Consider the following 138269-nt stretch of genomic DNA (forward strand, 5'->3'; position numbering starts at 1 on the left):
CAAAAAAACATCCTCACCCCAACGACAGCTCTCAGATGAGAGACGTGTTGGAGTTTGACCCCTTAAACAAGTCAGACACAAAGCAAAACAGAAAAGAGAGCTCGAGTCAGGACGGCGGCTCCTCCATCTCCTCCTCCCACGCCGCCTCCTCAACCTCCCACACCGCCTCCTCAACCTCCCACACCGCCTCCTCAACCTCCCACACCACCTCCTCCTTGCACGCACCCTCCTCCTCCTCCTCCCGTACCTCCTCACCCTCCCGTGGTGCCTCCTCCTCACCATCCCGCGGTGCCTCCTCCTCACCATCCCGCGGTGCCTCCTCCTCACCCTCCCGCGGTGCCTCCTCCTCACCCTCCCGCGGTGCCTCCTCCTCACCCTCCCGCAGAGAGGCTGTAGGTCACGAAAAGAGAGACGAGCAGCCGACTTGTTGGGACGACGGCTCCTCATCGTGTTGTGAGCTGGGCGATCTGAAACGTCTCCCACAATGCAACAGACCGCTGGGACGCCTGGACTTCAGCAGTTCACACACTGTCCTCGTGGATGTAAGAGTTTCTCCTTTCACACTTCTCTCTGGTCATCATACATTTTATGTACATTTACACAATCGATTTCATGCTGACTGAGACGTACTTTCCTCTGAAAACTACCTCGACTCTCATCTAAAAGGGGTGATTTGTAAAATATGGTCTAAATTTTAGCTCTGTGTTGCAGGGATGTTAATTGAAGTTAGCATTCGGTAACCAATAAGTGTAGTAGGCAGCAATAGACCCTTTTCACATCAGGCAGTTTGTCTTGTTAAAGCAGGACAGACACACGGAGCACATACGGTAGATTCTTGCAAAATGTGTTTGTTGTTGAATATGACTGGAGTTGTTTTTCCTCAGGTGGCTTCCTTCAACAGTGGATCAGTCAGACCCCAGAAAGGGAGAGACATGTGGAACAGTAACTTTGTGAAAATGCCATCTTCATGGTCGAGTTTCGCTACGGTCAAGACCGGATTTACGAAGGTGTGTCTGAGTGAATTCACCTGATTTATGTTGATGTAGATTTGCGCAGAAAAACAAAGATTTGTCGGCGTGTTCGGCTACAAAGTTTACGTCCTGGTTTGACTCTGTTCTGTCCGCAGACGCCCACTAAAGTGAGGAGGTGGGACGAGATCCACAAGCACCTCAAAGGTCTGACCAAGAAGACGACGGTCAGCGTTAAGGACGTGGAGGTCTGTGAGCAGCCGGGAACATTCAGCGTTTCTACATTTTTACACGAGTATTGTTTAATCTGTCTCTTTCAAACTGTCCCCTCGTCAGGAAGCGATCATCAAATGCAACCCGAAGTATAAAGATCAGTGGCCCTTTGACGCTCTGTCCAGCTTTGTGAAGGTCAGTGTCCGTGTGTTGACTTTAATTTTCTCAATCGTCACAGTGATACATGATCAATAAATCATATTTCTTTGCAGTGCATCCCGAAAGAAGAAAACTACTTCCCCACACTGTTTCCAAAGATCGCCAAGTTGGCCCTGATGCTGCCTGATTATGTGGACAAGGTAAGAAAACCACCTTGATGCAGCGACTCTGCAGCTCCGTCAGGCCGGCGATGATGGTGACGGAGCGTGTGTTTGGTTTTCAGGCCATCCCGCTGCTGCAGAGAGGAAAGGCCGCGAGCATCACGCTGTCACAGGTTCAGATATCCTGCCTGCTCGCCAACGCATTTTTCTGCACTTTCCCTCACCGCAACGCCACCAACCCCACCGCAGAGTACCACAACTACCCCAGCATCAACTTCAGCAGGTCAGGACATACACACACACACACACACACACACACTCTCTCAATCCCGTGTTGTGTCTGTATGTTAAACTCTTGATTCTCATTCTGCATGTAGTCTGTTTGGAAAGTGGTCAGAGCGGAAGAGAGAGAAGCTGAGGGCCATCATGCATTACTTTCACGTGGTTACAGATGAGAGTGAGTTGATGCTAAACGTCGTCGTCATCCCGTCTGTGAGACGTCAGTGAAGATCTGTGACTGTTGCTGATGTGTTTGCAGGATCCAGACCGACGGGCCTGGTGACGTTTGAGAGGCGCTGCCTCAGAGACACGGACGTGTCCTCCTGGAAAAGGTAATAATCTGTATTTTTAGAATGTCACAACACAGTTTACAAAGTGCTTCTGATAAATCTGAGTCGCTGAGGACGTGTCGAAGGATCCGTACAGCTCGTCTGGCGTAGTCATAGTCTCTGGAAGCCCTGAGACCCTGTACTGACTTGAAAAGACGTCATTCACACCTGTTTTTCAGCTGAAACCTGCACTGCTGCTGCTAAGCTAACAGTGTTAGCATGCACCCAGTCTGAAGTGGACAAGTGCACGAGCTCGACTGCACATCGAGGGTTGTAAATAACATTTACAACAATTTGGGGCTTCAGGCAGGTTGGGTTATGCTGGACGACCTGCACGGAGCCATTTTAAGATTTATTTTGGATGTTTTCTACGTTTTAAAAAAAGTCTCCAGCTGCTTCAGATGTTTAGGACAAGGTTGTTTTGCTGTGAAGCTCCAGAAATGTTTTGTGGACCAAAAGCTTCACTTGACCTTTCATCAACATGAAGATGTGAAGATAAAGACTGGATGTTCATTTTTGGATTAACTGTTCCTTGAAGTTGGTGTAAATAATAATGTTCATTGTCTGTTTGTGCATGTTAGCATGCCAACATATGCTCATTAGCACAAACACTACGTACAGTTGAGGATAATGTGTTTAGTTCTGCAGGTATTTGGACAGAAAGTGTCGGACAAATTAAAATGTTGCCTTTGATGAAGGCGCTGGATGAAAACATAAAAACTCGAACTAAATTTCAGCCAAATCAGTCAATATTTCTGGAGATATTTCACTTTAAAACACACATTTGAAAATATACGATGGCGCTACATAAAAGGAGTCAGGAGTCACCAAAAAGAAAGAAGGCTTCGTCCTCTGGAGATCATGAATGTCCTTCAAACTTAAATCACGACTAATAAAATGTGTCCTCGTTGGTGTCGATGAATATAACTCATTTCTTTTGTTTGGTGGCAGCTGTAACGAGAAGATGCGTAAACTGCACGTGGCGTCACACGGCGCCATCGAGACTGAAGGTACAGGCATGCTGCAGGTAAACACCCACCTGAGGCGCTGATGACCTCCAGCTGTTTCAGTCCAGAGGTGATTCTAAGACGTTTCCTCTGTGTGTGTGTGTGTGTGCAGGTGGATTTTGCCTGCAACATGATTGGTGGAGGCGTTCTGGGCGCCGGTCTGGTGCAGGAGGAGATCCTGTTCCTCATCAACCCTGAGCTCATCGTTTCCCGCCTCTTCACCGAGAAACTCGACGACAACGAGTGTCTGATCATCACAGGTGAGAATGAAAATGTCGCCGTGTTGTTTCTTCTCCCGGGCGTCTCATCACAGCCGAGGGTTCTAACCTCGATTGTTCTCCAGGCTCTCAGCAGTTCAGCCGGTACAGCGGGTTTGGCGACACCTTCGAGTGGGCCGGTCCTCATGAAGACCACCTTCCAAGGTATGAGCACCCGCTTTAAAGGGATATTCCGGTGTAAATTTAATCCATGGTCTAACACACCGTGACACTGTGTTAGACTCCCTCTCCAGAGATCAAGTTAGCAGACCGCTAATTTACGCAGTTTTATCAACCTCAGAAACGACCGCACGACAACAATACACTGCAGTAAATGGATCCAAATATAAACCGCCACCAAAAAGCCACAAATAATGCTCAGAACAGCACCAAACTTCAGCAACAGTACAATTAGGGTCTCAGCACATAGTCCGGGGCATCTAACCTCCGCTAGCTTAACTGGATTTCTATTGGGAAGCTAAAAACAGAGTTCAACTCTCCTCCATCAGCTTCCGGGTCGGGGAAGTCCCGACGCGACGATTACCGAGTGCGGTTAGAAATGCTCAATTCTGTTCTTTTCCCTGTCCGCTCTCGATAATAACTGTTATAAACTGGCAGGTAAGACACATATGAACTTTGATTGCTTTTCCATGGAGTCATAATCATACATTTTCATCCATGAGCCGCGGAACTCTACTGCACTCGGTAATCGACTCGTCGGGACTTCCCGTCAACAGGAAGCTGCTGCAGAAGAGTGGTAAATTTAGTCAGCTTTTCAGTAGAAATCCAGCTAAGCTAGCGGAGGTTAGATGCCCCGGACTATGTGCTGAGACCCTATTTGTACTGTTGCTGAAGTTTGGTGCTGTTCTGAGCATTATTTGTGGCTTTTTGGTGGCGGTTTATATTTGGATCCATTTACTGCAGTGTATTGTTGTCGTGCGGTCGTTTCTGAGGTTGATAAAACTCCGTAAATTAGCGGTCTGCTAACTTGATCTCTCGAGAGGGAGTCTAACACAGTTTCACGGTGTGTTAGACCATGGATTAAACTTACACCGGAATATCCATTTAAGTCTCTTAAATTTAAATGTATTTGTTTTTTCTCACGGTTCTGATGTGATCTTCACAGAGATGAGTGGCGTCGGAAGCAGAGGCAGATCTTAGCCATCGACGCTCTGCACTTCAGACACAGCAGGGAGCAGTACAGCATGAGGAAGGTGATGCGGGAGCTCAACAAGGTGAGCTTCTCCTTTTATAACTGCATTTTTAAGACAGTAAAAAGCAAAAATAAGCGGGATGTCAGGAAAAGAAGCCCTCTTATTTCCCTGGACTGGTCGATCCTGATTGGGATGCAGACGCACGCAGATCACACGAGGAAAGGATGTAATCAAATGCAGAAAATCAAACCCGTTCTGAAAAAAAGAAGGTTTTCGGAGGTGCAACGTGAAGTCGTACTTCATTTTAAACGTGCGAATATCTTCAGACGGAATAAAACTGATCTTGACTTTTCACAATACTGCCACAGTTCTATTCATCTTTTAACTTTTATTTTAATCTTACATTCTTAAATGTGGGGACAGGATTATTGAGATTGCGTCTTGTTTAATACAAGCAATATAATAACAAATATCACACAGCATTTGTTTTATAATTATCCTCCACATAAAAAACTAACATTTGTGTGTTTTGAATGGCAGGTGAGCTGATTGGATCTTTATTAAGATACATTCACTGTTGGTATTTTTATTATTTGTTGTTATTTGTTGACACGAACAGAAAAGTAACCACACTTCAGTACACACAGTTTGTCTGCTGAGTGTTTCTGCAGGAACTTCATCTTTTTGTTTGATGTTTTTCATCTGTAGTTGTCGTTTTTACATGACTTTGATGTGTCCCTGAAGGCATACTGTGGATTTAAGGGTGATGGGAGCGGCGAGCCCGACATCGCCACGGGCAAGTGGGGCTGTGGAGCTTTCAACGGAGACCCACAACTCAAAGGTGCCCACATCCATCCATCAATACTTTGATTGATCACTGCAGATCAAACCACAGACTTGTCTTGATCTTTCTTCTTCATCTTCTCGTTCAGCTGTGATCCAGCTGATGGCGGCAGCGAGGGCGAAGAGAGGATTGGCCTTCTTCACCTTCGGGGATGACCTGCTGAAGTACGACCTGGAGCGGATTCACCACCTGCTGCTCAAAGAGGCGACGACAGTCGGTGAGTGTTCAGGACGGAACGGCGGCTCACGTGTTGCTCGTTTTCACATTTTGGTCCGTTGATTCGAGCCGAGAGTCGTCACTGATTTCTGTTTGATTCCATTCAGTTGTGATTCACTGAGAGATATTTGAGTTTAGCATCACAATTTTAAAATAAATTGTTTTTCGTGGTTACAATCTGAATAAATAAATAGAATGTTGTTATGATTTTATCAGTTAATTATTAGAAATCCTGTAGTGAAGGAACACGAAAGTAATGACAAATGTTGGGCTTTGTGTTTCAAAAGATTAAGGTTAGAAAAAAATAGAAATGTTCCTGTTTAAAATAAAGTTTGTGGCCACTTAAGTGTAGATTTTTGAGTTTACGAAGCATTTTCCAGTGCACTTGAATGCACCATGAAGTCCCTCACAGACAGACAGAAAATCTACCTTCCACAAGAAAAGACACACTGAAAGATCGATCCTGGGATTGTTAAGTTTTCTACTTTCTCCTTCACAGGGAAACTGTTTGGACTTCTGGAGGACTACTGCTCTGATCAGGTTAGAGGAGGTCCACATGTGGATCTGTTTGAGTTCATCAGGAACCACCACAGACCCTCCAGGAGTCAACTGTGAGCACGATCATGTCCACGTCTGCGTCTGAAGTTGCACTAAAATCTAGCAGGAATGCTTTTATAACACAAACGAAGGAGTACAGACTTAATTCTTTTGCTTTTTTGTACATTTTTAGCCTCATTTGAGAGTTTACATTTGACAGGAGACAGTACGACTCGCAGACAAAGATCCACAGCTGGAATCAAAGCAGGCATGTTGTGTTTTCACGGTCCGAGCTGGAACCAAAGATGGAGATTTGTTGGTAGGAGTGAAGGAGATGATTGTCAGTTGTGAGGATTCGCTTCTTTTTCTTTGTCTAGACGTGAGAGTAAAATGTGAATTGTATTTTCCAACACAATTATAAATAAGCTCTAAAAGCTAAATGTGACGGTGGTGAGTTAAAGGGACAGTTCACATCAAATCAAAAACACACATCATGCTCTCACCTGTAGTGTTGTCTTAGCATCGAGTCTGTTTTGGTGTGTGTTCTTCTTTCTCTTCTTCTCTGTTTGTTGTTGGATCGCAAACGCCACCTTCTGTATCAGAGTGTCGATGCTTCACGTGTTAAAGGTTCCTCTGTGGAACTTATCAGCAACAATATCAACAATAGATAAAGATAAAAGTAGCTCATTAATCCTCCTAAACTCACCCAGTTAACTCCTAAAAGTGATTTTTAGCTCTAAAAGTAGCTCGTGTGAGAGACGTAAGTAGAAGTCAGGTAATTGTCGGGCCACCATAACGATCAACGTCAACTTTTAAAAGCATATTTAAATGTCGACATGTAAATAAAGATCCTGTCGTCTGACCAACAAGTCAAAACGATCCAATAAGATAATAAGATGATGGATTAACAGACCGACTGTGAGCAGCTGTCGACTTCTCTCAGACCAGTGAAGGAACGTTCTCGTATGAACTTTACGTTGAACTCTTTACTTTTGTCAAACTGCAGTTTTTTGTCATGTTTAGTTACTAGTTACTTTACAAATGAAGATGTTTGCACACAGAACACACGTAAATGCACAAATACAGCTGAACGTGTTGGTTGGTTGGTCGATTAACTTACAGAACGTAATAATATGTCTTTCATGTAAACACATTTGATGGTTCCAGCTTCATAGTTATTTCATTAAATTACTTATTATCGGCTCTACACTGTGTGTTTCCTGCTTCCCTACATGTTGAGGATAAGACCGTCGAAACAAAGATTGTGAAGGTGTCATTCTGGGCTCTGCTTCAAACTAACCAATCAATTAATGGAGAATATAATCAGCATTTTAATCCATAATAACATTTTAATACAAGAAATTGTGGTATTAGTACGTTTACTTATGGAGCTGAATACTTCCTCCATCACTCTCTCAGTGTTAGAACAGCTGAAATGTTTTGTTAATCACTTTTGGACTTAGACTCGGTACTGACGACGTACAGTAATGGTGTAAAATGTATATTTTTTTTGAGTCTATACTGAAAGCAGCACTTTGTTTTGTCTGATGAACCTGAGAAACAAACCTCAGGAGTAAAACATGCTCCTGCTCATAAAGCTTCCTGCTGTAAGAATTCAAATGAATCAGTATTTGTTTTAATAAATGAACACTGTGGCTGTAAACGTGCTGTAATGTTGTAATTCCTCAAATAGAGGGCAGACAAACGGCTCTTTTCAACATAATCTTCATTTATTGAAAACAATAAAACATACAACACTATATGAAAATAAATACATCCTTTAAATCTGAGGAATCTTGTGTCTTTGCATGAGTTTCTACTGTTGCTGGCTTGATTTGTTTATTGCAATAAAACAATGTAATTTTGTTAAATTTGGCACAAACGGAGACGATTACAGTGACGTGGCAGGACGGCGAGTGGACCATGGAGGAGAAAATAAATACAGATTTCAGGAAGAATTGAAGCAGAATGTATGAAAAACAAAAAAAAAGAAGAAGAGGTGTGTTTGTGTTGAAGGTAGGTACGAGCAGCGAGCCGCTCCCTCTGGATACACAGAGATAAAACAACCCTGTGTCGCTGCTCAGGTCTGATAAAAGTGCAGAAATATGATCATCTGTTTCTTTACAAGCAGACTCTTCAACTGAAACATGTTCACAGAAGGCAGACATGAATGTTTCTGTCACTAACTCAAATACATCACGAAGGCGCTTCAAGATAACCCTACTATTCTTTACTCCAACCATTCAGCTATCACAATGTAAACATTTCAAATGATCATTATTTATTAATCTCAGGCAGCAGGGTTGCCAGGTGCCATGTGGTCACTATCACACTTTAGTTGCTGGATTCAAATCCAGTTTAAAGAATTAGATTGATGCCACTTTCAGGTCTGTACAGAAGCTACAAAGCTACAGCCAGCAGCTGGTTAGCTTAGCTTAGCATAAAGACTGGAAACAAGGGGGAAAGCTAGCCTAGCTCTGCCTGAAGGAAACAAAATACTAGCGTTAGCAACATTTACAATGTATTTCTGCACTGATTAAACAAACAGGATACAACGTGAGTGAGTGAGTGAGCTTTGGAAGGAGCCAAGATGTTTCCAGTCTAAATGCTAAGCTAAACTAGCATCTTGAGACTGATATCAATCACATCTAATTCTAGGCAAGAACGCCTAAAAGCTTAATTCCCGAAATGTCCAACTATTCCTTTAAAAACGTGCATTTTTATGTTATTCCATGTTACCCTTTTATTAACCATTAATCTGCCACAGGTCAATAAATTAAATATGTATTCAGCAGGTGATCGTTTGCAGTATTTCAGTAGGATTCTGGATGTGCAGAGCCGGTTGACATTATTTTGAAATTGACCCAATTAAAGTGAATAAAACTCAAGTTAATTTTGTATAAATTCATACATTCGATGCACTTTTTGTTTGTGGAATAGTGTCCATCGGTGTGAACACGAGGTCGTCATGGTAACAGCGGTCATAGTCAGTAAGTCATTGTGCGTTGAGTTTGAAGATTACGCCCGATAACAGGTGTGATATGTAAATATATTGAGGAAAAACACATCAGTGCAAAAATGTTGTAAGCAAAAGTTAAAGCTAGTCTTTAATGAGGAAACCTGCACCGACGAGCTGAAGCAGCTCGGATCTGTGGGCGGAGCGACGAGTCCACCAGCTGTCACAGCTTTCCTGAGAAAGCCTCCAGATCGAAGGCGGAGTCCAGTAAACGCTGCAGCTCCGTCAGGTGAGTCTGTTTGTTCCCAGTGGCCGGAGCTGCTGCAGGCCCGCGACCAGCGTACCTACAAACACACACAGCCATGAGCGCACACGCTTAAACTCACAGCACAGATACTCAGTGAAATCATTTTTCTGGTGGTATCAAACTCACCAGACGGGGCGGGTACGGTTCGTGGTGGTGCGGATGCGAGGCCTGACGTAGTCGTAGTAGCCCTGGTTCTTGTGCTCCTCCTGACACCACACAAGATCAGCGTTTGGAAAACGATCCGATTCTGCTTTCACCAGGTCGAACGGGAACGGTGAGAGCTGAGAGAAAAAGACATCTGACGTCAAGAGTGTTGTGAAGTTTTTGAGTGATTTATATTTATATTTCACAGCGTTATCAGGGTTGTATGTAACGAGGGTACCGAGGCACCAACTCCACCTCCAAAACACACTTTCCCACACACACTTTGACGACACTGCATCGACACCCTGCCGTTACCTGTTCGATGCGGACAACCGCCACTGAGTCGTCCATCCCTCTGTTCTTGCGCTCTCGGGTCAGTTCGTAGTAGATCTTGCCGGTGCAGAAAATGATTCTCTTCACCTTTTCTGGGCTGGCAGCTGCAGGCCCGTCGTCTGGGATTATACGCTTGAAGTGCGTCCCTGCAGGATGACAAACACAAACTCTCAATAACACAGAGAGAGACTACTGTATTTTTCAGATGAGAAGAGGTCTGTGTCAGTGCTCACCTGGCAGCATGTCATCAAAGCTGGACTTGGCCTCAGGGTGTCGCAACAGTGACTTTGGAGTAAACACTATCAGCTGGAGGCAAAGAGATAAAGAGAGAGCACAGCAGAGGTTCAGTGACCTGAACCACCTTATCTTGTGTGTTGAGTCACCTTCTCTGCCCCCCGTCACGTTGTGGCACTTACAGGCTTCCTGAAGGGCTGCAGGATCTGCCGGCGGAGGACGTGGAAGTAGTTTGCAGGATTGGAGCAGTTGACAACGATCCAGTTACAGTCGTACAGCTGACGCACTGCAAAGTCCTCTGACAGTTTCTGACAAGACATGACGAGATGAACATGAGCAAAACGCAAAAAAAAATAATGCATTTGTATTCCTTTATGAATGTTTCTGACACAAACTCACAGGGAAAACATCCGGGTCATCGTTGCACATCTGTAGAAACCTCTCAGGTCGGGCAGACGAGTGCTCTGGACCCTGAGAGGAGGAGGAAAAAGGAAAAACTTCCTTTAACATACGTCATTACAGCATCATGACGCTATAATCAGATAATCAGAGATAAATCCAGAATGTGGCAGATCAGGTTTCTCAGTTCCTACCATCCCCTCCATGCCGTGAGGAAGCAGCAGCACGATGCCGTTCTGTCGGACCCACTTGGCCTGACCCGAGCTGATGAACTGGTCGATGATGCACTGAGCGGTGTTATGGAAATCTCCGAACTGGGCCTCCCACAGAACCAGCGCGTTGGGACTGGCCATGGCGAAGCCTAATTCAAAACCTGCAGACGGGTGAGGATGAGAGCAGAGCAGGTTCAGTGATAAGTGACGTCAGAGAACATTTTGAAGAGACTCTTGCGTGTTTCAGACGTCACCTAGCACTCCGTATTCAGACAGAGAGCTGTTGCAGACGGTGTAAGGAGCCTGATTGGGGGAGATGTGGTTCATCGGGATGCAGATCCTCTTATCGACGTTCTGGTCGTGAAGAACATGGTGTCGATGGCTGTGAAGCAAACAGACAAAAAAAACCTGAAATCTCCTGCACACTCCAGTCAAGCTGCTGTTGAGTTACAACACGTTAAAGATCCCCTGACACGCTGCCTGCAGACATGCCTGTCGCCGGCGGGGAGGCATTAATAAAATACAAAAAACTGTGGAAGAAAAAACAGTTAGAGAAACTGAATTTTCCTGTTTGTGTACCTGAAGGTGCCTCTCTCTGCATCCTGTCCACTGAGGCGTACATGGATCCCGTCTTTTAGCAGAGAACCGAAGGCCATATATTCCCCCAGAGCCCAGTCGCACACTCGCTGACTCACCATGTTTCCTCGGCCCTTCAGGATCCGACTCAAACCTAGAACATGGACACGGAGCAGAAACACAGATCGCGTTTACATGCACATCTTAGTCAAATTACAGCCGTAATTCGACTATGTTAATCAATCAGACAACTGCAATTGTCCGAGTATACATGCCGGTGAGAAAATCGGATTATTGGCCGGAGCATGTCATACCCCGGTACGATAGGTGGCGCTGTACCCATTTCAACTCGTGGTAACAGAAACACCTCCGGCCGACCTCTTTACGTCACCAGCTGCCTCGGCATTTGAGAAAGATGGCGTACGAAGGGCGAGACAAAGCTACATCTTTTTTTTTTTTTTTTTTGGCATAGACACCTTTATTAAGCAGTAGACAGATAGGAAATATGGGAGGGAGAGGGGGATGTGACATGCAGCAAAGGACCTCCGGCCGGAATCGAACCGGGGTCGGCTACGTTTATGGCATGCGCTCTAACCACTCGACCACCTGCGCGCCAAGCTACATCTTTGTACATTTCATATATGGTGTACATGATAATTAAACAAACTAGATGCACAATGGCGCTCTTTATTTTAGTGATTTCGGAGGAAAGCCGCCGCCGCTGCCGTCCTTCTACTTCTGGCTCATGGCCCCGGGAGAGAAATCTCGCGCCTGCGCAGAACGCAAAATCCGATCCGCTGGAACCTATACATGCAGGAGTAATGCAACTATCAATCAAATAATCTGGGTGCTTTAATTCGACTATGAGAAATCTGATCCGGTCCAATTTTAGTCAGACTAAGGTGTATACATGCATCTTAAAAATCCGATCATAGTCGGACTAACCCAATAATTCGGTTGAGTTCTTGAGTGTCATGTAAACGCACTGACAGATTAGAAAGAGACTAACAGCATGTTGAGAGGACAATAGTTCAAACAGCGGGGGAGGGGACTGCTGTACCTCCGTGTATCGTGAAGTCCTCCAGTGGGACGGACGCTGCGATGTTTCCAATATGTCCGAGCTCTTCCTCGCTGATTCCAGTGGAGGGGCAGCTCAGAGATTTGGGCTGTCCTTCCAGAGTGAAAAAACCTGCAGACACACACATAAACATCAATTCTGCGAATGCACGAAATCTCCCAACTTTGTACAGTAATGAACATATATGATCCTCCCACCAGGCCATGGGGAGTCCAGCCAGTGCTTGATGTGAAGGATCTTCTCATCTTTGGAGCGAGTGTGAGCTTCTTCACAGATTTTGTCGTACTGAGCGATCTCCTCCTGAAAGAGATGGATGTGAGTTTGATTTCTAAGTTAATAATTAACAAGAAAAGGCTACATGCTAACAGCTGTGTGAGGCTGGGAGTAGGCTCTTATCTGCTAACTGTCAGTAAGCCATGTGTCCCCATGTGGGACCTCATTCATCATTCTCAATATTACAGGATTCGAGTGCTTCAAAATGCTTTCTCTTCAGCGTACAATAGTGAATTCACTTCCACTTGAAATGTGATGCTCCACACAGTAACTGCAAAAAGATTGCAGGAATGTGTAAAGTACATCTCTGAGGCTGAAAGTCATAAATTATTCTGTCTTGTTAATGCTGAAGAGAACATGAGTGTTTTCCACTGACTGAAAAGAGAGTAGCTTTTCCAGTTTTCACCTAACTCTTTCAAAATCACTTTTCTTTTGTTGTTTATCTTTGTGTCTTTTCATATTTTTACAAATGTTCTTTTTACATATATTACAGCATCTACAACTTCACCTCATACTCATGTGGTGTGATGACTCCCTCGGCGATGACTTTCTCAGCAAACTTCTGCAGGACGCCTTTCTGCTTCTTGATCTGCTTGTACATCAGCGGCTGCGTGAACATCGGCTCGTCCATCTCGTTGTGGCCGTTACGCCTGTAACACACCTGAACGTGAAGAGGAAAGAGGTGAGACATGAGAGAGTTTCCTGGTTGACACAGTTAAGGGAAGAGCCACAGATGCAATAGTTTCGAATTGCTGTATCTATTTCTACTTTATGTTTAGATGTCCCAGAAAGGTCTGGCTGAACTTGCACATATCTCTTCATACCTCACATATTGATTTGATTCCCATTCAGAGAGCTACGATGTGCATATAAGACGATCGAGCTCTTGATTGCTGTACACAAGTAATTTATCTCTTGCTGCTACTGTCTACTTATCTTATATCTTCTGTTGTCTTTGCTCATGCTTCACCAAAACTCAAGAAGTTGTCTACGTCTGCTACGTTTCACCATCGCACGTATGTCGAGTATTGGTGTTTTAAATTTCTGAGTTTTCTTCACCGAGACATAACCTTTCACAAGAGAATGCCTATGCATCTCAGATTAGATTTTTTTCCCCCCTGACTTCAAGAGTGACTTTTCAGGAGGAGGAATCAACACATTTGCCTTCAGACTCAACACACTGTTGTACAAACTCTCTCTTCTCAAACATTACCCAGCCCTCTTTTTTTAAACTGCCAGACAGGGTTTTCTTCTCTTGTGTTTCCCATAAATGTTCCCTCTCTCCACCGACGCACTGTCTCTCTAAATGTGGACGTTTTTTGGGCAACTGAGAGAAATTAGTTGCTCGACTTCCTCGACCTGTCCGGCAGCTCTCTTCAATTTCTAGGAACGCTGGAGCTGTTGCAATAAATGTCAGCAGATGATAAAAATGTCCTGATAATCCACGACTTTACTCTTTAAAGAACTACTTTATTCATCCTGCCTGGGATCCACCTTAAACATTCCCAAACTATCATTTCAGCAGAGGCAACACTCTGAATATTACCTATGTAGTTAAAGGCTTACAGAGAACACCTCCTGTGTACTTACCAGGTCTATGACCACATCTTTATGGAAAGTGTTCCTCCACTCGGCGGCGACCTTACAGACGTACATCACAGCCTCTGGGTCATCTGCGTTCACGTGAAAGATGGGAGCGTTGACGACACGTGCGACATCAGTAGGGTAAGGAGACGATCGAGCCATCCTGGGATCTGTGGTGAAACCAATCTGTGTGGTGGAGAACATATATTAATAAAAACAAAATAAAGTGATGAAGGGGTGAAGTGAGGGTCTTGGATTGCTTGGGTTAAGTTAGAAATAAGTAAGTTAGGGCTGTAACGATACACGTATCGAAGCTCATATCGCGACACTCAGATCCACGAACCTGTCTCGCGCTGTGAGAAGGCAGAATCCCGACACAACTTCCAGTCCAGATCAGCCCTTTGTACTGTAAGTAACACCACAGTAACACCGCAGCGGTCGTTCGCCAATTCTCCGCCGTTGTTCGTTCACACAGAGTGAAACACTGCTGTAAAGAGGAACCGCTGCGTAATTTAAACAGAAAGCCGGCGCTGCGGCTCCTAAAGAGACGTGACGGTACACGTCATGATGATAACGTGTGCGTGTTTTCAAGGGGTTTCCCCGGTGTCTCCCCTGTCAATCAAAACCGACAGAGACTGTCTTCCGGGGTAAAGTTCACTGAAGTCTCGGTCCGGAGGGCTGACCGTCGTGGAGATTTTTTTTCATCAGAAACACTCAGTGAGGTAAAGTTTGTTTTTGCCGGTGACAGACGCAGGGCAGAAATGTGATGAGGAGTCAGTAGGACGGGCGGGAGGAAGGACGCTTCTCCACGTACAGCTGCGGTATTCTTAACTTGTTGCCAAAGACAGTTACAGTTACTACGTTACCTTCGTTTGGTTCTGTAACGTTGTTTTGTGGGACATTTCTCTGTATTAAGTTGAGTGAAGGATCTGTGCAGTTAACAGACCGTCGGATAGACACGCCCTCCACAATATTGCACCTCTGATACTATCAGACAAGTATCATATACGTAAGTTATTGAAATGTTACATGAATAAAATGTTTAATTTAGAAAGAAAAAAAAATCGAGGTTTGTATCGAACCGTGGGTCAAAAATCGTGATACAAACCGAATCGTGAGTTTGGTGTATCGTTACAGCCCTAATGTAAGTGCAATACCTGGTAAACCTGGTAAGACAGAGGGCTTATTCCCAACCCAGGTCCAGGTAATAACAATTCAGACACAACTGCGTGCCAACTCTCCTAAAAGTGTGTACCTGGTTGTTGACCACCACATGTATGGTGCCATGTGTGGTGTAGGACGGCAGGTCAGACAGGTGGAACGTCTCGTACACGATGCCCTGTCCTGCGAACGCAGCGTCGCCGTGAATCAGAATAGACATCACCTGTGAAACCATCAAATCATCTTGTTACAGACGTGTTACGAACACGTGTAAATGTTTGTGTCTATAAAAACCTGACTCAGCGTACCCTCTTGCCCTCCGTGTCTCCACAGTAGAACTGCTCAGCTTTGGTCTTTCCCTGCACCACCGGGTCCACTGCTTCCAGGTGGGACGGGTTCGCCACAAGTGACAGCGTGATCAACTTGTCGCTGACTCGGTTCATCCTCTTGTGATACATCCCCAAGTGATATTTCACATCACCAGAGCCCTGAGAGCAGGACGTCAGGAGAGAGTTAAAGAAGCATAATCGCGCAGATATTTCAGTTTCCATGGCAAAGCTACAACAAGGGATAAATTACTTCTCAAACACTAAGGTAATTTAATTTAAAGTCAAAATTCTAAACTTATCAACAGATTCAGTGGCAGTGAGACCATCAGTGCTTTCTGCCTTGAAACCACTGACTGCTACTGAAACATCTTCAAGCAAAATTAGCTCTTTTTCTCAGCAGTTCATCTCCAAACCTCATCTGCAGCCTCGAGTTTAGAGTCGAACTGGCAGAAGATTTGTTCCAACTCCTTCCGGATCACGTTAGCCAGCACATTCAGTCTGCCTCTGATGATGAAGACAGACGCATGGAGGAACATTCAGTTATACAGCAGCTACTTTAGCTTATGTTATGTAATGAACAATGTCTTGACACAGGCTGAAACAACCAATTAAAAAAAAAAAAAAAAACTGAAACAATTGACAAAACTGGCACATGAATGCTTGATAAAAATATCCCTGATAAGAACACAGTGCACAGTATGGAATAAGAGAGATTTGAGCCCTGAACTGGACGCCACATTTTAAAATGTAAAGATGGTGCAGAACTTCCGGCACTGATACTAATGCCGGATGATCGACTGAATCTCTGGCACATTTTGGGCTGCAGCCTGAGAAGTTCCTGTGTTCCGAGCAGACTATTCGTTTGTACGTCTGAATACACGTCAGGAGAGGAGCTTTAAAAAAGTGCCTGCCCAGTTTTGATATGAATGTAATAAGGTAAGAGGTAGTGACACTGTTTACCTGTGAGACATCCCCATGATCACGCTCTCCACTCCGCTCTGACTGGACATGTCGATGATGGTCTTGAGCGCCGGGATGAGCGATTCGCAGCCTTCCAGACCGAATCGTTTCTCTGAAGACCACTTCCTCTGGAGAAACTCCTCAAACCTGTGAACAGGTGGTGGTGCTGCTGCTTCACCTTGTGGCTCAGAATAACCGCCCCCCTTACCCCGAGACTCCCCCTGCAGCAGCTTTGCATGCTTGTGCAGTTAATTACAGGTGTGTTGAGGAATGTGAAGAAACACAGACAGACCTTGTGGATCGAATCATTCTGGCCAGAAGAGTCCTCTTCTCCTCCAGGCTGAACTGCATGACTCCGGGTGTCTCAAACTTTTGTCTGATCCACTGGCACTGCTCCACGTCGTTAATGAACATAAACTCCACGCCGATGTGCTGACAGTAGGCCATCTAGAAGAGAAAGGGAGAGGTCAGGATACCCTAAATAAAGTGTCCAATCTTAGGTATTGATTTTCCTGTTAAACTGCGAAACTGCACTATGTGTTACGCTGACATACACAAGAAATTAAAATGAAAATTACAGATCTGGAACGTATTTAAGACCGGGAACTTTATTTACCATCATCAGCCTTCTCACACTGCCTCACAGCACGTTTTGGAATTAATTTAAAGATAATTTTAACTACTTTCGTGGCTCCTCATGGCCTCTGTCTTATCTATTCCTGGTTTTAAAGTCCTTTGGTTTGTTTACAAAACCTAGCAGGTCCCTCTATCTGTGATCACTTTTCATTTTAGATTTTCCAATTACTTTCTTTTAGGCATTCCTGATGTTCCTCTGTTTTTATGCACATAAACTGTGGAACATCCTGCACTTTAATATTCAAATGGCAAACTCGAAGTTAGACATCTTTTTATTCTGGCTTTGATTTGAGGTAGTCCCACTTTCGCTCCTCTTTAGTCTCTAATTAAAGATTTATTCCATAGCTGTCATTATCTTTATTTTTATGACACCATACAGTAATCAAACATTTTACTTACTGTAATTGTTTACATTACTATCTTATTTACCTCCAGGCGGCGTATAATCTCTCTGAGCGGCAGAGCGCCCTCATTGCCTCCGATGAAAGTGGTGGTGGGAAGCCTGAACACTTTATCCAGGTCGGATTCAGCAAGCCCGTAAAAACCTGTTGTGAAGACAGTGACATGAGGGGAGAAGCCCGCCAAACAAGCACAGACACGTAGAAAAATCAGGTCAGCGTTGTGGTGGGAGATGAGGGGGAAAGACACAGAAACAGAACAAGGAGAGATAACAGAAGGGGTAAAGAAAACACCACTGAATTCAAGATTTCCCAGAATTTGTGATCCCTGCTGCTTTATTTTCATCTTCACTGTTTTAACTCTGAGCAGCTGTCTAATCTGGAAGATTACATTTAGTCTAAAAAGCTACAGTCAGACTTCTGACAGGAATAGAAACAGCATTTTACATCCCCTTTGAGCTTTAATCTGCCATCCTTTTATTCAGAAGCTTTGAGGGAGCCGGGGCTGCAAATAACAATTTCAAGAATTCAATAAATACAATATAATTATACTGTTATCGCATTTTGTGATGCGTTCTTTAAACGTTTCCTGGAGAGAATCATGCAATTTGGAATCACAGAAAATACAAAGATCTGTAATTTCAGTTATTTAGCCAGGGTTTAATTAATTAAACAGTAATTAGTTAATTGCTATGCACTCATAAAAAGACTGAAGATTATGCAAATCAGTTTACTATCACAAAGGAAAAGCAGGAAATTCTCACATCTGAGAAGCCAGTCCTGATGAATGTTTTGCAGTTTTACCACAAAAAACTACTTAATGATTAATCTATAAAACATTAGTCCAGTTCATTTCCTGTTGACTAACTTGTAGGTTGCTATAAATGATGGTAAAAGTTAAGTGACCTCGGCAGCAGATTCTGTTTTTAGTTCAGAATAATTTGCACATATTTGAATAAATCTAAATGAGGACATTTCATGATACAAACTACTTTTTATCTTTTTAAAGTTTAAATAGTTGATTTTTGAGTCTAATTCCCAACTTGTCAAATAATGACGTTTTTCGATGTAGGACGAGTCGGCCGCCAATTTAATTTTCTTACAAATAACACCCTTAAACTAATAGATCAGCGCTAATTTAGTACATTTTCAGACTTTCTTCGGCTTTGTGAGATCGTAAACAAACTCTGACTGAACTTTGCTCACACCAGGAATTCTTGAATTGAGCCAATCTCTCTTTACGATAAACTTCACCGTATGTTAGACACAATGTGAAGCAGCTGATGTGCTTAAGCTGAAAGCAAACTACACAGAACAAACAGGACAGAACTGATAAGTGAGACGGGTTAGCGAAACTGAATGTAAATTCTGAGGAGGAGCAGTATGAGACATCATAGGGCGGCTTGTGTTTATCTAAAGCATGTGATGTTCTGGTTGCACCGAACAGAGATAAGACGGTATGGAACAGGGGAGGGCGGTGGGTCGCATCTACGACTGTGTTTTACGTCTGTCAGCAAATTAGAACAGGGTGCTCTGCTGAGGACATCGCGTTTTAAATCCAATATGCCAGAGTCAGCTCTCTGCGTTACATAAGGGATCTTTAGACTTTCCTCCCCCCTCTGTAAACCGCCGTGCACGTACAAGAAAACAGCACAGAACTTGTTTACTTTGGTGCTTCAAAGTAGATGCAGAATGATCCTCCAACGCAGTAATCAAGTAGTGTCTGCCTGCAATCTAATCAAAGTAACACTTTAATGAAGCAGGCACAGATAAGCCTGGATTAGGTCTGTTTGACCTGACTGGCTGCTGGGCAAAGGTTAGACACACACACACACACACACACACACACACACACACACACACACACACACAAGTAGCACCACCCAACATACTGAGTTAGCCCTGCAAGAATATGAAAGCCACACAGAGGAGACCAGGACGGCTACACCACTTTCCCTCTTGGTTAAAAAAGCTCATGATAAACCACAGGAAACTGGTTTTATAATGAACCTCACCACCGACACCAACACCACAGAACGAAAGCAGCCTTTTAGAGCTTTTAATATTAATGTGCAGTACACCGCTGGGATGTAGGTCAGAGGTTATTCCCCACAAACAGAGCAAACCTGAAGTTGTGGTCGTACCTCCGGCAGTCAGTTTGCACAGACGTTCTTTATAATGAGATAACTCTGGAGGCATGGAGAGACAAAAACACACACTGTAGGCTAAGTATCACACACAGCTTCTCATTTATCCTTTTGCGGCTGATTTGGACCCCGACACCAACCTATTGTTCAACCTGTGTGAAACCTCAGCGCCGCCGGGACAAAGCAGAACACGGTGAAACCGAACAATAACACTATTAACTATGGAAACATCCTATTACAGCTCATAACAATCACCTGTTATTTAACTCAGAGGCCCAACCTTTTCATTAGGCACAATGACAGTTCGCTGCGAGCATGCACAACACACCGCAGCAAACACACACACTTTCAATTTATTCTAACTTTCTGCAGGACTGTGGCAAAACTGACAAGTTCGTGTTTAGTTACCACAGTAATGACGATGATTAAACATGTTTTCAAACTGATGACAAACTAAAGGCGTAGGTGCAGCACTCATGCAATTTAAGGGACCATTTAAACTGAATGAGTGTAAAATCAATGTGGAGAGCATTAAAACTTAATTACTTTTACCGGATTTAATGGTTGCAGTTCATCCCCAGTGGACTACTTTAGTAAGTTTTGCCTTAAAGCGTTTAGGGTGTTAATTTATCATCTGCTCTCGTGCTTACTCAACACAAATATGGTTATAATTAGGGATGCACACTTTAAGCAATTTCTTTAAGTGATAGTTGGCTGCCTTAATAAGCTATTATCAGTTAATCATAATGACGTATGACATATTTTGTACGTTTTTCCTTTAGAAAAGTGTTTTAACCACTGACATGATGGATGTGCGATGCAAAATCAGAGCTGGCTACATTAAGAAGTAAAATAGTTGAAAGTAAAACTAAATAAGACAAAAGAACAACTGGTTCCAAAATCAAACCCATATTGAGGTTACTTTATTCTGATACATTGATGTATTTGTACTTATTTCTGATTGTCGGTACATACATTTCTATCAGTTAAATTGCTAACTGTGATGAATCGACATCGTCCAAAATTATGTGAAACTACATATTTGTATTATTAAAAAAACTAAATTTTTCAAAGACCCCCTAACTCCCCACCACACGTTTACACTGAGTCCTGAAACTGGTGTATTAACAGCCATAAAGCCTGTCATCTTATCTTGTTTCCTCAGAAACTACAACTTGCTATACAGGATACGCTGATAAGAAGAAAAGGATACATATGCAAGACAAAGCATGCAATTAGGATATTAATAAATAATAAACAAGTCAAATATATTCAGAAATAAATGACAATAACAGTCCACAGCCCTGCTTGCTGCTCTGCGGCCTGTTCAGACCTGGTACTAACATCCATCCTGAGTTCTTTTAGTGAGCGGACGGCTCGAAGTTCTGGTATTAACCTCGCTCCATATCAAAATAAACAAGTACATTACTGCAACAGATTATAGCTTCAGATCTCTGATGCGTCCTCAATGCGTTTCAGGAGTGTTTCAAGCCTGTACTTAAAAGCTGTCTTCATTTGATTGGATCAATCAGGATCTTTGTTGATGCCAGGTCTCATCAGTGCCCGCGAGGTTGTACTTTGATAAAAACACCTTGAGGGTGCGAGCACCAAAAGTGACATCATTGTGCCCCTTCTTTGTTTGTTGTATACCCCCTGGCGCTACAGAGAATACTTCCACGATTCATCAAATTGTCACTGTGCATGTTCGTAGCTCACAACTATCTGTGTGGGTGTATCACATGGACAAAGAACTGAACAAAAACTGAAAGAAAAGAAGAAAAAGACACCTACTTAAAGGTGGGGGATGGGACAAATCTAAGAGATCAAGTGTCTAAGGACAAAAGGGATCCAAAAACATAATGACAGGAAGATGGACAGGCAGGGACAGAGTGGAGAATATTGGAAAAGCAGGTTCATATTTCTCTTACCAACGTTCTGTAAACCAACGGTACACGGGGCGTCGTCAAAGTCTACACAGCTGATGTTCAGGGGGTCCAACTTTGCTATATGATGACCTCGCACCTACACACAGGGTGACACAGCTCAATGTGTGTGTAACAGGTCAGACAGCTGATTAGCGTCTGTCTGTCCCTGCCAAACTGCTGACCACTTCCTGAAAGATTTCCTAACATACGTCCACATGTTAGCAAGAATCCTAGACACAGATGAAGGTCAAATGTTGTAAAATAAACGCTAAAAAGGAGACACTGTTAGGTTGTACTTAACACAAGTCTGATACCACCGGAAGTGATCAGTAAACAATTAAATAAGGCTGTAAACAAGAGTTGGAAGAGGAACGCAAGAGTAAAAGTAAACTCTGCTGTGAGGCTGCCATGTAGATGCATGAACAGCAATACAGATTAAAGGGTACCTTCACCAATTGTATACAATTAAGTGTGTTTACAGGTCTTACAAAACCTTTTGTGGCTCCAGATGAAGCTACATAATCTGATAAATTGCCTCCAGTGATGTCACTCATCACTCATGCATTGTGGGTAATGTAGGGACTAATGTTGGACTCACTATGGACAGTTTAAAAACAAATGATCAAAATAGATACAGCAGAACCAGATATATCACCTTTTTAATGCACACACTCTTTTTCCTTTTTCAAAACCTTCTGCCTACATTACCCACAATGCAACTTAGCCACTGAGTGATATCACTGGAGGCAGTTTATCAGATTACATGCAGCTTCCTCTGTAGCCACAAAGGTTTTAAAGTACTTTTTCACATACGAAGTAAAACTCCCTAAGATCTATCAACACACATAATGTGTCAAATTGTGCTTTACTGCATTTACATGATAAAAACTAATCGTATATTCATTACATTGGGCCTTAACCTTTTATTGTGATCCACTATAATGTCACCAAACTCAGATTTAAAGCTGTATTAGCTCATGACCTAGCTTTGGACCACTTGGTGAAAGAGGTTTTCTGGCTAGCTAGTTAGCATGCTAACTCGAGCATATCTGCAAAATTATGCACAGAGATTTTTGACATAACATCAAAACCTCTATTTCTTCACATTCTGTTGTTAATTGTACCTTTTGTAAATTTTGTGAAGTAAAATTTGTACCTATCGTACCTTTAATGGATTATTTGGATAATAAATCAAACCAGAATGACATTCTCTCAACATAAACAGGTTGAAAACAGCAGTCAGCACATCTTTATCTTGACAATCTGTCTTCTCCTACCTTTAGACTGCAAAGACAATCTATTGGCTATTGTCTGTTTGTTCTCTCTTATCATTTCAGTGTATGATATCTTGTCTTGATAGCAGAAGTCATCAAGATTGACAAACGTCATCATGAGACACAATCAATGTCACTGTCAGGGACATAGTGTGCTGAAAATATAAATATAAAACCCTTTACTAATGTGGCAGCAAACATTTTTCCGTGTGACAGCTCAGGTGTGCTTGTGGTTTACCTGGTAGGCTCGTATGAGTGATTGTACTGCTAGATGATCCTCCACCAGCTTCTCCACATTGGGCTGAGCCCCCACCAGTGTCTGGAAACTGGCCAGGCCCTGAGAAGTCCCATTGAGGGGTGGAGGGCTCTGATAGGCCGCACCAGGCGGCGCCCCGGCATTAGCGTTGCGGAAAAATATATCCCAGGACTGCAGGAAGAGAATGACATGAGACAAATTAATCATATTAAACAAACAAATATTATTATTATTGTTCACTATATAGGGCTTATTTATAGCTACATCACAATACGATATATAATATCTCTGAGACAAAATCAAATATCACAGTATTTATGAATAAATACCTTGATATCGATACTGTAGGGATGACTATTGGTACATTACTTTGACAAAACATTAAGTCAAACATCCAAAATAAAAACAGGAAATAACTAAACCAAAAACCCAAACCATGATACATTACGACACATTGCCTGCAAGTCAGAGGATCAGAAGCATCACTAGGACGCCTCCTCTATGGGCCATGAAAGTGTGAACAGTGTTTGACCTTGGATCTAAGTTTTTATCCAGAGGAGAGTTATTGGCTTACTGCTGTGAGGAGCTTTAAAGATGACAAGTAAAGGAAGCTCCTTCACATCCGCCTCTGTACTGAAATATCAGCTTTCCGGCTGAGCGGGACATAATGTTTTTACCACAACACCGTTACATTGAAGGACAGTAGAATAACACACCACCATACACCGACTGTAGGTTGTCACAGGAAGTCCTTACACACTGATCACATCCCAACATTCCCTTTTTTCACACACACTGTTTGTTTAAACATTTTTATGATCTACAACGTGAAAGTTTGTGTCCAAGGTTTCTAAGTTAATCCCCCTAATGATGTTTTATCAGCCTTTATTGACTCTAAATCTCAGGTTGTTCAACGTGGCCCGCCAAAGGGTGTAGTTAAAGTTTGAGATAATCTTGGCAGCTTGGCTTTTACTCCGCCTCTTTTAGTAATTTGGAAGATTTGTTTGTAAACGTGGGTCTTAATTATGAGTCTGAATTCAAAAGAGCCATTCAGTGTTGTTTTGACAGCGTAATGGAATTATAAGAATTAGGTCATGTGTGACTTGGGGAGAGTTATTGCTGGTATGGAGTCAGTAATTTCAGTCATCCTCTGGCTGTGCAGAAACCTGATTTGTTTCTTTACAGTTGTGTCTTTGAGCCATGAAGTCTTCTTGTTAAAAGAGTGATGGTATCACTGGGTCAGAGTCATCATGAGCTGTGCAGTATGATCTCTAACCCCTTCCCTTACCCATTTTTCATCCTCTGAAATGTGTAAACAATAGCCTATTATCGCCAAAACTTCTCAGTTGAAAGCCAGAGTTACAAATCCTGGTGAAACATAATAATATTCCTTCAGGATATTATTAATCTGCTGCAGGAGATCACGACAAGAGACTCTGCAAACATGTTTATAATACATTTTCCATCCCAGCCGTCTGCTTTTCACTTCTATCAGCTGTCACAAAGACCACGCTGAAACACCAAAGGATTATTCATTAGCCGTTTCTCTGAAAACTATCCACCACCTTATCAAAATCCAGATCCTGATCAGATCAATACATGCTTTCAGTTAATTAATTATTTACTTTTGTGATGGCAACGTGAGGTTTCCTTCCTGGGATACTGGACAGTTTGAGCAGATAACACTCAGTTACCTTGGTTTGTTTTGTAAACTCCACATGTACAGTCACACTTCTTGGAAACTTGACAACATTACAAGTAGTACAAACAATAATTGAGGATAATCTGGCAGTTGCTGTTCGGACATCTCAGCTGTTCAAATCGCAGGCGGGGAAACTCAGAGTACTCGTACAAATCCTTCCTCATAACCAACTTTTATCTCATGGCTTACTCTAAACCAACTGTTTTGTATTTGTTCTACTGTGACATATTTTATAACACTTTCTGCGAAAACTGTGAGATAAATAGTTTTTATCATTATTATTATAGTACAAGTAGCAGATGTTCCAGTCGTAGAATTTGGGTTTCTAGGAACTACTGTGGTATCAGCAGCAGTTCTTGTTTCAGTATCATTTTCTGTATTAGTGTAAAAGTCCAATAAAAACTGAGTGTCTGCACGAGTCATTAGGTGGAGCCGTTCCTAACTGCTTTCTAGGTGCGGAGATGTGTGATAAAAATCCATATTCCAAAGTTCAGCAAAGCTAATATGAGAGTTCAGCTGTCTGGGTTGGACTAACCTTCAAAGCTTTGTTCTTTTCAGTACAAAGTTCCCTCTTTATTTATATGGACACTGCATCTTATCTGAGACATTTTAGAGGGATAGTCACACACAGAGTTAATTTCGTACACAAAGGTGTGTGGATTATACCGAGTAGCAGGAACATAGATCTCAAAAGCTGGACAAAGTAAACCAAAACTGTCTGCATAGGCAGAAACATGACAGATACGCGAGGAAATACGTATAAGTTACCACGTTTTTTTTGTTGTTATTTTTGTGTGAACTGACCCTTTTAACATTATGTTTGTATTAGACATTTTCTTGTTTAGTCAGATCGAGGAACAGTTTTCACTTTACATCGTCAACCTATTAATAGCCTTAAATGTACTTGGTAGTTTGGCCACTTAGACTCTAATGAGGACTCATAAACCTGTCGTACTACTTTGCAGTTTTTTCTTTTGGGCCTCTCGTGGCTTCAATTGATAGGACAGCATAAGGAATGGCAGGAAACTGGATGAGAGAGAAGGGGGACGACAATTAATTAAGATATCTGCATATCCAACTAACTCAGTCAGTCATTTCAGTGTCACTGAAATCTTAAGAACATTGTTGGAAAAACTCTGAGGACAATCCAGGGGGACTGAAACATCAGTCGATTTTAGAAATGGATTCTTTGACGCTTCGCACTTCTCTCTTGCAAGATTATGTCTCAATGCAGAAAAGTCAATAAGCTTAAATTAACAATCCAGCTGTCGACATTATGATCGCCTATAATTGTTCTATACAACTGAACCAACTGGTTTGTGGAACGTAACAGATGTAGACGTCTTCCTGTTGTTTATGTTCTGAGCGAGGCTACGTCTTCAGACTTGGTGAAGGTGGCTGAGCATAAGAAAAATAATGGAAGTAAATTCATGTTTATTTTAATTATGGATCATTATAAATTGGCTACTTTAAAAGAAGCAGGCAGTCACAGACCAAGACAAATCAATCATGTGTAGAATAGAATTCTGACACACCAAGGTGTATAAATCATCATTCTGTAAACACATTATAAACCTTTGAACCGGAGCAGAATTAAAATCTCAACCTCCAACAAATTTTAAACTACTTTTTTCCCCTTAGCTTTGCTCAACATCTTACAATTCTTTTTTGATGAGTGACAGTCGTTCCAACTGCCTCAACACTTTCCAGTCATTCACCTCTTCTTTGACCGCTTGCTGCCGTAATGCTCAACTATTCAAACATACAAACACACGGTACTGCTATCGTCTGTTTGGACCTTTTACCTACTAAATTTTGGACGGGTTTCTGTTTGAGTGTTGACGTGCACTCATTTTTATTTTTTCAGGCCCCTCGGGAAGAAGGTGAGAGTGCACTGAGAGTAAAGGGGACAACTTCACTGCAAAAGGTTTGAAGTGAAGCCACGCCCCTTTAGGTGGATCATCATGGCTGCTTATTTCGGAAATAACATGGATGACAGTGAATGGCAAGAGACAAATCAATTTTGATTGCCTTTGAATTTTTCCATGATTTACTTATATGATGTTTGTCAATTCAGAAGATCATTTTTCAACTTGAGCAAGTCGCAGTCTGTCATAAAACTATTTAATATTAGTGAAAATATGCAATTATAAAGACTCCACAGCCAACAGTCGGCGTATAAGTGAATTCGTGCTCACCAACACCTATAACCAAAACACTGACGAGCTGGTTTCTCTGCTCACATAACTACAGCTGTCAGTTTGTCCAGACTTGTTGTGATTTTCTACTTTTTAAAACATTCTTCTGTGCCAAAGTGACAGCCAAAGTGACAAATAAATGTTATTTTTTTATCTTTACGACAAACTGTGACTTCCTAATTGACACACATCACATGATCACGTGATGCATGGCACAATTCAAACTGGTCCAAAAATGTATTTGTCTCTCCCCATTGATGACGGTACAGTTTTCTACAGAGAAAAGGCCTCGTGGGCAACACCAGAGGGAACTTCACCTTGTTGCACTGAACCTGTTTTGCATATGTGTATGAGCAAGGACAATTCAAGTTGAGGTGACAAACACATAGAGTACCTTGTGCACATTCCTGGGATTCTCCAGCCATGCATAGTACATCTCCTCCACATAGTTAGAGCTGGTGCCATTAAGAAAGGGTTCAGCAGCCACAGATGTGTTCTGGCGCCTCACAGGCTGAAACGTCCTTAAGCCCCCTTCGATCGCCAACAGTCTGGGCTGTGCGAGGGTCTGGGCTGTCTGTGCAGCCGTTAAAGGCCGAAGCCTTGCCACTGTAGTCCTTAAGCGGTGCATGGCTGCGAATAAGCCACAGCTCCTCTCCCACTTTCCCTTCCTTGAAGAAGAAGAATGCAGTAACACGGTCCTGGACAAAAACCCTCCAGGCTTCTCGGCAGCTGCCCCTCTCGCTCCTCCTGTCTGGTTGAACTGGTGAGGCTGGCTTCCTCTGCACAGTTCCTGCTCCTCTGCTGACTGCACACTGAGTCCTGTTGAGTGAATGAGCAAACATTGTTCATCAGAAACACTCTGCTTCATCAGTGTGTCTTACTTTCAAAACATTGGTTCAATTATGTTATCTGATATTCAGCATTCTGATGCAGCATCCAATCTGCAATGTAGCTAGTAACTTAAGTTATCAAGAAAAAAGGACAACATTTGCTTCCAAAATGTAAAGTGGAAGTATAAAGTAGCAGCAACTGGACATAGTCAAGTAAAGTACAAGTACCTTGAAATTGTACAACAGTATTTGAGTAAATGTACTTAGTTATATTCCATCACTGGCTGTAAATGTATCTGGTCAGTATGCCCAGGTCAAACTATAAACTCAGTACTGTACATCCTAAAAATAACTTGACCACCATTACAGAGCTCATAAACATACACCCTAAACACAACTATACACACAGTTTCACGTGCCTTTTGGTGACTTTAAATCATTTTCCGTTAAGTATAACCTCAATAACAAACACTCCATGTGCATCTTCACCTAAACATTAACATTTCCTTCCCCTTAAACCGAGTTTTAACCGATAAATATAATGTTTTACGGACATGACACTGCTATGTTTCCCTTCAGTGTTGGTCTGAACGTCCCATCAACATAAACACAACGTCAAACAAACGTCAACCGTCCGCGCTCGAGCGCACACAAACTGTTTTTTTAAAAAAACGGGAGCGTCACGTGCAGACTCTGATCAACGTTCGATCAGTTAGCTTAAACTTTAGCGAAACTTTATCTGACGTGTCATGTTTTCCCACTTCGTTACCTTTTTCCCCGCAGTCCTCTGTTCGGTTCCTCCCGTGCGGTAATGTGCGGTGAACGACGAGCAGACTCAGCACCGTCCGGAGCTTGAGCGCGAGCTTGATGCGGTGTATGCGTGTGTGTGTGTGTGTGAACTGCGGCGGGAGGGCTGGTGGTGTCGCGCGCTCGGGTACTGTCTAATCACTCCGGTGCTGATCTGCGTGACGCCGGGTGGTGACGTCAGCGCAGAGAACAGCGCGGTTGCATCAGAAAAAAAATGAAAGTAAGAAGTGAAACTGTGCATTTAAAAAAACGTTTTTTTTAAAGTTACTTTATTTTAACCACTCACTTTTAATTAATAACCAGTTAATTAACTGTTTATGACGCATTAATGGGGTTTTTAATAAAAAAACAACAACAACAGTGTTGAATAAGTCCATAAAAGTAAAGATACTGTGTTAAAATATGACTTTGGCAGACGTTAAAGTCAATACTTAAGTAAGTCTAATAGGATCTGATATTTCTTATTTTTTTTATTTCACATTCATTAAAAAAAAGTGTTTCTTTTTCTTAATTTTCCATCTTTTAAATCACAAAGTACTTGAGACGTAGCTTGAGGCAAATTCATGAGATACGCAGTTACATTTAATCCAGTGTAGAGTTCAAACATGACCTTATTGTGTCCCATAATCCCTCTAATCCTGGATCAAGGTGGGGAAAGTATCTGATATTAAATGTGCTTTAAAGGTGCACGCTGTAATTTTAGATCAGAAATGTTCACCTGAAGAGAAAAATCTTATAACTGATTGTTTTTCATGCTTAAACAAAGTAAATAAACAAACTGTCTTTGTTTTCACGACTGAGTGACTGAATAGACAAACTGACATTAAAGGACAACACAATTTCATGCTGTTGCACTTTGTTTATATGTGGCGGACCCTGCCACCTTTCTAGCTTCAAACAGTGTTCTGGGACCTTATTTTCCTCTGAGAACAGCTTGTTTATTCACTTATGGGAAAAAAATAAACATTTTCTGAGTTTGTATTATGACCTAGTATTGGTTCTTTATATCACTGTTGGGTTATTGGATCAAAACAAACTTTCTTTTGTGTAATTTTCTGTCCATTAATACCTCATTAATCAACCCGCACATTGAACCCACGCTGGGCCACATTGTACTCAGTGCTTTTTTATTGTGCACCACTTCATTTTTATTGTTTCATCAGCTCAGAGGTAAGTAATATTTTACGATGTTGTTAAGCAAACAGAAAAAGTGTCCAGCAGGATCAAACTCAAACACCTTTGAACTGTAAATGCAAAATGAGTCACTGTGTCTGATCTCCTGGACTTGATGATTTGTTCCCCGTATACTTTTATAGCTGGTGCATTTATATTCTCTGGTTCAGAACCAGATGTGCTTCACTAGTGATGCTACAGAACACAGCCATAAATGTCAACCTTTGTTCTGTCGCTGGTTGTGTAAAAAAGTTAATGAACTTCCTGTCCTCACATCAGAACTTCTTTGAGTGATTCATACAAGTCAGGAAAGTCAAATGTACTCAGAGTATCAGCAGTAAAAGTACTCACTCTGCAGTGAAACGTCTCTGTGTCTGATATCTGATTCTGAGTGACATTATCAGATAAATACTGATGCAGCGTTTTACTGTTGGAGTTCATCCAGGTGGAGACAGTTCAACTATTTAACAAACAGTCAGTCCATGTGAGTGGTCGACAGATGATTACTGAGAAAGGCATGAGGAAAAAACATTGTTCTGATATAAATATTTCTTTATAATCTTTCTCTTATCTTTGCATTTTCTGTCACATGTTGGACTATTTGACTGTTCGGAGGCCAAAAAGATTTCAAGCAACTGGTCATCAAAAGTTTTTTAAAGGGCCAGTCTGCAGGATTTAATGGTTTCTAGTCTCGCCTCACCCTACCACCAATTATCTGAACCTTCCTCTCTAGAGCCATTGTTCTGTTTGTCCCTTCTGAGCTACTGTAGAAACATGGCCGACTCACTGGGAGAGGAACTACTCCATCTGTAGATATAAACGTCTCAATCTAAGGTAACAAATACACAAATACTCTTAGTTTCAGGTGATTATACACTAATGAAAACGTAGTTATGAATATTATGTTCAATTTCTCTTCTGGACCTTTAAAGGGAAATCTTGTAAAATAATAATCTACACAGTAACTTTCTATAAATGTCAAATATAAGTGAAATATTATCCTTTAAAATGCAGCAGTGGAAAGCAGGTACTTCACTCTTTCACTTTACTAATGTACGTGTTTTCAGTACTTTAACGTCAGGTATTTTTCTATATTTTTGCCATAATTGCCATAATTATTATTGATTATGTAAATGAGCATGAATGCCTCTGCTGATTGTCGTCACATGCTGGATATCGTGTGTCGAGGGGCGCTGAGATTAATTACAGGCTGTCTCTCTCTTACTGATCATCATTGTGAGTTACACAAAGCCTTTCTGGGCAAACTTCTTTTACTTACTTCTCTTTTAAACTTTAAATATGGAAATCAGCGTCTTTGTTCTCTTGGCATTCTGTCTTTTTTTTCTCTTAAAGTCCAAAAGAATTCGGAAAGACAGATTTTTGTGGTTTTCAGCAGCCACAACATTGAACAAAACACAAAGTGATCTGAAACTTTAGAATATTGTACCACTGAGCAATTTTAAACCTACGGGGAAATCAACTGAATAATTAATTGATTGTCTAGACTCTAATTTACAGTTTTGCTGCAGCGCCTGACCAAAACATTTCTGAGGATTCACAACAAAACAGCGTCGCATTATTCTCCCTTAACAGCTGAAGGAGATGGAGACTTGGTTTAAAATGTAAATTAAACAACCAAAATAAAATAATAATTCAAGTCTCTGAAGGTTATTTACATCCTTTTTAAACTCAATAGCTGCTGTGTTAAAAGCATTAGCATCTGAAGGTGTAAATAATGTTTTTTAAAATCAATTTTGGATCTCAGGGTTTCCTTACATGAGACGAGCTATGGAGCAATTACAGAGTTGTTGTTCTTTAACACTTTAAAACACAACGTCTTCATTGATAGGTGAAAATACCCAGCATAGTTACGTACAAGTTAACTTAAGAACTCTTTTGTAAATCTTTATTTCTTTCCATAATGTCTTTAACGTCTTTTGCAGCTCTCTGGCCAACGCCCACTGATCTTCCTGTATTGATCCCTGAGCTGTCTGGACTGTTTCTACTCCCTCTGGTTGAACTCTGAACTCTGGTTAATAAGTAATAACCGACTGGATTACAGTAAATAACCAATGAAACCACTGCACAGGTGGAAAAACACATGCACACACACGGAGAGGAGATAAGAGAGAGGGGGAGTGAGGCGCTCTCTGCAATGTCGTTTTATTGGTTCACACACTGATTACATCTGATCACATTTTAATATTGATAAGACTTGGATTGCACACCAGAGGAATCATCATCATCATCATCATCATCATCATTATCATTATATCAGTATAATAAATTTAAAAAAAGAAATGATAAAAGCTTTGTTTTACACACAGCAGCCTTCTGTTTCTCTCCTGATCACGAGGCTCTTCAATTCAGATTCAAACACTTTGAGTTAACGTAACCCTCCCGGATCAATACTAATAGGTAATGGAGTAAGGATTGTTTGCCAAACAGGACAATTACTCTAAGTGGTCAGTAAACCTATTAAAGCACTGATACTATTAGTGTAAGGATCGGACAGGAAGGAGGACGGCTGGCTTCGCGCTCTGTTTGGGATTATTCAGTGATATGAATGAGTTACTGAGTACGGAGGACAAAAGCTGCCAAAGTCTAAAACAAATTAAAAAAACGACTCAATAAATAAAGTAAAATGCCATTAAAGGCTCCAGAAATAACCCAAGAGATAAATGTGGGGATTAATTAATTCATAAAAACTTCTCTTTTAATTGCTTCTGGATCAGTTTACCTTTATTAAATATAAATACACTTAATTTCCCATTTATTTTTGGTTTTTTTTATTAATGTATTCAATTTGAAATCTTTTTATTTACACATCTATATCTGTATTATTTTCCCATTACATTTTCCCCCATTTATTTTGCAGAGTTCGATGACTTTTGTGGATTTTATGGAATATTAATATATTTATTTTCAGTTTGTGCGATGATAATTTGCTTTTTTCACGTCTGTCAGTGTGACTCTAATACAGGTTTTATTGTGACGAACAATTGCCAGTTAAATCCAGTATTTTACAGTTGCTCTGGGTCAGTTTTCAACGTTTACAAAGCTGAACGACACTCGTTAAACTCGTTAAACATAAAAATGGTGCAAGACACTAAATCATGTTCAGCCCTTAGAATAACGTACACATTTCAATGATTATAACATTTTTTAAAAAGCCTTTCATCATGTCAACCCTAATATCTTCTCACATGTTTTAATAATATATAAATATATTATAATTAATAATATAGTCACTAACAGGTGATGTGAATAAAATTATCCAAATGCAGCGAAGCAAAGTTCCAATCTCCATTTCATTTAAATCTATAATATAATCATTTGTATGAATGTGTATAATCTGTATTTACAGTAAAACAGTATGTTTGATTAAGTAGAGTTAATTGCATATTGTGTGAAAAATCCTGATTAAATGACCGCTGTGCCTGTTTTAGAACTTTAAGTCAGTTTTCTTTTTGTTATAACTCTTCTTTCTGTGTTGTAGAAATTGAACCAAAGCAATCGTAAAATACTGTAAATTCCTCTCTCTGCTCACACACTGGTCATCAGATTCAGAAGTCTCAGTCTCACCCCTTTAATTCAGAAACAAGTTCTGATAATATTTAGACTTTGGACCCTGAAGTCAACTGAGACGAACAGTAATTCTCTGTTGTTGGATGTTGGCGCCCTCTAGAGGAGAGGAAGGTGCATTACCTCTGTGTTGGAGTATTACATTTACAAACAAGTCACATAACTATAATAAATAAAATCCAAACAGTCAAAAAATATTTTGAGACTTGATTTTTGATGTCGGGTCTAAAATCCTGCCTGTTTGTCCTCGTCTAGTTCTGTTAAATATCTGTTATATTTGTTCGTATTCTTGAGAGGTGTGAAGTAAAAAGCTGAGAATAATCTCAATTCAGACCCTGATGTGAAATCTGAGCTGTGACATTTTCTTCAGTCTGGTCCTCTTTATAAAAATAAAACACTAAATAGATTCTTGGGTTTTCGTCTCTGATACAATAGAAGAGCCATTTTTCTAAACCTGGATCCCAGCAACTTCTTTTAAAAAGGCATATTCTGTCATGACCCTCGCCAGTATCCTCTTATACTACTCTATCATATTAACACAAAAATAGTTTATGCACTTACAAAGCCCAGAAAATAGAGGCAATAGATTATAGCTCACCAACAGTTCAGTCCAAAAAAGAGAAAAAATCAACAAAATGCACGATAACACCCAACTTACCAATGTTATTAACTCGGAATATCATGCAATTAATAAACACCATCTACAGCGTAAGTGTAGTCAAGTCACCACGATGAAAACTGGAAATGTACATAAACAGCGTGATACTATAATTTCAACCATTATGTCATAATGTCAGTAGTTAACTTGCAAAGTTCAGTACATAGAGAATCAAGTAAGAACGACAGTAATATGTTAGCATGCTGCATGTTTTCACTGTCTCACAGAGCGGCTCAGACGGGTCCAGCGAACACACGGAGGCGTCGGTTCAAAGGTCAAATACACTCCAGAGAAAGAGAGGGGGAAAAAAAAAAGGACTGGAAAAAAAGCTCCACTGAAAGACAAAACGAAAAAGGGATAATTAAATACGCCCACCGGTGAATCACGTGGCGGTACTTGTTCGTTTCACACAGGCAGCCTTTAGTCGTGCAGAAAAAACAGCCACTGGTAATAAGAAACACGGGTAGGAGTCATGCTCGTCAATAAAAAAAGAAGAAGGAAAAGGTTTGAAATGACTAAGAAATATACTGTACAGTCGAAAGAGCACAACAACAGACCGCAGCCATAATAATACGAGAAGTAAGTAACGATAATTTGACGTTTGAGGAGAAGTAAAAGGGTAAAATGTTCGACAGGAGAGCTGCAGCCACACACAGGCCGACCGAAGACGCAGGCGAAAGAGTTTCCTTTTGCTTTTTTTTTTTGTTTGGCTGACGTGCCCTCTGCTGTAGCGTAGGTTTTGGCGATGGGAGCGTCGGTGTGACTGTCTGTGTTTTGAGGTTGTAGAGAGAGACGGAGAGAGAAGAGCGAGGTGGGTGTGCAGAGTGCAGGAGGATCGTGATCCTACAAGACTCCTCAGACTCCTTTAATCCACCCTCCATCCACCTCCACCTCTCTCTCAGGGCCGATACGCTCTCTTTGATTATCCACTCACTCCTTCTCTGCTCCTCTCTGACTCCTCATCAGTGTCAGGTGCCTGGAGAGAAAAGAGACAAATTGTTAAAAGGTGTAATATGTCAGAGCTGAGCACCTGTCAAACTCAAAACAAACAGGGGCAGCATGTTGCTAGCGTAAGTGCTAACTGTAGCTAACTGCAGCTAGCAGAATCCAGCAGCCCAACAACCTCCCAGAATCGTGAATGTAAACAGTCTCAAAATTTAAAATTTAAGTTCAAATTTAAATTTAAAACGCTTAGCATTTTCCCAAGTAGCACGTGTGCTCCTAAGTTGAAAAATCTAGTAGCACACAAATAATTTCAGGGGCATGATGAAAAGTTACAAAATAATGTGTTTTTCTTTAATAAAGTGATATGAGGTCAACGAGGAGGCATTTATAAGCAAAACAATTCAATTCATAGCTTTTTAAGTTTTAGTTATATTCTCTAAAGAGTGCAGAGAAAATAATACTGTAACAACTCATGTATTGTCAGTTATTCATTGGTGCAAATGTGCATAGTGCAACTCCGTTTTTCTTGTGTAGGACCATCAGTGGATGAAACTTCACAAAGGGCAGCTCTTCTTCTATTTTTTACTAGCATTTGCGACAAGGTGCTTGCACTGTCGAGCCCTGAATGTTCAAGTTACATTTTACCGTATACTTGCGTTGTGGCGTTAAATTGCATGTCTACTCTTTAACGCTTCTTATTCCTCTGACCAGAAACTCTCAGTCCTGCTGTGTGTTTAGTTCCGGTAGCTGTTAGCTCTGTTAGCTGTTAGCTCTGTTAGCTGTTAGCTCTGTTAGCCAAACACACTGCAAGACTCTGGTGCTCATCAGCTGATAACAACCAAAAACTAACCAGCTCTCCTATTTTCTGTTTGCAACTCAGACAATGTAGCTTTATCAGGGAAAAATACTTTTTTTTCTAGCTCTTTTTTTGGTCTCCACCAACTCCCGAGAAAAATATCTGGCTCTTAAGCTACTAAACTTCTGTAAACAACGTTAAAACGCTCTGTGATAATTCTCAAGAAACACCCCCTTTAACATTACACACAGTCATTTAGTCCATTATTAAAATGATGATATTGATTAAAGCCACTTTAATTATATAAATCTGGTATTTGACTCCAGAGAAAAGTACATTTTGTTTGTCCACCTTTGGACAGAGACAGGCTAGTTGTTTCCCTCTGTTTCCAGTCATTATGCTAAGCTAAGCTACGAGGCTGCTGACACTAGCTTTGACATGAAAGTCGAATAACTCATCTAACTCTTAGTGTCAAAGCTTCCTGGCAGAATTTCTACTTATTAAACAAAAGCTGAATATGAAGTCATGTCTGTCTGAATCTTAATTACTTCATCTTGTTTAATTTAATCACACATTTATTGTTCCGTGTGTGGACGTTGTCGTCACACCTCATCACTGCAGCGGGGCAGCGGGAGCTCCTGAGCAGTGGAAGTGGACGTTTTGCCACCGGCTCTCCCTGCGGTGCCATACTCTGGTCTCTTCTGATTGGCTGGAGCGTGGACGGCCCTGCCCGTCGACGAACTGCGTCAGGCGGATGTAGGCGATGCAGGCGGCGTCCTCTCCGATCATGTGCACGTGAGGGTTGAGGATGGTGGTGTGGATGGGTTTGCTGTTCTTGGAGAGGACTGATGGCAGAGAGGGATCTGAGTTTAGAGCAAAGCAGCTGAATTTACTCGATCAGTTAATACAAAGGGGAAATAAAAATGAGTTTGATTATAGTCTTACGATTGTCAAAGTAAAATCTGTGGAAGTCCATCCCCTCCACCAGATTCCCCAGCCCCTCCGGCTCGAACGAGGTCAGACCAGGATCGCAGATCTTCCTGAGAACACATGTAGGTCAGAACACCACCCACTAAACATCACATTCTTAACTCATAATCATGTTTCTGAAGAAGCAAATGGACTTTAATGAATGATAATTAACTCTGACAATATCATACAGATCACACAAATGCAGAACAGAAAAAGTACTCTTTTGCCCACGCCTGCTGTTCCTCCTCTCCCTCAGTGTTAGTCATTGTTCAGAACAGGCGGTCGATGTGCAGTCTCATAAAATTAATGCTTATAACCGGTTATTTCTTTCAGAGCTCTTTGTGTGATGAGAGAACATAAATGTCTACATCAGAAGTGTTTAAAGTGCAGAATAAACTTCTGTCAGTCACCAGAAATTGATTTCATGCAGGATTATAACCCTCAAAAAGTCAAATTGCTTCTCCTTTTTTAAATTAACCGAACTACAGATGTGGAAAAAAAACCTTAAGATCTGATTATATTGACATAGATCCTCAAAGCTTTGACTCAAAGTCTTACTTTGTGTATCATAAGTTTGATTTGTGAACTCGAAAATGCATCTAAACTATTCAAAATGTTGCAACTTTTGACTACTTTGTTATATTTCTGAATATTGCATCTTTAAAAACTCAACTTTTCATGTGTTTTCAGTGTTTATTTAGTTTCAGAGGGAGGAGAGTTTTCTCAACACGTAAAGAAACACGTCATCTGTAAAGTAACTAAAGCTGTCGGACAAATGTAGTGGAGTAAAAGTATAGTTTTGCTTCTTTGGTGTATGGGAAGTACAGAGGACCAAACAAAAGAATAAATAATTGACTTAATACATTATATTCCAGTAAATAAGCCAAAAATAATATTAAAAATGACAGTGAGATAATTTGATTGACTTGCTTTTATTTTGTATTTATTTATCTTTTTATTAATGTGCAATTATTTTTTTTTAATTGTATTTCCCATTTACTTTTCCTTATCTATTAAATTATTCATTTCTATAAATATTTACTTATGTAATTATGTATTTTCCCCCTATATTTATTTCCATTAACGTATTTATTTTTGTATTTTCTACGAACATTTATTTCTCATAATATTTATGGTGCATCAAATGACGTATTAAATGTTTAATATGTAACAGTTGGACACCTGTTGAATTCACGCTCAAAACAAATTGGGGCAACATAACATAATAACCTGAGCGATCGCTAACTGCTGCTGCTGTTTGTTAGCTCAGTTAGCCGTGCAGCTAGCGGTCTGGACTGGGAACTTGGGGACCAGAGGAGTGTTGGTGCTTACACCACTAACACAGGAGCGTTGGCTAGCTGGTTAGCATGCTAACTCCCCCCTCCCTCCTCCTCCCCTCCCTCCCTCAGTCTGCCAGGCTTTATTCTTAATTATGAGGTATGTAACGACTGACACGGAGGATAAAACAATGACTGTAATTACTCTTTAATCTTTTCATACAAGCACGTTTGCATGTCAATCACATTAATGGTTTCCCTTCAGCTGATGGAGACATTTAAGTGTTGAATCCACAGGATAAAAATCACAATATTCCTCCATGATTAGAGATTTTTTTATGGAACAAGAAGATATGAGAGCTGGACTCACGCGTAGGCTTCAAAGTCTCCATTGTTGACAGCTTCGATGAGCTGCTCCGTGATCTTTATGATCTCCTGTTTACGAGCTGCGGACGAGAAACAAACGTCAGAGCGCTGCGACTGAACGAACCTCGTCAAATCTCAGCAAACTCCAGTCTCGCACGCAGAACACCTGCCTCGGTTCAGACTCACCTGAGAGCTTGTTACTCATTGTAAATCTCATCAGTGATCTCGAGGGAAATCTCCTCCATGCTACTTACTGCTTCCATTCAGAAAAGTTGTGTGCTTTCCCCTCAAATGAATCCTCACTCAGACATCCACTTTTTTCTCAAAACTAAAACACCCCGTCCTGTTTGTGTTCCTCTCTTCGTCCGTCCATCATCCATCATATCTCGTTTGCATGTGAGGCAGCTCCGGCTCATCACGCTATTCTTGTCCCAGCTCTTTAGATGAGATTTACTGTGTCCTTCTACCCTCACTTCCTCCCGACACTGAGAGGAAGGCTTAGCTCGCTCTGATTCTCTCTCCCTCTCCCTCTCCCTCTCTCTGTTATAACACAGCAGTAGAGGAAGTACCCAGATCCTTTATTTAAGTAAAAGTACTGCGTTAACACTCTGTTACAAGTACAAGTATGTAAGAATAATCAGGAAAATATCCTTTAAATATTAAAAGTGAGAGTAAAATGTGTCTTGTTGCTGTCGGAGCTCATTTTGTTTTACAGGACTGCATCTAATTTTAAATCTAATTTTCATTATGGATTAATCTGCTGATTATTTTCATCCATTTAATCAATTGATTGGTTTGTAAGAATACTGAAAATAGCCAGAAATGTCGTCACAGTGACCCTGTTCCTTCATATTAAACATGAAAACAGCGAATGAAACAGTTTCCGATTAATTTCCGGTCAATCAGCTGATCATCTACTCTGAAGCAGGACCGTAAGGCTCAACTCAGTGCAGCAACACTGGGTAGAAAGGTAAATCAGAGTGGCTCGGTTTGATCCGAGGGGCCGCCGAGCACTTTGAGTAACGTGTCTGAGGTGGAACCTGCTTCTGAGCTGCCAATTTTATGTTGTGACAATGTTTTTGCAATGCTCCGGTGAGGTTTAGACACAATAAACACTTCAGCGAAAAGATCATGATTTGGCACTTAAAGTGAAACTCTCGCCAAAATGCAACCTAGGCTTTTTTTGTGAATATACCCGAGTCAAACTTTTGTTTAAAAGCATAATCACGACGAAAGAGGCACTTTTAAGATTTACTGTATTCTCGTTTTCAGGTCAAACTCATTTTAAATGGCGCTAGCATCAAAATCTCTATTTTTAAAACAGTAAGAAGTCTCGACACAACATGAAACTTTGCTGGTAGTATCACCAGGGTCTCTACACATGAACACGAGCATTGAGAACATTGTTTGTGTACACAGAGTTTACTAAAAAGAAGGTTTTTGAACAACTCACGTTAGCAGTAGCTTGTTCCGCTCGCCGCCGTCCTGCCAGTGGAGAAGTGTCGATCTCAGAATGTGACGTAACCTGGAGGACAGTTAAGGTGGAACTACTGTCTTCCAGCAACAACTATCCACGCGAGATCTCACGTGACTTTTCCAGCTTTTGATTTTAGTATTGTTTCTTATATGAGGCTCCTTTTTCAACTTCAAGGTCAATATTGTTTTTCGCTAACAACAAAACAACAAATTATCCTGCATTTATATGGAACTAAGCTTTAGGAGCGTTCCACCTTAACTGTCCTCCAGGTTACGTCACATTCTGAGATCGACACTTCTCCACTGGCAGGACGGCGGCGAGCGGAACAAGCTACTGCTAACGTGAGTTGTTCAAAAACTTTCTTTTTAGTAAACTCTGTGTACACAAACAATGTTCTCAATGCTCGTGTTCATGTGTAGAGACCCTGGTGATACTACGAGCAAAGTTTCATGTTGTGTCGAGACTTCTTACTGTTTTAAAAATAGAGATTTTGATGCTATCGTAAAAGTGCCTGTAGCACTCCCATTGAAAATGAGTTTGACCCCAAAACGAGAATATGGCAAATCTTAAAAGTGCCTCTTTCATCGTAATTATGCTTTTACATGAAGGTTTGACTCATACACATTCACAAAAGTTTCACTTTAACACCTGGTTCTGTCGCTCCAAACACTTGCTAAAAAATATCCAGCGTTTTGATGCTTACAAATTCTTAAATGTAGTCTTGAACAGTGGTTGCTGCTCCACCTCATGACATGTAAGTCAGCTCATGTGAATATAATGTGAACGTGAACATTTCTGTGGTTTGCAGAAACGTAAACTGCCGCCATTTTTTTTATCTGGCGACTGTAAGAGAAGCTAGAAAACGTCTTTGAGGCACGTCACGTACGTAACTGACCTTTAACATCTTCATCCTCAATAGTGGTGTTGCTGCTGTCAGATGATTCCTGCAAAAGTGCACAAACAAGAGCGTTGATTACTATTAAAACAATGAAAACAGAAGCTGAGACACCCAAAAGCGCCGGTAAAACACACGCACAAATGCATGCACACACACACACACTTCACACTGAAACTTCTGCCATCGAATCTACAACACGACTCCGTCTTAACGCCACGATTTTGCCAAAAATAAAGCGCAGACACAGCTGTACGTGTGACTCAGCGGCACACTGGCACAATCCCAGCTACAGATTGAGCTGCCTGCTGTGTCGGCGGACACACACACGACTGTACAGCACACGACAGCCGAGCCACTGTTACACACAGTTTGAAACAGCGGGGCGAGGGTTAATCTGGAGGCATGGATCTCTCAGTGAGCTCCATGAGTCTGAACACAGAGGGGCAGTGTGAGACAACGGTAAGAGAAACACCTCCACCACCAGCTCCGGCAGCTCACACTCGCTCCACCGCTACCATGCATACATATACAAAACAGATGCACACAAAGAAACTCAAAAACACAAATCCTGCAAGAGACTACCCACAGAGAAAGAGAGTGAAGACGAGGATGAGAAATGAAGGAATAAAGAGATGGAGGGAGGAGGAGGAAGAGGAAGAGGAGGATGTACCTTGGTCCCATCTACTGGATTATGGATGACAGTAGTCTGAGGCTCCTGGAGGAAGAATGAAGAGAAAGGATGAAAGAAAGGGAGGGAGTGTTTCATGATGACAACATGAGAGATATGAAGCTCTGAATGGCTCGATAAAGTTCAGAGTTAATGATGGAGGATGTTTGTAAGAGTTCCCACGTGAAACCGTCAATGCTCATGATCGATCTCCACCAGCACGATCAATACACTCCCCCAAATCAATCCAGTTTCCCCATTTATAAAACAATAAATTACACATATCACAACACACGTAATATGACTTTTTGTCAGTATATGGCAGCTTATTACAAGAGTTTTTTAAAGGTTAAGTCTGGTGTTTTTTGCAAACAAATATCATGAAAAGATGAATATATTGAAGTACTGTGTGTGTAAATTTAATTTCACTTTGGGACGGTTGTGAATAAAAGAGTCAGTCTGGAGTCCCGTTAGCTGGTTAGCATGCTAACTTCAGTAGACGTCTCTGCTACACAGTCCACAGACGACAACAATGTTGTTTCCTCACATTCATTTGGAAAAACTTATTACGTTTTTGAATGTTTTAAACTACAATTTTGGCCAAATCTTACATATGTTCCCCTTATTTGCTGTGTCTCAGTTCAGGGTCTGCATCCTCTGAAGGACGCGGCCTTTGTGGTCTTTGAAGGTGAGTCCTTCGGAGAGACCTTGTTAACCTCGTCAACCGTTGTTAAATGGGACGGTCTAGCCTTTGGAGCATTTCCTGGTTGCGTCACCAGATGTTTTAAGGCAGGAACACACCGGCCCAACCGTTGGACGTCTGAAGCGTTTGAGGACGATGTCGGGAACAAATCTGTTCGGTGTGTTCAGCTGCGTCGGAAGCCTTCGGAGCCACGCGGACGTTGTCTGCTCCGATTCAACATGTGAAGTCTGAGGAGGTTGGCTGTCGGCCGTCTGAGCCATTGGATTCTCTGATTGGCTGTATGACCATTCTAATTGGCGGTGTGCTAGCGAATCAGTGTTGGAGGGACGGAATACTGTATGCGCTTTGTTTTTCTATGCACTCCGTTCCGTCATTCCCTGTTTTCATGTTTTGGAGTAACGTTACTGGCAGGAGACCAGCTGCTATGTCCGCTCAGGACGAATTAATCTGTGTTCGTTTGATAATGCCTCGCCGCATGTTTAGTATGCAGCTGTTTTTGTCTGAAATTGTTAAGTTTTGTTGTTTGGTTGAGAGCTGCGTGCATAAAGCTCTCGTCCAGCGTCTTTTTTATACACAACACTAGAACGCGTGGAACGTTCACACTACTGTGAAGCTGGCAGCACGTTGAAGCGGTGTGTTCAAAGCTACTTTTCTGCTGAGCGGGTCAGACGAGAGGCGATGGAGTGGTCGGATAAAGACAGTCGGCTGTTGGTTTGGGTCTGGGAGGTGTGTGGGGGCCTTTACCCTTATGTCACGAGAAAGTGATGATCTACGCCACGCGATGTCGCCATTTTCTCTCTTTCTTTCCTCTTTTTCAGGCGTGCAAAGAATCTTGGGATATGTGAAGCCACGAAGGATAGTAGCGGTGCATCCTCCAAAAAGAGGCAAAAGGAGGAGCGTTGGGATTGGGACAGCCTTCACGCGCCGTTGTGACATAATTGGCCTTCAAATGCTCCTCTGAAGGATGCAGACCCCTGAATCAAGACGCAGCATCTATCAAAGTATTACACATCTTGAACACACACCCTTCCTCGCCTCTCTTTCACACACACACCTACACACTCTGAATTCTCTCTCAAGTGTAACGGACATACAGACGGACGGACACAGAGCTGTATACCAGTGCTGCAGAGGGGACGTTGCCTTTGGGACTGGTGACTATGCTGTTTCTCGTGCTGTTTGTCTGGGGCTGTGCAGGAAAACACAAAGTGCTTTATTAGTGCTCGGCAACAACGGTGAGAAGGTGCCATCTGCTGGTTGTAAAGTGGGTGGTTACTGTGCGAGGGAGAAAAAAAAAACAGTGTAATACAGGTAAAAATAGCAAATAGACGACAGCGTCCTCCAGAGACTAAAATATAGTGGGTGAGAAAAAGAAGTGCAGTCGTCCAAGTTTCAGAGCGAGCAGTCAAAGAGCAGACAGGACGTGGATCCAGAGAGGTCTCCCCACATTTACGACTACAGAATTAATTAGTCAGAAAGGTTTTACGCAATTCATCACGTCGTTTTATTTCTATCTGCGGTAAAAAAGTATGAAAAAATAAATCCAGTCCCAGTCAGAGCTCAGATATTCCAGTCTGGGCCTTTCACTGGACGCTATTTGGCAGATGGCGAATGAAACCAATGACAGCTGTGCACCTCTGCAACATCTGTCGGATATAAAGAAACAAGCATCACATCCATTTTCGACCGCAAACAACATGCGCTCAGACATTAGTATCTCTTAATGCACCCCCTCCCGAGTACACAATATTCAACCGACGAGGTCAGAAAGAGCTTATGAAAGGACCATTCACACACACACACACAGAGAAACAGCCAACCACATGCTAAATATATAAATATCATGTTTTATAACGACTCACATAAGCACCTCTTCCTCTATGACAGCATGCACAGACACATCAATGCAGACACGACGCAGCAGCTTCATGCTTGGAACCAGCTAACTGTATTTTCTGCTCGTGATTTTCCTCTTTTTAAGACTGTTACAGAGTGAAGACGAGAAAGAAAAGGAGAGAAACTGCTCGAGAGATGATGTAAAATAGCTCGCAAATATGTAGATGCTAAATTAAATCACTTATTTTTAGTGTATTTAGTATTTTGTACATTGTAATCAGATTGGTTAAAGAATGGTACGCAGAGAGGGACACAAATATTTTGGAACTATAATCGATCGGAAGTGAAGCTGCATGTAATCTGATAAAAGGCCTCCAGTGATGTCAAACAGAGGCTAAGTTGCATTGTGGGTAATGTAGGCGGAAGAAGGAAGAAGAACGTGTTGAACAAAAACGGTGATGTCTCTGGTTCTGCTGCCCATAATGAGTCCAACAGTGCTCAGAAAGAAAAAAAAAACACTGTGTGGTCATAGACTGGAAGAAAACCTTCCAAAACCTAATGCCTACATTACCCACAATGCAACTTCACTAGAAGCATTCATCAGATTACATTCAGTTTCCTCTGGAGCCACAAATGGCTTTATACTACTTTTTTTCACATATTCAGCCAAGTAAACACACTTTAATGAGGAAACTGTGGCGGCGTTACCCTTTAATCAGCTTCCTCCAGAGACGTGCAGGTGAGCTGAACCGGGAGCTTTAATTTGGCCACAAAAGTGTGAGTTTATGATGTGTTTGTGAAGGACACTGTGGGGATACAGTCCCCGAACACCTCGAGACGGATAAACTGCTTCAAAAACGACGGATGAGGAAAGCGTAAACAAACACACATCAAGCTCGATCAACAGGAGGAGAATGGAAACTGTGCTGGAGGAGTTTTACTGTGAAGAGCAGCACAGAGCAGGAGAGAGCAGGAGAGAGGAGGAGAGAGGAGGAGAGAGGAGGATACAGTCAGGTGGGAATTACATGGATGATGCAGAGAGATGACACACCGCTGAGAAACTCTCTGACAGACGCTGGGGAGGGACGGATGAAACAGAGAGACAGGACGGAGGAGAAAGTGAGACTCCTGTTCCAAGATAATAAAAAAAAAGAGGGAAACAGAAGGTAGCTCGGAGGACGAGGAGATGATGAGGAGAGACCTCAAAGAGACGACAGGAGGAAGAAACACTTCAGAGGAGCCGTAGTAGAGCCGAGGGGGGAGATGAAGAGGATCGAGAGAGAGACGGAGGTGATACGAGATGCTTTGGATCAGCATCAGCCGTGATACTGACTTTATTTTGCATACGAGGTATTAGATATTCATCGTTAAGCATTATACTACTCCTCACTTCCTGCACGTGCTCCACAATAAAAGCATTTGAAAGCAGTTTTTACCAAAATGTCCTCCATTTATCTATCCGCTCTCTTTTGGTCGGACAATTTTAAAAACTTCAGGAAGCGAAACTGTGTTGCTGCTGGTTTGGTGTGGCTAAATCATTATTTTTGTGCTGAAGGTACTTTTTCTGTAGGAGGAGGAGCAACTCGTGAAGGGTTTCTCCAAAAAGTGTCTTGAAAGAAGAAAGAACTGAGCTGTTAGAACAAGAACAGAGCGGTTTAACAATAACTGATAGGCCAGAAAACACAAGAACGAGCTGCTTTTATCTCAAACGAGGGCTTTTGTAAGGAGCAGGGAGGTGATTCATACAACTAACCCATGAATAATCTTTACGCTGCAGGAGCACAAAGGACTAAAAAGTACTAAAATACTCTGCAGTTTTAAAAGGTAGAAAACGACCGCTGTAGAAAAGAATAATTATGTTTAATTTTGCAGGAAATGGAGGAAAGTGGTTCGTGTGGCTCACAGTTACATCCTCCAGCCCTGTGAGTCGACCATTACTCCTTCTGAGTCATTGTCTGATTCAACAAACATCATTTCACATTTACATACTGAGGTCTTGTTCACCTGCTCTTAACGCCAGCGCTCTAAAAAGAAAAACTGCCTTTTGTTCAATTCAACGAGAAGCTGAAAGACTCTACAGATCAACCAGTTGTGTCACGTAAAAGACATGTAATTAAAGCAGCATTAATTGATATTTTTTGGCCAGTTGAGGGTAACAACAAGGTGAAAAACAACACTTTCTCAATAAAGTTGCATAGCTAACAACCTATTTTCAAGCGTGGTTCGTAGTAAAGTTGGTAATAGCTGGAACTGTGAGCTGTAGTTGCCCCGGTAAACACTCCGCTCTCTTCAGCTGCTGCTTCTCCAGAGCCCGGTGCCAAAACCGAGTATGTTCAAACGCGACCTTTCCACTCTAACTAGCCCAGAGACAGAGCTGCTAGCCAAAGGAGTTGGTGTGTTTAAAGGGGAAAGTAGCGCTGGAAATCAACTCACCGCTGCCGGCAACGCAGGTAACCATCAATCACCCTTTGATTTGGGTGTAAAAGCTCAAGAAGATAGTCCTTTTCTTTATAGGGCCTTCATTACCCTCCAAGTAGTCCACTACTGATTTTAACTACTATTGATTGCTGTTAGTTATTGAACCCTACTTGACACCAGGTGAGCATATTTCTAGGAAGATGCTGCAAACAGATCCGACTGTATGAAACAAACAGAGGGAGTGAAAGGAGGAGAGGGAGCCTCCACTGGTGCAGGGATACTGAAATAGCTCCGGGGTTGTGTGCACTTGTGTGTGACGTCAGGGTGCAGTGAAGGAGAAGCTGTGATTATGTAATGATAGATTAATCATCTGGTGGGAAATAATCTGAGATTAGCATCAGGCCACACGAGGAGAGAGGGGAGAGAGGAAGAGAGGAAGAGGAGAGGGTGAAGCAGGGGAAGGAGATGCAGGTTAATAACAGAGAGTGTGTCACAGAGAAGAAGGTCAAGAGAGACTGAAAGAGAGGCAGAGACTGAATGTTTCGCTATTAAATATAATTTCAGCACTTCAGAAGTGTACAGTGCTCCGAAAAAGTCTCCGAAAAGTATCAGTATATTCATGAAGTAAGTAATTATCTCCTGCAAAACAAAATCTTTGTGCACATGAAGTAATTATCTTGTGCAAGTATCTTTTGCAAAAAGATCCATATCCTCTGCACATAAAGTAATTATCTTTGGGCAGGTGTAAATCTTTTACGGCTGAGATAATATCTAGTACCATCTTGTGCACAATGAGTACAAATCTTGTGCAGTACGAATAAGGTCTGAATGTTTTGCACACGCTTTATTGTCTTATTAAAACACGGTCCATATTGTACGCTGAAAATATTATTTTGCATGATTAAGACATCTTCGTGTACAAGCTATTATTTTATGCACGGTTCTTACTTTGTTTTAAAAGCATCCGTATCGTATGAACACAACAGTGGCGTGCACAGACTTTTTGAAGGGCAGGGGCAAAAATAAGGGCACTTTAGCTCACGTTTTGGCTCCCAAGAGGGCACTTTAGCACGCGTTTGCTCCCAAGAGGGCACTTTAGCATGTGTGTTGGCTCCCAAGAAGGCAGTTTATCATGTTTTGGCACCCAAGAGGGCAGTTTATCATGTTTTAACCAACCAAGGGGGCAGTTTAGTGTGTTTTGCCAACCAAGAGGGCACTTAAGCGCGCATTTTGGCTTCAAAGGGGGCACTTTAGCGCCGTTTTGGCTCCCAAGAGGGCACTTTAGCGGGTATTTTTACCACCCAAAAGGGCACTTTAGCGCGTGTTTTTGCCACCCAAAAGGGCAGTTTATCATGTTTTAACCAACCAAGGGTGCAGTTTATTGTGTTTTGCCAACCAAGAGGGCACTTTAGCGCACGTTTTTCAATAATTGTGCACACCACTGGAACACAAGATCCAAATCGTGAGTGCATGAAGTTATAATATTGTGCAAAAATAAAAGTTTTTTTGTGAGAACCAGATCTTAATTGGGAACAAGTTACAGAAGTTTGGAAGAGCTTCCTTTCACTTATAATGCTTCTAAAAGTATTTCAAGTCCCGTATGTGCAGTTTTTATAATGAGCGTGTGTTTAATGATGTTGTGCACACATTATGCAGTAATATCTTGTTTCTACAAAATAAAACTCAACCAAAAACCGTCTTTTGGAACTTGAGGAGCTCTGTAAAAAAGTTTTGTATGAAAAGACAAATTTCAGCAATCATCGAGTTACACATTAACTCAAGCAAACACACATGCATGACAACACAACACACACATGAACATACATTTACATCAGAGCAGATTGCATGACTGTACATACAGCACACAGACAACAGAGTGAAACAAACGACAGACAGTTGTGGGACAGAGCAGCAGCGATAACGTCAGTCGTGTTGAGTCACTGCAGATTCAGCGTCTGAGTTTCCTCTTCAGGAAATGAAACATTGAGGGAACAACCAATAATTTAATGAGCTGCACTTCTGGCACGGGCAAATATTCTGGGTGGTGAATGTCTGCAGAGGGCTGATGCAAAAGAGCCAGCTGTGCCAAACTGAGGCAACACCAGCCAATCAGAGAGCGGATACCAGCAGGGGTAGGAAGGGTGCAACCTTCAAAATAAAAGCCTGAAAACCCCTCGTCATGTTGGGTTACAGTTTGGTTTGTTTGTTTTGTCTGTTTATTGGTTTGTCGGCAGGATTACACACAAGCTACTACATTTCCTTGAAGCTCAGAGGAGGATTGGTCTCGGCCCAGAATAGAACCCAATATTTATTATTTATTTTGGTGCGGAGGATATATCTTATTTACAACTTTACTGTCAGTTTGTCAGGTTACACTGAAATTCATTTGCAGGAAGTTTACACACAAGTTAGACAAACAGTTGCACATATAGTATGTCTTGTTTTATATGTTGTTTTATCTGTTGTGGTTTGTTAGCTGGTAGCTTTGACATTAATGGAAGCTAATAGAGATCCAAATAAATAAATAAATAAAGATAATGATGGATTTGAACTGACTCAGCTGAACTACAAGAAAACCAAATGTATTTATTGATCTGCTGCGGTTTCCTTATTCAGCTCCTCTTTCTGTGACCCACACAGTTTTGAATAATTTCACATCACATTTAAAAGGCTAATTAATAAAAAACGAGTCCGTCATTGTTACTTTTTGTTTGTTTTCACACACAGTTATCGTCACAGTGTTGCTCAAACACTTTTGACAGACTTCTTTTTGGTGTTTTGTTCTCAGTTAGGTTAATTGAAAAGCAGATTTAAAGGAATTTATTTGTCAAAAAGTAAATTCATTTAAGGGTTTAACTACTCAATTAAGTATTGTGTGTATTGACGAGGCTAATTAATAAAAATCCAGGTCGGTTGAAGCTGTTAATTTGCACAAAACAAACGCACCTGTTCAGTGACATCATGTCACTTCCTTATCTGTTATTAATAAACTAATTATCTTATTATTTAAGGTTGTCATATCATAGTTTTATGTACATGTTTGTTTACATTTATTTTTCTATTTCAGTAGTTTTCTAAGTACTTTACATATTTTATTCTTACTTACGCTTGTTGTACCTTTCTTCCTTTTAATCTTGTTTATATCTACAGTACAGTGTTGTGTTTTTTCTTTTCGAGGTAGAGCGATTTCCACCACTGGGATCAATAAAGTATTTCTGATTCTGATCCTGATCTGATAAATTGAATATTAAGATCATTATTCAGCGTGGTGAGAATCAATGAACGCAGAGGAAATGCGTCGATGCTGTAACATGACAGGAAATGACGCTGCGTCTCGTAGGCCAAAAACAATATCTTTTAAAAAATCAAAGTGAGCGCTACACAGCTCTTGACAAAATCAAATCACCTTGAACGCCTCTCTCACTGCCTTTCTTTGAAATATTCATGGAATAATAAAAGTCGTTGTGAACACAAAAGGACGTCTGAGCGGAGGGAAAAGGGCAGCCAGGCGCGTAAAGAGGAAACAAAGCGAACGAAAGCGGCTAGCTTACCTTGACATCAGCCTTCTTGTTGAGGAGACTCTTGGCTGCTGCGGAGAGGCAGAAGGACACACCCTCAGACGGTAGAGTACACATCATACACCTTCAGACGACCACAGCGCTCTGAATCGGCATGCATTGGCTAAAAAAGAAACAACCTTCACCTGCTCATCGAGGCGCTCGAGAAGAAAACAAACATGCAGAACACAAAGTGAGTGACAATGCTCGTCCCTCCATGCGTCCTCCCTTTCTCCACCCTTAAGGGGGGAAAAACGCCGGACAGAACTCATCCCTCCCTCTAAAAAAAAAAAAAAAAACTCCCTCCGTCCCGTAAAAAGACATTAAAACCCCCCCCGATGAATAAACACACACTGACACACACACACACATCCAACTGGCACCTCCTAACCCTGATCCACTGCCCAAAACATTAGATAAGCAGAGGGCAGCAGGCATGAAATAAAAAAAAAAAAAAAGTCAAACTAATTCTCCGTATAATCCAGATACACTCACACACAGATGCACGCACAGATAGAGAGGGGAGGGATTAGGAGGGAGCGCGGAAGTGGGATGGAGATGGAGATGCAGGTGTGTGATAATGGGTTTTGTTAATCTCACGGGTGGGCTGGATTAGCTGGAATCACTACGGAGGTCAGTGATGGAGAAGCAGGAGTTGTAGCTTTAATGTAGGGTAAAAAAAAAGAAAACACCCAGATGGTTTAAAGCCTCAACTCGCATCCCTTCCTCCTGTCACATCTGACCTCAGGCACACCAAACTGCATGCAACTCTGTCTCCTAATTCCATGTGACCATATTGCACAACAGGGAAAGCCATGACAGCTACAGACATCTGAGCAGTAATACCGTTCCCCTCCCAGATGAGAGATGAGGCCGCTTACCTTGGCAAACATTCGGGAAGCATTAGAGGAAGAGAGGAGGAAGAGGGGGGGGGAAAGATTTAGGAGGAGAGAGATTAAAACAAGCCGAGGGGTTGGAGGGAGTGTGTGATGCTGTGACTCCAGGGAGGAGGAGGAGGAGGAGGAGGGGGATTTCCGTTTAATCATGTCCGCCGCAAGTTCAGCGAGAAGAGAGGATGTGAAGGTTTTTAAAAAGGAGGGGAGGTCAAAGGGAGAATGTGTGGGAGACGGTTTACCTTGCTCCACGATGCCAGCGGTGGTTCCTGCCACGGCGCTGACGGAGGCCGGGGCTGTAGTCTGCCGACCGACTGAAACACAGACGAGAGGAAGGAGGAAGAGATGAAGAGGAGGAGGAAGATATTTTAGGATGCACAGCTGGAGATAATCTACATGTGTGTTCTTCCTCACAGGCAGGAAGTCTCATGTATTTTCTGACTTCCTGGACTTTTTCATCGCACACTTTTGCACATATAAGTACACATTTGATGCGAGGAATGATACTTTCTTCTTTTCTAGTTTTACTTCACTTAAAGTCTGAGTTCTTCTTCAGACTTCCCGTCTTTCCAGCTGAGAGTCTGACAGCGGCGTCTCACGGCTGGTTAGCTCTGACTATCAGCTCCGTGTTGGCGTCCACGCTACACCGAGCGCTCGTCAGTCACCGTCCGACTGTTAGCCTCCTGCAGTCGTCGCTCCTTTCCTCCTCTGATGCACTCGGTAAATATTCTTGCAGAGAAAGCTTCTCCCGGACCAAATTAAGTTACGTGGGACGCTGAATATGAATAAGCTGTTTACGGAGTAATGTTTATTACTTCTGTACGTTTTGATTGATCACATGTTTCTGTAAAGAACGAGGCTTGGAGCATCAAACCGATTCAAAGGACGCAGATAAACAAGTTAAATGCACGAGATGACGGCGGAGAAGGTGCAGAAACCGTGCAGATATCTCCGCAGCGTTTCCTGCTTGCTGTGACACTGCCGCCCATCAACCTGCTGCGTGTTTGTGTGTGTGTATGTGTGAAGAGACGGCAGAAGACAGATGGCGTGTCATCCTGTCCTCCTCTCCCGCTCAGGGCGCCGACATGTTCCCCCGAGTGTCGTCTTTTCAACGAGCGGCACTCACCAGAGAAGTTCCTGGAGACGAGCATGGTGGTCAGAATGGCTCCCTGCGGATGAAGAGGAGAAGACGAGGGTGAAGAAGAGCATGTCGGTGTCATGTCTGCTTAAGAATCCATAAATCTCGCTAGTGTTATTAATCTTTAAGTTGAGGGACTATATTCTGGTAGAGATGAAACCATCTGAGCCCTTAAGATAGATTTTAAGGTCAAAAGCTGTGAGGAGTAATGAGGAGGACTTTTAAGAGCCTTAAGAGTTTCATAAGCGGAGGAGAAAAATGGTGGAAAGACAAAGAGGGAGATTAAAAGAAGCGCTACAGTTTAGATCTTGGAGAGACAATATGGCCGAGCGCACAAGAGCTTTTTAAGAAAATGTGTCACACCTCGCGACAGGCTCAAACGTTTCGGTCCCAATCTCTGAATAAGTCTGAATTAAATGCTGTAAAACCGTAGCGGCATGAGGTTGAAGAAGAACATAAAAGCAGATAAATAAACCACGAAGCTCGTTGTAGATCGCTACAGAACCGAGAATGGACTCTTCTCTCAATGTCAGTATCAATCAATAGAGAGAAAACAAGCTTTGTCATCTCAGCACAAGAAGATAAAAACCCGTCACCATGAGAAAACAAAAGGTTGTTTCCTTTTATGTTTTCCTGTGTCCATTTGTTTGTCAGCAAAATGCATCGAGACCGGGACGAGACGAAGACTTTAAAGGGTTGAGAATGATTCAAGACCGAGACCGATAAAACAGTGTACTGATGATGTATTCTTGTAAGCTAACCCAGAAGGTAGCATCGGCCTGGTTCCCTCCACGAAAAGCCTATGAGATTTTTGGAATATCTTCTTTGTGACAAACACAAGTTCATGATAATTACAATTAATTGTTAATTGTTCATCAAGATAATCTTCACAAACACCACTTTGTGATTTTGGCAGCGTAAATCACAAATCTCTAGAAGTGAAAAGCAAATGTTCGGCTATAAACAGACTTCACTAAACGTCAGCGCCACTAAGCATCTTACAGCACATTTATTACACACGTTTTCTATCAACTGATCAATGTACAGGTTGTAAAAGTCGGAGTTAGAATAGTGTGTAACTGAAGTGGGGTTAAAGTGGAGCCAAAACACGCGCTAAAGTGCCCTCTTGGGAGCCAAAAAGCGCACTAAAGTGCCCTCTTGGGAGCCAAAACGTGCCCTTAAGTGCCCTCTTGGGAGCCAAAACGTGCCCTTAAGTGCCCTCTTGGTTGGCAAAACACACTAAACTGCCCCCCTGGCTGGTTAAAACATGATAAACTGCCCTCTTGGGAGCCAAACGCGTGCTTAAGTGCCCTCTTGGGAGCCAAAACGCGCGCTAAAGTGCCCTCTTGGGAGCCAAAATGCGCACTAAAGTGCCCTCTTGGGAGCCAACCGCGTGCTTAAGTGCCCTCTTGGGAGCCAAAATGTGCCCTAAAGTGCCCTCTTGGTTGGCAAAACACACTAAACTGCCCCCTTGGCTGGTTAAAACATGATAAACTGCCCTCTTGGGAGCCAAACGCGTGCTTAAGTGCCCTCTTGGGAGCCAAACGCGTGCTTAAGTGCCCTCTTGGGAGCCAAAACGCGCGCTAAAGTGCCCTCTTGGTTGGCAAAACACACTAAACTGCCCCCTTGGCTGGTTAAAACATGATAAACTGCCCTCTTGGGAGCCAAAACACGCGCTAAAGTGCCCTTTTCAGTGGCGGAACGCAGGACGCGTGTATTTTCGCCCCTGCCCTTCAAAAAGTCTGTGCACGCCACTGCATGGAAGAGCTTCATAATTAAACTGTGGGGCATTGAATGATGTATATAATGTTAAAATCAATGTAAAGGTGAATTTTATACGTGGGGGATTTATTTTGTTTTCTGTGAGCAGCAAATACAAACGTGAACGAGCTGAAATCAACATTTTTTGGGACAGGCATCAGTTTTTCTGTCTTCCAATCAAAGCCATCTTTAACTACGTATGTATCAAACAATTCTTGGAAACTCAAGTCTTGGAAGGGGTTCAAATCGAGACAATAACGCCGTCTATTCTGAGACGGGACCTTCAAAAAGTGGTCTTGAAACCGAGGCCGACCTACAACACCAGCGTCCTGTTATTCAAAGCTTGTGCAGCTGTTATAAAACGGGCTGCAGAATCTCTCTGTAATAACATTAGATGATGAAACTGATGTGAAAGTGGATTCACTAATGAGAGTTGGTGTCGCGGCATCAATCGCGCTCGAGATGATCGTTAAAGCTTCAATAGTTTTAAAATCCATCAGCGATGAAGCCTGAGAGAGAAGAGAAAACACTCACTGCTGTTCTCTCTCTCGCCGCTTCAAATGAGCCTAATTGGCGTGACAACTAAAGTTTTATGATTACCAAAGATGAATTACATTTTATACCAGAGAAAAAATAATTACAACAGGACAAGATCTCTCTTCTTCTCACACATCAGGTGCCAAATATCGCACAAAGACTGGAGATCTTTCTGAAAATGAGCCTGAATGTAACTGAATGAACAAAAGCCGTCACTGTTGCATATTTAACGTCTGAAAGTGGCTTTAAACGGACGAGAAAAGAGGGAATCTGTGGTGATAATGGACTCATGTTCACCAGTTTATCTGCTGTTACCCAGTTGAAGTCAACATGCACAAACTGTAGAGGATATACGTTTGTTTTTATCTTAAATCAGAGATGTCTTCAAGCGTTTTCACACCTTGAGTTTCCTCCTGGCGTTAAACTTCTTCAGACACTCGACCGTCTCCTGTCTGTGCATCATGGAGGCCACCGTCGAGCGTTGCTGTGGAGAGACGGAGAGAGAACGAAAATAAAACATCAGAGAGGAGAAGCTCTGACAGTGACAGGTTTATGTGGGCAGGAGCTGTCGGAGATACTCGCTTTCCTTCAAATGTGTTGATTCTGAGGATCTTTAGGTGACGACATTTTTGGCAAAAACCCCCGAAGATGAATACATTCAGCTCGGCTTTATGTCGTCCTGACAATCACCAGCCTTATGTATAGTCATTCTGTTTTATAATACAGTGTGTGATATTGACATATGACAGAGGGGAGGCTGCTGGCAGAGGAAGAATACGGCTCTGAAATGTGGCGGAGGAAGTATTCAGATCCTTTATTCAAACATTCATAATCATGGTTTAATCTGTCTGTAATCACCTGGTCTTTTGTTCTTCGTCTTTATCAAAGTTGTGTTGTTTTTATCTCGGCTGTGTGAAATGTTTGTAGGTCTGTCTGATGTCACCGTGTCGGCGTTGGTTGTTCCCAGAACGTCCTAATTAAAGTTGTTCCACGGACTTAATCACAAATGACCAATCAAAGCTTCGCAACTCGTGTTATTGTTGTTAGTGGAACATTGTAATTAATGTTCATTTAAAGTTAGGAAAAAATGTTTTCCTACATCTGAACTAAACAGGCTCATAACTTTAGTTTCAATTCATTTGAGGGGAATTAATGATCATATACAACGCATTACCGGAACAAAGTGTGTCTACTTCTATTTCTATTTCCTGGGAATGAGACTCAACAATCAACTGTCTTTGTGGTGCGTTCAGGAACAGCTGGGACAAATCCAACTGATTCTACCTTAAACTTTAGTAGCCTTTGAATTATATCAATATGACGTGAGCTTCATTCTTGTTCAGTAACACTTTATAATTGTGTATATATATTGTTGTGTAAATGTTAATTTCCTTCAGTGTGTTATTCAGGTTCTTGTGCTTGTCAAAGATCTTAAAAAAGTTCAAAAGGTCAAAGAAGCTCTTTTCTCCCACAGTAACCGCTGCTCCTGAAACGCCTCATCAGTTTGATTGTTACTCTGTGACATCACACTACGCATCACTATGTCACATATTTGCAGAATTTACTCCTAGCAGCTAGTTTGGCATGTAAGAATTAATTTAGCACAGCTGCTCTGTTGTTGTTAGCTGTGTTGGCTCAGGCATCTGTGATCCGACCAATCAGAGGAGACTCAGAGAGCCTTAAAGAGACAGTAACCAAAACAGAGCGTCTCAGACAGGTATGGAGGAACAATATGAGGAAACTGGTGCATTTTTTTGAGCATTAAAGCATTGAAATAACACAATATAAATACAATATTAATGTCTCCTTTCATAGTGGTCAAATAACTTTCAATTAAGTCTTTCACACTCATATTTTTGACTAATTCTCTAGTTGAGTGTGTGCAAAACAGCTACACCAACTCCTTACTCACTATATATGAGCCATAATTAGGTCGTTATTGAGGGAAAACTGTCATTAATAAGTCATTAAAAGCAAAAAGCCTTTAATATGCATGTTAATAAACGACTAGTGCAAAGTTAATATGAGTACCCTCGTGTAAAATGTTATTATTAGATCCAGTACAAATATTTTGCCTCCAGCTGGCATCGATAAGAAGACCTGCTGTAAACACATTTAGATTGTTGACTGTTTAAAGAGTCTCTGTATGATTTATATATTATTTGTGTGACATTTCAAGCAGCGCTGGTTATCAGATAAATGTCAGAAAAAGTGCTTCTCCCTAAAAACACTTTTAACTGCACGTATCAGATCATGTGGTAAGCCGGCGGTGAGGAGGAAAATAGACGTGCTCGTCCCCTCACACACTTTGCTCTTTTGCCCTCCTGTGTAACATCGACGGTAATCTGACCGCGTAACTGCTCGTATCACAGATTGCATGTTTGGAAACAGATGGCGCTCATATTTGGCAGCTCGGGACAGATGTTCACAAATTACTTGTTGGAGGATTTACAAATTACAGATTGTTGGGGTATCAGGCAGAGGTCATGAGGTGCTGATGGACGTGTGTGCAGAGCACGAGTACTTACGCAGACCCATGGGTGCTTCAGAGCCTCCTGGGCGGTGATTCTCTTGGCTGGGTTGATCGTCAGCATCTGGTTGATCAGATTTTTAGCCTCCGGAGTCACCGTGTCCCACTCCGGGGAGGGGAACTGAAGCGCACACACATTCCCACACAGTTACTAAACACAAAGCAACACATTGTCTGATGTAAAGTGAAAGAGAAGGATAATTGCCGGCTCACATCGTACGCCCCAGCTTTGATCTGCTGGTAGAGTTTGTGCTGGTCCTCGTCCCAGAACGGAGGGTATCCAACCAGAAGAATATAGAGGATCACACCTACACACAAACACACAACCTATGTCTGAGCGACAAGAAGGCGAGAGAGGGGGCGGCGGCGAGCAAACACACAGACAATGAGCTTACCACATGCCCAGATGTCTACTGGTTTACCATACGCCTCCTTCCTCAGAACCTCTGGGGACAAGTAGCCGGGAGTCCCTGCAAAGCCTGCACACACACACACACACACACACACACACACACACATTAGAGTACAGTTTCTGGTAAATAAGTGTGTTTTGAAAACGAGAAACCACACAGCTTGAGGAGAGAGTCCTCCTGGGAAGAACAACAGCATCAGTCATTTCAAAAACACGTTTACGTTCAAGTGGTTGTTCTTGGTAAAATGACGGGAGCAAAGGAGGAAGTCAGGTGAGGTGATAACAATACAGACATACAGCTAGACCTTCATCTCCTCCCCCCACGCTGATGGAAAGACAGGTGAGGTTTTGCAGTCTACAAAACATTTCTGGAGCTTCACAGCTAAACAGCGTTGCAACTACGACTGTAACGACACACGTATCCGAAATCGCGACACTCAGATCCACAAATCCGTCTTGCGGTGTGAGAAGGCAGAATTGCGACACTTCCTGTCCAGATCAGCCCTATGAGCTATAAGTAGCTCCTTTCACACAGAAACGCTGCATTAACACCACAGCCAATTCTCCGCCGTTGGTTGTTCACACAGAGCGAAGCACCGCTGGAGAAAAAGCTGGCGCTGCATCTCCTAAAGAGACGTGACGGAACACATCATGATCATGACGTCTGTGTGTTTTGAAGGTGTTTCCCCGGTGTCCCCCTGTCAATCTAAACCCACGGATAGTTTATAATCATATCGATGTTGTTTTGATGTGTCGTGATTGAGATCCTGACCCACCAAACATCCTGGAAAGTGACAAAGTTACGTTTTTCGCTCTAAATTAAGTAATTACATGATCGCCATCAGTAAGCTGGACGCTGTCTGACTGTCACTCACGGGGACGGAGGCTGTTTTCCAGGGGAAAGTTCACTGAAGCTGTGGTCAGGAGGGCTGACGGTCATGGTGATTTTCATCACAAACACTCGGTGAGATAAAAAATTTTGCCGGTGACAGACGCTGTTTTTCAGGCAGAAATGTGACGAAGAGTCGGTGGGACAGACAGGAGGACAGACTTTTCTCCACGTACAGCTGCGGTACTTTTTTCCTCATATAAGTTGCCAAAGACAGTCACAGTTATTACGTTACCTTAGTTTGGTTCTGTAACGTTGCTTTGTGGGACATTTCTCTTTATTTAGTTGAGTGAAGGACCTGTGCAGTTAACAGACTGTAGGATCGATATATGCACAGCTGACTCATCCACTCACAATCCTGCCAATCCTTCGCCTCTGATAATATCAGATGAGTATCATATACGGAAGTTATTGAAATGTTACATAACTAAAATGTTATATTTGTTTTTTTTTATCGAATCGTGAGTTTGGTGTATCGTTACAAAGAAGTGGCTCAACAAGCTCGACTGGCATAATCCAAATGTCTTGAAGCTCAAATTGATATAAATATCATTTTTTTAAACCATTAAATTATCTGAAATCTCTGTTAGCATGCGTTAGCTCTACTACGCATTCAGGGTGTCAATTTGGGATCTCCGAGCTTCCAGAGACAGAGATTACACTGGACGAGCTGTACCGAGCCATTTTATAGTTGTTTTTTTAGTTGTTTTGTTATTTTTTAAAACAAATCTGCAGCTACTTCAGTTGTTTAGCAGAACGCTGCGACTCTGTTTTGCTGTGACGCTCCAGAAATGTTGGAGATGACAACTGAATTTAACATTATCAGGGTGGAACTTTTCCTGTAACACCAAAAACTGCTTCCTATTTAAAACTGCCTACTCATAAAATCTTAATTCAGTGTTTATTATCTATAAAACACTGACTGAAGGGGGTTTTTGAGGCTGTGTTATAGGGTGATTTTATACGCAGTCTTACAGTCACTGCACCGACTGCATTATGAAAATGTGTCTTAATGTAAAGTCAGAGCTTTCAGCCTGCTGCAGCCTCTTTGTAATAGATCGTATTGGCTCTGAGTCAAAGTAAGTTTCGGAAAGTCGTTGAGTGCATTTGGCTCAATCAGGCAGTTAAAGCGATCCTAAAAAAACCCTGTAGTCACTTTCCTTGGTGGAGAATAGATGTAGAACCTGGAAAAGATCAAGAAAAGAGACCTTTTTTCTGTCAGATGAGATAAATCTAATATTAGAGGAAGAGGATCCTTTCTTGTTAGCCAGACTCAAGGGGAGGCTGACAGAAAGGATAAAAAATGACACGGTGGATGAACAGTCCTGTGGAAGCACTTTCACTTTTCTCCATCAGAATGTGTTGCAGGCTTCAGTGTGACAGCTTGAAGATACAGAAGCCTTCATGATGAAGAAGAGGAGGAGCAGGAGGAGGAGGAGCAGGAGGAGGAGGAGGATAGCTACAGACTGGCACGTGTTACTGTATAAAGAAAGACATCTTCTTTACATCATAACATATATGTGGAACTAATTAACCTACGATTGGTTAAAAGTTCTCCTGTGCAGCACAAGAAACAAACAGATGACGCTGCTGACGTCTGCGGGACATTAATGGATTTCTGATTCTGATTCTGATTCTGATTCGCCAACAACACAGACAGAGGACGGGAAAACAGACAAAGGGAGGAAGTAGGAAATGTGAAACATGACACCAGAGGAGAGGACTTCAAAATAAAACAGGAAATAACTAAACCAAAAAACTTAAAAACAAGACGGAAATGGGATCATCAGAGAAGCCGCTGTGTGTCTATGTTTGTGTGTGTGTGTGATATGAAGTAATATTACGATAAAATAATTAAAGGGATATTCCGGTGTAAGTATAATCCATGGTCTAACACACTGTGAAACTGTGTTAGACTCCCTCTCGAGAGATCAAGTTAGCAGACCGCTAATTTACGGAGTTTTATCAACCTCAGAAACGACCGCACGACAACAATACACTGCAGTAAATGGATCCAAATATAAACCGCCACCAAAAAGCCACAAATAATGCTCAGAACAGCACCAAACTTCAGCAACAGTACAAATAGGGTCTCAGCACATAGTCCGGGGCATCTAACCTCCGCTAGCTTAGCTGGATTTCTACTGAAAAGCTGACTAAATTTACCACTCTTCTGCAGCAGCTTCCTGTTGACGGGAAGTCCCGACGAGTCGATTACCGAGTGCAGTAGAGTTCCGCGGCTCATGGAATGAAAATGTATGATTATGACTCCATGGAAAAGCAATCAAAGTTCATATGTGTCTTACCTGCCAGTTTATAACAGTTATTATCGAGAGCGGACAGGGAAAAGAACGGAATTGAGCATTTCTAACCGCACTCGGTAATCGTCGCGTCGGGACTTCCCCGACCCGGAAGCTGATGGAAGAGAGTTGAAATCTGTTTGTATTGTTGTCGTGCGGTCGTTTCTGAGGTTGATAAAACTCCGTAAATTAGCGGTCTGCTAACTTGATCTCTCGAGAGGGAGTCTAACACAGTTTCACTGTGATTTAGACCATGGATTAAACTTACACCGGAATATCCCTTTAAAAGAATCTTTTTCTATTCAAATTATTTTTTTTTAATGACTAGAAATGTGTCTCTGTGTGTGTGTGTGTGTGTGTGTGTGTGTGTGTGTGTGTGTGTGTGTGTGTGTGTGTGTGTGTGTAACATACCAAACCAAGCCTGCTGCTCTCCTTGAACCTCGATGGCCAGTCCAAAGTCGGCCAGCTTCACCGCTGCGTTCTTACACTTGCTGGCCAGCAGCAGGTTCTCTGGCTGCAGGAACAACACAAACACCAAACACACACATTCGTGTCAACAACAACTCTGCCGTCATGTGACTTCATCAGAAACACACCTCATCATAACACCATCAAACATTGTGTTATGACGTAAAAACCTCCTCTGTGTGCCAGAACAAAGCAACAAGCGAGGAAGATTTCGCTCTTTTATGTTTTTGTTTTATTGATTTGGTGGAAAAAGTTGGAATTTTGAACGTTTCATTGGTTATTCTGTGAATAATAAATAAATGTTCCAGATAAACAAATTGGATTTTTCTAGTCCAAATATCCAAAATGAACCCCTGGATACAGACATGTAACAGCGACCTCCATCCTTCCTATTTTTTTTTTTTATCTTTTTGAGATTGTTTTGTTACTCTTTATAGTTGTCTATTATTGCTTTGTGGTCGTTTTCTGTTCTGTTGTGGTCACTTTCTGCCTGTTTCTAGTCAGAATGCGTCTCTAGGTGGAGGTTTTACGTGCCTGTGTGGTAATTCTGGATGTTTTTTGTGTCTTCATAGTCATTTCTCATCTCTTTGTGGTCGTTGTTTGTCTTTTTGTGGTTGTTTTGAATCTCTTCCAGTTAACTTTGTATCTCTTTGTGATCAGTGTTCATCTCCTTGAGACCATTTTTAGACATTTTGTGATTATTCTCTATCCTCTTTTTTAATGTGTCTCTTTGTGGTTGTTTGTGTCTCTCCGTTATCATATTTGTCTCTTTGACTTCATTTTGTGTCTTAGTAGTTTTTTTTTAGCTTCTTTGTTGTAATTTTGTATCTTTGTAGTCGCTGTGTGTCTCTTTATGGATGTTTTCAACTTTAAAATCTTTTTTTTCTGTCTTTTTGCTTTTGTTACTTTGCGTCTATTTGAAATCTTTTCTTCATCCTTTCATAGATGTTTTGTGATGTTTTGTGTCGATTTTGTTTTTAGTCTCTTTGTAGTCATTTGTGTCTCTTTGTTGTACATTTTTGTGTCTTTACAGTTGTTTTTCATCTCTTTGTGGTCGTCTCTTGTCTTTCTGTTGTTGTTTTGTGTCTATTTGAGATAATTTCTCTTGATATATAAGACGTATAAATGTTTCTTGCTTCTTCATGGTCTTTTTTTTGTCTGCTTGTGCTTGTTTTTCATCTCTTTGTGGTCATTTTGTGTCTCGTTGTAGTTGTTTTTCATCTCTATATCATAATTTTGTTTCTCTATGTCGTCTCTTGAGTCACCAATCAGATTTGCATGTGACACCTTCAGCCACACGTCTGGCATCGCTCCAGTATTCAGGCGACAAAGTTACGTTCCCTCCATGTTTTTTTGTTTTTCACGACTTTTAAAAATGAAAACAGAAATGAAAGTGTGACAGACCACTGAGATGCAACCAGTCAAACCCAGATCAGAGCACTAAGAATAGCTACAACAGCGCACACACGTTCATAGCAACACTCATAAATATTCCATTACATACAATCACACACACACACACACACACACACACACACAGCGGCCGAGACAGACAGATGGACTTAAAAAATGTGTATAAGCCTTTTTTCTGCCATGTGTTTACTTGAGGAAGACCAAACACAGCTTGTCTTCTTGCAACAGTCGTGTCTTTCCTGCTCAGACGCTGATGTAACAGCAATCTGACAAACATCTACAGCCCACAGCACACACACACACACACACACACACACAGCGGCCCGAGACAGACAGATGGGACTTAAAAAATGTGTATAAGCCTTTTTTCTGCCATGTGTTTACTTGAGGAAGACCAAACACAGCTTGTCTTCTTGCAACAGTCGTGTCTTTCCTGCTCAGACGCTGATGTAACAGCAATCTGACAAACATCTACAGCCCACAGCCCACAGCACACACACACACACACACACACACACACACACACACACAGAGGACGACATCTCCTCGCTGTATAACCGCGATGATTGTGATTGATTTGTGCCATCAACTAATAATCACAGCACCAAACAGCTGTATGATGAGCTCCAGCTGCAGGAGAGTCATCGTGTCACCCTCTGCTGGCTGATCGAGAAACTCAATTAAGAGGAGGCATGACTTATGAACGCGAGGTGGAACAACTGATGCAAACCCTCAATCTGATTATTTAATAAGAATTAATGAGATCAAAGCTCTCTCGTTCCTTTTTGTGTCAGATTTTACACCATCTGGGGACAGTTTTATGTGTAACACCAGAACAAACAGACTCGGGATTTGAAGGAGTCATTTTCCAGTTTGGTAAATATTTCTTTTTTTTTTTTTTGAATTCTTCACAAGAATTTGACAAGAAAATTGATACCATTTTAACATAACTGGAGTAAATATGAAGCTATAAATGGCAAGTGATTAGCTTAGCTTAGCTTAGCTTAGCTTAGCTTAGCATCAAGATTAGAAACATTCTTACATGCGACACCTTTAAAGACATAAATAAATAAGTCAGCTAATCTAAATTTTAACAATCCTAATTTTGGTTGGCTATGTTTAATTATTTTTTGTATTCTGATTACGTTACCCCAATTACAAGTAATCTGTTCAATACAAACATCTCACCTGTTAGCATCATCATTGTGAGCATGTTAGCATGCAGCCATTAGCATTTAGCCCAGGTATAGCCTAGCGGAGCTGCTAACGTAGCTGTTGATTCCTGTTGTTGTTGTGTAAAAATTGATTTAATTATTGTAATTATCATATAAAAAAGGGTTTAAGTTTGTATTTCCACAAATTACTCAAATCTGTGTTGCAGGTTATCGGTAATAATCGTGCTTGTAATTGATTAATCCGCTGAAAAAAGAGGAAAATTCACGTTATATTGAAGAAGCCAGAATAAGTTTGGTCTTAATGCTTGAATAAATTACTTAACAATGAATCTATTATCAATATAGCTGAGTAAAATAATCTATTAATCTCAGAACTAAATCTTTACAAATAACATGTCGGTGTTTTGTAAAAGGAGAAAGTGAATAAACGGTTCCTGCGAGGTTCGAGTTGACACTTTGCCTTCGTGTTATCAAGGTCGGGTTGTCTCCGCTCTGAAGAACGAGTCAGAGGTGGAGTGACGAGAAGAAAAGGGGACAGAGAGCGAGAGAGTGCACGGCGATCTCACTCCTTTATATTCCTTCCTACACCATGAAGAGAAGGAGTGGGAGGATGTAGATGATGAGATATGTACAGCTTTGTATTCGGTGTTAACTTTATAAAACCCATCATGACATTTTGAGGCACACTGAGGATGAAATATCGATCGTCCAGATATCTGCTCTGTATGTTTTACCCTCGTTTCAAGAGCAACTAATGAAAACAACAACAACAACAACAACAACATCTCAGCATCTTTTTCCTCTGTAGTAACTTAATAAACCTCCACCGGGGAAATCATCACACCACAACCTCACAACCTTCCCCGGCCTCCTCTGTAGGGGACAAAATCATTATTTTAGCTCCCTAAAGAGTCAAACTGCAATAATATCATGTGATCGAGGCCGTTTCAATAACATGTATATACATGATAAGAACATACACAGATGGAATAGGAAACACAATGTTGTTTTCAATCAAATCAAATCGTTTTTTTTCGTGACATTTTGTTGTTAAGAGTTGAAAAACAATTAATAAATAGCTTTTAATGTCACAACACACTGTAAGACAGTTTTAAACAGACATAAGGACATTTTTTATAGTGCAATCACAAAAGTCTTCATAAGTTTTAAACCTGCTTCTGAGGAGTGTGCAACTAATTAATACATGTTGTTTTGACACAGTGTAAAATTCTTACAAGCTGATTTTTTTACTCATATTGAAAGAAAACATATATTGAATGTAATAAAGTATTTATTAAGCATCATAAACGTGCAGAGATCCTTAGTAGTGAGGTTTAAAATCTATAATGTCCTCTAATTTAAGTTATTTCATACATTTCTTACACACATCATTATATGGATTTAATATTTTAATGAGTCACGTAATTAAAGTTTTATAAAACATTTATTAGTTGTACATATTGTAATTTTTTGAGTATAAAAAGTTATTAAACCCTTTATAAACGCTGTAAAAGTGTTTTCAATGAACCAGCACTTTCTTATTAATGGTAATTTATACATTTATTACAAAACCTTGGTCAACTCTAATCACTTGAATTATTAATAATTGTTTATACATCTGTAAAAATTATTAACAAGCACAACAAATGTTAATCTAAGTATTGTTAGATCTGTATAATTTCTTAATTACTCAACCTTTTATCATTATGTCTTAGAAAAACTAATTATGCTAAGTGTAATTATAATAAAGCAGGTGTAATAATAGAAGTACAAGCTTGTAAATGTCTTTTAATTTGTTATATAAGTATTTCTAAGTGTTATAAATAATTAATTAACTGTTTATTCTACAATAACATAAACTTCAAATCAGGAGTTATAGTTGTAAACAAAAACTATATCTTCTTATTCTTATATCTTCTTACAACTACATTATATTTAGTTTATTTTGCCAGCTATAAACTATTCATTATTTATTTATAAACCAATTATAGAAGCTATATCTATGTATCACCTGACATGTGTGGAATCACTTTTATCTGCATATTTATGAGACGTTTTTGAGAGAGTTTACGTTTTTGCCGTTCAGATTTTATATATTTATTACATCAGCAGGGGCGGTTCTAGGGGGGGGCCAACAGGGGCCAGTGCCCCCGTAACTCTGAGTCTGGACCCCCCTGTGGCCCCCCCAGCAGGGAGTCTGCATCAATAATACAATGAAAGATTTCTTGCAATGATTTTGTTTTGAAGGGAAAGGCAGAAATAAAGTGTCTCAGCAGTTTACTACCCAATCAAAATTGCTGAAATTGTAAACACTGTTTTGTCTGAATGAGGGATTTATCTTTTTTTCCGGGTTGTCTGTCCCCCCTTACAAAAAAGCCGGCCCCATCCTGGCCCCCCCTATTAAAACTGGTCTAGAACCCCCACTGTACATCAGTCTTGGAGCAAATTAATTAACTTCTAGAGTAACTTTAAAAAAAGCAGAGTTTCATGAACCGTTCTGGTCGTCACAGTGACGTCACCGTGTACTGACACACCTACACGTACGCTTCAACATCACTGCGGCAATTTGAAGTCAGCAAAAAACAGGATTTCCAGCTGCTGTCACTGATAAATAATAAAACACAGTAGCCACATTCAAATACGTGCACAGACAGCAGAAGAAGAAGAAGAAGAAGAAGAAGAAGAAGGCAGACGCTCATGCACGTGTTGACGGATCAAGGCCCCAAAGTCGTGCACGGTCGCATGCAGCGGTCAAAAATATGTCTTACTGTCACTTACCGGCCTTCAGAATCAGACGCAGACAAACACAACTTTAAATCCCGCCCGACACACATCTACACACACACTTACACACACGTACAGACGCACACAACACCCCCTGCAGGTGACTCACCTTGAGGTCTCTGTGTACCACCCCCATCTGATGGCAGTGGAGCACGGCCTCCAGGATCTGCTGGATGCAATGACTGCACGCAAACAGCAGGGGGAGCAGGTTAGTCTGAGCACATTCAGCCCCCTCGACTGTCACATCCATGCAGAGGCAGCAACACACACACACACACACACACTCCAACACACATAATGTCTCGCTGCACACACACACGCTCACAAAAAACTGTGAAGAGTGAACCTGTCTGTGAACTACGGAGGGAGAAGGTGTGCAGTTTTTGCTATTTTCTGTTTTTTGAAAAGAAGAAGCCAAACGTTAGTCAGGCGTCGTGGGAGTGCAGCCGTGGGAGGCGCTGTGTCTAACCTGCACATTCTCCTGTGTAATTTATTCAGCAACACCGCCTTTGACGAAACACTTTAGCAGGTTTCCAAGCGTCTGAAGTAGACACCGCTCTGCTGTTACTCCACTGAACTCTACTCTCTTTCATGCTTACTCACTCACTCCCTCTCTCACTCTCACTCTCTCTGCAAGGACCCACAGGAAATCACAATTCTGGTTCAGACCGTCTAAAATAGTGCAACAAGAGTCCCAAAAGCAAAAAAAAAAAACCTGAAGACAAGCAGACACGGAAAAGAGACAGACAGACACAGAAAGACAGACAGAGAGACGGACAGACGGCAGGCACAGGCAAGTTATTTTCTTTTTTTTTTTTGTTAAATCACAGGCAGGAAATCAAAACAGTTAAAAAACACAAGCATGTAAAGAGCAGCCCTGGTTCAGAGGGTGCAGGGCAGTGCAGCACAGCGACACACACAAACACACACACACACACCTTGAGGTCCCTGTGCACTATGTCATGTTGGTGGGTGTAAGACACACTGTCTAGAATCTGATGGATACAGTGACTGTGGAGACAAAACGACAGGGTGAGGGGCAGATAAAGGAGGGAACACAGAGGAGAGGAAACACACAGAGCATCAAGACGGTCAAACAGAGAAAGTACAGGAGGAAGGAGGAGGGAATGTGTGACGGGAGGAGCGCTGAGATCGTACTGAGAGAGTCGGCACGCCAAAATGACAAAATAACATATTTCTCTTGAACTCGCTCCAGGTTTTGAGAGATCTGTGGAGCATAATTTGCGGTCGCAGCGTTAAAAAGATCACATTTGAAAATGACTAGAAGGCGTGTTTAAAGCTGCGAGAGTGCCTTCGTTTCTTGTTGATTCTGGCAGCTCCTTTGAGCAGAAGATGACGACGGCAAATCTTTTTGAGTTGAACGCTTTAGTGCTGCATCACCAGACGACGGAGCAGCTTCTTTCTTCAGGCTGCGAGACTCGGAAAATATAGTTTTAATCTTACGACCTGGAGAAGTCGGAGTCTGATACGGTGACAGACGTTGAGGATAACTGGAAGAATGACACCAAAGTTTCACTGAGAATGATCTTGTTTGCTTATGTAGGTCATCGAGACTGAATCGACACTGTTATTGTATTGAATACTTGATTATCTGATTTGCCAGAGGGTGTCAATTAATTCCTGATACACAGACGCCTCCGGAGCTCATCATCAAGTAATTCCAGGGAAACTGTCTGCTCGCTGTTCTAAATTAACGCAGCCTGGATCTAAAAACGAGCGGCGTCGGCGTCAGCTGACTGCTGAGTGTTTCCGAACACCACACGACGGTGACGGTGACAAACAAGCTGCGAGAAGTAAAACATAAACAACCAGCTCAAAGACTATTACTCTTTCGTGAAAATCTCGATATTGATTCGGGGACTGTGACGCTGCGAGCTAGTTGTGAAGCCCGTTGTTGACTCTGAATCTTGCTAGCATGACGTTAGCGTTCTGGCTAATAACGAACAGACCAGTAATATCTCCCGTTGCTCAGTCGTGTCTAAGGTCCGTCCTATTTACTGGAGCGTTTCAGCCATTAGTCACACTCTCAGGTGTTGCTATGGAAACAGAAAACTTTATGTTTTGATCACAAAACACATGAAAGTATAATTTAATGGAGGAAATGTTTTTTTTTTTCTGGCACCAGGCGTCCATAATCAGGATTTAATGGACTCTGCAGAGTCCGACACGCGGTGGTTCTGACCTCCAGGTCGTCCTTGAACACCTCGTCGGGCTTCTATCCCTCCCTTCATCCTCTGGATCCTCACACACCGACTGTGACACCAACCGGCCGAGGCAGATGGCCGCCCACCACTGAGTCCGGTTCTGCTCGCGGGTTCTGCCCGTTAAAAGGCTTTCTTTTTTCCCGCCACCGTCGCCAAGTGCATTAGCCAACACTTGGCGACAGCGAGGGACATGTTGGGTCTCTGTAGATAAATTAATGAGGGAGTGTAGTCTAGACATGCTCGGTATCTGCTCGTGATGACGGCGCAAGATGGAAAATCAAATCAAATAAATTATTCTAATTCATCCTGACGGGAACAAATTTAACGGCAATTCATTCGATCCGACATCTTCATCGTTATCGGCAACACGAACGTCTGCATCAAACATGGGGTCAGTCCAGAATATATGTCAGTTTATCGCAGCGTATGTGAAAGATTTGACCTGCTGCTGGAACTAGACAAACTCAGAGGATCACTCAAGTTCTGTTCGATTCATCTTCTGGGGACCACGACCGTCTGAGCTGGATATCAGGGATCTCAATCCTTCAGTTGTTGAGATATTGGACTCAGAATTACAGATATCTCAAAACCCGGTGGGATAAAAACCAAATTCTCTCCCACATGGCTCGACACCACGAGTGGTTGAGTAAGAAAATATGTTTCCTTTGGTTATTTGGGTGAACCTGCCCTTTAGACGGGGCGGAGGGAAGAAAAAAGGAGGGATGGAGCGGCTTCTGTGTGCAGATGGGAGTACAGAGAGAAAACTGTCAGTGAGATACTCTTGGACAGTAATCAAGCCATGCTAATCACACGCCCACACACACAAACACGTAGAGTGACACACACACAAACACACACACACACACACATAATTTATGCGAAGAGAGAACAAGGGAGAATGAAGACAGATGAGAGGGTAAAGGAGAAAATTACAGGGAAAGTAAAGCTCAAGAATACAGAGGAGAGAAACACACATGTAGCGACACACTGAGATGATTATCGGGGCTCTGATGTGCCTCGTTAAGGTTACGTATGTGCCCTACATTCAGAATGCAGTATGGAGGCACTGGTGTGAATGCAAACAGCAGCCTGTGGCGTTGGTGTAGCGTATATATACATCAGCGAACATCCATTTCTTCTGTCATTTCACGCACTGAAATAACCGAGCTAATTTTGAAAATGTCCCTTTTTTTACAGCGCTAATCCAAGATGTGGTCACTGGTGTTTTCACATGATATTGTTCAAAATAAAACACAAGTGTCTAAATACTGGATTTAATCAGCTTGAGAGCATTTAGATTTGTTGTAAAAGACATCTGTCAGCAGGATAAATTGATTACAGCAGGTCTCGGATACTCTCTTCAGTAGGGGTGGGTATTGGCAAGAACCTCACGATACGATACGTATCACGATACTTTGGTCACGATACGATACGTGTCAGATACTTTGGTCACGATGCGATACATATCACGATACTTTGGTCACGATACGATACGTATCACGATACTTTGGTCACGATACGATACGTGTCACGATATCACGATATTGCGATATAAATAAAGATGAAAACACAAGTACCTGTATATGTACATCAGATGATATTGATCAGAGGACAAATTGAGTCAAAACTATTTCATTCAAAACAGCCTCTCCATTTTATTAATTCCCATGAAATTTCCGGGCAGTAATATTCTCTTTGTCCAGCTCGTTGTTCTTGCTATCTCTCTTAACTTTGAAGCCAAAGTGCTTCCAAACGTCAACTTTAAATTGCGGAGGCATTGTTAACTTGCCATCCATTTTGCAAAGACCTCAGCCACTCTCTCTACTACAGAAATACACCCGCCGCACAGCAGAGTCGCTCTTCGGCGCCACCTACCGGAGTGGAGGTACGGAAGTCGTACTGCATTCACAACGCGTCTAAACATGAATCTTTTTATTTTTTTTAAATCGATCTTTGGAGTTGAAAAATCGATATTGTATTGGGCGGCAAAGTATCGCAATATATTGCTGTATCGATATTTTTTACCCACCCCTACTCTTTAGTGACTTGTTGTAAACTTTAGACTTTCAGCATTAAAAGCCTTTTTACACCGAGGATGGATATTGGTCTGAAATTTCCATTCCCATTCATGGCGGTGGATGCCACACAAGGTGCCGACCAGCACCTCAGGAGACATGCAGACCAGGGGAATGGGACCAGCGAATAACAGATGTTTTTATGCACACTGCTGCAGGACATTCGTACGAGGGAATAATAGTAAAAGTGGGCTGTGATGCCAATGAAAAATCCTTCAGTTCAGCTTATTTCTGGGTCGAAATGGGAGAAAACATTATCAGCTTGATCTCAGAACTTCTGATACTGTAAGACAAACACCTCAACAACTACCTCGACAACCAAGTCGAGGACAATATGTGGCTTGAGATCCAAGAGGATGAGGATATTGGGTCCATTTGTTACATTTTGACTGTTTCTGTGTGTTTTTTGGGCGTGGCTTTCTGCACACACCTGCAGCGGACTGAGGAAACCAGCTCCAGGTGAAAAGCACTGGCCTCCTGTACTCACACAACCAGACGTGTCACATGCTCTCCTAGTGCTAAGACTCATATTTCTAGAGTTAATAGTGATTTTGACGTTGTGACGTCAGTGATCACTCTCCACCTGGATACTCTCGGGCCTCCTGCACCTCTCTGCCACCAGCCTGCATCACCTGGATCTTCTGTCTCACCTGAGCCTCTAACCTGCGTCACCGTGAGCCACTGGTCTCCCTGACGGAGCCTCCAGTCACCTCCTCAGCCGCCCTCTCCTGCTTCACCTCGTACAATAAATATCTTCCACCTAATCACGTTGTACGTCCGTGATGACGGCAGCAGTGGCGCCAAAGGATTGCCCCTTTTTTTACAGGAAGCTACGACTTTTCTTTTAATCGTGACATCCTTACGTTACGTAAGGGTTCGTCAATAGTGAAGTGATGGCGTAATTTGTATAATTTGGACAGAATTCAGAGGTAGCTCCAGCATATCGCCATATTAAGCGACAACTGCTGCTGCTTGACTGAAGCTAGCTACCGTTAGCTTATTAGCTCATGGCTCAGTTCGCCGTGTGTCTGGACCTCGGCTCACAGGTGGATTTCCTGATCATAACCAAGTAGTTTTGGTGCCTTTTATTTTGAAAGTGTAGCAGCACGTTTCGTGTTGTCATGGCTGTGTTGTCTTGAGGTGAGTCCAAACGTGACGGTGACACGACGGCGCGGCGTTTATCGAGATACACGTTTGAATAACGCCGTGTAGTCAAAATAAAAACTGCCTTCTCTTAGAGTGTGAATGTTATCATCATGTGTTTGACTAATGGTTAATCACCTGTTCTGGTTTCTTAATGTCAAGAGGGTAAAATGTCAGAAAGGTAATTTGAGTCTGATACCAGGCGTGGTGACAGAAAGGCCAGGGATGAGATATCGAAGCAGCGATTACTGCATCTCTCGTTCTACCTCTTTCCCTCCTCCTTTTAACGTTTCAGTCCCCTTCTTTTCTTCCACTCTCTCTCTCTCTCTCGCCTCCACAAGCCGCCTCCACACTCAAATTGATTTAAGTCTGCCTCCTGAGGGGGTTACAGCGTGGGCATGTGTGCGTTTTCTTCCGTGCATGCGTGTGTTTCCATCTGTCTGTAAATTCTGGCGCTGGGGGAGAAAGTCCTCGACCTCGATTGCGATTCGGCTCACAGAAAAAGAAAAAAAAACAAAACAGTGCGGAGGTATTATCCATCAGAGCTAGAGCCTGCAACGACCACAAAATATATATATATAAATAATAAAAAATGTCAGAATTGTCTGTGTGTGTGCTAATGAGAGGACTGCAGAGGCTGGTGGACTGACACATGGAGGAGGATGAAGAAGAAGAAGAGGAGGAGGAGGAGGAGGAACAATCATGGGGCGGTGTTTACCTGGCGTCTGCCTCACTGTAGTACTCTCTGGCCACGATGTCCTCGAACAGCTCCCCTCCTGTCACCCTGAGAACACGTAAAGATGTGAGGTTAAGACGCATTATATGCATTCACACACACACACACACACACACACACACACACACACACACACACACACACAGGAGGGGGATGTCCTCATTAGGGGGAAACCCCGGCTGCAGGATTCACTCCGACTGGGTTGCCATGGAGACTGGCTCCAGTGCGGGGGAGTAGTGTGGCTGTGTGTGTGTGTGTGTGTGTGTGTGTGCGCTAAAGTGGAAGCCGCAAGGATGGAGGTGGGGGGAGGAGGGGAGGAGGGGAGGACTGTTATGTAACGGGGGGGAACTGCCTTGGAAACGAGGAGAAGAAGAAGAAGAAGAAGAAGAGAGGGAACGAAGGGAATGCGGATGTGAGGAAGAGGGGGAAAAGTAAGGGAGCCCGGAGGAGACAGATGCAGCAGGGATGACTGAAGGAAGGGAGTGGTGGAAGATGGAGACCCAGGGGAGAGGGATGAAGAAGAGGGGAGGAGGAGGAGGAGGAGGAGGAGGAGGGGGAGCAGTACAGTACGGCAGAGAAAGAGAAGAAGAAGAAATAAAGGGAGGACTCACAGGTCAAAGAGGAGGTAGTGGAAGCCCTCCTCTGAGATACTGTCATGGAGACGAACTGCGGGAAAGAGAAAGTCGCACAAACATCAACAGACAGCGACGCCAAAATCATCCGATCTGAAGCTTTTAGGAACATCTCAGGCACACATTTACATATCTCTCTTTCTCATCTTCATCTCGCCAATACGCTTATAATTTATTCATGTGAAACTTACAGGACAACACTGGTGATGTTCTGCGTTTGATTGGATCAAAATCAAAACTGTTTTTCTGTTCAACGCTGATTTTTTATGAAGATACATCTGGAGACGAGACGAGACGAGGGGTCGATAGATTATCTGCCTGGTGGATTATCGGTGCGGCGGCTTTCAGATTATCAGTATCGGTGTTTTTGTCACTTGTGTCCGATTGCCGATAAAATAAATCAATTTATAACAGTTTAGCATCTTCAGTTTGTCTGTCGTCCCACACACAACGCTTTGTGGACACGGCGCCTTAGATTTAAAGTTTTCCTGCAAATGTTTGTCAGTTTCAATATCGGTTATCGATCTCCTTGATTACTGATAATCAGTATCAGTATCAAACCAGATCGGTCGACCCCGACTGACACCTACGAATGTGATTTTGAGTCTCCTATTTTATCTTTTAGTCTATTTTAGCAAGTCAGGTTTATTTTACCATTTCAAATGATACTTAAATGTGCCTTTTCGGTTTTACCAGTGAGTTTTCTTTTAAACATTTGATGTTTTAAAGCAACATTATGTAGAAATTGTCACTGTCAAACACAAATCCCAGGTGTGTCACGATATATCACACGTATTAAAGGTGCCTGTCCCATCAAATAGATTTGGAAACTGATATTTGAAGTTAAAAAAAGTTACATAATGTTGCTTTTAATGAAACCGTTTAAATCACCTTGTTTTTTAAAGGCGCACAAACACACAAATACAAGTTAATTCTGATGTAACTTGTGATTTCAGAGAGGAAACACTCACCGATGTTCGGGTGCTTGAGCAATCTGCAGATCCTGGCTTCTCTCTCCAGCTTCTGATGGTCTACAAGACAGTCGCACATTTTCACAACAACGTCTCAGATGTAAAACAAACAGGTGAGAGATGAAGCTGCGGTCAGGTGTGAACAGGTGGACACAGTCAGCAAAGTGGATCATTTTTCAGGGAAAACTGGATCATACTGTGAATTAAAACCTTGTTTTAGTTCACAAAGTTTAAAGCGGAAACTTTTCTCTCAAGGTGATTGACGAGGAGTTCTGAGACACACACAGACAAACACACACAGACAAACACACAACTCTCCGACACACATCTGTGCAAACGGCCGGAGGGCCTCGTTTGTCCCAGATGCCCATTTAACCCCAGAATTCAGATAGAGGAGAAGAGGAGGAGGAGGAGGAGGAGGAGACAAGAGAGCAGAGGAAATGGGGTGAAGAGGAGGAGAAGTGGAAGAGGAGACGACAGGAGAGAACACGAGAGAAGAGGAAATGAGGAAGCTTGTGAGGAAGTAAATTGAACAGGAAGAGGAGAAGAGAGGAGAAATAAGAGGAAGATGGTGTGGGAAACAAGAGGAGGGGAAAGGGAGGAGGAAAGGAGGAGAAGAGGAAGAGCAGATGAGAGGATCAGAGGAAACCAGAGGAAGGGTTAGGAAAGGACAGATAGTATAAGATAGTCGAGGAATCAAGAGGAGAGGAAACCAGAAGAGGAAGACAGAATAGAGGAGGAAACTTGAGAGCAGAGGAAATGAGATGAGGAAGAGGAAGAGAAGAAGAGAGGAGGAGAAGTGGAAGAGGAGAGGAGGGAACACAGGAGGAGAGGAGATGAGGAAGCTTGTGAGGAAACAAGTTGAACAGGAAGAGGAGAAGAGAGGAGAGATAAGAGGAGGGGGAAGGGAGGAAGAAGAGAAGAGAGGGGGAAACATAAGAGGAAATAAGTTGAACAGGAAGAGGACAAGAGAGCAGAGGAAATGGGGTGAAGAGGAAGAGAAGTGGAAGAGGAGATGACAGGAGAGAACGCGAGAGAAGAGGAAATGAGGAAGCTTGTGAGGAAGTAAATTGAACAGGAAGAAGAGAAGAGAGGAGAAATAAGAGGAAGATGGTGTGGGAAACAAAAGGAGGGGAAAGGAAGGAGGAAAGGAGGAGGAGAGGAAGAGCAGATGAGAGGATCTGAGGAAACCAGAGGAAGGGTTAGGAAAGGACAGATAGTACAAGATAGTCGAGGAACCAGGAGGAGAGGAAACCAGAATAGGAAGAGAGAATAGAGGAGGAAACATGAGAGCAGAGGAAATGAGATGATGAAGAGGAAGAGAAGAAGAGAGGAGGAGAAGTGGAAGACGACAGGAGGGAACACAAGAGGAGAGGAGATGAGGACGCTTGTGAGGAAACAAGCTGAACAGGAAGAGGAGAAGAGAGGAGAGATAAGAGGAGGGGGAAGGGAGGAAGAAGAGAAGAGAGGGGGAAACATGAGAGGAAATAAGTTGACCAGGAAGAGGACAAGAGAGCAGAGTGGAAACAAGAAGATGATGGTGTAGGAAACAAGAGGAGGGGGAAGGGAGGAGGAAAGGAGGAATACGAGAGAAGAGGAATCAAGAGGAGAGGAAATAAGAGGAGACGAGAGGTGGAAGCTTGTGAGGAAATAAGTTGAACAGGAAGAGGAAGAGAGAGGAGAAATGAGAGGAGAGGGAAGGGAGGAAGAAGAGAGGAGACAAGGAAACATGGGAGGAAATAAGTTGAACAGGAAGAAGAAAGGAGATTGGAGGAGAAACAAGAGGAGGGGGAAGGGAGGAGGAAAGGAGGAATACGAGAGAAGAGGAATCAAGAGGAGAGGAAATAAGAGGAGACGAGAGGAGGAAGCTTGAGAGGAAATAAGTTGAACAGGAAGAGGAAGAGAGAGGAGAAATGAGAGGAGAGGGAAGGGAGGAAGAAGAGAGGAGATAAGGAAACATGGGAGGAAATAAGTTGAACAGGAAGAAGAAAGGAGACTGGAGGAGAAACAAGAGGAGGATATAGAGGAGAGGAAACCCGGAAGAGGAAAAGAGAAGAGAGGAGAACCGGATAGGAGAGGAAGTGAGGAGAGGAGGGAAAGGAAACCAGAGGAATATGAGGAAAGGATAGTATAGAAAACAAGAGGACAGGAAATGACAAACGCAGAAGTAAATAAACAAGAGGAGAGGAGAGAGGACAAGGAAAGAGGAGAGGAAATGAACAGAGAGGAGGAGAGAGGAAACATGGGGGAGGAAGTAAAGAAAAGAGGAGATCCAGTCATCCTGACGAGAAGTGGATTTGATCCAAGCGTCGCTCTCGTCTCTGGTTTTTATTTGACGGACAGAGCGGTCGCTCCTGCAGCTCAGACGTCACGTCAGTCACATCGAGACTAAAATGTTTGTGTGATCTTTGACTTCAGGACGAACAGAGACGCCTAAATCACACATGATCTAATGTCTTCACTGTAATTACACTATTGTTGCTATTTTTAGAGGATTTCCAAACCCATTACACCAAAAATAGCCTTTTTAAAGTCAAACTGATCGCAAATCCACCACAACAATCTGTGGCAGGATGTAAAAACTGAGCACAAACTTAATTTAAACGTCTCTTTTTTTAACGTTTCTTTAGGAAAAATGTGGATTTCTGCCGTCGTTTTGTTTTTTTTGAAGCTGCGGATTCGACGGTGCGTCTGACTGAAACCATCATCTGCCTCTCTCGGAGGAACAGACGTGAAGGCTTCACACGCTGGAATCAAACACTCGCTAAAATATGCTAATGTGAGCTTTCAGATCTGGGACACACACACACACATAATGATGAAAAACCCCCATGATGCCTCTGCTTTCCCCTAAAAACACACACACACACACACATAACCATGTTAATGTCTTTCTTTCACTTCTTCCTCTCACCTCTAGCCGAGAGTTTTTTGGTGTTGATGATTTTGGCGGCGTACTCTTGGCCTGTGCAGAGTTTGACACAGCGGCGCACCACTGAAAAGGCCCCCCTGGGAAACAAAGACAGGAGACAGGAGGAGGAGAAGGGTCAGCTGCCATATAAAGCTTTGTCAGCATCAAAGAGGCGTCTCAGCTATCAGATTGTCCTCGCAGTTGTCCTGGACGCCGCTCTGCTTTCAAGCCGCCCTGATCTGAATGCCTGATATACATGAAACTGGGGTTTTACACAAGCCTGCATCACTGCGGCATTTAAACCCACATATAACGCAGTGTAACACACAACATTAACATCACTTTTTGCCATCTTTGTAGAACATTTTATGATATTAAATCGACAAAACATACAATTTCCATTCTATATCTGTGCTTTTGTCAGCTGTTCGCACAACAAACTGACATTTTTTTGGGGGAAAAGCAGAAAATAGATGCTACAAGCCTCAATTAGTTAGTTAACAATGGTAGCAAATGGTAGTTACTGTAGCTAGCTCTTGTAGTTAACTAGCAACTATAGTTAGCTAACTACTTAAGGTAGTTACTGCCATTACCTAGCAACTGTGGTTATCTATTGTAGTAAGCTAGCTACTGTAGTTAACTAATACAGTAAGATAAGCTAGTAAAGTACAGGGGTACAGTTAATTAGCTACTTTAGTTAGCTAGCTACTTAAGTTAGTTACTGTAATTACCTAGCAACTGTGGTTAGCTATTTTAGTAAACTAGCTACTGTAGTCAGCTACTGTAGTAGCTACATTTAATTAGCTACTGTAGTTAGCTAATAGAATTAGTAAGATAATCTAGTAAACTACCGTGGTACAGTTAATTAGCCACTTTAGTTAGCTAGCTACTTAAGTTAGTTACTGTAATTACCTAGCAACTGTGGTTATCTATTGTAGTAAGCTAGCTATTGTAGTCAGCTACTGTAGTTAACTAATACAGTAAGATAAGCTAATAAACTACAGTGGTACAGTTAATTAGCTACTTTAGTTAGCTAGCTACTTAGTTACTGTAATTACCTAGCAACTGTAGCCCACTACTGTTGTAAAGTTAATTAGCTACTGCTGTTAGCTAACACAGTAAATTAGCTATCATGTTGGCTATTTAAATTAGTAAAATAATCTAGTAACCTACAGTGTTACGGTTAATTAGTTACTGTTATAAGATAGCTAGCTATGGTAGTTTAAAGGTAGTTAACCCCGGTTAGTTAGCAACTAACGTTATTTTCTACTATAGTTAGTAACTACAGTTAGTTACATTATCATAACTGATTGTAGCTACTATAGCACAGTTAATTAGCTTGTAAGCTTAGCTACTGTAATAATTGGCCAGTACTGTAGTTAGCTGCTGTAGAACAGTTAGCTGGCTACTGTAGTTAGCTACTACAGTTAGTTAACTATAATTTGCAACTAAAGATAGCTAGCTATTGCAGTTAGCTGCTGTAGAACAGTTAGCTGGCTACTGTAGTTAGCTACTACAGTTAGTTAACTATAATTTGCAATTAAAGATAGCTAGCTATTGCAGTTAGCTACAGTGGTACGGTTGATAAGCTACTTTCATTAGCTAGATTCTACAGTTGGCTGGCTAAGATTGCTACAAAAGTGAGTTAACAACTGTACTAGTGCAGTTAATTAGCTACACTTAGCTAATACAGTTAATTAGTTAATTACTGTGATTGGCAATTAATTCCAAACCAAACAAGGCAATCAAATCAGAGGGAAATCAAAATTAAGGGTCACAAATTCTCATTCAACAACCTGTGTCAGATATTATTACTTTTAATTCTTTATCCAGTAATCATCAGGCACATCCAGGCAGCAAGGCCCCCTGTGGTCACACCTGTGGTCACACCTGTGGTCAGGATAGGATGTGACACCTGATCCGTCTGTATTCAGTCTGAAACTGCAGCCAGTCTAACAGGATTAATTCTCTGTGACTTAAACTAATTCCAACGATGCGAGTGGCTTCAGATGTCAAGAATCAGAGGAAGCGAGCAGCGTTTCAGGGATAAGTGCCGTACCTGCGTTGGCGTCGGAGTTTTTAGGGCCACATTTGCTCATCAAACCCAACAGAGACAAACAGAAATAACCACCTCTGTCATTTCTGAAGGCTAATTTTATCTCACCTCAGTATTGTTATGCAATGAAACACTCACACTCCCCTCTGAGCCGCTGCTTCTCTCACAAGCACTCCAACATGCATACATTATGAGGTGCCGCGGTGAGTAAGCACGACGCCCGCTGACACTCGGCCGCGTGGTAGGAAAAGGCTGCGGCGCTCCGACATGACGGGTTATCTGCAGGGCAGGTGGGAGTCAGGAGGAGGTCTGGACCTGGATCCAAAACCTGGATTTGTTAAACTCAGCATGTAACGAACCTTCACCGTCTTATTTTAGAAACAAACAACCAGGTAGCCATAAAAACAAATAAGTAATAAGTCTCTCATAGTCTTAATTTATATTACCTTATGCTGCTGAAGGCTACAACATGTAGTTAAAAGCTCAAGAAGAAGCTAATAAGTTTAAAATTAAGTCAAACTTTAATATTAGGGTGTATTTGATGTTTTAATCGCATATTTTTTTGTTTTAAATATGTATAATTACACAATATTTGAAGTAATTTATGGCTTTTGTTGATTAAATTGCATAAATATGGCATTTAAAATGATAGACTGGTGCTGAAACGATCAAAAGTCAATTGATTGAACGCCAAACAAATTGATTTTTTAAATGTATTTAAAACACACACCAGAGAGACATAATTAGAGACCAGCTGTTCAACACAGAGGAGATCAGAGCAGCTGAGGTGACGGTTGAGCCCCACAGGAGCCGGTGGAGACCAAAACAGAGTGAATATTGGACTTTGGATAGACGCACATGAATGTTAACGTTGATCCGTAACTGCTGGATGTGTAAAAACGCTGGTTATTGCTTCACTACAGGTCGAAATATTTATTTAAATGTATTAAAATGTTCGATATTGTGTTTGCTACTTGTTTCTGCTGCCAGCAAATGGCCAAAATAATCAGTTAATGAAGGTTTAAACTGTCAGATGTGACATGTTAAATCAGTAGAGTAGTAAACATACGGGTCGACTGTGAACGCAGCTTATTAAAACCAATTAAGACAGTTTACATGTGGCGGACCCTGCCACCTTTCCAGCTTCAGACTTTGTTCTGGGAACTCTGAGTAAAGCTTGTTTATTCGCTTGTGTTACCTCATTAATTTAATTAAATTTAAAGTTTTACATTTCTTCTCCAAATCTACACAGCGACCCTTTAAATAAACTCATGTGTTGTTGTAATTTGCGACTAAAAACGAAAAGAAACGTTCCAGATGTTTATTTTTTTGGTCGTCTGACGCCACCTAAATGAGCAAAACATCTAATTAAAATATGTTAAAGCGATCAGAAACTGTTGACGGAGAAGTTTTAATCGAAGCCCGTCCATCAGAAACACACACACACACACACACACACACACACACACACACACCTACACACACACACACACACACACACAAGAAGAGGTGACAGCAGCAGCAGAACAGCAATGCGAGCTGTGTGTTATCATGCAGCTGCAGCTACTCCAGCATCTCTATTGTCTTTAACTTATCACATCCCACACACACACACACACACACACACACACACACACACACACACACACACACACACACAGGGCTGGAGATCCCAACTCATCCCAACAGTCTGTAAAATAATAAATAAATGAAAAAAAAAAGCTGAAAGCATCCTCTCAACACTGAACTCAACTTGCTATTTTCTCCCTCCGGCGCTGTGGAATAAATGTTCCTGTGAGGCAGCAGAGAGAGAGAGAGATCCTCTCTTCACCCACGCACAACCTGACAGAGACACTGAGTCCACTTTGCATCTTCCCACTGAGGCACCCGGAGCCTCTTCAGTCTCTCTCAGTTTGTCTGCATCCTACATTAGTTGAGGCCACACATCCTCCATCTCTCCATTCCTTCTAGTTTAAACCACATCAGGACACACCTCATCAGACCAGCAGCGGCATCATGACATCTGACTCCCTCTATAAAGCTGTGATGATCTGGGGAGATTAATTCCGACACATCAGCTTGTTCCCCCTGATATTAAGACTGTTTGTCCCTAATTAGCCTTTGGGCAGACAGCAGGAGGAGGAGGAGGAGGTGATGGAGGAGGAGGAGGGCGCACAGAGGCGCTCCTGAGCTCCTCATCATGCAACAATCCAACTATGATTAAAAGAGAACAAAACAAGGCATGCACAGAGGAATAATCAGGATTTGAGGCTAATTTTAGATGCAGGAGCAGGTTTTAGTTGTGGAGGATGGATGGATGGATGGATGGATGGATGCGGCTCCATCATCCCACCCCCCGGTTCGGTTCGGACACAGGGTCAGGCTCACAGGAGGAATGTAAAATGTAACGCTTACTTGCCGAGCTCCTCGTACAGCTGGTATTCATCTGTGAAGCGTGTACAAGTTGTGGTGGCCATGATGCAGGACGGGTGCGGGAGAGTCCGGAATGCGCGGTGCGTCGCTGCGGACGGGGAGAACCTCGGGCTCTGTAGTCTCCGCCCACCTCTCAGACCTCCGGACGGTTCGGCTGCAGCCACGCACGCATTCAAGCACACACACAGAGAGAGAGGGAGAGAGACACGCGTGGCTCGGACAGGCAGCTGCGGGGTTTCTCCTCCTCTCTCTCTCTCTCTCTCTCTCTTTAAATACCGCACACACTCGTTACTGTGAGCTCGTCACGTGACGCGCGCAAAGAAATAAAGAAAAAGTGAAGTGCGCGCTGATTGGAGAGGGAGTGCGCGCGGGGGGGGGGGGGGGGGTGATTGCGAGTTATTATGATAAATCATATGATGGAGAGCAGATCCATAATGAGATTACTGCACTTGAAGCTCACCGGAGCTCCGCGTGAGGAGGAACTCAGTCAATCAGGACCGGGAGAGGAAATTTAATGTGCTTCTTCTTCTTCTTCTTCTTCTTCTTGGAGCACTTTGGTAATTGCACAAGCTCTTTTGTTTTGGCTGCATAAAACAAAATAGTTCCATTTTGGCAGGGCCGGATGAATCTATCAGGGGGGCCACCAGGGGCCACAAGTCTGCAGTCTGGCCCCCCCCACTAACCAGTTTTAATATGGGGGTCAGTTTTGGGTTGGCACATACAACCCCGGGGGAAACGACAAATCCTTAATTCAGACACGGCATAAAGGGGACTTAAAGGGATATTCCGGTGTAAGTTTAATCCATGTTCTAACACACCGTGACACCTATAGGACCCCCCCTTGAGAGATCAAGTTAGCAGACCGCTAATTTACGGAGATTTATCAACCTCAGAAACGACCGCACGACAACAATACACTGCAGTAAATGGATCCAAATATAAACCGCCACCAAAAAGCCACAAATAATGCTCAGAACAGCACCAAACTTCAGCAACAGTACAAATAGGGTCTCAGCACATAGTCCGGGGCATCTAACCTCCGCTAGCTTAGCTGGATTTCTATTGTGAAGCTAAAAACAGATTTCAACTCTCCTCCATCAGCTTCCGGGTCGGGGAAGTCCCGACGCGACGATTACCGAGTGCGGTTAGAAATGCTCAATTCCGTTCTTTTCCCTGTCCGCTCTCGATAATTACTGTTATAAACTGGCAGGTAAGACACATATGAACTTTGATTGCTTTTCCATGGAGTCATAATCATACATTTTCATCCATGAGCCGCGGAACTCTACTGCACTCGGTAATCGACTCGTCGGGACTTCCCGTCAACAGGAAGCTGCTGCAGAAGAGTGGTAAATTTAGTCAGCTTTTCAGTAGAAATCCAGCTAAGCTAGCGGAGGTTAGATGCCCCGGACTATGTGCTGAGACCCTATTTGTACTGTTGCTGAAGTTTGGTGCTGTGCTGAGCATTATTTGTGGCTTTTTGGTGGCGGTTTATATTTGAATCCATTTACTGCAGTGTATTGTTGTTGTGCGGTCGGAATATCCGGTGTAAGTTTAATCCATGGTCTAACACACAGTGACACCGAGTAGGAACTCTCTCTCGAGAGATCAAGTTTTCCGACTGCTAGTTTATGTAGTTTGAACATCCTCAGAAATGACCGCACGATAACAATACAACACAACTCACCACTCTCCTGCAGCAGCTTGCTCGTTGTGGGGAAGCCCTGACTAGGCGATTGCAGAGTGCAGTAAGAAATGCTCAATTCTGTTCTTTTCCCTGTCCGCTCTCGATAATAACTGTTATAAACTAGTTGGTAAGACACATATGAACTTTGATTGCTTTTCCATGGAGTCATAATCATACATTTTCATCCATGAGCCGCGGAACTCTACTGCACTCGGTAATCGACTCGTCAGGACTTCCTCACAACGAGCACGCTGCTGCAGGAGAGTGGTGAGTTGTGTCGTCTTTTCAGTAGAAATCCGGCAAAGCTAGCAGATGATTGATACCTTGAACTATGTGCTGAGACCCTATTTGTACTGTTGCTGAAGTTTGGTGCTGTTCTGAGCATTATTTGTGGCTTTTTGATGGCGGTTTCTTGTTGGAGACATAGACTGCAGCGTATTGTTGTCGTGCGGTCTTTTCTGAGGTTGATAAAACTACATACGCTAGCGGTCGGAAAACTTGATCTCTCGAAGGAGGGTCTTACTCGGTGTCACGGTGTGTTAGACCATGGATTAAATTTACGCTGGAATATCCCTTTAAAACAGTGTTTACAATTTCAAAATTTTTAATCGGGTAGTAAAACTGCTGAGACACTTTATTTATTTCCGCCTTTCCCTTCTGCACAAAATCAATGCAAGAAATCTGTTGTTGTGTTACTGATGCTGACTACCTGTCGGGGGCCACAGGGGGGTCAGAAACAAAGACAGTTAAAGGGCAACTCCACCAGTTCAGTAGTGATGCAACAGTCAGCTGTCAGACAGTTTGCTGTCAGAATTTCAGCAATCCCATTTACATTTACATTTAGAGCATTTAGCAGATTGTTTTTGTCTAAAGCGACTTACAATAAGTACATTTGTCACAAGAGAGAAACCACAACATCACCGTAGCAAAACAACTGTCAAGCCCTTATCTGAGGATCGTAACTGCATAAGTGCTGTGATTGAAGTGCTAACGATACGAACAAACACGTGCATGTACATTTTATTTTATTTTTTCCGTCCAGTAACATTTGGAAAGTCTAGAAAACGAACCGGGTTGTTGAACAGGAAGTTAGCCGGCTCGGTCAGCGGAAGTCTCTCGTGCTCTGAGGAAGATTCGGGTATTTTTGTCGTTTTGTTTTCTTGCGCCACTGAGCAGCTTTCATAGGAATGAACGAGGCTACGTCTCCGAGGTCGTGTCCACGTTGTAACGTAGCATCCATGTGCAGAACACACCACAAAAACTCAGCCACAGACGCTCACCGACGACTCAAACCACCCCGACACCCCCGTGTATGAAAATCAGGACTCATCCAGGGACAAGAATAAAGTTTTGTTGACCTTTTGTCACGTTCTCCATCTTCAAGTTAAAGCAGCTGGTGACTTAATGAAACTTTGCATATCTCTTGAATGTAACTGTTGGATTCCTCTGGTTTAAACATCGTTGGAGTCATTTAGGATAATAAAAGAACACAACTGGACTAAATACATCAGACAGTCGGGTTGTTTTTCGACGCTTTAATGCAGAGATGTTACAGAACGTTGTTGTGATCAGCAGCTGAAGTAAAAACCTCAGGAACTTGTCAGACGTCTGATCGTTTCCTTTACGTTCTCCAATGTTCAGACATTTTAGAAGCGTCAGAGTCGTCCTCCACTCTGACTTTCCATCTTTCCATCTTCCCTCTCATCATCATCAGCTCCAGATTTTCCATTTGCAGAGTTGGAAAGACTGACGAGCGTGTGGATGAATTGAATGATGACTACGGAACACAAGATGTTATTATAGCGCTACCTGCAAATGGAGGCACGAGAGGAGAACTGGAGTGGAGACGAGGAGACGATGAGGTCCATTATTCAACATCTGGAGACCGAGATCAGCTGTTTGTTTCAATGAGAATACTTTAATTATTGGATTTATAAACATTAATAAATAACCTTTTAGTGGTTTATCAGTTATAAGCCGTCCCTAAGTGTCGCCTTTTGATTTGTCAGGTTGTGAAGATTTATTTTGGTCACAACAAATCTTATAAATGAGGTTTTTAACTAATCAATAAGTCGTTATAAACAATAAATTGATACATTTACTTTAAATAAACAGTTTAATGTCATTTAATTGGTTGCAAAATCGTTTTAATGTCCTAATAAAATGTCATTTCTGATCAATTAGACGTTATTGTTGGTTTATTACTACTATTATTATTACTTATCAATAAGAAGTGATGGATAATAATCATGTACATTTACTGAAGGTGGTATAAAAGCGGTAACATCACCCGCGACCCATGGATAAAGTGGAAGAAAACGAAACGAAACGAAACATTTACTGAAGTATTGTAACTAAGTACATTTACTCAATTACTGCACTTAAGTACAATTCTGAGGTTGTTGTACTTGTACTTGGGTATTTTCTGTTTTCAGCTATTTTATATTTTTTGGAGGGAAATAATGTACTTTTACTCGACTACATTTGTTTGATGTTTTACTTTACTCTGATTACTAGTTACTTTACAGATTACACGCTGCATCAGAGTACAAGTACAACATTTTAGAAGACATTTATTTTATCAGCGATCGAATAAAAAAAGACGGATTGTGATGATAAGAAAAAAGAAAAGCCTCATGATTACTGTGAACATGGAACTTTACAGTATATATAATTAACTTTAACTTTAACTTTTCATACTTTAGTACATTAAATATCAGTTTTATTCAAGTACTGTTCCTATAGGTACCTTCCACTTTCACCAGAGTAATATATTAATTAGATCTCTTTACGTTTACTGAAGTTATTTAGGTTTCTAGCGGCTCCGTCTGGTTAATGCTGAAGTTAAACTGTTAATAAAAAATACAAATCAGCTGATAGATTAAGATGCATTATTGTAGTAAAACTCCCCACTGGTAGATAAATGTTAATTACAATCAGCTGCACTTTTACAAGCTTTAATATCTAAATGCATTAGTGCATTAACGAACACATTAATGCATCAATATACAACATTATCACACATCATTCTGACGTTGAACATTCCGTGTGAGCACTTTTACTTTCTGTACTTTCAGCCGGAGATTTTCCTCTTCCTGATTATCGACCAGGCCGATTATACGTAAAATCTACAAAGTAACAAGTAAATAAAGATATTGAATAAATGCAGTTGAGTAAAAGGTACATGTTGCCTCCAACATGTGATGAAGTGGAAGGATACAGTGGAGTAAAATAAGAAAAACACCTGGACGCAGACACAGCAGAGCTTCCTCTCAGTGTTTACAGTTTTTGTGTGATGAGCACGTCGACCTCAGAGAAAATGTTGATGCTAATAATGTAGAGACACTTTATCAGACACGTCTTGTTGGAGGGTTATAACTCCACTCATGTGTTCCTGTTGGACTTCCTTTTTCACTCAGGTCCATTTACTCTCGGGGCTTTCAGCTGCCTCTCCTCTTACAGCACATCATCTGTTACTTTATGTGTGAGTACACTGAGGTCACTGGATAAGACGACCATGAGATGCAGTTAAAGACTCTGGAATGAACTTCTCCACGTGATATTTAACAAGTCTTTTATTTATTCAACAGTTGCTTTTAGTTTTGGTTGTTTGGTTTGTGAGGCAGCGGATCCACTCGGACATTCAACCCGTTCTGCTCCGACAGTCCGTTTCCACGTCGTGCACGTCGTCCTTCTGCTGTTTTTCATTTGTATCATGATAGAAGACAAATAAATAAAAAAAGACCAGAGCACAAAGTTCTCACACATCTGAACCAGTAACCAGGAAACACTCGATTCAGCCTGAAACAGGAAGTGTGTTTCCATCCCGCTGTTTTAAATCTGTGCATCAATAAACGGCGGAAACTTTAAAATCTTGATGTGCGGCTGAAAGGTTTCAAAGTTTAGCCGAGGTTGGAAAGTCGGTGTATCGATTAAAACGAAGTGGACGCAGGCTAAACGAACAAATCGCGATGTCAGTTAATAATTACTCACTTTAACTTCTTGTTAAGAGCTGAAAACATCAGATCTGTGAGTAACTTTCCTCACATCGATACACAAAACTTACATCTTACTTCTGTTTTCCAGCATTTGAGACGTGAGTGTCTCGTAACAATACCTCCTAATGATCTCATGACAGCAGCGGATGGAAACACACGTTAAATCTGCATTTTATTTTTGCTAATTTCTTAAAAATTCAGTAAAAATTTGAGCTACATTTGGATGGAAACGTGACCGCCGAGAGACGACTCGACGCTCGACAGTCTGGATGAGAATGAAAATGAAAAAACAAACAAAAAAAGAATCACTCAGTAGGGCTGACAAACTCATAGGCACTATAGTTATTAAATAAAGAGCAAAACAGTTCACATAGTACACGTATTTATCGGATGTCACGCCGCCAAAACATCAAATGAATGTTTGATAAAATGACTCGTCCTCGTCTCAATCCTCAACACACTAAATCTGCCGCTCTAAGTGAACGTCGGCCTCTCAGCGCGACAGAGCGGCAGCTAAATGTCGACTTCTTCCTGCGTCCAGTTCTGTAAGTAAACCGGGATTCAGTTCATATTTGGCTGGAGCGTCGGGCTTGGGCCTCAGAACTGCACGGCGCTGGGCGGGATGTCGAACATGGTGGGGTCGAACTGCTGCCCTCTGAACGGAGAGCCCTCGGCGTCCCAGCCCTTCTTCAGCATCTCGTGCACCTTCTGTGGAGACACACACGGAGGAAGAGATGTTAGATATCTTCCATCCAGGCTGATAAAAGACCACAGTGCCACCTAGAGGCGAGTCAAGCTGCTGTTAAAGACTGACAGAGCGAATAACAACACACTGATGCTGGTTTTAGACACGCTGAGGGAGGCGTGTGCAGCAGGGTCGCGTTTGAAGAGCTGCTGCGTGGATAAATAATAATTTTGTTAATCACAACACGCGTGTAACGGGCTGCAGATGGATTTATGAAAGAAAGTGAGCTGCCTGCGTAAATGTAAACCTGCTCTCACTAAACGAGTGGATTAGAGAAAACTCAAATTCCCTGCGCAGATCCGTCCTGAAGAGAGTCGGGTTATCAGTCGTGTATTTGTGTCTCCTGGTTTCTAATCACACGTACGTAGAAGAGCAGAACAAATCTGTCCTAGAACTGAAACTCAGAGAAACACAAGAAATATAAATGAGTCTGTTTTCACAGGATCTTTTGTCATATTAACACGCTTTCGCCCCGTGAGGGAACTGCCTGTCTGCAGTTAAAAATCAGTGAGTCATGCGTCCAAAAATAATGTTGGATTTATCTTCTACCCCCGCTGAAACTGTCAGGGGGTAGAAGATAAATCTGATTAGTGACCTGCTGCATACATACAGGGATTCACAGCAACCGGGTCACTGCAGCGCGTGACGAGTCTACTTCAGGATCAGTAAAGCGTGAAAGTCTCGTCCTCACCATTTCGTGACTCTGCGGTTTGCCCTGCAGCTTCTGGTGGTAGTCGAAGGTGAGTCTGTCGAGGACGGCGTGCTCCTCCTCGTCCACCGTTGCCATGGAGCGCTCGCGGTTGATCTTGTTGATGTCGATCTCCTGCTCCCCCTTCAGCACCGCGTTCCACCAAACCTCCGAGGACTTGCTGAGCGACAGCTGGAAGCCGAACACGAGCGCCGTGAATTAAAAAAAAAGTTGTTGATTTTCAGAAGTTTATTCATGCAGACGGAATTAAAGCGTGTGGGCACTCACGACCACGCAGCTCCCGGGCTCCAGGCTCCACAGGGAGTTCTCGGTGTTGATCTTGTGGGTGAATTCTCCCTCCATCAGAGTTTTCTCCTCGGCTCCCTCCTTCACGCACACTTTAATGCTGCTGGTCTGCAGGCTGACGCTGACCTGAGGAACAGAATATGAATGAGACACACACTGCAGCCACCGGAAGGAGAGCGAGGAGGCGGGACGGACGGCGTTTACCTGTCGGCCTTTAACAACCGTCTTGGGCACAAACACTTTGATCTCCACGTCGGTGTAGTCCTGAGACCAGCTGTAGTTTTCTCTCACCGCTCCGTTGTAGCTGTCGGGCTCGGCCTGAAAGTTCTGCTGAGCTCTGAAACACAACGGGACCACGCAAAATCATTGAAGAAGCAACAACTTGTTCAATATTTTGTGCTCTGATACTAGGGGTGGGTATTGGCGAGAACCTCACGATACGATACGTATCACGATACTTTGGTCACTATACGATACGTATCACGATATCACGATATCACGATATTGCGATATATAAAGATGAAAACACAAGTACCTGTATATGTACATCAGATGATATTGATCAGAGGACAAATTGAGTCAAATCTATTTCATTCAAAACAGCCTCTCCATTTTATTAATTCCCATGAAATTTCCGGGCGGTAATATTCTCTTTGTCCAGCTCGTTGTTCTTGCTATCTCTCTTAACTTTGAAGCCAAAGTGCTTCCAAACGTCAACTTTAAATTGCGGAGGCGTTGTTAACTTGCCATCCATTTTGCAAAGACCTCAGCCACTCTCTCTACTACAGAAATACACCCGCCGCACAGCAGAGTCGCTCTTCGCCGCCACCCACCGGAGTGGAGGTACAGAAGTCGTACTGCATTCACAACAGCGTCTAAACATGATTACATGAAAAATCGATTGTATTGAGCGGCAAAGTATCGCGATATATTGCCGTATCGATATTTTTACCCACCCCTATCTGATACCCATCAGGCGCTGTCATGTATTACACATTCTTACTTCTGTAACCCGACGCTCCAGATGGTTTGTCACATGGAACCATCTGGATGCCGCTAGAAATTGTTTGGAGAAGGACAGGTGACCGTCGACCTCTGTGGACTCTCAGAAACACTTCGACTCCTTTTAAGTCATGGATTGTAAATAATAATCAAACTGGAATGAAGCTCACCGGATCTCAGATCCGCATCTTATCGTACTCGCTCATAGATTAGAGCCATCTAAGATTTATGCACTATTCCCTGAGTAATTAATGACGTGGTTTAAAAACACTCTGTCTCGCAATGTTAAAAGAAAGTGAAGAGATTCCTGGATCTGCCCCAGAAGTTAACTTGAACTTGAAGCCAAAACTCCATCCACATTTTGTGGGAATCCATTAAGTAGTTTTTGTATAATCCTGCTGACGAACCGACAAACTGCCACAGGTGAAAAACACGGAGGTAACAAACTGGCTACAATTAATAATGACCTAAACTATTAATCTTGATATTGATTTCAGGAGATGCACCAGTCTCACACCTCACCACATCCTTGATGCCAATACAAGAACAAAACATGTCGTCACTGGTGTGTTTTTTTACAAGAAGAACACAACAAATAAAGCATCTTTTGCTCGCTACATTTTAGCCTCTCTTGCACTCAGATGTGCATAAAAAAGCATAAAAGATTTGGTTTCTTTTGTCGGTTATTTTATCGGTAACGACCATGAGAGTCAGTTAATTTTCAGTTATCGTATCGGCTGAATAACATCCACATCGTCTACCCTGATGATGACTACAACCTTTTCATTCAAGTTCTTATCTTAACGCTCACTGGGCTGCAGCGTATATTTGAAGATTTTACTCACTACTAGATTTGATTCACGCATACAAACAAGAAGCTTTGTTGGATAAACACGCTGGGCTTTCCTCACCCTCCTGCTGTGTTCGTGCTGGCTGCAGCTGCCTGGTCTCCCTGAGGTGACGGTCCTGGACCACCGCCACTGCTGCTGCTGCTGCTGCTGCTGCTGCTGGGCTGAGAGCCGACGGTCGCCTTGGCAGAAACCCCCCCGGCCTCCAGCGAGGAGCTCTCCGTCTGTGCCGCCTCTGTGCTCCGCTCCTCCGTCCCCTCTGGAGGCTCAGCGCTGATCTCCAGCTCCTGAACTGCCGGAGGAACACTTCGACTCTCCTCTCTCTTCTGCAGCTCGCTCTGCTGCCGCTCTCTGTCGTGATCCGCCAGCTTCTCAAACAGCTTGAATGTCTGAGGAGAGAATGAGAGAATATCACAGATCAAAACTGTGAAAGACTGCGAGGCAAAAAGAAGCCGCTGATAGAAACCTCCAAAGACTAGAATACTAAAATGTATTTTGATCACCTCTACAGTGTATACTTCTAATAATTTCTGTATTATGATGTGGTTGAGTATCATTTCAGCCTGTATGATTCAAGTAAAATTATAATAAAGGAATTGTTTTACACATTTATATTAAGTTCTACAATGTCCGACTCCCTGAATGTCTGCAGAAAGATGAAATGTGCCCTCAAGACTTGTGGACTTCCTGTGTACGCGCCCGCAGAGTCGACGAGTCTGCGTGTGAAATCACGTCCAGACATTTGGATGCTCTTGTCCCACCAGCTTCTGACACCACCTATGAACACCTGAAGCACTCAAAGAGTACTTAAAGGAGCATTGTGTAGTTTTGGACAAGAAATTCAGACTCAAACATATCTATTTTTTTCTATAAGTGAATAAACAAGCTGTTCTCGGAGGAAAATAAGGTCCCAGAACACTGTTTGAAGCGAGAAAGGTGGCAGGGTCCGCCACATGTAAGGTCAGTTTGTTTATTCAGTCAGGGAAGATCTTCTCCCGTCTGATTCAACTGTTTTAAGTGTTTAAGCCAAAGTTATAAGTGGCGTCTAGCAAGAAATATAATTTCAAACGAGACAAATGAGCTTAAATTCTTTCAAATACTTTTTTCAGTCACATTAGGTCAATTAATTCCATATATCAGGAGGATGAAGGGCATGTGAAGCACTTTCACTCAGTTTACTCAGTCATGAAAACACAGAGAGTTTGTTTGGGTATAAAAATAATCAGTCAATGAAGATGTTTCTCTTCTGATTTACATTTATCTCACAAAACTACAGAGTTCTTCCTTAAAATCATGTTCTGCTGGGTTTTAGCATCTCATCTCGCTGTAGTGATGCACATTTGTACTTCAGGACACTGTGACAGCAAAACCAAGCTGGTCAGCCTGTTATTAACGGGTGTAAATTGCAAGATATGGTCAGAAATCTTAATTAAAGGCTGTATTTATCATGTTGTCATGGCTCTGAGTGTTTCTAACGATCTGAACATGTTGTCAAACTTCACCTTGAACACCATCTTCTCCGCCACACCTGGAGGGAAGCCCATCTTCTCGTTGGGAGCTGACAGCAGGCGATAAAAGTCCGTCTTGCGGTACAAAAACCCAAAATAGACCTGTAGAAAGTCCTGGATGTTTCCAACGTGCTGCAGGATCCCCAGCAGCGCGTTGTCGTACATCTCTGTCATCTCCAGCGGCGACGCCATGGCGGCTTTCAACGCTTCTTCTCCGTGTTCACTAACCTTTAAAGTATCCCGACCGGCTGTTTACGAACCAAATTCAACAGCCTTTGTCCAGAAATATAAGTTTAAATGTAAGTCTGACTTGCTGGGGTACGCTTCTGAACGCCAGTGTCCCTAAAAATAATACTTCCGGTCACGTTTTTTTCAAAATAAGTGCGTGATCGTAATAAACACGTAAAATTTGAAATGAATTAATTGAAATTTTAATATAAAAACTTAACAATGAGTTTACAATATGGTATTGTGGATATTTACATCGCTAATAATCATTATAATCGGGTAATTTGGACCTAGTTTCTAATTCTAAACAATTACAGTTTTCTGTATCCGGTTGGTACAACTCAACAGTCGTCCGGCGGAAACAGATGCCTGACTGTCTGATAAACAGTTCCAGTTTAAAGGCACAGTTTTCTGGAGAAATTACATTTTTACATTTTTTATCACGAGTTATATAATCAATACATGGTTGCAGTTTTAATTACATGTTAAAAAATATAACGTCAGTGAAATAAAAACGAATAACAGGACAAAGTGTTAGCTCTGTTAGCTTGTATACGCTCGCATCCGTTTAAAACATGGCGGCGTCCTTGAGCAGCGCAGGGAACGTGAGGCTACTAGTAAGAAAACATATATTAAAACGTTTAATACATTTCTATGAACTCATGTTGAAATTTGAATATATTGGTGTGCTCTCGCTAAGTCAGCTGTACAGTTTGAGACCTTGTTTATTTACAACATAACGGTTTAAGCCCGCTTGTAGGTTAGCTAACATAGCTTCAGTGTCAAGGCTGAGTTACTTGTTGTTAAACTTAAACCAACACATCAACTTATCTCATTAACTGCTTCATACATATATACACAGTTTGATTAGTGCTTAGCTAGCTAGTTAGCTGCTCCCTTGAGAGAAAGGTACGGTAGCAACTTGCTGTCTGTGATATTTTGGACAACAACGACACAAATGCTACAAAAGGTGCAGACATGTAATTGACATTGATGTAACAAAGGGTGCTTTACATGTTGGGTTAAATTAACAACTGCCCCAGGGGCCCCGACTCTCATGGAGCCATGTGGCAATTAAATATATATATATAAAAATGTTATTAATACTACAATACTTATTAAGAGTGATCCAAAGTTAAATAATCCAGTACAACAGTCTCTAATTTCTGCTTTTTCTTTTTGTTGACATCAATGTCATTTTGGATACAAACATTTACAACCACACGTTTTAAATGATTTCTGTCAGAAGTTCAAATCCCCCTGAACTTTATTTGAGCCTGTAAATCCTCCTGTTCTCAGCACTTCTTACACTCAGTTGATGGTTTTCTGTTCTCATGCTGTTTCCTCTGCAGAGCACATTAGCCAGGTCCGGCTCACTGCTCAGCTCCTCTGGAAGCAGAAGTCTCCACGTCACTGCAGTGTGCTGCAAGGTAAACACTGTTCTCATGACATCATCATAGTTACCCATCGCTCTGTTGTTCCATGTGTCTTCATCCTCTTTTCCCCACAATAATTTAACCATATGCATTATTATTTTAGTGGTTTTATCACGTTTGTCTATTGTCAGTGTTGCAAAATGTGTGTCAAGACTGAAGCTTTGTCTTCGCCTGCAAACCAAATTTACCTGCGGGTACAAATGAATGAACCTGAGCCATTGTTTCAGTTGTCTTAGAAACAATACTCACATGTCGGTATGAAGTTTAGCCAGCTGTAATTGTTCCTCCTGTTCAGCTGAAACTTATAAATGAAGCTTTATCAGACTGAGTTACGTAGTTTCAGTTGTTTTGGCACAAAATTCCTGACATATCTGGGATTTGCGCGAGGGAACACTTCTGCTTTGGATTCTCTGGTGTAGTTATCGGTTTGCTTTACCAGAGACCAACAAGGCAAAGACTGTTTTTACTGACATTTGTTTTTCTGTTGTTTTCCAGAATCGAGCAGCTCGTATCCGAGTGGGGAAAGGAGACAACCCTGTGACCTACGAGCACGCACATGCACCTCATCACATTGCCCACCGTAAAGGATGGCTGTCACAGCACACCAGTGAGGAGAAACCTGCTTGTTTGACAATTTTTTAAGATTTGTGTGTACAAGGTGGTCTGACCCCAATTACATTTTTCTTAAATTATGTTTTAGAAGCCAGGATACTTAATTTTACTTACTCTATCAATCTTCTCACCCCTGATGAAAGTGTAAACTTTCTAAATATCCAACTCACTAACTCATAAATGTGGATTTAGTTTTGTTGTCACAGTAAAGATCTCCCTCCTGTGTCTGTCAGGTAACCTGAAAGGAGAAGATGGAGCAGCTGAACGGACCGTAGAGGACGTGTTCATCAGGCGCTTCATGTTCGGGACCTTCCACGGCTGCCTGGCCAACGAGATCGTGATCAAACGGCGCGGCAATCTCCTCATCGTGTGCGCTTTAATGTTACAGAAATTACCGCCAACTAAGTTTTACTTCTTGATAGGCTACTCAGAGACACTGCTGTCGCACTTCTACAAATGTCCCGTCAAGTTAGAAATCCAGACCTTGATGGATAAAGCCGTGTACAAGTACCTGTAATACTACACGTGTCCTGCAGTGTAACACCAGTTGGATTTGTGTTTTTGTTCCCGTCTCCATTCCTGCTCACAATGATGCCGTCTTCTCTTTTCAATAACTCCAAAATGGACATTATCAACTCTGGAAGGTGTTCAGTCTTTTTGATTTTGTGAAACAGACCCTCAGAATTAAAATAAATGCAATCATGTGTGTGTGACTGAAACATTAACATTTGTCAAATAAATATAGCAAACACAAGATGTTTGTGTGTTCACCTGTTTATGTTTCATGACACTGAGATAATTTTGTCGTCAGGGAACAAACTTAAGAATGATCAGAGGGATGTTTCACAAATTCTGCCCATTGCATTCCTTTTCTGCTTTAAATAGGTTTGACCTACAGCATACGGTGTATATATAGTATATACTGTATGTAGCATGAGCCAATGTCACATACCGCAGCTTTTATAGTCTGAGATTGTTGAACAGGCTCTTAAAAATACACCAAACATAACGAGACAACACTCAGGAAGCCGCACAAAACAAACAACTGTTCAGGCTTCTTCGACTGAAGCTGGACTCGTGTTACAACAAATCTACAAGAGTGAAACTGTGTTTTCCTCCCTGATGGTTCCTCTTCATGGAGACCTTTGAACGTGACTCCATTTGCAGAACGTTTGTGTGAAGCACTTTGGTTAAACTCCGTGCTTCACAAATAAACTTGTATGCGTATTATACTCTGAATGTTTTGACACGTGCTTCACTCATTAAATCAAAGAAGTTCCTGTTTAGCATTTATAAACATAAATATTAAATACATGTTAATAACGTGGTTGTAAACAGATTTAAGGGTTTATTGATGCATTCAGGGACATCTTCAACTCCTCCTGTGGGCAGTAATCAACGGAGACTGTTGTAAAAACAGATAATGAATAACAACAACAATAAAAAAAACATGTTATAATATGAAAAGTCTTCATATGAGCCTCTGAGAAAGATCCGACATGACGAGCACTTCTTAAATGCTTCGATTTATTTTGACTCAATTTCATCACAGTGCAAATACATTCACATTTAAAAAGGCACGAGGCTCGTCAGTGCAAATACAAGGCGCACAGGATCAAAGCGTTCATTTCTGTTAACATGTGAAACTTCCCTTTATTGAATTCCTCACAATTACAAAGAAAACGTCACATCTTGAAACCATCGCATCACTTCGCTCAATATTCCACTTAAAGGCTCTAAAATGTTATTATTATTATTATTATTATTAATACTCTGTGTAAATGATTGTAATAAACATAAGAGTACAAGTTTTTAAATCTGAGGCACAAGATTGGACGCAACAAATGTCCACTAAACAAAGACTGTTTGTCTCAATCAATCTTCTAACCTACTTCCAAAGAAAGTATTCCTCTAGAGCTGATTTGGTGAACGAGCTGCAGCGTACCAGAAAACCTTTGGCTGTGAATCTTTTAATAACAAAACTATTAACCTCCACGTCTGGCTGATCGTCGATGGCACTTTAAATCCTGAACATGTAAAGAACAACAGTAAGTTAAAAGTGCAGTTTATACGCAGAGACGATCTGCAAAACATGAACTGTGAGAAAGGAGTTTATGTTAAAAGAATATGTAATAAACTAAAAGTGAAACGAGCACAGCTCAGAAAACAATAGATCTTTTTCACATTTGCGAAACTTTTTCACTTGTCGCAGGAAAAGTACAACTGTAAAAACATTAAAAGGTAAAGTTTGTGATTCTGGAAAATATTCTTATTCTGGTGGAGCGTCCATGAAAATACAAGTACAAAAGTGTAGAAACTACAAGCAATCTTTAGCAAACGTACGAATCATAAACTACTTTAACAAATTGCCTATTTGACTGCGGTTCTGTGTTTCCGTACTCATCTGCCCGAAGCTCTACTCAGATCGACTTGCGACACCAGAGTATTTCTTGGTCGACTGGTTCCAACGGCGATTTTAATCAGTTTTTGAAAATGATGACATGAGGTGAGAATTAGTGAGCTTCAGAGGAGCTGCAAGGCCGATTTGATCAGCTTTGAACAGAACCCAGCTCACCGTTTCTCCCTTTATTCCTCCGCCGCGGCAACAGCTGGTAGAAATTATGTAAAAATGCACACTTGGACTCTAAAACTTGCATTTCCAAAAATATTAAACTGTTCCTTTAAGTTTAAAAAAGACCTTTTTGGGGGAATTGTTGCATAGAATTAATAACAGAGACCGTCTCCAGCTACATATTTAACGGACAGATGCGAGCGCTGTATCGGCTCTTCCTTTATCGATGGCTCCGTTCTGTTGAAGCGTCCCAGTAAACCGTGACAGAGTGACAGTGAGCCAGCATGCACAATACCAGGACCCTGAAACTGGAGCAGCTCAACAGATTCGTCGCCATCGTTTCATTTCATTAGTGACACCTGTACTTTTCCTGCCGCGGACGACGCGCTAAAACTTCACGGTAGGAAACATCGGTCTGAAAAAGGACTTCTCCAACTATACTTGCAGGTAAACAAACAGTCAGATAAACCAGCCCCACCTCCACTGCGAGGCTGAAGGAGGGGCTGTTTCAGCGGCGGCGTCTTCACTTGACGTCGCGGCAGCTGTCGCCCTCGCAGGACTGGAGCTTGATGAGCCGCTGGTTCATCGCCTGCAGGATGGCCGGATCCGTCTTTTTCAAGACGTTCTCCAGCTGGTGGGGGTCCGACGTCAGGTTGTACACTTCTACAAACGACTGAGGACACAAAAGAAGAATAGACGCCCAGTTTCACATCTGCTTTCACACATGGTCTGACAGCAACGTGTGAACCACAGTCGGGCTCAGTACCTCGGTGTCTGCAAACTCGCAGTACTGCAGGTCGGTTTTGCCGTCGAGGGTCCGGACGCAGGCGTAGGTGTTGTTGAAGGCGTCTTCACACACGCAGTCTGGGAAACATTGCTTAGAAAAAAAAAAAAGAGTTATTATCATTATTTTAAAGGATTAAAGCCATCATTTGGAGTTTTGGTCCAACGGTAACACTACAAAGTACCGAGCCTGCTGATATTTTGTTTTTATGTTGTGCACAAAGGCTCAAGATCGAGCGCAGTGAGAAAACTTTGGCATCATATTAATCTCACTGCCTCGACTTGACTTGTCGGAGCATGGCTTCACGATGTAAATCTGGGTGACATCATCGCTCCCGATGACAGAAACCAGATTAACAAGATTCAGACTGATTAACCAGGAAAACAGTTCAAATCAGACTTTAGTTAAAAGGCCGCAGCCTGTTTAATTTAAGTCCAAAAAGTGTTGAGTCAGAAAGATTGTCTCATGTGTCTTTGTTGTGGCCTATCCTTAGTTAGGCCATTAGTTAAAGTATATTCTGATGCTAAAACTATTTACTTTCACTTTAATGTAACTGTAGAAGCTCAAATGTCCTCCGAGCAGTTTCAGATCACGTGATGCAGTAAAAAGCTGCAGAACAGCTGCTAAATGAACCTTTTTTGCAGATAAATGAAGTAAAAAAGTATCAAGACACTCACAGACAGTCCCGGGCCGAGTTTGGGACAGGCTGGATCGGTTGTTGGATGTCCTTCTCCGGTGTACTCGACGAGGAAAAATGGACGCACGGTGCCGTTACGCAGCGAAGGAGCCATCTGAGAGAGGAAAGACTGTCCGTCCACGTTCACAGTCGACAGGTCGACACCAGATATGTCCATTATGGTGGGAGCCAGGTCGATGTTCAACACCGGAGCCTGAACGAGTCGAGGAAACACAAATATCAGTGGCAAATTCCTTTCTGTGATGCATGAAAAACCAAGTGTGTGTGTGTGTGCAGTGATGTGGCCCAATGGTTGAAAAACGCGCACTAAAGTGCCCTCCTGGGAGCCAAAACGTGCGCTAAAGTGCCCTCCTTGGAGCCAAAACATGCACTAAAGTGTCCTCTTGGGAGCCAAAAAAGCATGCCAAAGTGCCCTATTGGTTGGCAAAACACACTAAACTGCCCTCTTGGCTGGTTAAAATATGAAAAACTGCCCTCTTGGGAGTCGAAACGCACGCTAAAGTGCCCTCTTTGGAGCCAAAACACACGCTAAAGTGCTCTCTTGTGAGCCAAAAAAGCATGCCAAAGTGCCCTATTGGTTGGCAAAACACACTAAACTGCCCTCTTGGCTGGTTAAAATATGATAAACTGCCCTCTTGGGAGCCAAAACACACGCTAAAGTGCCCTCTTGGGAGCCAAAACATGCGCTAAAGTGCCCTCTTGGGAGCCAAAAAAGCATGCCAAAGTGCCCTCTTGGTTGGCATAGGACACTAAACTGCCCTATTGGCTGGTTAAAATATGATAAACTGCCCTCTTGGGAGCCAAAACGCGTGCTAAAATGCCCTCTTGGGAGCCAAAACATGCGCTAAAGTGCCCTCTTGGGAGCCAAAACGCGCACTAAAGTGCCCTTCTTTTCGCCCCTGCCCTTCAAAAAGTCTGCGCACGCCACTGTGTGTGTGTGTGTGTGTGTGTGTGTGTGTGTGTGTGTGAATAAGTGACCTGCAGCGTCTGTTTCGGTTTGATCCCGGGACCGCGGACCATGAGCGGCACTCTGATGTCGAACTCGTACAGCTGCCTCTTATCGATGGGCAGCGAGAACTGACCTGGAACAGCGAGGAGAGGCGGTTACAGACAGGAAGTACGCAGAGTTTAATCAGCCGAGGACCGGAGGAGGGAGGGACTTCACACCTGTGTGGTAGCCGTTGTCTGAGGTGTAGAAGATGTAGGTGTTGTCCAGCTCCTTTATACTCTCCAGCTTCTTCACCAGCATCTCCACCATGTCGTCCACAGACAACAGCGTCTGCCACCTGCACGACGCAGATCGATATCAGATTAATATCTACGTGAATGACCTTCATTTACTGGCATCCCTTCAGAATAAAAGAGTTTAGCGGTCGTACCTTTTCCTGTACGCGTTGTCCAGGTAGTCGAGGGAGCTGCTGGGCATGGGGTTGACGGGCTGACGCAGCAGCCAGTGTTTGTCCTGAAAAAACACAGATTAATACAGATTTACTTGGAAAGTACTGAGAGATGTGTGATGATGTTTGATGCCGACTTGAGACAAACCTTCCCCGGTTTGTCAAAGCTCCCGTCTCGAGGGGCTTTAACGTTGCTGAACTCTTTCTGGTACTGCGGCGCTGCCGTCCACGGGGAGTGAGGAGCCGGAGGAGACAGCATCAGGAAGAACGGATGCTGAGGGCTCCGGTTCTCCAGGAAGTTAAGAGACCGGTTCGCCTGCACGGGGAACAAACAAACACTGAATACACCACCATCTTTATATTTAATTAAAAAACCACAGACATGGAAGCAAAGCTCAGAGAAAACAACAGTATCTTTCCTGGGTAGTATCAGGATCAGATATCAGGAAACAAACCGCATGTAAATAAACTAAATGAGCAGCAGGAACAGGGAGGCTTGTGTGTTCGGTGCATCTGTGAGTCATTATCACACCAGGTTATGTAACCAAAACTGGTCACACGCTGATAAATACATGTTATTAGCTGCGAGAAATGTTCCAGATCTCACACTGTGTTAAAGCTGTCTTTTCATGATCACTTCACTTTGGCTGCTAATCATCCCAACGGCCTTGTGAACTTATGAAACCCTGCAGCTGAGTCTGACAAACTAGCTGATTTTAAAGTTGACCTTTTGGTTTTTCTGTCCACTTTGCCCATCAGCTGGTCACTTTCCTGTCACCAGAACAACCACAACTCCCTTTGGGTGAAGACAAACGCTGTGAAAGTGCTGCCACCATGATGAAGACAGCTAGTAGCGATATGGCTAAAGAAGCTCTGTTGCATTTTTCACAAAGGTTATAATTTTATTTACATCCCCAAAGAAGGAAAGACAGTAAAAGAAGAGACCCGGCTGATCAACACATGTTCATCTGTGTAAAACGCCTCATCAAAAGCCAGTTAATGACGTTACTGAGAAAATGACACGTGAGCCGATTGTGTCTGCAAATCGAAGTGAATCAAAAAAGAGCCGTTGTAAAGTTGTAGCTACAGTTTTTACCATGAAAAATAATCCCCAACCATAAAACACCCATTTTTTTAATGGAGTTTGGTTTACCAGGAGCAGAGAGTGCAACATTTTGACCTCGGTCATCGTAATTCAGCACAAGCGGCTGTCAACTGGATATAAAAACAGCAAAATAAATGTTTCCTATGACAGAAAAGATGAGAGATGACAGAAAAACGACCTGGACACTTAATAAGGTCGTTAGCGTCTGTCAGGTTCGGCCACTTTGAAGGAGGCTGGAGCTCAGAAAAGGTAGTAAAAAATATAAAAATCACAATAAAACTGTTCATTTTGCTGACTGCAGCTATGTGAAAAGGACTCTACGATGTTTAAGTTAGAGGTTTTGGTGAGCGACGTCGCAAACGAGACTGTTGACTGCGTCGTCTTTATAATGATGTATGTTCACAGTCTGATATTCACATGTTTATTGACTCGGAAACGTATCTTTTAAGCATCATATGTGCAGGAGAAGCCCTTTAAGACGTGTGTTTCATTACGATCTGCTGCTGATAAAAGATCACACATATTTAAATAAAAATGTCGATCTTCAATGTAAACCCTCAAACAGGAAGTAAAGACCTGCACAGTATCCGCCACGTTGATGATTAACCGTCCACGCTGCTGACGGGCCGACAAAGACTCGCTGCACATTTCACATTTCTTACGACAGCAGCTGATTCAGCCGGTTTGGGAGGTGAACAGTCGCACGTCTTCTCATAAATCCTTTCACAGACGTCCTCACAGATGAATTACTGCTGATGACAGGATCAGTATAAGTACACGTCTTTGCACACGTGTGGTTTGTACTCACGATGAGGTCTGTGAGGTAGTCCTTCTCATAACTGTCTCCGTGCACTTCTTCTTTGCCGTCGACTGAGAGTGTGTAGTTGTAGTACTGCGAGTTTCCCACCTGTGACCGTGAAACAAAAGCGGTTGTAATATTTGTCTTGTGTGTGTGTGTGTGTGTGTGTGTGTGTGTGTGTGTGTGTGTCTCACCAGTGCGTGCCAATGGTCCCAGCCAGGTGGAACATGTGAAACTCCTTCTCCATCTTTCTTTCCGTACTGATGGAAAGAAAAAAAACACAACAGTTACAGAAGTCGTAACTTTGAGTCGGGTTCAAATCCAGCGTGTTCACCCGGGTCTTATGTTTAGATTAAAGCCGAGCCGAGGTGACGAGTTGACCCGGGTGTAAATGCTGGGTTTATACATTCACATTGCAGATAAAAGCCAGATTTTAGTGGGTTTAAGTTAGATTTTTTACCAGTGGAAAAGAGGCACAGCAGGGCCTCCAGCTCAAATGAGGAACACTGATGTTAAGCAAGAATAATGTTACCTGTGTTAATAGTGGTAAGTTTTTCTTTTGCGTGCATGACTTTATGTCTAATAACCAACATCCTCTATTCAGAATGTGAAAGGGATCTTGTGGAAGATTAGTTACACGCTGTAACTCGAGAATCAATGAGTGCAGGAGCAAAACTCCAAGGTATATAACATATAAGTCGTCCATTCGTTGATGGCTGACAGTTATTGACCACTAACCTTTCTAACATGAGAGGGTTTAAAAGCTCTTAAAATTGTGCTTTTGTTATTTGCACCACAGTTCTCTTATGTTCGCTAGCTGGCAAGGTTTTTTTTTTTCAAGCTTCAGTTCGAAGGAACGACTCTTAAACGCGAACGAACTGACCTGATTCCACGTTTCACTTCTATCTCGTTCAGTCGTTCGTTCTCACAGACGAGTCGCTGTGTTGTTCACTGTTAAGTTATCAGAGTGGTGAGGAGGACTGAGAGCCGGCCAATCGTATGCTGAGTCGAGGACACTGTCATTGAATTTTAGCCAGTGAGAAATAGGAAAGCATAGCAACCGTTCCCATGAAAAAAAACCATTTCATTTTGTTCGTAGCTCATCGTTCTCGTTCGTTCACTGATTCCTCTCCTGTCGTTCTCGTTCAGTCACTCGTTCTTGGCTTTAGCTGTTCAGTGTTGTGTTGTCTAATGTACACATAATCATGAAGTTGCAGCTATATATTTGCCTTGAACTACAGTGTTATGTTGACCGTTAGCACGATCGTTTGAGAACGAGGAGCTAACGTTGTACCGGAAGCACGACTGAACGACATGAACGATTCTTCCTGCCGAACTGACCGACGGGAACTGAATCTCGACATCGAACGATGAAATCCACCTCTAGTTTGGACATACGATGTGGAGATAAAGACACTGTTTACACAGTTCGGTAGACATCATCCGACCCGAGCGAGGGATGAATCCACATTTTTTCGTTTTCATTTTGAAAAAGTGTTCATAGCCAGTGGCGTGCACAGACTTTTTGAAGGGCAGGGGCGAAAAAAAAAAAAGCTTGTTTTTCGCCACTGAAGAGGGCACTTTAGCACATGTTTTGGTTTCCAAGAGGGCACTTTAGCGCACGTTTTAGCTTCCAAGAGGGCACTTTAGCGCGTTTTTGCCAACCAAGAGGGCACTTTAGCACACGTTTTGGCTCCCAAGAGGGCACTTTAGCGCGTTTTTGCCAACCAAGAGGGCACTTTAGCACGCGTTTTGGCTTCCAAGAGGGCAGTTTCGTGTGTTTTGCCACCCAAGAGGGCACTTTAGTGCGCATTTTTCAACAATTGAGCCACAAGGCTGCAGCACACTTCATTGATACATTTAGAGTGAATCAAACTCTGCGTATGAAGTTTAATGCATTCACACCTGGTTGAGATACTTCCCAGCGTAGAACGTCTGGTACTTGAGCTTGCTGAGGTAGACGGGGAAGGCCTCGGTCTCGGGGTCTTTCTGCCACTGGATGCTGGAGCAGTTCCCGGACACGGAGTTGTTCCTCACCCCGTGGTTGTGGGGGTACTGACCCGTCAGGATGCTGCTCCGGCTGGGGCAGCACAGCGGCGTGACTGTAAACTTTCACAGGAGAGGGAAGCGAAAGCAGAAGGGGGAAAGAAAGATGATGAAAGAAGATGCGCGGCAGCAGAGAGGAGGATGTGTAACTCTTTCAGTTTCAACATGTGTAAGCAGAGGTGAAGGCAGCGGTGGGTTATATGAGCAGCGTGATGAACAATATGTACCAACAAGTACTGGCTGTGTGCAGTAACGTGTCTCATGTGACTGATATCTGACTCTGTGACATTATCAGATTATTAATACTGATGCATCAATGTGATTAACAGGAGAGAAATGAAGACAACACTTCCCTAATCTTTGCTTTTTGGAGAGTCTGTAGTAAATGAAACCATGTGAGAGGTTTACAGGGGAAATGACTGTGCTGACGACTCATCACAAGAACATCTGACACATCACAAGAGCCTGACGAGACGGAAACGCCGGTTTAATCTTTAACGGCGTGTTCGTAAAGTTATCTTTAATGTCCGAATCTTATCTTGAGTGCTTATTTTCGGACAGCTTTAGACTTCTCATCTCTACATCAGAACACAAATATCTGAACTTTCTCCTCCTCGCTTTCTCGAAAGAGGCTCGTTGCTTCATCGCACCCCGACTTCCCAACATCACCAGACTGATTTTAAAAGACGTAAGAAGATGTAAACAGACAGAGAGGGAGACTGGAATGTGGAGAAAAGGCGTGTTAGTGTCTCGTATCTGCAGAGAGTTTCTGATTTTCTCTCTTTGTTGCTGCTCGGGACGCTTTACCAACCCAACATGTGTCTATTTGACGTCCTGGGAATGAGACTCAACAATCAACTGTCTTTGTGGTGCGTTCAGGAACAGCGGGGACAAATCCAACTGATTCTACCTTTAACTTTAATAGTCTTTGAATTCTATTAACATGACGTGAGCTTCAGTTAGCTATGACCACAAACGTCCTTCAGAGGGAGACTTTTTACTCAGTGCTATGTGTTCTTTTGCCTCCTGTGTGAGTAAATATATTGAGATAAAAAGTACAATCCTTCTCTGAAATGTTGAGCAGTAGAAGTCAAATCTGCATAAAAGAGAAATATTCACACACAAGTACCTACAAACTTTAAACCGTTGTGTAAATGTACTCACAGCGTTCACAAACGTTGCTCCTTCGTCTCCTATCAAGGTTTTAGTTTTCTTCATCGGGGTCTGAAAAACATGAAACATGCAAAATGAGTCCGGAGATCATTATGAATGAACGACTCAATAGTATAGTGAGTGAGTTTATGTTCTTCTTAATGAGTTCCTTGTTTAATTAACTGTAATGTTGAATCAAAATCTCTCAGCACTTTGTAAATATGAGCCCGCACAGTCCGAGAGTCTGACAGAACTGTGAAGTCCAGACGTTTAGATGCAGCCAGTTAATCAAAGTATCTGCATCTAATGATAATCAATTAATTGTTTCAGTCACTTAAAGGGCCAGTGACAGTAATTTCTGCTGCTTCTTGTCATATTCAACTATTTCTTAAAGTTTTTGGCTGTTCGTTGGACAAAACAAGCAACTTAAAGACCTCCGGCTTGACGTCAGGGGAATTTATAGAGCACGCTTACAACTGATTAATCAAGAAAACAATCAGCATATTGATCTCTGATGAGAATAACTATCAGTCGCTCCAGCGTTGCCAGACTTGGAGGTTTTTCCGGGTGGTTCTGGGTTGCATTGTTCGGTGGGTTTCCAAGGAAATTAAAAATGAACGTATTAATAATGCAGATGCATCCAGATAAATGACACGACATCATGTTTGCTCATCCTGCCGAGAGGAGACACGAGTTGCCGTCACGACCAACCATCTGCAGCTCGTCCTGTAGAAACACTCACACATCTTCCTTGGAACTGAAACATCTTCGTTACAACATCCGAATGACTGATTGCGTTTTGATAGCAAGGGATGGCGTGCAAACTTCTCTCTCTCTCGTGTGTGTGTGTGTGTGTGTGTGGTGAAGCAGTCGGCACGCTGAGTTAACACACTATCAAAGTCCATGACGGTTCAGTTGTATAAAATCTTTTATTGTTGTTTGTTTTTAAAGGTCGAAGGCGAGAAATGGAGAACAGCCTCCAATCTGATCTGCTGAATTGTGACTATTTATCGATGTATTTATGTTTTTTACTTAATAAACATTTAGGCGTTGTTTTTAGCAATTTGGGCTTTTATCTGGCTCGGAAACTATCGACCCAACCTGGCAACCCTCGCTCTGATCAATCACTGACTCGATTTATTCTTAAGATCAAAGTCGAGAAATGTAAAACAGCCTCCAATCTTTATTCTAACCGCTCTTGGACACTTGAATTGTTGCTTCATTACTTATTTATATAGTTTGAACCACCAAACTGTAACTATTGATTATTAATGCATTCATGTTTTCAATTACAGATAAATTTCAGGATCAATTTGGGCAGATTTTGAGCGGTTATTTGACTTTAAAAACCATCAACCCAACCTGGCAACACTGGCTCTGATCAATAAAGTGTGACTGGCCTCTCTGCAGGTGAATTTCCTGTCCATCAACTCAATTGATCGATTGATTTTCATTACAACAACATGAGAGGCAGCAGACTGCCACACCTCCCTTCTGTAGTGACATACAATCGATAATCAGCTGATAAAAACACTATAAAGTCTGATAAAGTGACTTTGAACTTCATCCAGGTGACTATAAACACTCAGTCTGACGTCATCGTAGATTCTTCTGGATCAATACAGGTGATTATAGATGAGAGGTGTGTGTTCAGGCGGGTCCACTCACCATCCCGCCCAGCAGGACGTCCTGGTCGTCGGCCACGATGAGGACGATGTTGCTCGGTTTGGCGCCGCTCGGTTCCGCCGCACACCTGACGCAGCAGGTGAGCAGCGCCGACAGCAGCGTGACGGCCGCAGCGTGGCTTCTCTGCGGGGAGACGGTCGCTCCGTGTCCGCTCCTCAGACCTGCCATGTCGGGCCTCCACAGCACCGGAGCCCGCTGGAACACACACTCACACACTCACACACACGCTGCTGAACACGGTGCTGCTCAGCTGAGGCTCGGTTTCGTTTCCTGCTCCGTGTGTGAGTGAGTGTGTGCAGGCTGGACACACACACACGGGGAGCTGCAGTTTGAGGAAGTGGAGGTGCTGGTGGTCATATGACCAGAACGACAGACAGACAGACCGACAGACAGACCGAGGGGGAGGAGTGACGACTGAGAACAAACTGTACTACACAGAGAACACACAACTTTACACAACTTTATACAACTCAACAGGTTGAGTCCTACAGGAGGAACACTGAGTCACCATATTATATTATATTGTATTATATTATATTATATTATATTATATTATATTATATTATATCATATCATATCATATCATATCATATATTATATTATATTATATTATATCATATCATATCATATCACATCATATCATATATTATATTATATTATATTATATCATATCATATCATATCATATCATATCATATATTATATTATATTATATTATATTATATTATATCATATCATATCATATATTATATTATATTATATTATGTTGTAAAATATGTCATTATATTATATTATCTAATATTATATTATTTTATTTTATTATATAATATAATATAATATAATATTATGTTATAATATATTATATATATATCATATTATATTGTATTTTATTGTATTTTATTATATAATATAATATTATACTATAATATATTATATATATATATATCATATTATATTGTATTTTATTTTGTTTTATTATATTGTTTTATTTTATACATATTATATTGTATTATATTTCATTATATAATATATCATGATATTATTGTATTATTTGATATTATTTTATTTCATTTTATATTTAGTCCAAAATAAAGATCCATTAAAAAAAAAGAAAAGATTTTTTTGCAGATTCATTGAATTAAACTGTATGATATTCTTTCACATTATCTTTAACAAGAATTTATTATAGTAAACATTATGTTATATAATACTATGTTATGTTATGGTATGTTATGTTATCTAATGTTACACTAAATTCTTTCAGTTTATATTTTTTAAAATGTTCAATCTGTTATAAAAGATTGACTTAATTAACCCTTTTTTTCTAATATAATGTTATGGTCTTGTAAATTAGAATTGTTTGTAATACATACATAAAATATTATATTTAGACATCCTCTCATTAACTTAATCTTACTTAATTGTAAAATAAGACTTCACTTTTATTTTCATTAAGAGTAAACTGTCATATTAAAAAAAAAAAACACACACTTTTCCAATTTTTACTAAATTAACATTTAATAAAGTCATACGATTTAAACATATACTTGATTTTTTCAGCCCGACAGTATAAACACATATATTTTGGTGTTTCTTTACATTTTCTTGTTTCTTCTCGGCCAGTTTATTCACCTGACTCTGACAGATTTACAGTGTGAACGTTTCATTTTCTTTTCAGGAAAAGTAAAACTTGAATATGACCATGAGGAACTGAAACCAGTTCAATATTAATACTTCAGTGTAATTCCCCTTTAATTTCCTCTTAAACTGCTTCAGAGTTTATTTCAGTGTTCTTACGAAAATCTTCGTATTGTCTATTTCAAGAGTTTCACCTCCTGATTCGAATGAATACACAGCTACAAAATCATTAAGAAGCAAGAAATGAATATGATATCTGACTCTGGAATCGTCCTACTCTGACATTTTGTGCAGTGAAAAATAAATTGGATTCATTTATAATTTATAGTTTTAGACACTCTGCACCGACTGCCTCTCTAACAGGAAGCAGTGAGAATTAAATGATCCGTGCATCATGTTTTAACAATCCCCGAATTTAGCTGCAGTTCATTTTAGTTTTTCTTCACAGCTGTTGGTGGTAAGCTGATGAACACGCAGGTAGCAATCAGTCAGCACAGTCACACCTGATCTGCTGCCTGTCAGACCGTGAAATGAGCAGCTGAAGGTGCTCGACTGAGCTGATGGGAGCTGCAGAGAGGTGGAGGAGGTTATAACTGCAGACATCTTATCATCCTCACCATCTGTGCTGTGAGAAACAAGAAACATCTCTATGACCAAAATGTTCAGACACAGAGAGAACGGAACGTACATTTACTCAGTTCCTGTTACTTTATATTCCACTATATTTCAGAAGGATATTGTACTTTTGACCTCACTATCTGACAACTATAGATACTTTCATTCTACATCAAAAACACATGATAAATATAGAAAGTACAGTCGTCATTTTAAAATTTTTTACTTGTGGTTCCCAACTTTTTTTTGTAAAATAATGTCTAAACCTCTCCAATCATGTCATTTAAGAAATTGCTTGAGGCCCATAACAGGTGAAACTCTTCAACTTTTTTTATTTTTTTAATTGAGAAAAGTTAAAACACCAAATAAAAATTGGTGTATCAGAACTTTTCTCTTCTTTCCTCTCCCATTAATTGTCTTGTAAGCCCCAAATGTATCTGATTACCATTTAAGATATATAAAAGTATATAATAGAGTATATAATAATATATATTTGTATTTGATGTATTAATCCCATGTCTGTCAGAAAACAACAGATGAAGAGGTATACATGATTAAAAAGAATTAAAATAAAGGTGCTGATGGTAAGTTGAAAAAGCAATATCAGGAGGCAGTGAGTCAAAATTTGGATTTGCTAAAGAAATAAATAGATAATAAGTTATTGAGTCATGTATATGAATTATTAAATCAAAGACAACATTAAATTACGAGGTAGTAAACCAAATTCATTAAGTAAGTAAGTTAGTAAAAATATATCATATAGTGAGTCAACATGTAGAGAAGTTGAGCCAAAATGTGTAAAATACTGATACTAGGTAAAAATTATGTGATATTAAATAAGAATTATGGGATATTCATTTCAAACTATGAGATGAAAAGACAATATTAACAAACGGTAAATCATTATTTTGATGTAGTACGTCAAAATGATGAGACAGTAAGTAAAAAAAATATGAAATAAGACAAAATCGAGAAAAATCTTAGCCAAAGTAGAGGAGATACTAATACCTATACTGATGTGAAGTAATAAGTTTGACTATCCATAACAAGTAACAGGGTTTTTTGTTGTTTTTTTCATAATGGCAAAAATGGTCCTCCATACAGGGTGCGTTCACGTGCTGTCGGACTTATCGGAAATACATAGTTTTGACACTGGATTAATGTTAAGAAACGTTTTACCACAGTTAAGTGTATCTTTTCCTTTACTTTTCATGTCACTCACTTCTTTAAACGCTCTGAGTGATAAAATGCAGGACAAATTATTGTTGGTGTCCATGTGGCTGCATGTTGCTACCGAAGTCGGAAGTTCCTATCACCAACTATGCGAGGGGCACGTGAATGCAGCAGCAGAGCGTCTTATTCTCTGTTTCCAGTCGGGACTATTTTGGTGATACACACGTGGAGCTGATTTGGTGCCATAAAGGTTGTTTCTGCGTCAAAATGACTTGATTTCACTCTTGTTGATCATATTTGACAGGTGATAACCAACCCAGTCATTTTTACCGGTTGAAATACCTTTAAAGGGCTAATACAACTCATAAAAGGCTGTATTTCACCTGCCTGTTTCTAGTCGGGACTATTTTGGTGATACACACAACTCCTCCCCTGTGACTGAAACGTTGTTTCCGCATCAAATTTACTTCAAGGAGTGAAATTCGGTGATTTTGATGCAGAAACAACCTTTCAGTCACAAGGCTCAACGTGTGTATCACCAAAATAGTCCCGACTGGAAACAAAGCGTGCCGTGCTCTGTTTCCAGTCGGGACTATTTTGGTGATACACACGCGGAGCCGGCGCAGCGACACAGCTGCATCCTGTGGCGGTGTGTTACAGAAGTTCTGGTGGTGAAAGTGGTTTTATTTCCCACTAACCTGCTTCAGAAAGCGGATTCGGTTCCGTTAGACGTTTAAGCTCATCTACGTCAGAGTGTTTTATGAATAGTAACCGCCATGTTGTGACAAATAGCGACGTTAAAATAAGCTAGCAGCAGAGAAGCGATGGATGTATGACAACAGGGAACACAGCTAATGTCTACATTAGCTAAAAACACCGGTGTGTTGTAACATCTCACCGAGCCACAGAGTCGAACCATGGTGCCGTTAAAGAGAAGGAAAGTGGTTCCGTCTCGTGTTGGGAGCGCTGGGACGGAACCAAACAAGTTCCCTCAGGTTATTTTGTTCCTGTTGGAAAGAAAAATGGGAGCAAGTCGAAGAGCTTTCCTCTCTCAGCTCGGCCGAAAGAAGGGATTTCAAGTGGAGGAGCTGTTCAGGTAAAATGAACTGTGATGATCCAGTTCTGCAAATGTAACTTAAAATACATATTAAAGAAAGTGGTGGGATGTAACTGAGTACATTTAATCAAGTCGAAGGTTGAGTCTTTTCTTGCCATTTTCTAGACTTCTTAAAACAACTTGTTAAATAAAGTTTTCTGCAGATCAACATCTAAAACACAAACTTATTCAATTAACAATGATTTAAATCCAGCTCATCCTCACATTACAGAGGCTGGAATCAGCAAATGTTTGTTGTTTCTCTCTGATAAAATCACTTAAAACTTTAAATCAAGATTGTTGGCAGTTCATATTTCTCATCTCTTCACAGTGAAAGTGTCACACACGTCATCTCTGAGAACAACTGTGGCGCTGAGGTCAGGACGTGGCTCGACTCGCAGGTCAGAGGTGGAACACCTGCTCACCTGCTGGACATCAGCTGGTACACAGAGAGCATGAAGGCGGGACATCCTGTGGAGATACTGGACAGACACAAACTACAGGTACATTTATTTATATATTTACAGGAGTCGTCACCACTGCTCAGCTCAGCCTCAGACACACAGTGAATAAACATTATGTTCTGTGTGTGAAGACGCTTAACTGAGTTTGGGTTGTGAACAGAACGAGACATTTGAGGACGTCATGTTGGACTTTAGGAAACTCTGATCAACATTTTTCACTGTTGTCTGACACAATCAACAGATTAATAGATAATTAAATAATCGTTATGACTGGCTCTGTGTCGTTCAGGAGCAGCAGACGAGTCAAGCGGAGGTGGTGGTGTTCTCTGTCCCGAGCTACGCCTGTCAGAGAAGATCCACCCTGGAAAACCACAACGCCGTCCTCACTGTGCGTCCTCCAGCTAACACAGATCTCCATGTTAGAAAATCAAATCTGTGTGTTGTGACGCTGTGTGTGATGTGTGTTTCCTGTCTCAGGACGCTCTGGCGCTCCTGGCTGAGAACGCTGAGCTCAGCGAGGAGGAAGGACGAGGCGTCGCTTTTCGTCGGGCCGCCGCCGTGTTGAAGGCTCTGCCCAGACCGGTGACGAGCATGACGGAGCTCAGAGGGCTTCCCTGTCTCGGAGATCACTCGCTCAGGGTCATCAAGGTCAGCAGAAAGTGTGATTTCACGTTTAGCTACTTCATCACACTGAGAGAGGATCTAATAATCTGTTTTTTATTCTCTATTCTTGTAGGATATTTTGGAGAACGGAGCATCAAGTGAAGCCGAGTCTACGAAGCAGTCTGAGCGATATAAAGCTCTGAAGGTCAGTCAGATGTTTTAGATGGTTTATTGTGAATCAGTCACGCACACACTGTCCACCAAACGTTGGATTAATACACTGCTAAGAATAGTCCCTGACAAATGCACTATTTTCTCCTGTTTGTTTGGTGAGAAAGGTTTTAACGGGTATTTTTGGAGTCGGAGCAAAAACAGCCGATCGATGGATCAGAGAAGGGATCCTCGGCCTCCAGCAGCTGCAGGAATCAGGACAAACACTCAACCGAGCGCAGCAGGCAGGTTTGTGTCTCTGCTCGTCTCTGCGTTCAGACTCTGTCTCGCCTCGTTTCTGTCTGAGCGAACGGTTTGTCGTCTCTCAGGCCTCGAGCATTACGACGACCTCAACCAGCCGGTCACAAAGGCAGACGCTGATGTCATCAGTGAGATCGTGGAGCGAGCTGTCGTCTCCGTGTTACCGGGCGCACAGATGACTCTGATTGGAGGATTCAGAAGGTAACAGAGCAAAAACAACCAGACTGTCTGACGCTCTCATGACCTTTTCAAAGATGAATAAAGGTCAAAAAGACATTTAAATTTTTCTAAAACACCTTGATGTTGCTGATCCTGCCTCTGTCTGCTTCTTCTACTGGAGACATGAGAGCTGCAGTGTTTCGAGCTGCCATCCAAACATGATTCCTTCAAACACGGTCACAACAAATAACTGAAACATTGCTGCTTCATCCAGTAAAATGTTCAGTAAAAGTGAGAATATAATTTGAAGAAAGGTTTGGAATGAGAGATTGGGATCGAGACTAGGGGTGTGCCAAAATATCGATACAACGATATATCGCGATATTTTTTCTTGAGGTACGTTATCGATACACTGGTGCCAAATATCGATATTTAAAAATGTAAAAAAAATAAAAAAAATAAAAAAATAAAATTATTCATTCATTCATACATTTATTTTGGACCACCACCCCTCTTCGGAGGACAGCTTTATCTTTATTCAAACATAGGTATACAACCAAATAAAATTTTAAAAATGGTTTAAGTAGCTCTGAAACCCACACATATCCATATTTAATGATAGTTGTAGTCAGTGTGTGTGTTAAGAAGAGACACTGTGCAATATACTCTTTGTTAACTTGGCTGTCATTCATGTGAAATTGATTGACAATGTTTTGTAATTCCTGTGAAATGGATTCAGTGCAGTCAATAAATTCTGAATTTCTTCAGTGACACAGATATCGTGATGTATCGTGGATGAAATTTCTTGCAATATGTCGATTATCGCAGAATCGTTGTATCGTGATATTATTGTTATCGTGGGCAAAATATCGTGATAGTATCGTATCGCGAGGTACCTGGTGATACCCAGCCCTAATCAAGACAACATGTCTGAAACCAGCTTCTTCAGTTTATCTTTATAATGTTTTGTGTCTCCAGAGGAAAGCAGTCGGGCCATGATGTTGACTTCCTGATAACTCACCCAGAGGAGGGCAGAGAGGTGGGGCTGATGCCCAAAGTGGTTTCCTGGTTGGAATCGCAGGTAAATTCTGAGTTATCAAGTCGCATGCTGTCACTGGAGGGAATGTCAGAAGTGTCCGGAACATTTTACCCCCTTTTCTAAAAACCTGGATTCATACCATCCACATTAATTCTCTCTCCAGGGTTTCCTGTTGTACCAGAAAACCACCAGAAACTCGTACCTGGAGTCTAAGGACGGTCCCGGTCGGCCCTCCTCCAACATGGACCGCTTCGAGAGGTGTTTCTCCATCTTCAAACTGACCGAGAAGGAGAGACGACGAACTAAACATCCGGAGACAGCCACAGAAAACGGCCTGCGAACCGTCAGCACACCTGAACCGGATCCACACAGCCGGGTCCAGATTAGTGAACGCAGCCGCTGTGAGGATGAAGAACTGGAGGTGGATCAGACAAAACAAGCCGGACACAAACTGTGGAGAGCCGTGAGAGTCGACCTGGTCGTGTCTCCCATCAGCCAGTTTGCTTTTGCTCTGCTGGGCTGGACCGGATCCAAGGTGAGCCTCCAGAGACGAACCAACATATCAGAATTAGAAATTAACTAAATAAACATTGTGAGAAGAATAATATCAAGAAAACTGACATTAGAATGGAAAAAAAACACTTTTAATCTGTTATTGAAATCGACTTGTAGACCACAAGTCGATTTGTTCAATCAAAACAGAACAAAAGATGTGAGAGTGGGATCGTGGGAGTTGTCGTCTTTCACATCCCCATCACAGACTTCCTTCATCACTCTGACAATAAAAGAAGAGGAAGAAGAAGAGGAAATGTTTTATTTTATATCATTAAATTGGAGAACTGTGCAGTTTCGTGCAGGAATGAAAATATTCTCCAGATCTCCAGAAGTTCAGATTTAGAAAGTGATTAAATTTGAGAAAGATGTGACTGTTTTTCTTTTGTTCCACGTTAAGTAATATTTACTTTGACACTCTGTTTTGTCCACAGCTGTTTGAGAGAGAGCTGCGTCGCTGGGCGGGACACGAGAGGAACATGTCTCTGAGCAGCCACGCTCTGTATGATAACAAACAGGTGCACACACTGACGTCAGAAACAAAACTTATGACTTTAATCTGTCTTCTTAAAATCAGCCGGGTGTCATTTTGTTTTTTTCTGTATCCTTTCAGAGAATTTATCTGCGAGCGACGTCGGAGGAGGAGATATTTGCTCATCTCGGTCTGGAGTTCATTCCTCCGTCAGAGAGAAACGCCTGAGAGGACCTGACGAGCTGCGACGGGAAGGTGAAGCAGGTATCTGAGGGAAACAACCCGGAGACACGAGCGTCGACGAGATGTAGCCAGTAAAATAAGACCCGGGACACTGAGGAGCATGTTTATACCACTATGAGACAAGATTTTACAGCTTTACTAAATCTTTCAGGGATGATTTTACATTTTGGAGACATAATCGTGAGGTGGACAGTAAACATACATGTTACAAAGTGATCTACCAGGAATGTGTGAGCTGGAAAAAGTCTGATACTAAACTGTGATAAATCCTCCATCGTGATTGTGTTGAAGCTGTTTGTGACAAACGTTGATTCATCTGAAGGATCGTTGGAGGAGGAGGAGGAGGAGGATGCAGATTGTGCTGCTGTTGAGTCGCATCGCGTCACACTGGAAGGTGTTTCTGTTATTTTATCCACCTCATTCACAGCAGAGGGGTTAAGAAAAGTAAAAGAAACAAAACTACGTCCAATTAAACTGCACCACAGTTTGTATTTGAGTCAGTAAGTCAATATTTTGCACATTCCATTGTCTTCATTTTAAACACTGCAATTGTAAATTCTCTTTTATTCTATTTTTCTAAACAGTTTAATTTAAAGGAATGATCATTAATTACACTGTATTAGTTTTAACAAGCTGTGCCAAATTATTAATAATAATAATATTAATAATAATAATAATAATAATAACAAGTGTTAAAAACAGATGATCATTGCTGCTTTAACTCGAGTGCCTGTCACAAGATGTTTTTTTAACAATAAAAGATCGATTTCTAACAGATAACATCTGATTTTATCACATATTTTTCTTCCTGTCAATAAATCAAATGAAAACACTTCACATGTGAACCTCAGGGTGGCGCTACAGGAACAGTCGGGGGATTAATTAATACATTTCATGGTGATCCAGTAAATTAATAAAACAGATATTTATGAGAGGAGAGTGACGTACTGTACGTACCGTGAGCTACTTGTAGTTCAATAGAGTATTTACATTTTATTCTACTTTATACTTTTATTCAACTACAATTCAGAGGGAAATATTGCACTTTTAAACCAGTTATATGCTAAAATATAATCATCAAATAAATCATGATGTGTTTTTACAGATTAAGAAAAGTTCATTGAAGTATATAAAGTTTAGAATGAGCCCAGGATTCCAAAATAATGACTACATTACCCACAATGCATCATAGCCACTGAGTGAGTGCACTGAGGGCAGTTTATCAGATGACATGCAGCTTCTTCTGGAGCCACAAAAGACTTGATACTTATTATTTTTGTAACTTTAACAGTCGACCTGTAAACAAACTTTAATGAGTAAAAATGGCAGATTCACCCTTTAATTAGGATCTGAGTACGTAACGTACGGTGAAGCGATACAGCCTGGAAGTTATTTTTCAGATGTTCTTGTGTAACTTCCTTTCTGAAGAGGTTGCAGAGAGATATGAGCTCCTGTTTCCATGTGACGGGATTAAATCTGCAGTTTCAGAGGAGATCAGGTCAGAGAAGGAGACGAGATAAGAACAGTTTGATCCAATCAGACGAGGCGAGAGACGAACGCTCAGTCAAACGGTTTTCAGACACACCTGTGGAGCTTGTCTCCCTCAGACACACCTGTGGAGCTTGTCTCCCTCAGACACACCTGTGGAGCGGTGGCCTGTTTCCTACAACGTCTTCTTCATCGTTTCTTATCTGAACGTTCAGAAGAAAAAAACCGACGGCAGAGAAACCACAAACACGAGTACATTTACTCGAGTACTGCGCTGAAGTACAAGTTTCACACGCGTGTATTTTTCTACTCTGCTGCGTTTATTTGATGACTTTAGTTACTAGTTACATTACAGAGTACATGACATCATGATGACATCAGAGCTGGAGCTGTGGATCTTTAGTTTATTTGTTTTATTGGCATTCAGATGAAGAAAAACACTGATTCTCATGTAATCCAGTACATATCTAAGTATTATTATTTACAGTGTAACTAACTACATTCAATCAAGTACTGTCTGTCCTACAAAGTACAGCTTTGAGGTACTTGTACTTTACTCGAGTATCTCCATTTTCTGCTACTTTATTCTTCCACTCTGCTACATTTTGGAGGCAAATATTCTACTTTTAACTCACAACATTATTTAAATAACTTTAGTTACTTGTTACTTTTAAGATTAAATGCAGCATCACAGCCAGATTAGAACATGTTTAAATTAGCTTTAGTTTATTGACAATCAGATTAAACAAACTCTGATCAGAAGAATGCTGAATATCTGATCTGATAATTGATCAACTCATACTGTGTACAGCAAATACATACATGTTAATATATGAATAATTTACTTTTGATACTTTTGTACATTTACTCAGATACTTTCAGACCTTCACTCAAGAACCAGCGCAACGTTTACTTTTACAAAGACAATAATAAGACAGTATCTTTTTGTAAGAGATGTTTGCTGAATAAAACTTGGACGAGAGATTTGTTTTAATATTTAGAAATACTGGAAGGAACTAAACATTTAATTCCACATTTAAAAAACAGTTTGAGACGTCGACACGTTACTTTACATTTTAAAGTCCGGGGATATTCACCGTTACCTGCCATAAAAGCCTGTGAAGCCTCAGGTGTGCTGCGTCACAGCCTGCAGCTCTGATTCAGGGAGAAATTTAAATTTCACAATCTAAAGACGCGCCTCCCTCCCTCCCTCCTTCTGTCCCCACCGTTTGACGAGGGGAGTCGCAGCGCCTGCTCGTCCACCAGGACCCGTCCCGCCGGCCCCCATCAAAGCCCGGGGAGCCTTTGATGAGGCTGATAGGGATCAATGGAACAGGGGAAGAGGCCTTAACTGACTGTGTTACAGACGGGGCGGGCAACTGCTGGAGACTGCCGGCAATGGAGATCAATGATTATTGGGCGTCATCAGCACCTTCATCTGCATGAAGAGGAATCCATTGAGCAGCAGAGACACTGAACTTAGATCCAAAGTGCCAAACTGGACCTCTGTTACCGCAGAAAAGTGCTTTATTATCGTCTGTATCAACACGCTGAGGAGGCTGATGGAAGTCTGCGCTGTTGTTTCTGTTTCTGTTCGTGTTTGTGGTTAAAATCAGTAAAGGGGGAAGTATTAAATAGGCGCACAAGACATCAATATTATGACTTTATAGGAATATATAACACGAGTGTCGTCTTGTCCCTGTTTTAAAGGCTCATTACAGTCAAACGTTCTACTTTTTCTAATACTTGTATATCCACATTACTGGTGATTATTGATCAGACATCTCATTGTGTTCATATCGTGTGTCATGATAACATAAAAACATCACAATATTATTTTAAAGCCCTGTTTCCTCCTTTACTCGTACTTTTCTTGCTTCTCCTCTGAAGATTTTACAGTTTGTTGTGATAAATTGTGAGTTTTGTTGTCAAGAACGTCGTTTTTTAGAATCTGCTTTGGATCAGAAATTAAAAAAGTGAAGACAAACCTCTTTAAAAAAGATTCAATTATGAGGATTTATGAAGCCTGTTGATTGTAAACATACAGAAACAAAGTATTAATTAAATGTATAGCTACTTAAACTTTAGCTAACAGTTGCCTCACTGTAAACAAACTATAAAATGCTTTATTAAACATTTATTTGTTGTAAATAATAATAATAATAATAATAATTGTACTAAAATGACTTGAATATGAGGATTTATGTTGAATCGTGCAGCTGCATGAAGCAAAAGACGGATAACTTTCAGGATTTAAAGGAAGTTTTTTTAAAATTAAAACTCTCTCTAGAGCAACAAATGTGGATGAAACTGCTGCTGAAATTTCTCCCAAAATAAAAGCACCATTTCCTCCTTTTTGTTTAATAAAAACTAAAAAAATGAGGCTTTTTTTCAAAATAAAACTACATATTTATACATTTAGTCTCTGAGCTAACTGTGGACGAACACATTGATCTCCTTTAAAGCTTTTGTTTGTTAAAAAAAGAGTTGAATTTGTGTGTAAAGTGTTGTGTTTTATCTCCAGAAGCTGATAATGGAGACAGACGGTGAGACCAAAGCAGCACCAGGTCGGGACATGTGTCTCCTCCGGTCTGCTGTCAGCGCCCGGGGGGGTCGAGGTGTGTTTGTGTCCATAACAGAGCAGCAAACAGGCCCATTAGAGATGAAAGAGTCTGAATGGAGCCAATCAAAGACGAGCCCAGCAGGACGCCGTTACCCCACAGACAGCAGCAGCCCGCTGGGGCCGGGGAGGAGGAATGACCCCTCGTCATGGATAAGGAGCATTTACACACACACACACACACACACACACACACACACACACACACACACACACACACTGTTTTATTGCTCTGCTGTGTTCACATGAGTGTTTCTGTGAGGTTAAAGTGGCTCTTTTTCACATGGAGTCTGGTGTGTGAGCACAAAACACAACAACAGACGTAAAAAAACAAAGAGATTCTGCAGAAAAAAAACCCCTCGGAGCAAAAGAACACACGAGCCTGCAGAAACACACAAATATCCAGCATGCCTTAAAGGAGCAGTTCACCCAAAAAATGAAAATAGAGCCCATTATCTCCTCAACTGCAGGCTGATGGGAAGTCAGGGGAAGATTCGTCCTCTACAAAATATTTCTGGAGCTTCACAGCAAAGAAAAAGTGTTGAAGCGTTCTCCCAAACAACCGAAGGAGATGGAGACTCGTTTTAAAATGTGAAAAACTTAAAATATGTCATTTACTTTGTGTTTCTTTAGCTGGAATCTTCACTGCGATGAGCCAAAAGTGTTAGCAGGCATGTCGAGCGCAAACGTAACATCCTTTAAAATCAATTTGAGATCTTCTGAAAACCAGGTTTTGCAATTTAAAGGGCCACTTCACTCTTCAAAATTCATTTTGAAGGACGTGATGGACATGCGGTGGAGCTGGAGGGGGAAACTACGCGTCCTTCACCCTCAGTTAAACACATTAACATCTATACAAACTACATCCTCTCCGTGCTCTCTGTTCTCACAGGAGTCCAGACTCACAGTCTCCTCGGCGGAGGACGAAGTCTCTCTCATGTCTCCTTCTCCCAAAGAGGCTTTTGGTTCACACATACGGTGTCGAAAAACATTCACGTGTCGATGGTGATGCAGAAACACGACAACAAAAACTCCCCATTTCTCCTTTATTATATTCCCCACGCTGCGTTCGTTAAGTTTCATATATATTTGCTCCCACGCGGCTCACGTGACTTGAGTTTGAAAGAAAAATAAGTCGCGATTCTGCAGAAAAACGTCCGCGGATGAAGAAGTGTGTGCGCTCGCGTCGGAGAGTGGATGTGAGAGCAGGCGGAGGTGCGAGCTCTGACGCCGCCTTTGATGTTAAACTGGTATTTAGAGGTTAATGAGGCTGTTAGGAAGAGGTGAAGGAAACGCCTGCGAGTTCACACACACACACACACACACACACACACGCGAGAAATGTATCTGCGTCTCCTGAGATTCTTCTGCTGTGACGAGGAACTTTAAAAACCTGCAGAACGCGACTGTAACTCGTTAATTATTTAGATTATTGGTGAGGAAGTCCTGCACTCAAACTCCACTTAAGTATTATCAGCTCCCTGTTCTCACTCTGCAGTAAAAAACTCTCCTGTGACATTATTAAATTGTTAATTTCTACTTTAAATACAGTCGGCTACTTCAGTCCAGTGGTTCACAACACGGGGGTTCTCATACAGACGAGTGTTACAGAGGAAAAAGACAAATGTGGAGATTAAAGTCGATATTTGGAGCAGAACATACGACCGCCTCATGTGGAGATGAACTGGTGAATATAAACTTAAATCACAAAGACATAATTTATCTTTCAGCTCATAAACACAGTGAAGTTTTCCGGATGAGGACTCTGAAGAGGTTGTTACGTTGAAGGATGTAGTGACGGCAGACGAGCAGCTCACATCGCTGTCAGTCGCCCTCCTGACTGGAGTTGATGAACCAGACAAGTCGACTTTATTCTCTTGAAGCGTGGAATGAAAATAAAAACCCTGATACTCCTCTGTATGTCGGGCCCCTCTGAAGGGTCACCGGATAAACCTGAGGGGTCGTCAGATGATAAACGAGAGGGAATTTCATGCTTTTTTTGGTAAACATTGGATGATTTTTCTTCTTTTAGACTCTCACAGTTATTAAAATGAAGCCATGTGAGAAGTTAGAGGAGAAATAACTGGACGTTCACTTGTATTTCTCCTTTATTTTCAGCTTTTATCATCCTCGTTCCTGGTTGTACTTAATTTTCTGTATAAACATGGAGCTGTAATATCTGAAAGGAGTCCCAATGTGATGACTGTGTGGAGCGGTGAGGAGACTGTAATCTTGTCATATGTAATGTCATAATTCCTCACACATACAGTTGTTATATATTTAATTTGTACTACTTGTCATGTCTCACTGTCTTCTCTCTGAATCTGTGTGTGATATTTCTGTTGTAGAAGGAGCTCCTGTGACGGGGGATCGATGAAGTGTTTCTGATTTCTGATGTTTTCCACGTCCATCGTTTGACTTTTTACCGACGCTCATCATCGTGTTGTCTGCAGCTGTTTGGACAGCAACAGGAGAATAACATCCACCGATCTCAACCAACAACTACGGATGTAAAAAGGTGCATTACAAAGATTTTTCTTTCCCTAATTTCCTTGATGTCTTGTTAGAAAGTTTGTTAGAAAGTTAATTATACAAATATTTAAGATTAAAAGTGACACCTCAGTGTGTGTCTTTCTTTTAACCAACATTCCAAACAAAAAATGTAATTAAATATGTATAAAATAATCACAATAATTCAAAGGAAAAGTTGAATGAATTCTCTGTTTCAGCTCGTATAAACTCTGTGATTCATGAAGAAACGTCAAACTTTCTAATCTCTCAGGAAGTTTTTCAGCAAAAACCTTCGTTGTAAAGTAACTAAAAGTCAAAAAAGGTCGAGAACGACCAGATCAGTCTTTAATTTAATGTAAAATCACAACCTGAACGCTCAAAACAAACTCTGTCAGTCAGATGATGAAGCACACGTTCTTCAAACTGCTGAAGCAGAAGCAGACAAACAGAGAAACAACAGGCTGCTGATTGGTCCAGTTAAAGGTTCAAAGGGCTCCTGATCATTTTTTGGGCCTCCGTCACCTCCGTCACCTCCGTCGCCTCCGTCGCTGCCCCTCCGTCTGTGTCTCTGAGCTCTTTAACGTGGCTGGATGAGTATCAGCGGCGGCCTGCTGCACCTCGTCCCGTCCCGGTCTGTGACGAGCAGGACGACCCGCTCTTTGATGTGGCAGACAGACAGACACGTCGACAACCTGTCTGCAGCTCAGCATCATGTTTGTTTTTTATCATTTTACTGAAATCAGGACTCAGAAATCCTCAAATATCAGATTATAAGAGAATCTTTAGGGAGGTTGTCAAGCACATGTGGAAAATGAATCAAACGTCCTCCTGATCATGTAGAGAATCAAATTCAAAGTGTTATTGTTCTTTGGAAAATTGCAGATATTATTGTAAAGAATACACACCGGTGTAATCCATCTCCTGTCAGTTGTGTCTTTACTGTGAACAGTAACAGTCCGACACCAGCAGAAGTTAATCAGGAGATGATTGTACGGTGGCCCTGAAGTGCAAAAACACAACGGCAAAATCAGAAACCATGAACGCAAATCAGAAACGCAGATGTTAATGTTGTTGTGTTTTCTGATTTGCCGTTGTGTTTTGCACTTCAGGGCCACCGTACAATTGTGCCAGAAACGACAGAATCATAAAATATTAAATATAAAACAGAGAAAATCAGCAAATCCTCCCATTTCTGCTCTGAACATGGAGTCATAGGAGCGCCGTGAGAAAGAATAAATCTGTAGAAGAAGAAGAAAACAACTGTAGAGGTAAAAAAGGGAGAAGTGGAGGAGGAGGAGGAGGAGGAGGAGGAGGAGGAGGAGGTGGTGGAGGAGGGGGGATCATCCTCTCCGGGTCGTTATCAGCCTCTTTAACTTGATCCCTAAATCCTTGTTGTCGCTGAAAGACACTCGGCAGTTCTGGATGATTTCAGGCTCAACACAACGATCAGTTTCCATTATATGTAATGAGAGTAATCCACAGGAATGTAACTAAGTACATCTACTCAAGGACTGCACCTTTAAGTCCTTCAGTCCTGCTAGTTTCAGGCTCTTTTTGGTTAATTTGTGCCGGTTGCTGCTTTGTTTCGTGTCTTGTTACTGTTTGAATGATTTGGTGGATAAATAAATGGATATAAAATCCCACTAAAATAAAATGAGACAGAAATCTTCACTGACAAACAGAATTTACTGAAAGATGTTCAATAAATTTAAATTAAATGTGAAACAACATCCTGGAGTGGAGTGTTTTACATTCTTATATTAATTTAAAGAACACGTTTATGTATATATTTTAAATTAATAAAGATAATAAATAATAATTTCAATATTTTCTTCTGTATTTTTTGTAATAATTTGTGTATAATGTCTTTTATTTATTTTTATGATTTTATTTTTACTCATTCTTTCCCCTACACCTTTGTTTTTTTCGTAAATCATATTTATTTACTCCATTATTCTCTTTTTTTAACTGATGTTTTTATTCTCATGGCACTTCTGTGACTTTATATAAAGATGTGATGTAATTAAAATAAAAAAATAAATACATCTGTAAAACAATAAGAAAATCACTGTGGATATAAAAAGAAAATAAATGTAAAAAATAAATAGGTTAAAAAAAATTATAAATATATATTTATATATAAAGATAAGTAAATAAAAAATAAATAAAAATGTAGAAATATGAAGATAAATAGATATAATAATAAATAAGAAAATGAAAATGTGGAAAGATTTTTAAAAAATATAATAAATAATCATGTTAAATATGACAGTTTTGTTTTCATTACTGAGTTTATAATGTCTTAATTATGTTTTATCTCTTAATAAATGTGTTTCTTGTTAATACGACACTAAATGATGTATTTCGTGTGATTACTGATCTAAAAAATGATTGTTGGATCAGTTTTACTTGAACCCTGATCAATTAAAAGACAGATAACGCGCTCTGAAAGCCCATCATGTTAAATCTCTTCTTACTTTCAGACAGTTTGCCTTTAATCTGGGATCATCCCGGATTATCTGTCGCCGTCGTTTTAAACCAATCACGGCTGATTGTGTTGCTAATGATCCTGAAGGCTCTTCAGGTGACGCTCGCCCGAGACTCTAATGTGACTTTTAGCCTGAACATGATCAGCAGCACAGTCTGATTAATGAGTTCTCCTCAGTCCAATGTGACTTTTATTCCAGTTTGTGTTTTCTGTCTTTGAATGTCAATATTACGTTTTAAAAATCAGGAATGAGACACTGAACGCTCCACATCTGCATCTTTTTTACCAGCTTTCTCAGCTTTTGTGTGCACAGAATGACACAAGAAACACAAATTAATATATTAAGGTTAATAGAAATAGTTGTATTAGTATATTTAGTATATTTGTAGTTCTGAGTCTTGAAGTTTGGTGTGAAATACAGTCAGAGGTTCAACAAAAACAAGTTTATACAAGTCATATTAATGTCATTTTGTTTTTTTCTTCTTTTATAGTAATTAATCTCACGAGGCAGATAATAAAATCAGGTTTAATTGGTTATTTTAGGGGGAAAAATGCAATTTTAATCACCTCTTCACTCTTCAACAGTGTTGTAAAACGTGTTATCTGCAAAATAAGCAGAGCTAGAAACCTGATTTTGCAAACTTTATTGTCTAAAATGACATCAGAGCACTGCAACAGTAAACTCCACAAATAATTTAATAATTTTAAATCACTACAAGTGTTATAACCTTCATAAGACATAAACATCAGTGCGTTTCTGGCAACATATATCAGCCAGTACTGATATATTTTGGATATGAGCTGATAAAACTGGCCAACAGATATATATATATATACTGTATATATATATCAGTCAGGCTCTAAACTATTAATTAATGTTATCATGAAATGTAGTGGAGTATAAAGTAGCTGAAAATGCAAATACTCAAGTACTCAGTTTGATGTAATTAGTTACATCACTGCGTTCCTTCAGAGAGACAGTAAACAGTTCATGATAAACATTGTTATCACGTCATATGAACTCCATAAATGTTGTTTTATTTCTTTTTACTGCATCGTCTTCAGTCCTGGATCAGTTTCCGTCCTGCAGGAGAATCATCTGTAAATAAAACAGCTAAATTATCTTTTCTTTTTAATGATGAAGCAGACGAGTTTGTGGACGGCGGCGCTGATCCGAGACACGTTTTACTGCCTGAAACTCATCATCTGTATTTACAGTGTGGATGTGACGGCGGAGGAGATGCAGACACTTTGAGGTGAGGTGTGTCTATTATCTGTTTTTGGGATGCAGGAAGGAGGAGAGGTGGAGGAGGTGGAGGAGGAGGTGGAGAGGGGGGGGGGGGGGGGGTTCCTCCAGACTCACTGGAGCCTTGTTGTAACAGCCTCATTGAGACTGAATGAGACGTCTTAATTACTCCAGTTGTGAAAACTGAAGGAGGAGGGTGGAGGCAGGGAGGATGTGTGCTTTGATCTCCAGGATCAGGGAGTCCGACCTGAGGAGGGACGCCGCCTATAAATACAGACGCGCTGTGATGGGGGGCCAGTCGAGACTCAACCAGGACCGGGACCAGGACCAGGACACCACCAGCAGACCTTCACCTCCACTCTGGATTTACCCTTCAGGACCAAACGTCAGCGCTCTGCAGCCATGAGAGGACACTTTTCTATCGAGTGGATGGCCCAGAGCAGCCAGCCGGCCGGGACCGGCTCCGTCTCCGCCTCTGGACCCACCACCTGTGGGACGCACTCCGAGAGTCTGCCGGGCTTTTACTGCAGACCAAAGACCGCTGAGAGTTTACCAGAACAGGAAGAGAACAGGAGCCAGAACCTGGACGGACTCAGTCTGCAGCACCAAACCTCACACGGCAACAACCAAGGTACGTCCAGAACAATCAGAACATCTCTGCTGATCCGTTTCTGCTGCTCCTAGAATATTAATGTCCCAGAAAAGATGAATTATAGAGGAGTTAATGAAGAATAAAAGGTGATATAAATGTAGAAATGTGCATTAAAGAAATAGAAACATCTGTACTAATGAGAAGAAACTGGCAGTAATAGAATGTAACTAAGTATTTATACTCAGTATTTCAATTTTCAGGCTTTTTGTTGAAAAAAAATCTGAATTTAAAGGGAAAAAATCAGAATAATACAATTTTTTTAAAGTATTTTTAAACTCCACCACAGCTCAGAGGAAAATATATATATACATTTTTACTAGGCTACATTTATTGTATAAAAATTAGTTACTAATATTTCTTTAATTAAGATTCCTGAGCTCAAAACCTGTGTGATCTTTTGTCAGATATTTAATTAAAGCTAAACTAAGATGCCAAGTGATAATAATTAATTTCTCAAGCAAAACATTTTGTATTTTGAAGGTTTTGTGGCCTAATGGTGACAAGATTTCTCACTATTTTCTGACTTTTTATCAACCAGAGAACCTGAGATTAATCCAGAATAATTAGATTAAATCCAGAAGTTACAGTTTTATACTAAATAGTTAAAACCCTGCTACATTCTAACAGTGTTTCTACAGAGTGGTGTCAGTACTTTTACTTCCGTCAGCGGTTTAATGTGACGTCTTCCCTCTGAACGTCTTCTATAACTCCTGTTTCTCCTCCTGCAGTGTCTGAGGCCGGGTTCAGCAGCGGCACAGAGGAGGAGACCTCCGGCTACGAGAGCGAAGGAGGTCACTCCCTCTCCACCGACTGCACCTCCACCTCCTCGCCGGCGTCGCCTCCGTCAGGGAGGAGGCCACGCACGGCCTTCACAGCCGAGCAGATCGGCAGCATGGAGCGGGCGTTCAAGAGGAACGCTTACCTGGGAACACAAGACAAGGCCGAGCTGTGCAAGAAGCTCAGCCTGTCCGACAAACAGGTAACGATCCTCCATCTGGTACCGATAATCAATCAGTGAGAATCAATCAGTGACAGAGACTATTTTAAATGTTGATATTGGACAGAACTTTTCCTCATGAGACTTTCTATTCCTCCTCCTCAGATCAGAAACTGGTTCCAGAACCGGCGGATGAAGCTGAAGCGGACCGTGCAGGACGCCCTGGCTCACGCCTGTCAGGCAAACGTGGCCTCTCAGTTGATGCATTACCCGGAGCTGCAGGCGTACCGGCCGGGCCCGTACCCGAGGTACCACTCGGCAGCGGTAGCAGCAGCCGAGGGCCCGTCTGCTGCCTCCTACGTCCATCCACACGGCCTGCAGTACAGCTCCCCTCTGCCCAGCGTCTCCGCTCTGCCTCTGGACTCTTTCTACCAGTACAGCAGCCTCCCAGGAGTCCTGCTGCCCTCCACCACGCCTCAGCTCATGGGCTCGTACCCGGCTTACCATCAGTACTACTGATACCGCCCGGCCCGATGAGCCTGTGCTGCCACTTTCATCCTCACTGTGAGACAAAATGAGACTGAATGGTCTTATCCTAATAGGATCGATGCTACGAGAGACGGACGTCGGCAGAGCTGCTGCTGTGAATGTTGAATCAGGAACAAACAGGGTGCTGTGCAATACTGATGTGAACTGTGTGTGTATCTGATGTAAAGTTTGGATTTATTTAAATTTGATTTGAAGAGATTGTTGTTATGTTGCTGTAAATCAGATTGTTTAAATAAAATCATTTTTAAAACTTAACGAGTTCTCTGACGTGACATATTCTGAAAGTGAAATATCAACATGGCGACATGTTAAAGTTTGTATTTATGCTGCTTTTAACTTCCATACTCTGTTACTTTCAGAGGGAATATTGTACATTTTTACTACATTTCATTATCATAATTTTATCGTTTATAAAGGTACTGGTTACTTTTACAAGTCAAGCTTTAACATGCAAACCACATGACCAGTTTACAGGACTTTATTGATTTGTAACGCTGCTCGTCCACATCAGAAAAATAACCTAAGTTGACATTTAAAGCAGTAAAATACAACCTATATTTACGTTTTCTTGTTCGGTGGCGACCTCTGATGGCTGTAGCAGTAAATACAGCAGCAGAGGAGGACGGACTCTCACTTAGTCGTCTTTTATTTGCGTCCTGTACAACCAAGTCGTGTTTAACTCTCGTCGTACCTGACTTGATAATATAATGTACATAAAGAAAGTAACATTTTAACCCTGATATTATTAGCTTCTCTTAAACCTAACTCAACTGCGACAAAGGTCTGGTATACCTTTCACTACTAACACTGCAACAGCCGTGTGTCGTTTTGGGAATCAGTGACAAACAATCCATCTATCAGCGGTTTAACTACGAGGATGTGTTGATTAATTACTACAGATGACAGTGTGTTCTCTTACTGAAGCTCAGTTCTGAGGCTGCTCCAACAAATAATAAATAAAGCCACTTCTTATCAATATCACACCCAGCGCCGCTTAATGATTCATAACATGCCTATCTCATTCAGCAGCACTGACCACGCCCACGTCCAGTAGAAGCCACGCCCACTCCCCTATTCTGGGAACTGTTACAGACACAGATAACGAGGAAGTCACTCATCAGTAGTGCTCATCACTCATTACTGCATTAATTATTCAGTAATACATATCAACACTCACACAGGCTCTATGATGGTGTCAGGACAAAACATCTCCTCTTGTTTCTGTGTTTTCTTTTTCTGGACCGTTTCTCCACTGGAGGAATGTAACTAAGTATATTTACACAAGTACAAATTCCAGGGACTTGTACTTTACTTGTGTATTTCCATGTGATGCAACACTCCTCCTCTAAATCTCAGAGGCCTTTTGGTTTTTTGGATGTTGCACAATTACTGAGAAATCATATTCAGAAGAACACTGTGTGTTTTTCCTGAGCTGCCACAGAGAAAACTGACATCATGTTCTCGGTAATATTTCTGGGAATTCACCGGGTTTAATAACTAATGATCAAATAAATCAAATCCATGTAGTGGAGGGGAATTAAAAAGTAGTAGACGATGGAAATACTCAATAAAAGTATAAATACCTCAAAATCAAGACTGAAATGTGACAGTTAAGGATTCTTTTTCTTAAATTCTGAGGAATTTGTATGAGTCTGGTGCATACTTTGTTTTGTCAGGTGAATCTGGACTCATGACTTCAGTAAAATCCTACTTCCTTGTATACAAATACTTCTCTGATGTTAACAGATCTCGAGGGAACATCTTTTTCCAAACCGTCACATGTCCTTCAGGAGCGACTCCAGCTTTTCATCACCAAGTCATCCAGCTCTGAGGTGAGCTGACACCTTTACACCTTTCTGTCATTTTCAACTGTGTCGCTGCAGAAACACAACACAGAGTGAAACAAACAGCTGCAGAAACACTCCACAGTGTCAGTGGGTTTATTTCTGCTGCGGTTTCAGTTCTGAGCTCACAGGTGCTGCTGACACGTCCAGCTGGGAGGAAACACACATCACCTGAAGGGCAGATGAAGCTCTGCTGCCACCTGTGGGCACTGAACGGTACTGCAACAACAATGTGATCACTGTTTACATGCAGCTGTAAACATCAGTGCAGCACCTCCTGCTGCTACTGCTTAAATATGAAAGTACTCAAGTAAAAGTATTCTGTTACAAGATTAAGTCATGCATTCATTATAAGTAAAAGTACACATGTATTGGCACCAGAATGTACTTAAATTTGTCTTTATTCAGAGACTTCCATCATAACTAATATCTGTTATATAAAAACTGTAGATACCTTACATATAATAATGCGGCATATTTTATAAACTGTATGTTTTGCAGGCTTGAGTAACTGAATCCATGTAACAGGATAAAAATAAAAGTAACTACATTCAGGTAAAGTTACAAAAAAATTGTGTACTTATATTAAAGATTCATTCAGTAAAAAAGGAGATTACTAAATTACACTTTTACACAACACACACTCTGGTCTCAAGTGAAACAAATAGTTAAAATGTGATGTCTTGTCGTTATCTGCATGTGTTTGGTCGTGAGGTAATCCAAAAGTAACTGACAGTAATCAAGTTACATTACTTTAATATTGTTATACTTCGCTGACAAACATTTATAACGTGAAATCAGTAACTGTACTGCATTACATTTTTAAAGTAACCCTCTTAACAATCTAAAAAGTAACTTTAGCTGTTAATGTTGTGGAGTAAAAGTAAAATACTCCCCCTGAAATGTCGTGAACGAGGGTGATAAAGAAGCAGGAGATGAAAACAACCAGCACATGTATCTAAAAATGGGACGTAAATGAGAAAGCAAAACTTGAGAGTGTTTCCTGTGTGGTTTCCTGCCGACGGTCGGTATCTTTTTATAGTAATATGTGTGTTTGGTGACAGCTGTGACATCAGGCACAGCAGCAGATTTGAGGTCACCCATTTTGATGCCCTACTCTGAAACTAAAGTGCATTTAATACTATATTTCCAAAAACAAATGCAGGAAGTCCAAACAAATATTTTACAATTACAGCTCTGACTTTTCATATGATATAAAAATGAGAATATGTAGAAGAAATAAAACATTCTTCTTCTTACAAATAAAAAGTTGAATTAATTAGCAGTTCAACAGACTGAGCCTGACTTGTTATGGATCAACCAAAAGCTTATTGTGTTAATGAACCAAGTATATTTACTCAATTACTGGACTTTAATACAATTTCCAGGTACTTTACTTCCCTCTTTATTCTACTTTATACAGTTACTCCACTACAATTTGGAGGCAAATATTGTCCTTTTTTCTTTTTACTCCATTACATTTATTTGATAAGTTAAGTTACGTGTTACTCTGAGGTAGGCCTACCTGTATTTTACCTGAGTATAATTTATTTATATTATTTTCTGCTGCTCTATGATTCCATTGCACTACATTTTGGAGGCAAATATTGTACTTTTTACTCCACTACATTTATTTCATTACTTAAGTTACTTGTTACTTCGAGGCACCTGTACTTTACTTGAGTAATTCCATTTTCTGCTACTTTATGATTGTACTTTTTACTCAACTACATTTATTTGTCAACATTAGTTACTAGTTACTTTGCAGATTACTGCATCATTTATTATTTGGTAATCTCATAACATTGATTCCAATCATCAGAAAAATGATGAACAGAACTGATCAGGCTGATAATTGATCGACACAGTGTACACTGATTAGTGTATATCAGTGTGAGGAATTAATTTTGAGGATTTTTTGGCCACAACAGGAAATCGGCCATCTTGAATGGCATGCGTTGATTTTCGTTTTGCCGACACTGTTTAGAGGACTTTAGGATGTTCACAGACTCACTAAATTTGGCATGTAGGTTCAAACACGTCAGTACTTTAATTCTATACCACAACTGTCCACAGGTGCTGCATAACAGCTCAGTAGCGCCCCCTAATGGCTTTTTCACTGAGCTGCTGTTAGTTTCATTAATATAATAATAGCTGGAGAGAGGCTAACCCACTCAGACATTATTAAACAACACATGGGCCCTGTTTCGAAATCAATCATTCCCAAAACAGGAATAGAATGTGAAGGTAATGGAAGCCGTGTTCTCCACTGCAGAAAGAAATTGATATATCAAATATAGTTAAAGCTTTGACAATGACACCAAGAGGAGACATTGGACTCCATCAAAAGATTCAACACGCTCTTTAAAAATCAGGGCTGAGCAGAATTAAAACCACAAGAGCGTAATTCATAAAAAGGGTTTATTACATAAATAGCCAGTAAAGACACCAGGACAGCAGTTCCCAACATAATTTCATAATAAAGAATGATGTAGCAGTCTGTAACCATGTGCATGACATCACTTCAGGAGTCTCACATCACTCTGCACTGTAAAACCTACTATAATCAATGATTATGATTCAATAAATGTTTTGTTTTTTTTAAGTAAACCAAAAGTAAACCAAGTGTATTCAGTCCTGAGAACATTTAGTGCTTTATAGACGAGTAATATGATTTTAAAGTATATCTTTTGAAACACAGGGAGTCAGTGGAGTGATTTAAATAACACATTAAACCAGAACTGAGACAAAAACACTTAATACATTCTGTGCAGACTACAATGAGGCTGCATATTGTGTGTATAAACTACTTTAGCTGCTCAAAATGACCTTCTAGATGCTGACAAACTAACATACTGAGACATTATTACACACAACACTTGGAGCCTGTTAGCTAACTGTGCTGTACTCTGATATTCGGCTGTAATTATGCTAGTATTAACAAGCTAACATTACACAGCAGGATAATGGCGTCATGCTAACGCTCTCCAACACACACATTAGCTAACATGCAAACCTGTCTGTAAAAACACCACGATAAAATGACTCAGACATCTTTATAAGCTTGTTACAGTGTCAGTACCCGGTTCGTGTGTCCTCAACCGTTAATGAAGGCAGCTGAGCCGTTGCTAACGTGTTTCCCAAACCGTGCAGTGCATCTCCAACAACTTTAAAGTCAGCTAGCTAGCTAACATAACATAACCATTCACTTACACTGACCAGCACAAGTTAGCTAACTAGATTTCATGCCGATCTTACCGAAACTACCGACTTGTTTTGAGAAAGTGATCAACGTTTAATTAACTTTACATTATTCATGTAATAAACACGGCAGAGAAAAAACGCCCAAATTCACAATGGAGGTTTGGTGCACTGAACAAAACAAAACGTCCATCACAGATTTAATTGGATGTAATAAGAAGATTATGTTCCAGCCGAATTTACCTCAACACTTAACAGTTAAATGAGACGTCTTCAGCTTCGTGTTCAGTTATTTCAGAAACATCTGAGGCAAAAACACAACTCACCAACGTGAGAGGGAGGCACAGAACTTCATGGGCTTAGACAACATGAAGATAGTTCCTATGTGGAGCTGGCTGATGTATGAAGGAACATCACCTGGGCTTATTACCTGAGATCTGTAGGTAATAACTGATCTGTACACCTCCCACATAGACATGAATACACCTGTACTGAGCAGCTAACTGTACACAAAAAGTGGATTCCTACAGAACAGTTTACTGACCGTGTTCGTGTCCTCAGAGAAGAGCCGCTCCGACCAGAGTGACGACCTACCAGCCATTTAATAGGCATCTGAAGTTTTGGAGGGAAATGCAATAACTTCAGGCGGGAAACGAGAGAGACCGCCCCTTTTGGCTCGCACTACCTGCATTTGTCAGAAAATATGTGGGCGGGACTTATTTTGCGTGGTTTAGGCTTGTGTTGATTAGCTTAATTGGTAGAGGCCCTTGCATGTGCAGATTCTCTGTCTACAAACAAGCCCCAGGTTCGATTCCCCACCTGCATGACACTTCTTCACTCTCTCATACTGTTTCCTGTTATCTCTCAAACTGATCTATTAACATACAAAGGCCAGAAATCAACCTCAGATGACATCTTTAGTAACCTCTATATCTGAGTGATAAAAAGAGAAACCTCTCTGCACAAAACACTTTGGCTGTAATATGTCAACAAATGAGATGAAGATTTGGAACATGGATTTATCCAAAATTCAGATTTAAGTTCTGTAAATGTGTGTATTTTTAATTAGAAATGTTCTCATTTGCATATTTAAATGTAACATTAAATAATAGCCTACATTGTGATATACAAAGATTATTGTCTCAATGTAAAGTAATTTTCATGGTAATTGTGTACCTTATTCACCAGCTTTTTTCTCAGTCAAGTCTCACTTAAACCAAACTTTATACTATTTTCTGATTTATACAGGGATGAAAAGAAACTCCAAAATTCTCTTTGAAACTCTTTAATCAATCTGTCAATCAATCAGACTTTATTTATGTAGTACTTTTCATACAAATAACATATCGTACAACGTGCTTTACATAATAAATGCAAGCAAAACGAAGCAGTTAAACCAAAAGCTACACACTGACAAACACACACACTTCCTCTCACACATAACACATGAATACATTTTTGAAAGAAGGCAACTGAAGCTTATCTTACTCTCAGCCTGTAGCAGTTTAATATCAGATACTGCCAGAGTGTTACTTTTGTGAGTGACTTTCACTTTTATCATAGTAACATTTCAACAGGATATCATGATGACTTTGGGGTGCTTTATACAACACTGTCAGTACGTAATGCTATTTATGTGAAAGACGTTTTTCCACCACTGGTAATATCACAAAATATATTTAATTTTTCTTAAAAAGTTTAAATTTATATAGAAGAAGTCACAAAAGTATTTTTGCTCATATAAAAACACGACCCAGAATCATCTCCACTATAACTGTGAGCAGGAAAACAAAGTATGTCGACACACTTATACAAGCTGAAGCCAAAACAATTTAAAAACATAACTTTCCAACATATTATGTCATAAAAACAGGAGATTTCACAACCAGGAGCGGAGGGGAGAAACAAGAAGTACGCAAACGGAACTCCGCTCTGAACCAATGGCCAACGAGAGATTGTACATATGGGCGTGACGGACAAACTCAACCAACCAATGGGAAAGCCGTAACCGTGTGAACTTGTGGAAGTGGCAGACGCGCGGGCCAATCAGAACCCTCCCTTGAAGTGCAACCGTGATGAGCGTGAAGGGTGCGCGCGCTGGCCGGGCTCGCGCAGAAAGCAGCTACGCAGGAGCGAGAGGGGCAGAAGCCGAATGGTGGAGCTGAAGATGGCGGATGGAGACAGCGGGAGTGAGCGCGGTGGCAGCAGCGGGGGAGGAGGTGGAGGCGGCTTCCAGCACTTCCAGAGGGACCAGGAGACCCAGGAGCTGGCGTCCAAGAGGCTTGACATCCAGAACAAGCGCTTCTACCTGGACGTCAAGCAGAACAGCAAGGGCAGGTTCATCAAGATCGCCGAGGTAGGGGCCGGGGGCTCCAAAAGTCGCTTGACCCTCTCTCTGTCAGTGGCGGCGGAGTTCCGTGACTACCTCGGGGATTTCATCGAGCACTACGCCCAGCTGGGGCCTAGCAGTCCGGAGCAGATAGCCCAGGCCAGCGTGGGGGAGGACGGCGGGCCCAGGCGAGCTCTCAAGAGCGAGTTTCTCGTCCGGGAAAACCGCAAGTACTACCTGGACTTGAAGGAGAACCAGCGGGGGAGGTTCCTGCGGATCCGGCAGACCGTAAACCGTGGACCTGGCTTCGGAGTTGGGGGCCCTGTGGGCGGCATGCTGGCCGGCCAGACCATAGCCCTTCCGGCGCAGGGGTTGATAGAGTTTAGAGACGCCCTTGCTAAGCTCATAGATGATTACGGGGGAGACGACGAGGAGCTGGCCGGGGGCATGGCCGCCGGGGGCTACAGCGAGCTCCCCGAGGGCACCTCCATCATGGTGGACTCCAAACGGTTCTTTTTCGACGTCGGGTCCAACAAATACGGAGTGTTCCTGCGGGTGAGCGAGGTGAAGCCCAGCTACAGGAACTCTATCACCATCCCGTTCAAAGCCTGGGGCAAGTTCGGAGGAGCGTTCAGCAGATACGCCGAGGAGATGAAGGAGATCCAGGAGAGGCAGAGGGATAAAATGTACGAGAGGAGAGAAGAGTCCGAGGGGGACGAAGCGGAGGACGACTGAGGGAGAGAAAAAAACACGGAAAAACAAGTTGTTAGTCCAGCTACATGACAGATCTGCAGTGTAGGGGTATTGTGAAAAAAAAGAAGATAAAGTGCATGACAAATCGTGCTGTAATAGCCTACTAAAGTATCGTGGCGTTAAAAAAAAAAAAAAGAAAAATAAGTACATGTGCAGGGATTTATTGGTGTATTATCCTAAAAACAAGTTTGTAGGGTTGAGGGTTGGAGTGGTTGTGTGAATCTCTGAAAGTGGACTAAATGTGTTAAAAAAAAAAATGAGATGAATCTCATTGGCTGAAAAAAAATAAATAAGAGTTCTGCTTTATTGTAAAAAAACATCTGAAAAAAAGAGGAGAGAGAAAGAAAGAGAGAGAGAGAGAATACTAAAACCAGCAGATTGGTTTTTTTTACAAAGCCAATGAATGCTTTCCTATCTGCAACATAGTTTATATTTAAAAAAAAGAAAAAAAAAAAAGAGTGAGGAGTCAACCTGTTTAAGATGTTTTCCTTGCTCGGTTGAGGAGAGAGAAGTTTTATCGCATCCATTGTATTCCTGTTCCAGTCCAGGTCTCTCCTCAGAGGGCAGTTTTTTTGTTTTTTAACGCGAGTCGGTCAGATGAACCCTGAGAGGAATGTATAGAAAGCTGCTGGAGGTTTTGTGCGTTTAGATGTATGTGAGCAGGTGGAGAGCTGTCAAACACACACAGCAGCAGCAGCAGCAGCTGGCAGTTAATCTATAAGATTACCCAAAATGTAAGGGGAAGTTACTGAGAGGATTATTTTTAAGCCCAGACAACAAGGGCCTAAACTAAAGCTTTTGACTCCAGTAGTCATTTACAGTGAGGATCAGCTGGGCTTTATGTTATACATACGATCTTGGCAAAATTCATAGTTTTAAGTCCGATTCAGGAAGAGGAAGAAGCAGCGTGTCTCCTCGCGCCAGAGCATCCCTGGTGTCGAGATCAACCGCTTTTGAGAAGAAGCCCACCAGGGACGACACACTGATACAAACTGGACTTTTATCGATGCTCATTCGCTCCCACGAGCCACTACAAGGGTCCAAATATCCGGGAGCGCAGCATCAGACTCAGCAGAGCTTCTCTGCCGGACTGCGGAGCGGCGCCAGCGATGAGTTTTGTACCATCAGCCTCTCTTGTCGTGGTCAGAACCACGGGCCGCTTTTTTTTCTGACCCAACCTCGTCCAACACGTTGAAGACCCTGGACAGAAACACACTGATGGATGTTTCTTTTCGTTTCTTTGGTGTTGTTTTCAAAAAGAGAACTATATTGAAATGAGATTCTACTTATAGGAAAAATATTAACTGAGCAAACCAGCAAAAGATATTTTGAAATACTTATAATGGAGAAAAAAAAAATGTATAATGTAAAGGAATTTCAAGACTTAAAAAAAAAAAAAAAAGGTTAATTTCTAAAACAAAGTTGTGACTCAAACCTCCAGATTATTTTTCATTTGAGTGAAGTATAACACTTCCTTAATTAAAACAGCTTTAAATGCAATAACCATGTTGTGACTGTATATTTTTAACTCCCTGTTTTCATAAAGATAATCTATTCACTCTGAATTATGATTATTTTCATTATTACTCTATTTAAAATGTTTGACAGTGGCTTGTTTTCTTTCCCTCAAGGAGTCCAAAACCCAAAGAAAATCAGTTTATAAGAGATAAACCAAAGAAATGGAGCACATTTTTCTTTGTGAAGCTCGAAACAGATCATTCTTTTTACGTTTTTACTTGATAAAATGAAATTATTAATCAATTAACAACAGTTTCTTCCTGATCAGCACGTCGAAGTCAGCTTTTACATACTTTGCTACGTCATCATTTTTGCCTCTTTCTCTCTCAGCACTTTTTTTTTTTCCCTGAAGTTGCGTGATCAGCGGAGAAATCCTTCCTGGGAAATCCAGTGATATCAAATCCAGACCGGGATTATTGTGCTTTCGCTGAAGAGGTCAGTGTGCGGATTTGAGAACAGGTCACACGAAGCTTCGACCACACAACCAAGGCTGAACCTAACCTTTATTTTCAGTATTATGATATTATTATTTTCATGATGTATCAATAGAAGCTCAGAAGCCAACGTGACATCTTCAGATTGCTTCTTTTGTCCAACCAACTGTCCAAACCCCCAGAGACCCGTTGCTGATGTCATAAATGAGACAGAAAGCAGAGAAAT

The 138269-nt window shown here is 41.6% G+C and overlaps 9 protein-coding genes across 25 annotated transcripts; 5 read left to right on the plus strand and 4 right to left on the minus strand.

Annotated features, from left to right (window-relative positions):
- Positions 1 to 230: 230 nt before the first annotated feature.
- Positions 231 to 7331, plus strand: pargl (poly (ADP-ribose) glycohydrolase, like; the record flags this gene model as incomplete). The annotated part of the gene is made up of 15 exons (XM_030436301.1): positions 231 to 542; positions 885 to 1007; positions 1127 to 1216; positions 1305 to 1376; positions 1454 to 1540; positions 1624 to 1784; positions 1879 to 1958; positions 2040 to 2112; positions 3061 to 3136; positions 3229 to 3376; positions 3460 to 3538; positions 4500 to 4608; positions 5272 to 5368; positions 5460 to 5588; positions 6087 to 7331. Coding segments are annotated over 15 exons (1752 nt in total), but the record flags the coding sequence as incomplete, so codon positions are not given.
- A 502-nt stretch (positions 7332 to 7833) lies between these two features.
- On the minus strand, positions 7834 to 28961 carry LOC115592730 (2-oxoglutarate dehydrogenase, mitochondrial). Of its 4 annotated transcripts, none has more exons than XM_030435792.1 (24): positions 28806 to 28961; positions 27601 to 28025; positions 23289 to 23477; positions 21780 to 21873; positions 19849 to 19893; positions 17736 to 17851; positions 16963 to 17117; positions 16671 to 16817; positions 16124 to 16214; positions 15690 to 15869; positions 15476 to 15604; positions 14227 to 14406; positions 13145 to 13297; positions 12561 to 12663; positions 12346 to 12474; positions 11289 to 11439; positions 10964 to 11091; positions 10692 to 10870; positions 10498 to 10569; positions 10281 to 10406; positions 10098 to 10170; positions 9847 to 10010; positions 9514 to 9668; positions 7834 to 9424 (listed from the first exon to the last, which is right to left on the minus strand). In XM_030435792.1, the coding sequence occupies exons 2-24, from the start codon at positions 27832 to 27834 to the stop codon at positions 9304 to 9306; spliced, it is 3114 nt and encodes a 1037-aa protein (XP_030291652.1). In that variant the 5' UTR covers positions 27835 to 28025; positions 28806 to 28961; the 3' UTR covers positions 7834 to 9303. The 4 variants fall into 4 exon arrangements, with proteins under 4 accessions (XP_030291652.1, XP_030291650.1, XP_030291653.1 ...); XM_030435790.1 differs by having other exon boundaries at positions 19831 to 19893; XM_030435793.1 differs by lacking the exon at positions 19849 to 19893.
- Positions 28962 to 32155: 3194 nt separating this feature from the next.
- LOC115592535 (calcium/calmodulin-dependent protein kinase type II subunit beta-like) lies at positions 32156 to 81950 on the minus strand. 14 transcript variants are annotated; one of them, XM_030435411.1, is made up of 21 exons: positions 81636 to 81950; positions 77168 to 77262; positions 74254 to 74313; positions 73262 to 73316; positions 72633 to 72698; positions 67410 to 67482; positions 61043 to 61145; positions 57426 to 57509; positions 57244 to 57338; positions 57029 to 57151; positions 54901 to 54984; positions 52191 to 52233; positions 51307 to 51378; positions 50166 to 50203; positions 43481 to 43549; positions 41661 to 41705; positions 40988 to 41036; positions 38620 to 38695; positions 36946 to 37040; positions 36609 to 36845; positions 32156 to 35235 (listed from the first exon to the last, which is right to left on the minus strand). In XM_030435411.1, the coding sequence occupies exons 1-20, from the start codon at positions 81695 to 81697 to the stop codon at positions 36613 to 36615; spliced, it is 1620 nt and encodes a 539-aa protein (XP_030291271.1). In that variant the 5' UTR covers positions 81698 to 81950; the 3' UTR covers positions 32156 to 35235; positions 36609 to 36612. The 14 variants fall into 14 exon arrangements, with proteins under 14 accessions (XP_030291271.1, XP_030291257.1, XP_030291256.1 ...); XM_030435397.1 differs by having other exon boundaries at positions 36609 to 36863; XM_030435396.1 differs by lacking the exon at positions 67410 to 67482 and adding an exon at positions 66581 to 66653 and having other exon boundaries at positions 36609 to 36863; positions 81636 to 81949.
- Positions 81951 to 86897: 4947 nt separating this feature from the next.
- nudcd3 (NudC domain containing 3) lies at positions 86898 to 92814 on the minus strand. Its single transcript, XM_030436832.1, has 6 exons — positions 92430 to 92814; positions 90991 to 91316; positions 89282 to 89414; positions 89060 to 89203; positions 88775 to 88963; positions 86898 to 88046 (listed from the first exon to the last, which is right to left on the minus strand). Exons 1-6 carry the CDS (start codon positions 92625 to 92627, stop codon positions 87936 to 87938), a joined length of 1101 nt encoding a protein of 366 aa, XP_030292692.1. The 5' UTR covers positions 92628 to 92814; the 3' UTR covers positions 86898 to 87935.
- Positions 92815 to 93175: 361 nt separating this feature from the next.
- Positions 93176 to 95467, plus strand: LOC115593172 (28S ribosomal protein S24, mitochondrial-like). Its single transcript, XM_030436586.1, has 4 exons — positions 93176 to 93280; positions 94016 to 94093; positions 94595 to 94706; positions 94945 to 95467. Exons 1-4 carry the CDS (start codon positions 93239 to 93241, stop codon positions 95226 to 95228), a joined length of 516 nt encoding a protein of 171 aa, XP_030292446.1. The 5' UTR covers positions 93176 to 93238; the 3' UTR covers positions 95229 to 95467.
- A 751-nt stretch (positions 95468 to 96218) lies between these two features.
- On the minus strand, positions 96219 to 107337 carry gnsb (glucosamine (N-acetyl)-6-sulfatase (Sanfilippo disease IIID), b). The gene is made up of 12 exons (XM_030436585.1): positions 106932 to 107337; positions 105276 to 105335; positions 103971 to 104174; positions 102260 to 102325; positions 102075 to 102173; positions 100310 to 100477; positions 100144 to 100226; positions 99932 to 100050; positions 99743 to 99846; positions 98745 to 98957; positions 98050 to 98160; positions 96219 to 97956 (listed from the first exon to the last, which is right to left on the minus strand). The coding sequence occupies exons 1-12, from the start codon at positions 107115 to 107117 to the stop codon at positions 97807 to 97809; spliced, it is 1563 nt and encodes a 520-aa protein (XP_030292445.1). The 5' UTR covers positions 107118 to 107337; the 3' UTR covers positions 96219 to 97806.
- Positions 107338 to 110989: 3652 nt separating this feature from the next.
- polm (polymerase (DNA directed), mu) lies at positions 110990 to 116253 on the plus strand. The gene is made up of 11 exons (XM_030436878.1): positions 110990 to 111470; positions 111802 to 111973; positions 112224 to 112322; positions 112412 to 112582; positions 112671 to 112742; positions 112876 to 112996; positions 113077 to 113209; positions 114146 to 114248; positions 114370 to 114741; positions 115193 to 115276; positions 115372 to 116253. The coding sequence occupies exons 1-11, from the start codon at positions 111292 to 111294 to the stop codon at positions 115456 to 115458; spliced, it is 1593 nt and encodes a 530-aa protein (XP_030292738.1). The 5' UTR covers positions 110990 to 111291; the 3' UTR covers positions 115459 to 116253.
- A 9673-nt stretch (positions 116254 to 125926) lies between these two features.
- On the plus strand, positions 125927 to 128219 carry LOC115593125 (homeobox protein vent1-like). The gene is made up of 3 exons (XM_030436500.1): positions 125927 to 126457; positions 127207 to 127457; positions 127581 to 128219. Exons 1-3 carry the CDS (start codon positions 126229 to 126231, stop codon positions 127932 to 127934), a joined length of 834 nt encoding a protein of 277 aa, XP_030292360.1. The 5' UTR covers positions 125927 to 126228; the 3' UTR covers positions 127935 to 128219.
- A 6878-nt stretch (positions 128220 to 135097) lies between these two features.
- purbb (purine-rich element binding protein Bb) lies at positions 135098 to 136421 on the plus strand. Its single transcript, XM_030436499.1, has one exon. The coding sequence runs from the start codon at positions 135162 to 135164 to the stop codon at positions 136071 to 136073; it is 912 nt and encodes a 303-aa protein (XP_030292359.1). The 5' UTR covers positions 135098 to 135161; the 3' UTR covers positions 136074 to 136421.
- The last annotated feature ends 1848 nt before the right edge of the window (positions 136422 to 138269 follow it).

This window comes from Sparus aurata, chromosome 12 (assembly GCF_900880675.1).
Source record: "Sparus aurata chromosome 12, fSpaAur1.1, whole genome shotgun sequence".
NCBI classification, from domain to species: domain Eukaryota; kingdom Metazoa; phylum Chordata; class Actinopteri; order Spariformes; family Sparidae; genus Sparus; species Sparus aurata.

Bases quoted from the DNA above. Each gene is read 5' to 3' on its own strand.
- LOC115593125 (XM_030436500.1), top strand. From the start codon at position 126,229: ATGAGAGGACACTTTTCTATCGAGTGGATGGCCCAGAGCAGCCAGCCG. The intron at 126,458-127,206 runs GTACGTCCAGAA...CTCCTCCTGCAG, and splicing joins CTCACACGGCAACAACCAAG to TGTCTGAGGCCGGGTTCAGC. The intron at 127,458-127,580 runs GTAACGATCCTC...CCTCCTCCTCAG, and splicing joins TCAGCCTGTCCGACAAACAG to ATCAGAAACTGGTTCCAGAA.
- gnsb (XM_030436585.1), bottom strand. From the start codon at position 107,117: ATGGCAGGTCTGAGGAGCGGACACGGAGCGACCGTCTCCCCGCAGAGA. The intron at 102,174-102,259 runs GTGAGACACACA...TCACGGTCACAG, and splicing joins GGGACCATTGGCACGCACTG to GTGGGAAACTCGCAGTACTA. The intron at 100,227-100,309 runs GTTTGTCTCAAG...GTGTTTTTTCAG, and splicing joins GCTTTGACAAACCGGGGAAG to GACAAACACTGGCTGCTGCG.
- nudcd3 (XM_030436832.1), bottom strand. From the start codon at position 92,627: ATGGCGTCGCCGCTGGAGATGACAGAGATGTACGACAACGCGCTGCTG. The intron at 91,317-92,429 runs GTGAAGTTTGAC...TTCTCTCCTCAG, and splicing joins CGGAGAAGATGGTGTTCAAG to ACATTCAAGCTGTTTGAGAA. The intron at 88,964-89,059 runs GTGAGTGCCCAC...TTCGGCTTCCAG, and splicing joins AGCCCGGGAGCTGCGTGGTC to CTGTCGCTCAGCAAGTCCTC.
- LOC115593172 (XM_030436586.1), top strand. From the start codon at position 93,239: ATGGCGGCGTCCTTGAGCAGCGCAGGGAACGTGAGGCTACTA. The intron at 93,281-94,015 runs GTAAGAAAACAT...TTTCCTCTGCAG, and splicing joins CAGGGAACGTGAGGCTACTA to AGCACATTAGCCAGGTCCGG. The intron at 94,707-94,944 runs GTGAGGAGAAAC...TGTGTCTGTCAG, and splicing joins ATGGCTGTCACAGCACACCA to GTAACCTGAAAGGAGAAGAT.
- LOC115592535 (XM_030435397.1), bottom strand. From the start codon at position 81,697: ATGGCCACCACAACTTGTACACGCTTCACAGATGAATACCAGCTGTAC. The intron at 72,699-73,261 runs GTGAGTCCTCCC...ACGTGTTCTCAG, and splicing joins CACTACCTCCTCTTTGACCT to GGTGACAGGAGGGGAGCTGT. The intron at 36,864-36,945 runs GTAAGACTATAA...CTCTAAACTCAG, and splicing joins CAGATTTTACTTTGACAATC to ATCCCTCTCTGCCATCAGTC.
- polm (XM_030436878.1), top strand. From the start codon at position 111,292: ATGGTGCCGTTAAAGAGAAGGAAAGTGGTTCCGTCTCGTGTTGGGAGC. The intron at 114,249-114,369 runs GTAAATTCTGAG...TTCTCTCTCCAG, and splicing joins TTTCCTGGTTGGAATCGCAG to GGTTTCCTGTTGTACCAGAA. The intron at 115,277-115,371 runs GTGCACACACTG...GTATCCTTTCAG, and splicing joins CTCTGTATGATAACAAACAG to AGAATTTATCTGCGAGCGAC.
- LOC115592730 (XM_030435790.1), bottom strand. From the start codon at position 27,834: ATGCACCGCTTAAGGACTACAGTGGCAAGGCTTCGGCCTTTAACGGCT. The intron at 23,478-27,600 runs GTACTCTATGTG...CTCTTCCTGCAG, and splicing joins ATCCCAGGAATGTGCACAAG to TCCTGGGATATATTTTTCCG. The intron at 21,874-23,288 runs GTAAACCACAAG...CCCTGTGTGTAG, and splicing joins CACTCATACGAGCCTACCAG to GTGCGAGGTCATCATATAGC.
- purbb (XM_030436499.1), top strand. From the start codon at position 135,162: ATGGTGGAGCTGAAGATGGCGGATGGAGACAGCGGGAGTGAGCGCGGT.